Consider the following 121896-nt stretch of genomic DNA (forward strand, 5'->3'; position numbering starts at 1 on the left):
TCCAGTGATTTAATTTAGACCCACCCTGAATGGGTGGTGTAACACCTCCATGGAAATTATCCAATCAGAGTCATCACCCACAGTTGGGTCAGGTGCATTGCCACAGAAACATTCAAAGAATTACAATCTAGTCAACACTGATAAGTCTGCCCACACAAGATTACATCAAGGATAATGGCATTTTGGGGGACATAATACATTCAAACTGGCACACCATCTTATCCAATTGGAGGGCCCAACATTTTGTGTGTTTGTGTCATGACCATATATGTTCTCCCACTCTTTCTGAATCCATTGGAATTTCTCACCAGAAAGAATCCTGAATTGGCAAAAGATACTGCAGCATGCCATTATTTCCTGCTGTCAAAGCCTTCAATGAATGGAATCTTGCATAAGTCTTGCCCAAATACTCCATGAGAAAATCAAGAATAAACCACTCAGGAAAAGTGCAGAAAATGAAATGTACAGTGCTCCCTGTCAAGAAGCTCTCTGCCCAGCACCAGTCAGGAACAGGAAGCTTTTTATCCAAAGCCCCAGTTTTCCCAGAGCAGCAGCTGCCTTCCCTGTCGGTCCACAGGAGAAATCTCTTATCCTCACTGTGCGGGAAGGAGTGCCTCCCCTCTGAGTCTCACAAGGAAAAAGCTCTTATCCTCACAATGGACACAGAGCCACAGTCCCTGGGGCTCAAAAGAGAGGCCTCTGCTGCTTGGTTCCAGGCTCATTTGGTCAAAAAAGGGGGTTGTTCACCCACTCCTGGCCTCAGAGCATAGCACAGGACTCTTGGTTCTGTTCAGCTCTGCATTTGCACGTCTTCAATACAGTGTGTGATCCTGGCACACAGAAAAAATGGAAAAAAATAGAGTCCACTTGTAGACAAATGCAAATATAGTCACCTGAACATTATCTTTTCAACAAAAGGTGATTGAACAATTCAATAAATACAGAAAAAATAAACAAAGACATAAACTTTATGTCTTATGGAAAAATTCATCCAAAATAGTTTATATAGTTTTATACTTATGTAAGTTGCAAAATTATGAAGATTTTAGAAAACAACCAAAGAAGAAATCTATGTGACCTTAGGCTTACTGATGAATTTTCATATGTGGCATCTAAACAAAGAGTCTGCTCTAGTTTACTAATCATGTCAGAATGCAAAACACCAGAAATGGACTGGCTTTTATATAGGGGGTTTACTTGGTTACACAGTTACAGTCTTAAGGCCATAAAGTGTCCAAGGTAATGCATCAACAATCAGGTACCTTCCCTGGAGGATGGCCAATGGCGTCCAGCAAATGATTGTTAGCTTAGAAGGCATGTGGCTGGAATCTACTCCAAGTTATGGTGTCAAAATGGCTTTCTACCAGGATGTTCTTCTCTAGGCCACAGCCCCTCTTCAAAATGTTATTCTCAGTTGCTCTTGTGGCATTTGTCCTCTCTTAGCTTCTCCAGAGCAAGAGTCTGCTTTCAACGGCCATCTTCAAACTGTCTCTCATCTGCAGCTTCTCTCTCAAATCCTGTGCATTCTTCAAAGTGTCCCTCTTGGCTGTAGCAAGCTTGCTCCTTCTGTCTGAGCTTTTACAGGGCTCCAGTGAGCTAATCAAGGCCAATGCTGAATGGGAGGGGCCACACCTCCATAGAAACTCTCCAGAGTCATCACCCGTAGTCGGATGAGTCATGTCTCCATGGAAACACTCAAAGAATCACAACCTAATCAACACTGATATGTCTGCCCACACAAGATTACATCAAAGATGATAGCATTTTGGGGGACATAATACATTCAAACTGGCACATTCCACCCCCTGGACCCCAAAATGACATGATCTTTCCTTATACATTTCCTTCCATCACATTATCATAGTAACTTAAATCATTTCAGTAACAAAGTTAAGTACAAAATCCCATCAAAATCAGGTACATGCATGGTCTATCCTAATACAAAATTCCCCTCTACCTGTGGACCTGTGAAACTCAGAACAAGTTATGTGTTTCCAATACACAAAGGACAGTCATAGGATAAACATTCCCACTGCCATAAGAAGAAACAGTAAGGAGAGTAGGGTTTATGGGACCAAAACAGTTCCCAAAACCTGCAGGGTAAACTCCATTAGATTTCAAAGTCTGAGAGTCATTTACAAAATGACATTGCATCCTTGGGGATTGAGAGTGTGGGAGTCTAACCCTTCCAAAGGGCCTTTGCGGCAGCCCTTTCCTCTCCAAATCATGGGGTGAGTGCTCCAACATATCCACACGCAGGGAACACCACCTTCTTGGCCCCACCCTTCTCAAATATTGGAGCAGCACCCAGATTCTCTTCCATTTCTGGGGCACATGATCAACCCCTTCAGAACAGTGGGGTAGTGGCCATGCTCTCCCCAGTCCCCTGGGAATGTGCTCCACCCTCTTTGAGGCCTGAGATGGCAACATCTTTCCTGAACATCGAAGTGGAAGGCCCACCCTCAACCTCCAGGACAAACTCAAACTCACCCTTTCCTTGCATGTGGGCCACGCTGCTTTCCCAGCCTAAGACTTCTTCACTCCAGACCTCAACTTCCATGTGGCTCTATCTTTGAAGAAATTTTTCCTTCAGTATGTTCCTTGTCTGTCTCCTCCAGTCCAGACTGGCAGTGACTCTGTCTATAAAGATCTATAAAAATCTATAAAAGATCTATAAAAATTCTGTTGGCTTCACATGAAGTACACAGGGGTCAAAGCCATCCAACAACAGGACTTTCCACAGATCCTTTCCAGATAACTCCATCTCCAATTTTGGCTTGTACTGGAATGGCAGTTGGGTTCCATGTTTGGTAAAATCCTCCCATTGGGCTGTAGCTTCTGGGATTCCACCCCCTGGAAGCCTGGAATTTTGCAAACCATCAGTTTCCGGTTTCTTTGAACCCAAGAGGTCAGTTCTAAGCTTATCTATGTCCTCTTGCATTTTACTGTAAGCTGCAAGAATCCATGCTATATCTTCAATTTTAGTTTTGAAATCTCATCAGCCAAGTATGCCAGCTCGTTGCTCTCAAATTCTTCCTTCTATCTGACACCAGGACTCAATTTTGCCAAATTCTCTGCCACTTTAAAACAAGGATCACCTTTCTTCCAGTCGGCAATGACACATTCCTCATTTCTGCTCAAGGCCTCATCCGAAGTATCTTTAGAGTCCATATTTCCACAGTCTCTTCAAAACAATTATGGCCTTTTCTATCAAGCTCCTCACAATTCTTCCAGAATCTTCCCCTTATCCATTTAAAAAGTCACTCCAACATGTTTGGAGTTTGCAAACTCAGCAGCACCAGCAGCCAACTTCCAGTACCAAAATCTTTTCTAGTGTGCTAATGCTGCCAGAATGCAAAACACTAGAAATGATTGGCTTTTATAAAGGGGGTCTATTTGGTTACACAGTTACAGTCTTAAGGCCATAAAGTGTCCAAGGTAATACATCAACAATCAGGTGCCTTCACTGGAGGATGGCCAATGGTGTCCAGACAATGTCTGTTATCTGGGAAGGCATATGGCTGGCGTCTGCTCCAAGTCCTGGTTTGAAAATGGCTTTCTCCCAGGATGTTCCTCTCTAGGCCACAGCTCTTCTTCAAAATGTCACCCTCAGTTGGTCTTGGGGTGTTTGTCCTCTCTTAGCTTCTCCAGAGCAAGAGTCTGCTTTCAAGGCTATCTTCAAACTGTCTCTCATATGCAGCTTCTGCATCAACCCCTGTGCATTCTTCAAAGTCTCCCTCTTGGCTGTAGCAAGCTTTCTCTTTCTGAGCTTTTATAAGGCTTCAGTGAACAAATCAAGGTCCATGCTGAATGGGCAATGCCACACCTCCATGGAAACTCTCCAGAGTCATCACCCACAGTTGGGTGGGTTGCATCTCCATGGAAACATTCAAAGAATCACAATATAATCAACACTGATACATTTGCCCACATAAAATTACATCAAAGATAATGGCATTTTGGGGGACGTAATACATTCAACCTGGCACACAGTCATTAAAGGAAAAAAAATGGTACTTCAATAAAAATTTTTAAATTGTGCTCTATGCAAGGCACTATTAACAGAATGAAGAAACCTTAGCACTGCACTGGAAGAAAGAGTGGTAAGACACTGATATCTAAAAACAACTTGTGCAAAATATACAAAAGAACCTAGCTCAATAGTAAGAAAACATACCATGCATTTAAAAAAGTGAGTAAGGGACTAAACAGACAGCTGATCAAATTAGGTATACTGCTGGAAATAAACACACACAAAGATGCTCAACATCTTTTGTCATTGTGGAAAAGCAACTTAGAACAACCAGAGACACTACGTATCCACAGCCATGGCTAACACCCAAAGAACAGGAAAAAAACAATTGCTAGTGATGATGTAGAGCCAGAGGAACTCTAATTCATTGCTCAAGAGGATGCATCATGGTACAGACACTGGAAAACATTTTGGCACTTCTTACAAAGTTAAACATCTCAGCATGTGACTTATCATCATCAATCACCAAATTTGATAACAAGTGTCAACTTTTTAAATAAAAACCAGCAGACTCACATATATATATATAGAGAGAGAGACAGAGAGAGAAATTTTTAGTTATAATGACCAGAAACTACAAGAAACCAAAATGTTTTTCACTAGGAAAATGGATAACCAAACTGGTACAACCATATCCTGGGATACTGCTCAGCACTGAGATGGAAAGGAGTATCCTGCCACATAAAGACAAGAAAGCATCTCAAATTCATATTGCTAACAGAAAGAAGCAGTTGGAAGAGGATACTTACTACATGATGAGACTACCTCTATTGCTTTCTGCAAAAGGAAATATAGAAATTGTAAACAGGTTAGTGGTTGCCAAGGATTCATGTTGGAAGAACAGAGGACTGGACAGGTCAAGTACTCTATATGATATTTAAAGGATATCTGCCACCATGAATTTCCAAAACCCACAGAATTTTACAACAAAAAGAGTAATGATGTGTGCAAATGTTAAAAATCACTTAGGTAGGTAATTCACATGTGACTTAAGAATTTAACTGCACTACTTATGTATGAAACAAATTTACTGCAAGTGGGATGCAAAAATGTGCTGAACTAACTTTGATATGAGTGAAATCTGTAAGTCTGAAGGCAAAAGGAAATGCAAATAAGCAATGGAGTCTAAATTATAAAGTTCTAGTCCACGGAGGTATTGATTTACAATTGTAAAACTACTATACATGTACACTGGAACTGAACAATCAATATTGCAGATGGTGGGAGACAGGTTTCTCACTGATGGAGTGCGAATTTACAGATAACTCAAGGGAGAAAACTAGAATGATCCATTTGGTAATGGATTAGAGTTAGAGACATGGGTATGAATTAATGATTAGCTCGATACAGATTACTCCATACAGAAACATCTACAGTAGTCAGGTGCACATACATACCTTACTATAATAACATGAATTTCCTGGCACTGTCAGCTGAGAGGGTGGTGATGCAAGGTCAATCCTGGTAAGCTCTCATATTAAGGCTTTTGAGGCTATTCCCCAATAAAAGGAGCCATGTGTCCCTTCAGGAATGGCTAATTCTAGGAAATATACAACACAGTCCTGGAGAATATTCTAGTCACAAAAGAAAGAAATTAAGAAAGCAATAACAAAGCACATACATACACACTCACACACACACATTCACAAATACGTGTAAAGGAGACACCAAGTGTAAGATCTCCCCATGGCCAAAGCTGGAACAAATTGAGCCACAAAATAAATCACATGAGGAGTGAGGTCATCAACATGGTGACATAAATAGCTAACAGAAACCTCTCCAGAGATTCAACTCATTGATTTGGTTTTTTATTTGATTTATCATATTTCTTTGAAAATCTTTAATAGATTGTTTCATTAAAGTGAAACAATGTCTCAACTGCATATTGATTGAGGTGTGAGTTTGCTCTTTGAGCCGTATCTTCATTTTTCCTAGTGTAGTGTGTGGTTTTCTGTTGTCTAGGCATCTTGTTTCCTTGGTTACCCCAATCAGATTTTCCCCGACCATAACAGGTTCAGATCTCATGGTGGGGATACATTCAGTTTCAAGTGTCCCTGTGGGTGTGTCTTAGAGAATGACAGACTTTCCTGTGAGGCCTCTAGCTGCTCTGCTTTTCCTAAGCTGCCCAGCTGGTGGCTTCCATCAGCCTGTCACTCCTGACTGGTGTAAGTGGGTGCAGCCCCTTTAGTTTCCTCTTTTGGCTGTTTTCACCCAGGCTCTGGGGTCTCAGTTCTGAAGGCAAGGTGGGCACTATATCAGGGTCCCACCTCCTTCCTCTTAGGAAAGATACACCTCCTAGGGAGCTATCTTTTGCATTTGAATACCTTCTTTGTCTCTCTGACTCTGTTATGTCCACCTGTCTGGGTCAGAGCACTGTGAACTGAAAATGGCTGAGGCCCTCTCCAATGAACCACTCAGGTTGAGAGAGAGAAAAAGGGACAGAACAACCACTTTCAGGGCTGGTCCATGGCCCCCCAGTTTTGTCTGTCAGCCAGAGAGCACTTCGTCTTCTGGGCTCCTCCTCCTGGGACACAGGATTCTACTGGCTCCTTAAGGTCAGACATCACTAAAAGCCTCTGTCTGCTTATTAAGGAATTGTAGCTTGTATTCAGCAGTCCACATTTGTTAATTGAAACCCCAGTTGGAGCTGGGCTGAGCTATATTTGCTTGCTCCAAGAGTGCTGCTTTCTACCACAGCAAGGTTTTGCAGCTCAGCCTGCCATGGGGGAAGTAGGCTCCTGGTGCAGTCCTGCAGTTCTCACTTACAGATTTTATGCTGTGATCTCAGACAATCCCCCCCAATCCAGGTTGGTTTATAATGTGTGGACAGTCATGGTTGCCCCCCAGAAGTTATTCCAGATTATTTACTCATTGTTTCTGGTTGTTTATTAGTAGCTCCAGGGGACTAACTAAATTCCACTCCTTTATGCCACCATCTTGTCCACTCCTCAGTCTCTAGATTTTTGTGTAAAATGCAAAATTATAAAAATTTCAGAAGACAAAAGAAGGGTAAATCTATGTGGCTGTAAGTTTCTGATAATTTTTTATGTGCAACACCTAAGAGAGTCATGAAAGGAAAAAGTAATATGATGTAATTAAAATTTTTTAAATTCTACTCTATGAAAGACACTGATAATAGAATGTTAACTTTATTTTTTACAGTGGGATAAAGTTTTGCCACCCACATGTATCTAAACAGGACTTGTACCAAAATATACAAAAGACCCTCAAGTTTATAATAAGAAAAAAACTACTGTATTACTTAGGGCTTTCTAGGGAAACACTCAATGAGATATATCTATACATATAAGATTTTAAAAAGTGTCTCATGCAACTGTGGGTATACATGAGTCTGAATTCCATAGTGCAGGCAGCAAACTGGCAACTCCAAGGAAGATGTTTGATGAACTCCTCAGGAAATGAACTGGCAACTTCTATGAACACCTCAGGAAACACTTCACTGGGCAGCCAAAGAAGGAGTGAAGGCCCTCTATCTGTCTCACTTAAAGGTCTTCAACTGATTGGATTAAATCCAGCTGACTGCATTCTCTCATTGGGGAAGACATGCCCTTTGTTGACATCATCAGTCACAGCTGCAGCCAATTGACTGATGATTTAATAAACCAGCCACAAATGTCCTCACAGCGACAGATAGGCCAGTGCTTGCTTGACCAGACAGCTGGGAACCATGACCTGGCCAAGTCGACACATGAACCTAACCATCACAATTACCCAATTGTGATGTGGGTAAAGAACTGAACTGATGCCTCAAAAAATTAGGTATACAGTTTGGAAATAAATGCATATAAAGATGCTCAACACTATTTGTCATTGCAGGAAATCAACTTAAAACAACTAGAGACACTACACACCCACTCTAATGGCTCACACCCTTAGAGCAGTCAAACCAATTGCTAGCAATGAAGTGCAACCACGGGAATTCTCAATCACTGCTGGAGGGGATGCATAATGGTACAGCCACTTTGGGAAACATTGCGGCATTTCTTACAAAGTCAAAGATATCTCAGCCTGTGACTCATAAATCACATTCGTAAAATATTTACCCAACTTTGATAATTAATGACATTTTAAAAAGAGGACACACATATTCATAGTAAGTTTTAATTGTAATGACCATAAACTAGAAGAAACCAACATGTCCTTCACTAGGTGAATGGAAAACCCAACTGTAGTACAATGATGCCCTGGAATACTACTCAGCAATAAAAATGAAAGCACTATCCTGTCACATACAAACATGGATGCACATAAAATACATATTCCTAAGGGAAAGAAGTCACTCACAGAGGCTACATACTGCATGATAAGGTTACATCCAGCCTCTTGAAATCTCCAAGAGGCAAAATTACATACATTGTAAACAGATTATTCTAAACAGATTAGCAGTTGCCAGGGATTCATGGTGGAAGTGTAGAGGATGGAATAAGTGAAGTATACTCTATGAAGTTTAATGACGGATACCTGACATTATGAATTTCCAAAACCTGTAGAATTTTACAGGACAAAGAGAAATTCTTGATGTATGCAAATTAAAATAATTCACTTCAGTTAGATTAATTCAAATGCAACTTAAGAATCTAATTGAATTACAAATATATGAAGCAAAATTACTACAAGTGGGAAGGGAAAAAGTGGGGACCTAAGTAACTCTGAAATAAGTGAAATATGTAAAACTATGGGCAAAAGCAACCATGAATAAGCAATATACTCAGATACAGTTCTTGCCAATGGGGGTTTTGGTTAGCAACTGTGAAGCTACTATACATGTGTATTGGAATTGAACAATCTATTCAACAGATAGCAGATGCTGGGAGACAGGCTTCTCACTGTTGGAGTATAAGGATACAGACATATCATGGAAGAAAGCTAGAGCTTTTGCATCAACTGACATCATCAACATGGCAATGTAAACTGGTACTGAAAACTTCTCTTCAGGGATTCCATGTAAAAAAGGACAATTCTGCATTGGAATATCTGAGAACAGCGACATGAATGGACACTTGCACACTGGTGTTCATGGAGGCAGTATTCATGATTTGCAATGGGTGGAGGTGGCCTAAGGGTACATAGACTGAGGAACAGAAAGGTGAACTGTGGCATATGCATGCAGTGGAATATTGAGCACCTATGAGAAGGAGTGAAGCTGTGAGACCGCAACGAGGTGAATGGATCCTGTACACAGTATTTGAGTGAAGTACGCCAGAAAAAAAGGCAAACACTATAATGTCTCACCAATATGGACTAACTACAATATGTAAACTCAGAATTGAATCTTAGAACACAGCCTAACAGGGAAATGATTATTGTAATGGTCCCTAGATTGGAAGCTCTTACAACAGTCAATGCTATTCCTGAATTGTAATGTCAGTCTCCAAATTTGGAGATGCTGATCCCTTACTATATAACCTGATTGGTCTCTGGACAAATGGGTATCCCTGTGACACCTGAAACTCAGAGCTATAGCTCAGCAGATATGAATGTCACTATTAGCACATATAGCAACTTTAAAAAAAAAAAGGCTGAAAAAGACTCCAGATTTCGATTAGTGATCTGAATGAAGCAGATCTGGTTAAGACTAGGGCAAACTGGGCCAAAGGGTAAAAGTCAAAACTGTGTTTAAAATTTCAACTTCCATGTGAGACCAAGGGAAGATACGTCTATTTGGTGCAGGATCTATATTTTCTAAACAGTATTACTCTGCAGTTGGTTTTTCAAACATCACAATTACATGGAACTTGGAATAAGAAGTGAGATACAGTAGGTGAGTATAGGTTAGAGCAAAATAGTGATACATCCCAAAGTAATTTGGGCAGAGAATGAAAATATATTTACAGACCCCCCCACCCCAAGGAGCTGTGGGAAAGTGTGGAAGTGTTGGGCTTCCTCACCTGGGCTGATGTTGAGGTTGTCACACACATTAGGACTGGTGGTTTGATGGGCTGAGCCCTCTGTCATGGGACTTGCCCTTGTGAAGCTCATTGCTGCAAAGGAGAAGCTAATTTTGCATATAATTGTGCCTGAGAGTCTCCCCGAGTATCTCTCTGTTGCTCAGATGTGGCCCCCCCTCTCTCTAACTGGGCCACCTCAGCAGGTGAACACACTGCCCTCCCCCCTAAGTGGGACCTGACTCCCAGGGGTGTAAATCTCCCTGACAATGCAGGATATGACTCCTGGGGATGAACCTGGAACTAGTTTTGTGGGATTGAGAATATCTTCTTGACCTAAAGGGGGATGCAAAATGAGATGAAATAGTTTCAGTGGCTGAGAGATTTCAAACGGAGTCGAGAGGTTACTCTGGTGGACTTTCTTATGCACTATACAGATAACACCTTTTAGGTTTTAATGCATTGTTATAGCTACAAGTAAATACCTGAAACTATCAAACTGCAACCCAGTAGCCTTGACTCTTGAAGACAATGGCATGGCAATGTAGCTTAAAGGGGTGACAGTGTGACTGTGAAAGCCTGTGGATCACACTCCCTTTAACCACTGAATGCATGGATGAGTAGAAAAATGGGGACAAAACTGGGTGAAAAATAGGTTGTAAGTGGGGAATAATTTGGCTGGTCTTTTTCTTTTTTCTTTTTTATGGTTATTATTGCTTTTTCTGGTATAAGGAAAATGTTCAAAACATAGATCGGGGTGATGAATGCACAAGTATACAATGGTACAGTGAACAGTTGATTGTACACCATGGATGATTGTATGCTATATGAATATATCTCAATAAAACTGAATTAAGAAAAACAGAATGAGGTGATTTTTAAAGCACTTACTGTGTTTGATAAAATCTAAGCTGCCAGCTAAGCTACATCTCAATTTCAGAGTTGGTAAAATGTGAGAAAAAAATGTGCACTTAGAATTGATGAAATCTGGTATATTCTCCAGATAGACTGTTCAGTGAAACATGCAAGGTTCCAAACAATGTGCACTGTAGTAAAAATGTATATTTTAAAAAAGAAAGAACATATTTAACACAAGTACCTACTGCATCCCTATGCACAGCTCTCTAGAATGATACAGCACTTGCCTCTAAATGGGAACAGGGTGACCAAGAGACGAGTGCAGGAGGCAAATTCATAGCTTATATTACTTGCGGTCATTTGAAATTGGATAGGATTGTATCACCTGCTCAAAACAGAAACTTAGTAGAAAATTTCCCAACTCTTATTCAGATCCAAAAGTGTAACATATGCCAAACAATAAATCTGAACAGACCTTCTGCAAGAAGCTTACTAATCAGACTGTCAAATGCTGAAGACAAAGAGAGAATTCTGAAAGCAGCAAGAGAGAAGAGATTTGTCACATACAAGGGAAACTCAGTAAGACTAAGTGCTGATTTCTCATCAGAAACCAAGGAGGCAAGAAAGCAGTGGTATCATATGTTTACGATAATCAACGAGAAAAACTGCCAGACTGAAACTCTTTTTCTGGCAAAACTATCTAGGAAATCTGAGGAAGAGTTTAAAATATTCACAGATAAACAGCAGTTAAGAGAGTTTGTAAACAAAAGAACTACCCTAAAAGAAAAACTAAAGGGAATGCTACAGGTGATAGGAAAGAATGAGAGAGAGAGAGAGAGAGAGAGAGAGAGAGAGAGAGGGATGTTTAGAGGAAAGTGTAGAAATGCAGAATATCAGTAAGGGTAATTAAAAGGGTAAAAAAAGAGAAAAATAAGAAATAACATATAATATATTTGAAGTAAGTATTAGCTTTACAAAATCACTTGTTAATGGATTAAACTCCTCAATCAAAAGACAGAATGGCAGAATGGATTAAACAAACAAACAAACAAACAAAACATGACCCATCTATATGCTTTCTAAAAGAGACTCACTTTAGACTTAAGGACAAAAAGAGGTTGAAATGAAATGGTGGAAAAATCTCTTTGATGAGTGGATACCTTTGTAAACTTCCTGAAACTTTACACCAGAGCAGAAACAATGAAACACACCTGAAGGGTCCAGAAAACAAAAGGTTCTTTCCTGGCAATTTAAAAACCCCTCAGGAGGAGCCACAGAAAGGTCCTTCCCTGCCATCAGGACGGTGAACAGGAAGCCTCTGAGGAAGTCCTAACACAGCTCCGAGTGGGCCCAAAGCCTTGGCTGCCCCACTGCTCGGCCCTGGGGGAGGAAGCTCTTGGCCTCACCACATCCCAGGGTGAACAGGAGGGTGCCCGAGGCGGCAGCAGTGGGTGGAAAGGCAGGTAGGGTGCTGGGTCCTCGCGGTGGGTGTGCAGCCCAAGGGGCCTTGGGCTCATGGTTTAGCGGAGCCCTTGTGGCCCTCCAGGGCTTCTCACTGAATCACGAAATTCAGCATTTCCAAAATCATAATTTTGGAAATACAAAGAGAAATGGAACTCACTGTCATGATCCCTGAGTGGAATAGAGGGAGGTTACAAGACACAAAGTACAAGACGAATAAATAAAAGACAAATCTTTTTCTATATTTGTATTTTTAAAAAGTATATTGGCAAAAAATAGACAGCCAGACAAATGTAACATCATAGAGAGCCCACAAATATGCATTTACGAGTATATTCAACTGCTTTTTCTCAAAGGGGTAAAGGTAATTCAGTGAATAAAATCAAAATATGATGATGGACAAACAGGATGAACACATAGGAAAAAAAAGAGAGAATAGAGACACAAAATATACATATTACCAAAAAAAGTCCCTCAACAGGTTTCACAGTCTTAAATGAAAATTAGGAAATTATAAAAATTGTTCAGGAAAGCATAGGAGAAAAAATATTTGACCTAGAATCTGGTGATGGCCTCTTCCATCCAACACCATAGGCCTGACCCATGAAAATATTTAGGTAGACTTTATTAACATTCACATGTTCTATTCCATGAAAGGCACTGTAAAAAAATAAAAGGAGAAGCCACAAATTGGTATACTTACAAAAGATATATCTAAAAATGAAATGGTGTCTAAAATATAATACCCATAATATGCAACAAGACCTTTTTCATAAGCTGGGTAACTATCTCAACAAGAACCCCTTAGCAATGAAAATATAAGATGGCAAACCCCATGTCCCCACACTTCACCACCACTAATAAGGTGATCTAGAATGGCAGGTATCCAGATATAACATCCTGTGGTGAAAATAAATGGAGCCCTAGTGGTCAGGCCCTGGGAAGACAAGACTGGGTATAGGGCTCGGGTTTCATGGGCTGCAAACATCAGGAACAAGCAGCAGTAACTGGGAAATACAGGAATTGGGGCTTAAGGGAGGAGATATGCAGAACCAGCCCAGAAATTCACATGATTTCAGGACTGGGAAGACACCAGGAGAAAGAGGGATGCATCAAGCATGACCTTGTGTTGTACTAGAAAGGGTCAGCCAGCCTGGACTGTATGAGCTCTGCCAGACAAGGAGGAGTGTGAGCAGGGGCCAGATTACTCCTCCACAGAATAATTTCAAAGGGGATCAAGCATTACGGGGACAGCAGAAAGAAGCTGCTTTAATTACTGACACTTTTAAATCAAGTTATGCAATCACATAGTTTAAAGGGTGAAATAATTCTAGAATCCATTGTTGAGAATATACAACAACCTAGTCAGTCTCTGGAACTTTCAGTATCTGTGAGACACCTGAAACTCAGAGCTAGCGCTCGGCAGCTATGAATGTCACTTTTTACCTCATAGAGCAACGGTAAAAAAGCTGAAAAAGAGTTCAGAATTCAGTTAGAGATAGGAATGAAGCAGATCTCATTAGCACTAAGGCAAATCAGGCCAAAGAGTAAAGGGTGATACTAACTGTTTTAAAACTTCTGTGTGAGACTGAAGGGAAGAGATGTTTACTTGGTACAAGACATATATCTTCTACAGCACACTAAAAGTTTATTCAAATACCATAATGATATGGAACTTTGAATAGGATGTGAGTCCTGGTAGGCTTGTACAGATTAGTATGAATTAGCAATACATCCCAAAGTACTTTCAGCAAAGAATAAAAATATATTTGCAGGGCCCCCATGAGGAGCTGGGGAAAAATGTGGAAATCCTGGATGTCCCCACCTGGGTTAATGCTGATATGCTCACAAACATTGAGGACTCATGATTTGGTATGCCAGGACCTAGATCTTGGGGTTTGCATTTATGAGGCTTGTTATTGCAAAGGAGAGTCTAAGCCTACTTATAATTGTGCCTAAAACTCTCCCCCAGGGAACCTCTTTGTTGTTCATATGTGGCCTTCTCTCTCTAGTTAAGCCAAGTCAGCAGGTGAACTCACTGCCCTCCCCACTACATGGGACCTTACTCCCAGGGGTGTAAGTCTCCCTGGCAACACAGGATATGACTCCTCGTGATGAGCCTGGACCCAGCATCATGGGATTGAGAATGTCTTCTTGACCAAAAGGGGAAGCAAAATGAAATGAAATAAAGTTTCAGTGGCTCAGAGATTTCAAATGGAGATGAGAGGTCACTCTGGAGGGCACTGTTATGCACCACATAGATATCCCTTTTTTGGTTTTCAGTGTATTGGAATAGCCAGAAGGAAATACCTGAAACTGTCATAGTGCAACCCAGTAGCCTTGATTCCTGAAGATGATTATATAACTATGTAGGTTATAATGGTGTGATGGTGTGATGGGGAAAATCCTGCTGCTCACCCCTTTATCCAGTGTATGGATGGATGTGTAAAAAAATGAAGACAAAACCTAAATGAAAAATCAGGTGGAATGGTGTGGTGGTGGAATGATTTGGGTGTTCCTTTATACTTTTATTTTTTATGCTTTTTGGTGTAAAGAAGATGTTCAAAATTGCTTGGGGTGATGAATGCACCACTGTAAGATGGTACTGTGAACAGCTGATTGTACACCATGGATGATTGCATGATATATCAATACATCTCAATAAAACTGAATTAAAAAGGAATATGGTACCTCCATACAGGCATTTTCAGGGTTTAACACTTATTTTTTCTGGGCACTGCTACTTTCCCTTCAGCTCAATCTGTTTTGTTTTCTCCTGAGTCCTGAGTTCTCTATATTTATCTCCTGTATGGAGATGAAAAGACTTCATTAAGTTTGTAATCTGGGGACAGATTTTTAAATTTTAAAGTATCATTCATTCTGATGCATTATTTTCTCAAATATTCTAAGATGAAACTTTAATTTTTATTTTTCTTTCCTTTTTCTTCTAACTTCTTTGTATTAGTCTTGTGCTGTTTCTCTTTTAAGAAATTTTTCTTTCTATGAGATCAATTATCTTGAAATAATTTCCTTGCAGGTTATGATTATTTTTCCTCATTTCTTACCAAAATGAAACATGAGACACAGAGATGTACTTTCAATGTGATAGACATTAGCTCCTATAATTTACTTATATTTTATTTTATACTTTATTTTATATAACTATTTTAAATAGTTAATTTAAAATAAACTACAAATACAGTTCCTCAGTTGTACTAGCCATAGTTCCAATGACTAGATAAAAGATATATTTAAGATATATAGAATGTTTATTGCAGTCCAGTTAAAATCTGAGAGCATCTGTCTCACTGGATCATTTTCCTACCATGAGACAACTACTATCCCTAATTCTGTGACTGTCAAATGTTGGTATTCTTCAGCAGTTACACACATTTTTAAATCCCAAAAATATATTTTGAATTTTTTGTAGACTTTCTAAATGTACTCAAATTTATTCAAGGTTCATGTGCCTTTTTTATTGTTCAAGATTAGATTTGCAAGACTTTTATTTTGGTGTGAGTGGTTGTCATTTTTGTAATGCTCACTGTTACATAGTATTCAAAGAATTTCTTATACCATATTTTATGAACACCTTGGTTGTTTTTTAGTTTTTAATAAAACAGTAATATTTTTAACATGCTAAACAGGCTCTTCCACATATCCTTGGACATATGTGCAGTATGCCCCAGGCAGCCAACCTAACAGTAGAATTGCGGGGTCAAACTGTAGCACACAAATTTTACAGCAAACTGTAGCACACAAATTTGAACATCACTATAGGAAAGCTCTCTTTATTCTATATCCTGGCAAACACTTCCTAAAATTTATTAGGAATATAAAACATATATTTAGATTTTAGTCTTTAATTTTCATCAGCCAATAAAGATAATCAGTTTCTCCTTCCTACATCACACTCACATTTTCCTCTTCTAATTGTTTTTTATACTCAGGATAAAAATTAAAAGAATCTCCTATTCCAGGCTGGTCAACAAGTTGATACATGTTTAAGGAAGGGGGTTTACTGTGAACTCAGGATGTTGCCACCCTCCTCTTGGAAAAACGTACTTGGATGTCATTCTGAGATCCACTTCCTCCTGCATCTTCTTTCCTGCTTTTCCCTTATCTATAACAATTTCCCCCAATTTATGGATTGCCATTCCAGAATACTTTCAGTTTATGTAAGGAAGGAATGTCCATTTGTTTCCAATGTCCCTGGTAGCTCTTAATGATTTTGGAAGAAGTGGATATGCCAAATTTATGCTACTATCTTCAAGCACTAATATCCTGCATAACTTTTAAAAGTCTAGATTCATCCAGTCAATTCCAGGTCTCTTACACTGGAATTTTCAAATATGGCTCCCAAACATAAATATATATATATTTTTTTCTCAAGTTCTGCAATTCATTCTGATATGCAGTCAAGTTTAACTACCACTATACTACTATACCTGTTTAATGCCTAAATCTAATCTCCTGGCTACTTTTAACTGTGAATTCATCCTTTAATAATTAGAAAATGTTATGCTACTTTCAAGTGTTTTGAGTTCAAAAATTTATTTACATTCACAACATATACTTCACTGTTTATGTATCTATCTGAATCTTATTTGATTAATAATTCCTTAGAGTTTTATGTCTCATTCTGTACTTGAATTCTCTGATTTATCATGTATTTTCACCTATTCAAATAACTGTGCTCCTATACTACACTAAATCAGTATAAAATTAATTTTCTTAACTTACACATTGAGTGATATGATGGTTAATTTCATGTGTCAACTTGGCTTGATATAGAACCCTGCTGTTTGGTCTAGCAAACCCTAATTGTTTACTGTGAGGTTATTTTGTAGATAGATTTTCATCTATATACTGTGGATGGCATCTGTTTTATTCCATCTACAATCAACACTGGAGAATGCCATCAATAATGAGGGAGTCTCTACATCCGATCAGTTTGAAGTCTTAAGCCAGAACTGAGGGCTCCAGAAGTCAGAAAGATTTCCTGCCTCTACTCCAGCAGGTCAGTTCCATGGGAATTCAACTTCACCTTCCTCAGACTTTCCTAATTAGACTGACCTACAGAATTTAGACTTGCCAATACCCCAGATTATGTGAGCCAATTCCTATAACTTTTATATATCTCCTGATGGTTCTGTCTACAAAAACCTGATGTATAACAGTGTCATCTGCAATTCTTTCCACTAGTCTCTCTATTTACCAGGTGGAGGTTTGGTACTAAGTGATGAAAACATCCCTCATTTCCTTACTTTTTCTGATTTTCTGCCTCCAATTATAACACAATTCTGGTTTCCTAAAAATGAATAATGTTGCTAAGACTGTTGTGATGAACATTGGAAATATGTGCCTTGTGTCATGAGTTTACTTATTTGTTTACTGAGTTTGTTTCATGCCAATTATAGATTTAGGTGCTTAACTTGAAGCATCTTATTTAATCTGTCTAATTGACTCCTCACACAAATCTTTATCACATTTCTAATAGTTGAATATATCCACACTCACACATGCTTTTCAACAGCTGTGTAATACTGGCCGGACTTGAACTGAATTTCACCTATTTCCAAATGCAGAATCTATGAGAATCCTACAAAAAGATATCTACAAATATTTTCATAAATATAGTGATAAATCACAAAAAAGTAGATAAAGGCCAAGTTTACATACAAAGGAGAATAGGTAAACAATTGGTGGAATTCACATAATTGTAAAGTACTAAATATATAAACAGAATAAACTATAGATACACATAACATCCCTATGCTGAGTGAAAGAAGCATTACCAAATAGAGTACATACTCTATTATTTCTTTAATATGAAGTATTATAACAGGCGAAAAATATCCATTAGAGAAAAAAAATCAGGACATGTTTGGGGATTGAGTGAAAATAGGCATGAGGGAACATTCTGGAGTGAAGGGTAACTGTGTATAACTTGAAAGGGATTTGGGTTACATAACTTGAAAGGGATTTGGGTTACTTTTAACATGTTTGTTAAAAGTCATCACTAAGATTTGCATTTCATTGTGTGTAAATTTTAAATAAAGCTGAATACAACAGAAGGACTGTGGGAAGATAATGGAGTAGGAAGCTCCAGGATCAATCCTTTCACCACAACAGCTACCAAACTTGTAGACTGTCTGAATCAACAATTCTGAAACTACAGAATTTAGTAGAACACTATGGAGCATCCAGATAAGTGTGGGAGTGGCAGAAATAGGCTGGTAAATTCCTGAAAATACTGCTCCATTTCACACCCTGTGCAGTGACTCTGGTAATTCATCCCCCAGATTCCCTGCAGGCAGCTCTGGCATCCACAGCTTCAGCTCTAGTGAAGACCACTGGTGCCATGTGGGATATAAAGACCTAATACCCAAGACCCACGGGTGTGTGGTCCAGTAGCTGATCACTGCTTTCCTTCAGATCATTCAGATTACTATGGGCCAGCTCTGAGAGTGCCCATCGTTCTACCCTGCCTCACGCAAAAGGAGCAGAGGAGTCTTCAAGACATTATCCCTCCTCAAAACTACAAAAAACATTTGAGGGCTGCACTAATAGATGTTAGATCCCAGAAAGAAAGAAACTAACACGTAGAAGGAGTTTCCAACCCAGGGGCCCCCACAGCTTATCTCACAGAAAACAGGCACCCCATAAACTAAAGAACGAAGGCTGTTCAAGGCTGTTCCAGCCACAGCGGCACCCCAACCCCAAAAGGTGGGTAAAAGCAAGGTCAGATATGTCCATGAGATGAACAACCAGAAAGGTCTGCTCTCCCTAGATAGATAAAGCTGCTTTTCTAAGAAGAATAATGGGCCAGAATCCTAACAACCTATCAGCCGAGAAATTGATAGGCACCCATCCAGTCGAGGCACAGGATGCACTCAACAGACACCCTTCTCCCGACACCCTCCCATCCCAACGTGGGTTTTTTCCTTTTAAAAATGCTGCTCTCAGATAGAGAGCTGGAGTCATTTTCTTTCTCTCCCACTGGCTCCCACCTGCTTTCTTCCTCTAAATAAACTCTATACTTCGACTCGCTGCTGTGTGGATTCCTGAATGGCTCCAGCCCTAACAACAGGGATTGAGAATCAACAAAACTCAGCAACGAGAGCCTAGCAGAAGCTCCTGGTACCCTACTGGCACCCCTGCACCCCCAGCACAGCATGGAGTCAGCACTCACTCCCACTGGGAGACCAGGCCTGGCTCCTGCTGGGAGAGACTGACCTAGGAAACTGCTCTCAGGATTTTTCTCCCAGCCCCCAGCATTGTCCTTCTAGACAAAGCAGCTTGGGACAGAAAAGGCAGTATAGGAACACTGAAGGCTGAATGCCTGGGCAAATGATTACTCACTTTATGTCCCATGACAGGGTATAATCAATAGGGAGAAAATCTACTTTTTAGAGACCACTGGAGGCATCCAAATTTCTATATACACAGGGGATCTCCATAGGTCAGCTGCAAGCACAACTACAGACAAGAATAAGCTCAGGAAAGACAGGGAGGACCCTGAACTTTGTAATCACCTCCAGCTGACCTTCCTGGTAGGAGGCTGAACTCTGTAGAAGAGCAACAGCCAACCCAAAGCAAATCTGCAAAAATTGTAAAAACCATTTTCTGCATTGGATTGTGTGGTTTTGCTAGCCCCTGGACTGACAGAAGTCTCTGTGATAATATCAGCTGGATACAAAATGAAGAAACAGACAGCTCCATGACTAAAACCAAGAGTAAACACTTTAAAACATTAAATATGTAGGGTGCAAAAAATTACTAAGACCAAAGAAATTGGGAAATAATGGCCCATCCAAAGGACGAGGATAAAATCCAGTAAACATTAATGGAGAAGACCAAACTACAGATATACCACATGAAAAACTTAAAATAATGATCCTCAATATATTGAAAGAGGTAAAAGAAAATACAGAGAAAACTAAAGGATATCAGGAAAACAATCAATGTCTATGAGAATTTGAATAAAGATGTAGAAATTTTAAAAAGGAACCAAACAGACACACTGGAATTAAAGACAAAAAAAAACTGAAATGAAAAATTCCCTAGAGGATTGCAAGAGCAGGTTGGAGCCAACAGAAGAATGAATTAGGTAACTCAAAGACAAGACAGTTGAAATGAGTCAGACTGAAAGGAGAAATAAAAATAAAGTAACTGGAAAAATCATGCAGCGGCCTCCTAAAAGCCCATAACAAATCTGCTTTAACCAAGGACAAAGGTGGAGAAAGATAATCTCCCCACAGGGGGAAGAGAGTAATTAGATATAAAAATGGCATTGATTGTATCTTACTGTTACATACTAACCTTAATAAACATCACATCTTAGGCCCCTTTCACTACTATGCCAGACACCTGATGTCCTCCTACTATATGGAATGTCCTTGTTATGAAATCATACATTGCCTCAAAACCTCTCTGTGGAGCACTAACATCTGGCTGGCCATCACTGGAAAACCTCTCCTCTTCATAAGTCCCAATAAACTCATGTCCATTTTGGTGCCTGGTGTGCTTTTCAGCCTAGCAGCCATCTCCTCCTGGACTCTGTACAGGCTTGGTCTCAGGCCAAAGAAAAATAGCCTGAGAGAGGAGGATCCAAGGTGGCTGATTAGGGAGAGGTTGGGCTCACTTTTCTCCCATATTAAAAAAAAACTGGGAGACAGGAAGACTCTGTCAGGAACAACAGTTCTGGGGCTCTGGAGACCGGGGGAAGGCTGTGAAACACCCAGAAAAGAGCCAGGATGAAGAGGCAGAGAAGCTGCACTGAGAGGTCATCATGACCCCTTCATCCCTGGCTCCTGCAGCCAAAACCACTCACAGGGCAGAAAGCGTCAGGGTGTCCGGTCCCTGGTAGGGAGGCCGCTGCAGACCAAGACTGCCATGAAGGTCCACTTTCCTAAGACAGGACTAGCACTGTTCTGGCTTTCAGCTGGCAAATTTGGAGCACTGGGACACGCAGTTTCAACCTACCTGGCCAAGCACTGCTATGTGATTGGAATCAGCAGAGAGTTAAGAATAACCACCTTCTGGGGGCATGAGGATAACAGAATGCTAAACAGCACCATCTGCTGCAGGAGAGGAACATGCAAATTCAGCAAGATGTCCCAAAGCTTTTCATGGGACCCTGTCTCCCCCACGTGCTGTGGAACTGGTGTGCACCCCCTTCATGGGCACCATGACCTGCCCTGTTTGGGTAATACTGACAAAACAAGTGTCAAAGAAGAGCACTGACACAAAGCCATCCAATGACAAATCTAAAAGAGAGAATCTGGCTTTCACAAACTCTCCAAGATAATCTGATGTTCAGACATCAGCAAAAAATTACAAGCCATACTAAGAAAGAGGAAGATATGGCCCAGTCAAAAGAGGAAATTAAAAAGTTAGAGGAGATACATAATTTGGAACAACCAATGAAAATGTTCAAACAAATCTAAATCAATTCATGAAGCTGTTTTCAGATCCAATGATCTATATATGTCTGTTAGCTTTAATTCTTTCTCATATTGTTTAGGTTCACTATTTCCTTGTTGATCCTCTGTCTAGTTGTTCTATCTGTTGAAGAAAATGGTGACTTGAAGTCCCCACTATTAATGTAGAAATGTCTAGTGCTCCCTTCAATATTGCCAGCATTTGCCTCTCATACATTGGAGCACTCTGGGGACATAGACATTAAGAATTGTTATTTCTTCTTGATGGATTATACCTTTTAATAATAGTTTCCTTCTTTATCTCTTAAGACATCTTTGCATTTTAAAATCTATTTTATCTGATATCTGATATTAATACAGCTACTCCTGTTTTTTATTTTGTTATTGCTTGCATGGAATATGTTTTTACATCCATTTCAGTGTCCATAAACAAGGTTTTTTTTAGAACACAGTCACATTCATTTACATATTGTCTGGTGCTTCTGTGCTACAGTGGAGGAGCTGAGTACCTGTGACAAGTTTCATTTGGTATCATCTTCCTTCTCTCTGACCACCTTCCTTTAACATTTCTGAAAGGATAACTCTGCTGTGTTTTGGATTCCTGTATTTTATTCATGATTGTTCCATAAACTCATAACTTCTCTAACAAAAAATCAAACTGACTAACAAAATAATGTAAAAGTGTTACATCACCAATTAAAAGACAGAGGTTGGCAGAAGTGATGATATACAAAATATTAAATGAAAACTCTAGGACTATAAAAAATTTTTAAATAAATATGATCCAACTCTATGCTGTCTAGATGAGACTTTACTAAAGAGAACAAAAATAGACCGTGAAAAATGGAAAATGTTTATCCTGTCAAATAAGGAACTAAAGTCAGCTGGGGTGGCTACATAAATATCAGAAGACAAAATGAACTTTAAAACCAATACACTTACAAGAGGATAAAAAGCAATTAGGTATTGGTAAAAGATCAAGCCATCAATAATATAGAACAAATATGAACATATAAGCACAAAACCAAAGAGTCCACTAATATATGAAGGAATAACTGAAGGAAATGAAAGCAGAAATAGACAGTTATACAATAATAGTTACTAGCTTCTATATCCAACATTTGATAATGGATGGCGCTAGTAGGCAGAAAATCATTAGGGAAATAGAATGTTATAAAAAAACTTGACCTAACATACAAATATGGAATACTTAAACCAAGTACATTAAAATACAAATTATTCTCAAGTACACATGGAGCCTTCTTGAAAACAGACCATAAGTCAGGGTGCAAAGCATGTCTCAATAAATTTGAAAGGACTGAAATTATAAAGACAATAAATTTGAAAAGACTGGCCACAAACGAATGAGGCTAGAAATCAATGGCAGGTGAAAAGCTGGAAAATTCTCAAATATGTGAAAATTTTAAAACATTTATTTTACAAAGGAGTCAATTAAAATATTTTAAAGGAAATTAGAAAATATTTTGAGGCAAATAAAAATGACAAAAAACAACAAACTTAAGGGAATCAGGGAAAATAATTCTCAGAGAGAAATTTATACATGCAAATGCCTACAATTATTAAAAAGAATGGTCTCAAATCAATAAACTCTCTTTTCATAACTGAAGGGTCTAGAAAAGAGGAAACTAAACTTAAAGCTAGAACATTTAACCCATAATAAATATAGCATAGCAATAAACAAAATGAGAATATGAAAACAACACAGAATCAAGAAAACCAAACTTTGTTTCTTGGAAAAGATCGATAAACTGATCATCATTCAGCTAGACAAACCAAGAAAACAAGAGATAAGAATCAAATTGGTAAAATCAGATATGAAAATGATATTACTACACATTTTAAAGACATAAAAGTATTACAAAAGAATATTATGAACAATTGGTCTTCAACAAGTTAGATAACATGGATAAAACAGACAAGTTCCAAGAAGCATACAAACCAACAAAACTCATTAAGAAGAAATAGAAAATGAGAATGGAACTAGAACAAGAGATTGACTCAGTAATCTAAAACTTCCCAGCAAAGAAAATTCCAGGATCAGATGTTTTCATTGGTGAATTCCATTAAATATTTAAAGAAGAATTAACACCAATATTGCTAACTCATTTATTAAGGCCATTATTATCCTGACAGCAAATCTTCCATAAGAAAACTAGACCAACAGCTATTCTTAATTCAAATGCAAAATCCTGAAGATATTTGCAAACCAAATCCAACAGCATGTTTACATAATTATACAGGATGACCAAGGAGGATATTATCCCAAGAATTCCCAGTGGTTCACTATATAAAATCAAGCAATAAAAACTTACTGTAAAGCCATAGTGATTGAAACAATGTGGCAATGGTGCAATAGACAAGCAGATAATAGGAAAAGAATAAAAAGAAGTTTTACATACAATACCAAAAGCCATAACTTGTGAAAGAAAAATAAAAGTTGGATCTCATTAAAATAAAATTAAAATAAAAAACTCTTCTGGAAGTTCACTGTTTAAAAAATGAAAATTAAGCTACAGACTAGGGGAAACACATGCAAAACATATGATCTGGTAAATCTGACTTATCATTCTGATACATCCAAGATGCAGAAGGAACACTTAAAACTCAACAATTAGAAAAGAAAAAAACTCAATTTAAAAGTGAGCAAAAGGTCTCAATGGCCACTTCCCCCAAGATGATATACAGATGACAAACAGTCATATGAGCAAATTTTCCTCATATGTCATTAGGGAAAGGCAATGTTAAAAAACAAAGATACACTAGTACATACCTATCTGAATAGAAATCCCCAAAGCTGACAAATCCAAATGCTGACAAGGATGTGGGGCAACAGGAGCTCTCATTCATTGGTGGGAATGCAAAACGGTGCAGCCACCTGGAAAGACTCTCCTGTTAAACACGGGCTCACCACACTCCCCAACATGTGTGCCCCTAAGTCTGTACCAAACTAAGTTGAAAACCTATGTCCACACACAACTTTTCTGAGTACTTTTGTAGAAGTTTTATCCATAATTGCCAAAAAACTGGAAGTAACCAACCAGCCCTTCAATAGGTGCCTGGATAAACAATCTGAGGAACATGCACACAATGGAGTGTTAAACAGAGATCCAGAGATACAAGCTATCCAGGCAGGAACAGACAGGGAGGAAACTTGAATGCACATTGCCAAGTGCAAGAAGCCAGTCTAGAGAAGCCTAGGTACTATTACCAATGATAAGACGTTCCTGAAGAGGTGTACCATAGAATCAGTAAGAAAGAAGTTCAGTGGTCACCAGGGTTTCAGGGGGAGGGAAAGAAGGATGAATTGGTGGAATGCTTGTCATTTTTAGGTGAGTGAAACTATTCTGTACAACACAAAAATGGATACATGTCCTTAGGCATTTGTCAAAACCAAAGAACTATACAACAAAGAGTAAACTCTAGTGTAACTCTAGTTAATAAAACTGCATCAGTATTGGCTCACCAAATGTAAAAAGTGTATCACAGTAATGCAAATGTTAATAAAAAGAAATCTGTGTACAGGTTACAGAGAGTGATACCAGAACTAACTGTACTTTAGGCAAAGTTTTTCCATAAACTTAAAAGTGGTCTGAAAAATGAATACTATTTTCAGAAACTAGAACATAGGTTACAAGCGACTGTATGACATGGAGAGTTAACGCTTAATTCGTATGAGGTTTCTATTTGGGGTGATAGAAAACTTTAGGTAGAGGATGCTAGTGACAACATTGTGAATGTAATTAACACCACTGAACTGTATATTTGACAGTGGATAAAACTGCAAATATTAGGTTGCATACATGTTATCCGAACAAAAATCTTTTAAATTACAGAACTATGCAACACAGTGAACTCCAATGAAAACGATGGACTACTGTTAACGTATGATTATAACAATAGTGTAGCACATTAATGCAAAGTATTAATGATAGGGAACACTGAGTGTGTAGAAGGTGTATATGGGAACTCTCCACTTTACGAACAACTTTTCTGTAAGCCATCAATTCTCTAATACATTTTTTAAATTAACAAAGCAAAAGAAAATGCAATATTAATTCAACAAAGGAAAAAAGGTGATTACATCCTTGCTGCAGAAAACCTACTTGACAAAATATAATATATTTTCATGATCAAACATGAAACAAACAAGTGAACAAAACTAGGAAAACATAGCTACTATCATACCCAGTTGTTAAAGACTGAAAGCTTTCCTCACAGGATCAGGAATAAATCAAAAATGCATACTTTTGCACTTTTATTCATCTTTGTCCTAGATGTCCAACCCAGAGCAATTAGCCAAGAAAATGAATGAAAATGCCCCCATACTGGAAAGGAAGAAGCAAAACTCTCTGCACTGCAAGGTGACATGATTTATAAATAAAAGATTCTCTAAAATTGACAAAACTACTGTGAAAGCTAATGAACAATATTAGCAAACTTATATAAAAATCACTTGTATTTCTATATGCTCATGACACACAATTTGAAGAAGTAATGGATAGACCTAAAAGAAATGCAAAAGGGAATTGTGCAGGCTGAAAGGAAGGGACACTAAGCAATTGACTGAAACCACATGAAGAAATAAAGATTTCCAGTAAACATCACACAGTAAATATAAATACCAATACTACTGTATTTTTGATTTGTAACTCCACTGTTCATTTCCTACAGGATCTAAAACACATAAAATGTAAAGATAAATCAGTGGTTTTGGACTCAATGTAAAATATGGTATTTTTGACAAGAACTACATAAAGGTGGGGGAATGGAGGAGTATAGGGACATAGTTTGTGTCCTATTGAAGTTAAGTTGGTATCAAAGAAAACAAGATTGTTATAGACTTAAGATGTTAAATTTAAGCCCCACAGTAAACACAAAGAAAGTATCAGAGAATATGACCATAGAGATGAAAAGGAGAGTATGGGTTATGAGAAGTGGGGGAAGGGGCAATGGAGAGTTAATAAGAAATCAATGTAGGGTTTCTGTTAGGGCTGAAGGGAAATTTCTGGTAATGGATGGTGAAAAAGTGATGGCATTGCAACATTGTGAATGTGATTAATCCCACTAAATGGAATGCTTGGGAGGGGTTGGAATGGGAAGATTTATGCTCTAGATATATTTTCACAATTGAAAAAAAAGACAGCCTAAATAGATAATGACAATTAAATGCCACAGATGGTCCTGGACGAGATCTAAGAATAGAGGAGAAAAGGCTCAAAAGGACACAATTGGGAGATAAGGATAAAAATGAAATATAGAATGTAAGCTTTATATCAATGTTAAATTTCTAGAACTTCTTAACTACATTTAATGTGATTACATAAATGAATACTCTTGTTCATAGGAAATGTATATGTCAATTATATTATTTGTTCAAGGATGTGTGCAACTTGCTCTCATATGTTCAGAAGACAGAGCAATAGATGATGGATGACAGGGAGGGAGGGAGGGAGAGAGGGAAAAAAAGAAACGGTAAAGTGACAAAATATTAAAGTTGGTAGATTGGGGTATCAGTGGAGGAGATTTGGGGTATGCTGGAGTTCTGTGTATGGGGTTTGTATTATTTTTGCAACTGTTCCTGTAGGTGTGAATTTATTTCAACATAAAAAGAGGCAGCCTATGCAAAGGGATACAATATTTGGAAACCACATATCAGATAAGGGTTCAATATCCAGAATATATAAAAAGATCCTACAACTCAACAACAGAAAGACCAACAACCCAAGTTAAAAATGGGCAAGACATGGATAGCCACCTTTCCTAAGAGGAAATAGAAATGGCTCAAAAACACATGAAAAGATGCTCAACTTTACTAGCTATCAGTGAAATGCAAATCCATGATTTGCAATGGATGGAGGTGGCCTAAGGGCACATCAACTGATGAACAGAATGGAGAACTGTGGTGTAGTTGCTAAAAAAAAAAACTTTCTCCTAGTAATCAATATGTTCAAGTGCTGACTGTGGTGATAAATGTACAACTATATGATACTCTGAACAACTGACTGTACACTGTGGATAACTGTATGGTATGTGAATATATCTCTATAAAATTGTAGGAAAAATATAAATAGGGGTAAAAGTGCTGGAGAAAACATGGAGTGAGGGATGTACCTAGTTACTATTGATGAGGAGGCAGAATGGTGTAGCCTTTCTGGAGGTCAGTGTGCTGGTTCCACAAGAAGATATGTGGGGGCCATAAGGTCCAACAACCTCATTATGGGGTATGTACCTGGAAGATATGAGAGCAGAGATCAAGAATGGACATTTGCACACTGGTGTTTATGGAGGCAGTATTCATGATTTGCAATGGGTGGACGTGTCCTGAGGGTCCATCAACTGAGGAAAAGAATAGTGAACTGTGGTGTATGCATCCAATGGAATATTGAGCAACCATGAGAAACTGATGCTGTGAGACATGCATCGAGGTGAATGGATCCTGTAGGCAGCATTTTGAGTGAAGTATGCCAGAAACAAAGGCAAACACTGTAATGCCTTACCAATATGGACTAACTACAATGTGTAAACCCAGAATTGAAACTTAGAGCACAGCCAAACAGGGAAACAATTATTGTAATGGTCCCTAGATTGTAAGCTCTTACAGCAGTCAAATCTATTCCTAATTGTAATGGCTATCTCCAAACTCTGAAACGCTGATCCCTTATGTATAACCTGATTGATCTCTGGAACACTGGGTATCCGTGTGACACCTGAAACTCAGAGCTAGAGCTCGGCAGATATGAATGTCAGTATTAGTGCCTACAGCAGCTGTTAAAAAAAAAAGCTGAAAAAGACATCAGAATTCAATTAGAGATAAGAACGAAGCAGATCTGGTTAAGAATAGGGCAAATCGAGCCAAAGGGTAAAGGTTGAAACTCACTGTGTTAAAACTTCAATTTCCATGTGAGACCAAGGGAAGAGATGTTTATTTGGTGCAGGATCTATATTTTCTAAACAATATAACATCTACGGCCAGTTCATGGCATTTTTTCTTCAGTTTTACTGAGATGTATTCACATACCATACAATCATCCCTGGTGTACAATCAACTATTCACAGTACCAACATATAGTTGTGCATTCATCACCCCATTCTATTTTTGAACATTTTGCTTACACAAGAAAGAAACAGAATAAGAATAAAATAAAAGTAAAAAAGAACACCCAAATCATCCCCCCATCTCACCCTATTTTTCATTTAGTTTTTGTCCCCATTTTTCTACTCATCCATCCATACACTGGATAAAGGGGGTGTGATCCGTAAGGTTTTCACTATCACACTGTCACCCCTTGTAATCTACATATAAATGAAGACACATTCTGGTGAAATTTCAAATCAACAGAAAATCTTTCATGCTTCCAGAGAGGGGAAAAAAATGCAATATATAAAGTAAGAGGAATCAACTGTTGTTTTTTTTTTTTTGAACTGTACTGTTTATTTTGCTGCTTGAAACCTAAGTGACAGTATGCCACTACAATTAAGTGGTTTCATCTAAACCTTTAGTACCCTACAGGTACAGAAATATACAGATACATTTTTGGAGAACTGACATTTTGCAAAATGCAGCAAATATTTTAGTATATACATGAGAAAAGGAAGTGTGCAAAACAGTACACATTTCAAGTTATTGCAGGTTATTTGTGAGAATTTCTGCAGATAAAACATCTTTAAATTTAACCAACAGTAGCATGTCAGTGTATTTAAAATCATGACAAAAATCTTTTCTCTGGTCATGTTGCCATGACAAATTATTATGATGTTGTATGTTTAGGGCAAGATGTCAACACAGCATAAATCCCATGGCATTTTGATTTTCCTCTGGAGATTAAAGCTGTTTTTCTTCAGATAAGTCATCAGCAAAACACAAACCAGCTGATCAAAAAAGCACTTCTGCCATAACTCCAATAATTTTCAGGACACATCAACCGATAGCAGTTTTGCCATTCCCAGTTCTTTTAAGGATTACATCTCTGCACTTTGCCTTAAGTACATCTGTAAAAACTTGTTATCTGTTAAGCAAGTTTACTGACTACAGCCTGGTTGAGAGAATTTAATTGGTTGGTCCATTTATCTACAGCAGTATATCATGCACCATCCCTCTTCAGATGATCCAGTTCAAGGAGTTGGTTGACTGGATCAATTCAGCCACGAACACTGTTATCCAATATGCACTGCACCAGCAAGCTCTCCACATCAGTTACATCTATGTTTAACTCCTTAGAAATAAAAGGAATATGCATTCTTGTGTAAGGCTTAATTAATTTTATGACCACTTGTGTTCTGATGTTTTGCAAAAGCTCTTCAATATGTTCCCTTATGAAAGGATCATCCATGATGTTGCTGTGATTTGTTTTCAAAATCTTTTCAAATTCAGTGATGTCATTATTCTGAGAGGCACTTATGAAATTCATCATTGCTAGAATTGCTGGATCATTTCTGTACAGCTTGGCCTCCTGTGAGTCAAACGGATTTATTCCCGATTTCATTAGCATATTTGCTAAGACCAAATATTTTAAGCAAGTGGTTCATCTGGGTCTCTCCCATTCATCATAATTCTTGAGGGCTTCAAAAAAAATCAGTATGCGCCTTTTCAAATTCACCTTCTCTAAAGTGCATTTTACCACCACATTCTCTGATGACTCCCATGATCAATGGCTGAGGGTTGGCAGACTTGATGTGAAGTGACTGTTCATAGAGTGCCTTAAGCTTTTTGTTATTCTTGTGTGCTGTGTACATCTGAATTGCCAAAGCATATATTTTTAATAACTGTGTACCTTTTTTCAGGTCATCTTCTCCATCAGTCTGGCAGGATTGATGTAATTGGAGCAAAATTTTTTGAAGCTTTCCATATTCCTCACATTCTAAATATAATTTTCCAAGCTTTGTGTCTGTCTTAAGCCACAGTCTATCAGTCTTAGCATCTTTCAAAGCTTCCAGTGTTGTTTCATAGAATTCCCGCAGTAAATCCATCTGTTTAGAAGTGGAGATATAATCAAGAATAGAATTAATGGATTTTTCAGAATAATTTCTTCTGTGACTGTGCTCCAAATATACATCAATAGCTGTTTATATCCGTTCACCATTTCTGGAAATCTCTGTCAACTTAATCTTAATCATTTGTTTCAGTGCTTTAAATCCCCATTCTCCATTTTCACTTTCAACTTCCAAAACCTTTTGGAAACTGCTTAATGCTGCTTTTGGGTCATCTTCTTTCAACACTTCAGAATTATAGTACTGATTTTCGAAACCCACATTTGGTTTGGAGTTACTGTCTTCAGAATATTCCAGGTCGTAGTCCTCCTCCTCATTGCACATGAAATCATCCTCCATGTCAGACATCTTGGCTGGGAAGGGAGGAGGGGCTCAACTGGATTTTAACTTCTCAGTGGTAGCATTAGAAACTGAATGGGAAATGAAGCACTATCAAAATTCTGAAGGAAACTTTCAGTCCTAGAATTCCATATGCATTTAAACTACTAATCAAATATAAGAATAAAATGATGATGTTTTAAGACAAAAATTTCTCCAAAACTTTGCCTACCTTCCTTTCTCAGGAATCTGTTGGAGTATGTGATCCATCAAAATGAGAAAGTCACCCAAACAAAAGAAAGAAATGGATTACAGGAAATAGGAAATTCAACAAGGGACAAAGGTCAAGGAATCTCCAGTATGACAAGGAAAAGACAGGTATAGAGAGCAAACAGTTCAGACTGGAGTAAATTAGAAGGCTCCAGAAGGGTCTTCTTCAGGAAAATGAGATTGATGGAAACCTGATACAGTTAATTATCCTTAGAAAAGTTTTAGATAACTGGAAAAGGGCACAGGGTTGAATTCATATAAAAACATAACAATAAAAAGCAAAAAAAAAAAAAAAACAACAAAACCATCCCCACACACAAAAACTAAGAGGGTTCTTAACTGTAGGGAAAATAAAAATGTAGGAAAGAAGATGCTAGAATAATGCCTTGGTTTTGGGGGAAGGACCTGGGATAGCTGAAGTCCAGGCTAGCTACCTCCAGGAGTGAACAACCTTACCATTTACTCCATTGTATAGTACAAACATCTTAACTGTCTATTTGATTTGGAACACTATGTTTAGTAAGTAACAGGGTAGGCATATCTGGAGGCCCATGTTTGTTTGACACTAAAGCTAAGAATGATTTTTACATATTTAAAGAAGATGTGATAAAAATCATATGTGGCCTGCAAAGCCTAACATTTACAGTCTGTCCCTTTACAGAAAAATAAACAAACCAACCGCTGAAAGAAAAATATGTGGATCAGAAGATATGTTAATAATAGTAGAAAAATGGCCAAAAAATATAAACTTGTGCTTTAAAAAAAGGAGACACAGATGCTAACATACATATGATAAAGGTACCCGTCTCATTAATAATTAGAAAATTACAGATTAAGACCACTCTGAGATGTCATTTTAAACTCACCAAATTGGCAAAATTAAGAAATTCAACAACACAAGAGTCAGACAGAATGTGGGTCAACAGGAACTCTCATGCATTGCTCCTTTGGAAAATAATTTGGCATGTTATTCAAAACTGAACCCTATAACCCAACAACTTTATTTCCAAAAGAGATGCTTGCACATGTGCAGCAGGGGAAATATAAAATACATTAATAGATCCATTGTTCATGATAGCCAGAAACCAGAAACAGCTCTAATGTTCACAGAACAGTGGGGTGAAAAAAGCCTGGTATATTCAATCACTGGAATGGTATAGAGCACACAAATGAATGAATTATGGCCATGTGCATCAACATGGCTGAACTGCAGAAACATTGAGTGAAAAAAGAAAGTTACATGAGTATTTATATTGAATGACTTCATTCAAATGTCAGAACAGGTACATTTAAATAATATAGGAGGCCCAGAAAGAGACAGGAGAATGGAGAAGAGACACTATCAAGGAGCTAATGGTTGAGAATTTGTAATTTTTGTGAGACATAAATTACCAGATTTAACTAACCCAACAAGCTCTAAGAAGGAGGAATAAAATTAATTCCACAACTAGATATGTGGTAGTTAAACTGAATAACCCTCATAATAGCAGTCAGAGAGAAAAGGCAGATTCCCTACGTAGGTCAACAGCAATATCTACAGTTGATTGCTCAGCCACAACAAGGCAGTCATAGACAATGGAATACTATCATCAGTGTCAAGAGAAAACAATGGTCAACTTTGAATTCTGTGCTCAAAGTATTATTCAAGAGCAAAAGTGATAAATCAGTCACATCTAGTCCTAAATTGTTATGTTATTCCTAAATTCTGAGATGCTCAGCTCTTTGTGTATATAACCTGGTCATTCCCTGGATCTTCAGGTATCAGTGTGGCACCTGAGACTCATAGCTAGAGTTCTACAGCTATGAATGTCATCACTACCCCACAGCAAATGTTGAAAAAGCTGAGAAAGAGATCAGACTTCAATTAGAGATATGAATGAAGCTGATCTGCCTAGGACTAAAGCAAATCAGAATAATGGGTTAAGGATGATATTGACAGTGTTTTACAACTTCAATTTCTGTGTGAGACCAAAGGAAGACATGTTTATTTGGTGCAAAATTTACATTTCTGTAGCACACTATCTAATTTAACTTGTATGGTTAGTTTATTTGAACACCATAATTGCATTGAATTACATTGATTATGAGTGAGATCTTGGTTTGTAGAGGATAGTGTGATATCCCAATACATCACAGAGTAATTTGGGCAATGAATAAAAAATATGTGAAAAACCCCTTGAGGTACTGAAGGGAAATGTGGAAATATTAAATTTCCCTAGTGGGGGAATTCCTGATATTCTCACACAAGCACTGGAGACTACCAAATTAATAGGCCAAGCAATTGATCTTGGGGCTTGCCCTTATGAAACCTATTCCTGCCAAGCAGAAGATAAATGTATTTAAGATTATGCCTTTGAGTCAACCCTACAGAATCTCTTCTGTTGCTCAGATGTGGCCTCTCTCTCTAAGCCACCTCTTCTGGTAAACTCATTGCCCTCTCCCCTACATGGGACATAAAAGCCAGGGATGAGCATCACCCTGTCATCATGGGATTGAGAAAGTCTTCTTGGACCAAATGCAGGAAGAGAAATGAAACAAAATCAATTTCAGTGGCTGAAAGATTTCAAATAGAGTTGACAGGTCATTCTGGAGGACATTCTTATGAATTATACAGATATCCCTTTTCAGTTTTAGTGTACTAGAATAGCTAGAAGGAAATACCTGAAACAGTTAAACTATAATCCAGTAGCCTTGATTTGTGAGGATGATTCTATAACTATTTGGCTTTTATGATAAGACTGTGTAATTTGAAAACCTTATGACTGACTTTCCCTTTATACAGTGCATGGACAGATGAGTAAGAAAATAAAGACAAAAAATAATAGGAGAATAAGGGATATGCAATGTTTTGGATGTCCTTTTATATTTTTATTCTTATTTTTGTTTTTTTCAGGTGTAATGAAAATGTACAAAAATTGATTGTGGTGATGAAGGCACAGCTACGTAATGGTACCATGAACCACTGATTGTATACTTTGAATGATTATCTGGAATGTGAAAATATCTCAATAAAATTGGATTAATAAAGAAAAACAAAAATAAAACTTACATTATTTTGCAGATGACACAATCCTACATTTAGAAAATGTGAGATATTTATGAGAAAGCTAATTCAGCTAATAAACAAATTCAGCAAAGTGGTTGGACACAAGAATAATGTAAAAAAAATCAGTCGTTTTACTATACACAATAATGACCTAACTGAGGAAACAATTTAAAAAAATTCCACTCATAATAGCTACTAAAAGAATCATGTATCGGGGGAAACTTAACCAAGGATGTACAGGAAATCTACACAGAAAACTACAAAGCTTTGCTAAAAGAAAGCAAAGATGTAAATAAGTGGACAGATTTTTTGTGTTCCTGGAAAGGAAAGCTAAATGTCATTAAGCTGTTAATTCATCCAAATTGATGTAAAAATTCAATGCAATACCAAAGTTCCAACAACCTATTTGCATACTCGGAAAAGCTGGTTATTAAATTTATTTGGAAGGGTAAAGGTCCTTGAATTGCCAAAAACATCCTGAAAAAGAACAAAGCAGGAGGAGTTACATTTCCTGACTTTAAAGATTATTATAAAGCCATAGTGGTCAAAAGAGCATGGTATTGACACAAAATAGACATATTGATTAATGAAATTTAATTGAGAGTTTGGAAATAGTCTCCCAGATCTATAATCAGTTGACTCAGCAAGACCCCCTAAGCCACTGAACTGGAACAGAACAGTCTTTTCAACAAAAGAGTTGGGAGAACTCGCTATCCATACCAAAAGAATGAAAGAGATCTCCTAGTTCACACCCCCCAAAAAAGTGAACTCAATGTCAATCAAAGACTTGACAGGGACAGTACAATAAAACACCTAGAAGAAAATATAGGGAAAATATAGGGAAACATCTTCAAGACCTAGTAATTGGAGGTACCTTAGATCTTACACCCAAAGCACAAGCAATCAAAGAAAAACCAGATAAAAAATAGACACATGAAAGAAAAAATAGATAAATGGCAAACCCTTAAAATCAAATGTTTCTCTGCCTCAAGGGAATTACTCAAAAAGGTGAACAGGCAGCCAGTATAATGGGAGAAAATACTTGGAAATCATATATTTAATACAGCTTTGATATCCAGCATCTATAAAGAAAACCTTCAACTCAACAACAAAAGAATAAACAACCCAATTATAAAATGGGCAAAAGATATGGATAGATGTTTTTCCAAAGATGAAACACAAATGGCTAATAAGCATATGAAAAAATGTTCACCTTCATTAACTATTAAGGAAATGCAAATCAAAACCATAAGATGTCATCTCACACTAGTAAGAAGGGCTGCCATTATACAAGCAGAAAACTACAAATGAAGAGGATTGGAGAAATTGGAATACTTACTGCTGGTGGGAATGTATGATGATACAACCACTGTGGAAGACCTTTTGTTGATTCCTCAGAAAATTAAATATCAAGTTGCTCTATGACCTGGCAATTCCACTACTCAGTATATACACAGAAGAACTTAAAAAAGTGACACAAATACATGTTCATAGTGGTATAATTCACAACTGCCAAAAGATGGAAACAATCTAAGTGTCCATCAGCAGATGAGTGGATAAACAAAATGTGGTATATATGTACAATGGAATATTATGCAGCAGTAAGAAGGAATGAGGTCCTGAAGGATGGGAGAACATAGATGAAATTTGAGGACAAAATGTTAAGTGAAATAAGCCAGGCAGAAAATATGAACCCCCTAAAAATGCAGCTTTTACATGTTAATTCTAAATTGTAAAATAGAACAGTCATATTACTTACACAAAACTAATATGAACCCCCTAAAAATTGTAAACACAGAGTCTTAAAATGTAGCATATAGGGGACCTGGAGATAAAAGCTAGATAAGGGAGGGGGAGTCACCTAATAGGTTCAGGGTCGTTAATGAGGTTGAAAGCAAATGTATGGGAATGAATAGATGTGATAGTAGTTCTTTAGTCTGATTATACGTAATAGGGCCATATTGAACGTGAGTATGTTTTGAAAGGGGTTGTTTAAAGTCATATTTCTCACCAATTAGCACTACAAAAATAAATAAGTACTTGCATGAACTACTACAAAGGTATGACACTTGGTATAAAGAGTTAATAATAGAGTGGTATATGGGAAAAACTATCAATTGCATGCTATGGATCATATTTAACAAGGAGTACCTCACTAGTACCACACTAATACTAGGGTTAAATTGGGTTTTCTCTTTTGTTTGGCTATGTCTATCTGTTCATTCTCTTCAGAACAATAAAACCTGTCTAAAATTGAGGGTGACGATAGTACAACTGAGGATAATGTGATACATTATTTGCTTTAGATAGAATACATGCCATGTGAGTAGATCTCAACAAAATCTGCAGTCATAAATAAAGGAAGTTGTGAGGCATGCAAAGAGGTCAATGAACCTTGAAGACATTGTGGTGACCAATATAAGCCAGAAACAGATGGACAAATATCATATGGTCTCATTTAGAAAATACATATAAGAAAACTGGAGCCTAGAATGGAAGCTCTTACAACAGTTCCATTTATTCCTGAGTTTTTAAGTGTTATTTCTAAATTCTGAGATGCTGTGCTTTATGTGAATAACCTGGTATTTCTGTGAACTTTGGGTATCTGTGTCACAACTAAGACTCAGAGTTAAAGTTCTGCAGCTCTGAAAATCACACTACTCCATACAGCAACCTTAAAGATGCCAAAAAAGAGATCGGACTTCAATTAGATATATGAACAAGCTCATCTGATAAATCAGAATATAGGATAAAGGATATAAATATCTCTATTTTAAAACTCTATTTTAAAACTTTACCTTCTGTGTGAGACCAAAGGAAGAGATGTTTATTTTGTACAAAATTTAAATAATCTGAGGCACACAATATAAATTAATCTGTCTGGCCAATTCATTTAAACAACCTAAACACATGGAGCCTAGAATACAGAATGTGATAGTGGAATTCTGTGTATATTAAATAAAGTAAAACTCTGATACAGTTCACAGTATATTGGGCAGATAATAAAAGTATAAGCAGTGTCCCTTGAGTGACTGTAAATAAAATATGGAACTATTGATGTTCTGACCTGGGAAATTCCAGATGCTCTCTTAAGCATTAAGGATTCTCAATTTAGTAAGCCAAGCCCTCAATCATGAGGCTTGCACTTATGAAACTTCATACGGTAATGGGGAAGTTAAGCCAACCTATAATTACACCTAAGAATTTCTGCAGACAATCTCTTGTTGCTCAGATTTGATTTTTAGAAACTTAAATCCAAATTTGGTATTCCTCAACTTAAATCCTCCAGAGTGTAACTATGTCAGATAAGTCCCAAATCCCAGAGGCAATGGCCTCTTCAAGAACATCAGCCACACACATCCCCCTTCCCCATTATGTTGACACCCTTTTATAATATGAACTTAGGGTGGTCACTGTCCAGATATCCCTGAGGATTGAGAAAGTGATCAAATGAGAGGGAAGGGTAGCAACAGATAAAACAGCATTTAACAAAAGATTACAAACACTGAATCTTCATAGAAATATTGTTTTTTTAGTTTCTAGGGTATTAGAATAGCTACAAGTAAATAACTGACATGGTGGAACTTTAACCCAAAATATTATATTATTATATTATTCATATAATGCAATCTTAATATTATTCTTATAAATGCCCCAGCTTGGATAATAACTATTATAATATCTATTTAACATTGATCCCTGAAAAAGTCAAAGATGGTTAATAAACTTGATGATTAATTAGACATGGACTAAAGTCAGTTCTTTTTTCTCACATGAGTCATTTCTGATTTTATATACTGAACTACAAGCACAAAGATGTGAAAGAAGGTGTGGAAATATATACAGTGATAGCTAGCCCATATTTATTTACAATGACATGAGAATAAATTGCAGCAAACCTTAGTACTTTATTCATTCTTTAAGAATGACTTCATATACTACTAAATCACACTATCTTCTTAATGTATTTTCCTCCTGATCAGTGACTTTTATTTTTAAAGCTCCAAAACACAGTATTAGATTCATTCCAAATATGCAGTCATGGCATCACAATAAATCAGTTCAGGTTGATTCACGGAAACATTTTTTGAGTATGATAAAGACTGTAATATATAGACCTAACCTTTTCAAAATGTCAGCTGCCTGTTCTTCAATGAACACAATTTGGGACAAATGAATGCCCATGCAGTATTCCTAGGATGAAATCAATAGAAAATAAGATTTATGAGACATGTTAGAAACCCCCATTTCATCACATTTAATACAGTATTTTATACCTATAAAATACTTACTAATGAAAACAGAAAGAGTTATAATTTTATTTCTTAAATAAATGTAAAGAAAAATTAAATAAAACAATACTGTGATGGCATATTGCTGGGTGGAAGATCATCAAAAGCTATAATTACCTTTGTTTGCATAGTGGGTGTACATTAAAAAATATTTATATGAAAACTTTTGCATACAATAGTATCTTATATGGAAAACAAAAAAAACAGAAATCAAAACAATGTTAAGGAGTATTATATGGGTGATTTTTTTCATCTTTATAATTGGACTTCACATACACATATACACAATTAATTTTAAAAAGAAAATATAGAGATATCTTCTCTTTATTAGCAAATCTAACTTTAAAAATTATTTTCAAAAGAATATTAAAAAGATAGAAGAAAAAATAAAAACAAAATACCATGCAATTATGTAAGACAACAATACCACCACCAAGAATACCATATCCTTTCCTTATATCCCCCTCTCATAGACATTAGCTTTGGAATGTTGCCTTTGCTGCATTTAATGGAAGCAAATCAGGCCAAAGGGTAAAGGATGATATTGACTGTGTTATACAACTTCAACTTCTGTGTAAGGACCAAGGGAAGAGATTTGCCTGTGGTGCAGGATCTATATTTTCTGTAGCACACTAAATAATTTAACATGCATCATCAGCTTATTCAAATACCATAATTATAGGAGACTTTGAATAGGTTTGTACAGGTTAGTGTGAAATCCTGATACATCCCCAAGTAATTTGGGGAGAGAATAAAAATGTATTTCCAGGGAGAACCTAAGATGGCGGCTAGTTGAGACAGGGCAAAAAAAAACACCTCCATGAAAAATACTAGATAAAAGCCAGAAAGTGACCCAGAACAGCAGTTCCAGCAATGCACCAGCCAGGCAAGGTCTACTAAATCCACAGGGACCATGCATTTGGTGAAACCGGGAGTCTGAGTTCTGAAACAAGTGAATGAGCCAGCTGAAAGTCCAGGGGCCATGCTGCAGTGTGGGGAAACTGTGGGTTGACATTTGGAGATGGACTAGTTCTTTTCTTAAAAAAAAAACAACCCAGGAGCAGCTGCAGATATGGCTGCAAGAACCACACAGTGAAGCACAGCAGGAATGGGCTGTGCCGATGCCTCAATATCTGGCATGGAAGAAAGCCCTTCCCACACTCGCTGCTAACTGTTTCAGAGCCAGGAGCACAGAGGGGAGCCAAAAGGAGAAAGAAACCATGCCCCTTGCAGCCATCTTCCTGGTGGGCTGGAGACCACAGTCCAGAGCTACACCAAGGGTCCCAGTGTGACGGGAGTATTTCCTGCAGCACCATGCACATGCCACAGTATTGGCTGTGGACAGTGGACTTTAGTGCACACACAGCTAATTGTCCCGGAGCTGGGAAGGCGTAGCTGTGCAAAAAGGGGGAAATTAACACACCCCATTCAGCCACCTTTACAACAGGCTGGGAATGTCCCTGCATGGCCCAGCAGCCCAGGGCTTCTCTGGAGGGCCAGCATGCTCTTGTGATGTGGCACAGCCCTCCCTCAGCAGAGCTCCTGGAAGAGCACAGCTGAGAAGGGGGGTCTGCTCAGAAATCCCAGGGACCCTACACCAATACCAAGGACTCATGGATCTGCAGCAGAGACAATCTGTGGCAAGACTGAAATGAAGGATTTGACTATTGCAACACTCTTAAATCTCTGGGAACACCTGGGAGGTTTGATTATTAAAGCTGCCCTGCCTCCCAAACCCCTCAGACACATGCTCCTCATTCAGGGCAGACAGCACAAACCACATACCCAAACTTGGTGCACCAACTGAACCCCACAAGAATCAGACCCCCACACACCACAAAGACAAAGTTGGGGAGAACTGACTTGAGGGGAATAGGTGACTTGTGGACACCATCTGCTGCGTAGTTAGAGAAAGCGTATGCCACCAAGCTGTAGATCTGACAAACTAGAGATTGGTGTATTTCATATTCTGAAAGAACCCTATCAAGTAAAGCAAATGCCAAGAGCCCAAAAACAACAGAAAATTTTAAAGCCTGTGATAAAATCAGATGATATGGAGGACCCAAACCCAAACACCCAAATCAAAAGATCAGAGGAGACACAGTACGTGGAGCAATTAATCAAAGAACTAAAGACAATGAGAACATGGCACAGGATATAAAGGACATGAAGAAGACCCTAGAAGAGCATAAAGAAGAACTTGTAAGAGAAAATAAAATTAAAAAAAATAGATGATCTTATGGAAATAAAAGAAACTGTTGACCAAATTAAAAAGATTCTGGATACTCATAGTACACAACCAGAGGAAGCTGAACAACTCAGCATCCTCAAGGACTACAGAATGGAAAATCAAAGAACAAAAGAAAGAACAGGGGAAAAAATTGAAAAAATCAAAATGGATCTCAGGGATATGACAGATAAAATAAAATGTCCAAATTTAAGACTCATTGGTGTAACAGAAGGAGAAGAGAAGGGTAAAGGTCTAGAAAGAGTATTCAAAGAAATTGTTGTGGAAAACTTCCCAAACCTTCTACACAATATAAATACACAAAGAATAAATGCCCAGCGAACTCCAAATAGATTAAATCCACATAAACCCACTCCAAGACATATTCTGATGAGACTGTCAAATACTGAGGAGAAGGAGAAAGTTCTGAAAGCAGCCAGAGAAAAACAATTCACCACATACAAAAGTAATAAAATAAGACTACGTAGTCACTACTCAGTGGCCACCATGGAAGCAAGAAGGCAGTGGCATGACATATTTAAAATTCTGAGAGAGAAAAATTTCCAACCAAGAATACTTTATCCAGCAAATCTCTCCTTCAAATTTGAGGGAGACCTTAAATTTTTCACAAACAAATGCTGAGAGATTTTGCTAATGTAAGACCTGCCCTACTTCAGATACTAAAGGGAGCCCTACCGACAGAGAAACAAAGAAAGGAGAGAGATACAGAGAAATTTGACAGACATATATGGAACATTGCATCCCAAGTCACCAGGACACACATTCTTCTCTTGTGGTCAGGGATCTTTCTCCAGAATAGACCATATGCTGAGACATGGAGCAAGCCTCAATAAATTTTAAAAAATTGAATTTGTTCAAAGTACATTTTCTGACCACAATGGAATACAAATAGAAATCAATAACCACCAGAGACTTGGAAGGTTCACAAAACATCTGGATGTTAAAAATGAGGGGGAGATGAAAACATTCCCGGATAATCAAAAGCTGAGGGACTTCGTCCCCAGTAGATCATCCCTACAAGAAATGCTAAAGGGAATTACACAGGCCGAAAGGAAGGGACACTAAAGAATTGACTGAAACCACATGAAGAAATAAAGATTTCCAGTAAAGATCACATGGTGAATATGAATACCAATACTACTGTATTTTTGATTTGTAACTGCACTATTTACTTCCTACAGATCTAAAATACATAAACTGCAATGATAAATCAGTGGTTTTGGACTCAACATAAAATACGTAATTTCTGACAAGAACTACATAAAGGTGGAGGAATGGAGGAGTATAGGAACATAGTTTATGTGTCCTATGGAAGTGAAGTTGGTATCAAAGAAAAACAAGATTGTTAGAGATTTAACATGTTAAATTTAAGCCCCATGGTAAACACAAAGTATCAGAGAATATGACCATAGGGATGAAAAGTAGAGCATGGATTATGAGAAGTAGGGGAAGGGGCAATGGGGAGTTAAGAAATGAGTGTAGGGTTTCTGTTTGGGGTGAAGGGAAATTTCTAGTAATGGATTGTAGGAAGGTGATGGCATTGCAACATGCTAAATGTGATTAATCCAACTAACGGAATGCTACAGAGGGTTGGAATGGGAAGATTTAGGCTGTATATATGTTTACACAATTGAAAAAAAAAGTCTAAATAGATAATGACAATTAAATGCCAAGGATGATCCTGGATGGGATCTGAGGATGGAGGAGAGGAGAGGAGGCTCAAAGGGACACAGTTGGGACATAAGAAAATAAAAGGAAATATAGAATGTACACTTTGCATTAATGTTGAATTTCTTGAACTTCTTAGCTACGCTTAATGGGATTGCATAAAAGAATGTGCTTTTTCATGGGAAATGTATAGGTGAATTATACTGTTTGTTCAAGGATGTGTGCAGCTTGCTCTCAGAAGACAGAGCAATAGATGATGGATGATAGATAGGGACAGAGGGAGGGAGGGAGGGAAAGAAAGAAATGGTGGTGTGACAGGATGTTAAAGTTGGTGAATCATGGTATCAGGGAGGGGGATCAGGATATGCTGGAGTTCTGTGTATGGGGTTTGTATTGTTTTTGGAACTGTTCCTCTAAGTTTGAATTTATTTCAAAAAAAAAATTTTTTTTTAAATGTATTTCTAGGGCCCCCCTGAGGAACTCAAGAAGAGTGCCAAAATATTAAACTTACCCACCTGGGTTATTTCTGATGTTCTTGCAAGCACTGAGGACTACCAATTTGGTAGGCTGGGCCCTCGATCTTGGGGCTTGCCCTTATGAAGCTTGTTACTGCAAAGGAGAGGCTAAGCCCAATTATAACTGTGCCTAAGGCTCTCCCCCAGAGAACCTCTTTTGTTGCTCAGATGTGGTCTCTCTCCCACTAAGCCCACTCAGCAGGTAAACCCACTGCCCTCTCCCATAAGTGGGACATGACTTCCAGGAGTGTAAATCTCCCTACCAATGTGGGACATAACTCCTGGTGATGAGCCTGGACCCAGCTTCATGGGATTGAGAAAATCTTGACCAAAAGAGGGAAACAAAATGAAACATAATAAAGTTTCAGTGGATAAGAGACTTCTAATGGAATTGATAGATCACTCTGGAGTATGTTCTTATGTGCTATATAGCTATCCCTTTTTAGTCTTTAGTGTACTGGAACAGCAAGATGGAAATACCTGAAACTGTCAAACTGCAACCCCAAAACCTTGATTCTTGAAGCTGATGGTATAACTCTGTAGGTTACATGGTGTGACTTTGTGATTGCAAAAACCTTCTGGCTCTGTGCCACTGAAGCTTAGGCTAGGCTTCCCTATAGTTGTGCCTGAGAGCCTCCTCCTGAATGCCTCTTTGTTGCTCAAATCCAGCCCTCTCTCTCTAGCTAAGTCCATTTGGTGGGTGAAGTCACTGCCCTCCCCACTACATGGGATCAGACACCCAGGGGAGTGAATCTCCCTGGCAACGTGGAATATGACTCCCGGGGAGGAATGTAGACCCGGCATCGTGGGATGGAGAACATCTTCTTGACCAAAATGGGGAAGTGATAGGAAATGAAATAAGCTTCAGTGGCAGAGAGATTCCAAAAGGAGCCGAGAGGTCACTCTGGTGGGCACTCTTACACACAATTTAGACAAACCTTTTTAGGTTCTAATGAGTTGGGGTAGCTGGTGGTAGATACCTGAAACTATCAAACTACAACCCAGAACCCATGAATCTTGAAGACGATTGTATAAAAATATAGCTTATGAGGAGTGACAATGGGATTGGGAAAGCCATAAGGACCACACTCCCCTTTGTCTAGTTTATGGATGGATGAGTAGAAAAATAGGGGAAGGAAACAAACAAAGGCACCCAGTGTTCTTTTTTACTTTATTGCTCTTTTTCACTTTAATTATTATTCTTGTTATTTTTGTGTGTGTGCTAATGAAGGTGTCAGGGATTGATTTAGGTGATGAATGTACAACTATGTAATGGTACTGTGAACAATCGAATGCACGATTTGTTTTGTATGATGCATGGTATGTGAATATATCTCAATAAAATGAAGATTTAAAAAAAAAAAAAAAAACCTTGTGGCTTATATTCCCTTTATCCAATGTATGGAAGAGATGAGTAGAAAAATGGAGATAAAATTTAAATAAAAAAATAGAGTGGCATGAGAGATGGAGTTTTTTGGGTGTTTTTATACTTTTATTTTTATTCATCTTTTTATCTTTTTCTAGAGCAGTGAAAATGTTTAGAAATTGTGATGAATGCACAGCTCTATGAACAATTGATTGCACACTGTGGATGACTGCAGGATATGTGACTATATCTCAATAAGACTGAATATTTTTAAAAAAATTATTATGAATGGCATGTAATGGGTCTATGAATTTGTCCATATTTGTCTCTTTACATTGTAATCAAATATTTACACTAAGATTAATTAATGTATATACACCTGGCTTAAAGATAACCTATCCCACTTGTTAAAAAAGATTTCTTTCCTGAATGTGTATTTCTTTTTGAAGATTTACACAATATTAACATTCTAAGGCATGCATTCTCAGTAGGGTAGTATCAGCCCCATGGGGGTATAAATGGGTTATATATAGTTTTAAAATTTCATTGAGTGAGAAGTAATTAGGAAAATTAAAATGTAGAATAGATAGCTTATGTCAGTGACAATGAAACTCATGCATATATAATTTCAAATTAAAGCACCTTGTAATAAAAATATCAGCTCTATATACATATAACTTGCTCTTCTTTTCTAGAAAATGAAAATGGGCTTTTCTCTTCTTGCTGAGTGACTTAAAGGCAGTTCTCCTCAATATGTGGGCAAAAGCGTGCACTGGATAGCAGACATATCTACTTGACTCTACCAACAACCTGAGAGAAAGGTTGTTTGAAGATCTATGCGTCATTTTTAAGGACACCTCACAACTGATGGGAGAATTATTCCCATATTACATGGAGAACATTTGGGTAGAATAGCAATTGGCTGGTGTTTAAAAACATGCTTCCAATATAGTAGCTACAAAGACTTTTCTGGAGCTGAATGAGGGACACACCCTACCTACCCTATCTTCATTCCATTCAAAGAGATCAAATGGGACATACGGCATTCTGAAAATATAAATGCATTCCATCTATTTGGAGTTTGGCCAGAAAGGATAAAAAAAAAAAAAAGGAACAGGAAAAGCTTCAGTGATTTAAAACCTAGAACAGAGGCTAAAAGACTGTATCTTACGTGATTTTTCTGATCTCTCCAACTTTGTCCGTGTGTATTAAGAAGTGAGCAGCATGAAATTTTATCTAGAAAGACAGGATCATTACAAAATGTTAATAACATATTACTTAATGCTGTCTAGATTTTCTCTCTGATGAATTATACATTGCTATTAATCATATAAATAAATATTAACTTTATTACAAATTAAAAAGCAAATCACAAGTTAAAGAGAAACAATGCAACGTTTCATAAACACAAGCTACTCCAAAATTGACGGGATTAGGAAAAAACTAGAAACAAACTAGATGTGCGTTAACAGGGAAAGAAGTGGTTAAATAAAGTATGATGCCTCCATGCTATGAAATCCATGCAGCAGTTAAAAAGAATAATGGAGGTAGAGTTGGATGGACTATAACAGAACTCTAACACAGCAGCAGGGAAAACAGCAATTTGCGGCATATTGCATATAATGTGTCTGCGTGTGTGTGTGTGTGTGTGTGTGTGTGTGTGTGTGTATCCCTAATCTACATGTGTGTGATATGTATGCATCCATATATAATTATTAGAAAAAAGGTCTTAAAGGAATCACAGTGATTTGCTAACAATCATTATCTCAAAAAAGGAATGAGGAAATGGGAGGAAGGAAAGCAAACGGCTCCTTTTTCATTCTATACACTTCAGCATTGTCTGAACTTTTTACAGTGTGGTGGGATTCATGTTCAGCAAATACAATTTTTAAAAACAATTTTTAAATAATAAGAAAATCCAGAAATAAACACAAACACATGCAGGAGTAAGTGCAGATGGACATTCAATAAATGGCACTGGGATGACCGAGTTGCCATTTAGGAAAAAAAATGAAGTTGGATTTATACCTAACCTATTGTTACAAAATAAATTCTAAATGGATTTATCATTTAACAATAAAAAAAGAAAATTAATTATAAAATGACTAGAAAAATATGAGAAAGGAGGTTTTTCAAAGAGAAGCATTAAACCCATTAGAATGTGAAGAAAAGACTGATAGAACCACTCACTCACACAAATTCCTCCTGGGAAAAGTCGATAGAGGCAAAGACAATTATGAGATGGCAGACGGGGAAACGTAACTGTAACTTACATCAAAGACAAAAGGTTAATTTCCTTTCTAAGTATTCTTACAAATCCAGGAGAAAATAGCCTGTAATCTACTAGAAGAATGAGGAAGGACTACTCACAGCAAATTCACAAAAAAGGAACTACAAATGGCTCTTAAACACATTACTAGGTGTTCAACCTTGCTGATGATAAGAGAAGGGTGAATTAAGAGAACAACATCAAGATAACTCCATGAGCCTGACAGAGCACCAACCACTTGACACCACTGTGCTCTGAGATGTGGGAAAGAAGCATTCTCATACATTCACGGAGGGAATGTTATCCTTCCTTTCCTTTCTTTCTACCTCTCATTTTTTTCCTCTTTTTTTTCTTTTTCTTTTGTCTCTCTGCCTTCTTTGACTCTGCCTCCTTCTTTGGGGAAGAAATGGAGATGTCCTTATATAGATAGTGGTGATGATGCTGAATACATAAATACGTGACTACACAGGGAACCAACAATTTTTTACTTAGGATGGAATTTATGGTATGTGAACAAAACTATTTTAAAATAAATAGGTTGATGAAGAAACCTTGAGGGCACTATATTGAGTGAAATAAGACACACAAGGACAAATATTGCAGGGTCTCACTGATATGAACTAATTATATTATGTAAACTCATGGACATGAAATATAAGTTACCAGGATATAGAATGAGGCTAAAGAATAGGGAATGGTTGCTTATTATGAGCAGAATGTTCAACTAGGTTGAACTTAAATGTTTGGAAATGGACAAAGGGGATGCTATCACATTGTGAGAATAATTAGCAGTGCTGAATTGTGTGAAGGGGGTGGAAAGGGCAAGCTCAGAGTCACATATGTCACCAGAAGGAAAGTTGGAGCTTAAAAAGTGGGAATGTATAAAATAGTGCATCTTGTGGTGGACAATGTCCGTGATTAACTGTACAAATATTATAAATCTCTCTCATGAACTATAACAAATGCATGACATTATAACTAGAAGCTTATAAGAGGAACATACAGGAAGAAATATACCTGTTGCAAACTATATACTACAGTTAGTAGTATTTTAATGTTCTTTCATCAACAGTAAGAAATGTACTATACCAATACTATGAATCAATAATGGAGGGGGGGTGGTTAGGGGTATCAGAAGATTTGAGTTTCCTTCTTTTGTCTCTGTTTCTTTTCTGGAGTAATGAAAATGCTCTAAAAATTGAACATAAAAATTGTGGTGATGGATGCACAACTGCACGATGGTACTGTGGGCAACTGATTGTACACTTTGGACCTTTGGATAATTGTATGGTATGTGAACAATCTCAATAAAAAAAAGTAAAATAAAAAAAACGTAGGGAGTGTACTGGGCTCTAAGTTTCTATAAATGTTGTCCTTAGTAAGTTTATTTTTTCAGAAACTTAAGGCCTCTAGCTTGAGCCTATGCAAGAGAATCTCTGAAATCCAGAGGCACCAGACTCTCCAAGAACATCAACCAGTTTCATGCCTCTTCTCCATAAGGTAAACACCCTTTTCCAGCATGAATAGGTTAAATTGATCATTACCTACATATCCCTGAACATTGAGATAAAGAACAAATGTGAGGGAAGAGATGTAACAGAAAATTTTGGATCTAACAAATGACTGTGAATACTGACTCACTACATAGATGTTTCTTTTTAGTGTCTAGTGTTTTCGAATAGTCTCCAGGAAATAAAACCTTACATAGTTGATCTGTAATCCAGTAGCCTTGATCTTTGGTAATTACTGTATAACTATATGGTAAAAAAAAATCCATTGCCTGTGTTTGTTGGATCTGCTTCTGGATATTTTGTTGTTTTCCACTAATCTCTGACAAACCACACTGTCCTAGTTAAACCTACCTCCATTGTAAGTCTTAAAGTTGGGTACGGTGCAATACCAATGGTCAATAAGGGAGTGGGCCTAGGGGTATGGGGTGTTTAGGGTACTTTTTTATCTTTTCATTCATTTTTCTGGAGTAATGCAAGTGTTCCAAAAATGATCATGGTGATGAATACACACATACTGTGAACCACTGAATTGTATACTTTGGATGGATTGTATGGTGCGGGAATATATCACAATAAAATTAAGTTTAAAAAACAAATAAAACATCTAGGTGTAAGAATGATAAGTAAATGGAGCACCTGAGCAACACCGTAGATAGATTAGAGCTAAAAGACATAGAGAACACGTCACACACAAGAGCGGAACACACATTCACTAGAACACATGAGTCATTCCACAAAAGAGACTATATTATACATTACAGAACAAGACTTGACACAGTTTACAAGATTGAAATCATGAAATGAATTTTCTCTGACAATGCTGAAATGATACAGAAATCACTAACCGGACTAACTGGAAAATTTACTGATATGAGGAAATTAAAAATTACACTCTTAAAAAGCTAATGATTAAAGAAGAAATCACAAAGGTGATTAGGAAATATCTTGAGGTTAATGAACAATGAAAACGTATACCAAATCTTACAGTTACAGCAAGGGCATTGGTGTGAGGGAAATTTATAACTCTGAATTCTTACAACAAAAAAAGGGAGAAGTCTCAAATAGGAAACCTAACTCCACAACTCAAGGTACTAGAAAAAGAGGATAATACACCCAAAGGGAGAATTTAGAAGGAAACAAAGTTTAAAGTGGAGATAAATGAAAGAGAGAATAAAAACACAATGAAAACAGAAGTTATTTCTTTGTAAAAACAATCAAATCGACAGAAGTGTAGTTGACTGACAAATAAAAAATAGGACAGAAATAACTCAAAATTAGAAATGAAAGAGGAACTTTATCACAGACCACATATTAATAAAAGGGAGTATAAAAGTATGCTATGAGCAATTGTGCCTCATCTAAATAGATAAACTAGACAAAATGAGCAAATTCCTAGAAATATGCAAACTGCCTCCATTAAAGAAGAAACAGGATTTCAATAACCAGTAACTAATGAGATCAAATCAGTAATCAAAACTTCCCAAAAAAGAGAATCACAGGACCAGATAAGTTCAGTGGTGAATATTACCAAATCTTCCAACAGCACAAATCCTGCATTTGTCAAATCCCTCCAAAAATTTGAATTGGAAGGAACACGTCCTAACTCATTCTAAATGCTGAGTATAGCCCTAATACCAAAGCCAGTTAAGATACATCAATAAAATTACGGAGCAGTATCCCTTATAAATACCGAAATGAAATATTTTCAATAAACTATAGAAAATAGAATCCAACAGGATGAAAGAATTATACATCAAGATCAAATGAAATTTATCCTAAATGCGCAGTGGAGGTTCAACATGGGAACATGAATTAATGTAATACACCACATTAATAAAATGAAGTAAAAAGAAAACAAAATAAAAACACAACCATCTAAATTGATGAAGAAAACTGATTTGCAAAAATCCAGCAATCTTCCTGTAAAAACACAGACACACAAAAATCAACGAATAGTGGGGAATTAAACTGATAAAGATCATTTATGAAAAGCCACAGCTAACATCATATTCAAGGCAAAGACAAGGATGTCCACTATCACCAATATTATTCAACGTTACAGCAGAAGTTCTAGCCTGAGTAACTAGGCAAGAAAAAGAAATGACTACAAAGTGGAAATTGAAATGGGAGTTCAGAAATAAACCACATCTACAGCCTACTGATTTTTGGAAAGGGTACCAAATCCACTCAGTGTGGGAAAGAATGCTCTCTTTTACTTACAGTGTTGAGAAAACTAGAAGCTATACACAAAAGAATGAAAAATGGATCCCTGCCTCTCACCATATATGAAGATTAACTCAAAATGGGTTAAATACCAAAATATAAGAAACAAAACAAGCAACTCTTTCAGAGATTTAATTACGCACACCTTAAAGCATATTGCTAACCTTAATCCATTCCTGCAGGTGTGAACCCATTTTAAACAGGACTTTTTGAAGACATTTTTAGTTAAGATGTGGCCAGCTGAATAAGTTTCTGTTGTAAATCAATTACTCCAACTCTTTTTTAAGCAAGATGAAATTCAGACAGAGAAAAACCACAAAAGAAGCTAGAGATCAATGGGACCCAAAGTAGAAAGCAGAATGATGTCACTTGTACAATGCCACATGGCCAAACAGCCAAGGATGAAGGATCACTGGCACCCAGACACAGAACGCTGCAGTAGTTGGGAAAATTGGCCTTCTGATCATTCATGTTGGAATTCTGTCAGCCTCAAACCTGTGAGCCAATAAATTCCTATTGTTTAAGCCTAGCCATTTCATGCTACTTGCTTTAGCAGCCAGGAAACTAAGGCAAACTCCTAGAGGAAAAACCTTTTAGGCAATGCTTCCTTAGCACTTACACCAAAAGCCAGGAATGAAAGAAAAAATAGATAAATGGAACTTCATAAAAATTAAGTACTCTGATGCACAAAACGCTATATGAATAAAGTGTAAAAAAATTACCAAAAAGTAGAAAATATTTGGAAATTATGTTATTTTTAAGGTGGTTTATAAAAGGGAATTTTATTCCACCATAAAAAAGAATTAGGTTCTCATACATACAACAGCATGCAAGAAATTGAAGACGTCATTTTGAGTGAAATGAGACCCTAAAGACCCAAAAGGACGCCTATTGCATGATTTCACTGATAAATAATCAGAATATGCTAATTCATAGAGTCAAACTAAAATGTAAGTAACCATGGTAAGGATTCAGTGTAAGGAATGTTTAATAGGTACAGAGTTCCTGTTTAGGGTGATAGAATAAGTTTTGCCAAGGGATGGTGGTACAAAATGACGAATATCAATGCCACTGAATTCTACATTTACAAGTGCATAAAATCCAAAATTGGGAGTTGTATATGTTACAGAATATAAATTTTTAAAAACCATAGAAACGTACACTACCACTGTGTACCTACTGTAATGTTATCTATGGAGGACTGTTAATAGCTTATAATATTGCTTCAACAATTAAAAGCTTCACAGTGAAGCAAAATGTGAATAAGGAAAACTGTTTACCAGGGAGTACCTAGGATCTCTCCACTTTCTGCATGACTTTTCTGTAAATCTACAGCTTTTTTTCAAAAAATGAAGCAAACATTACTGTACCTCTTTGTTACTGGCTTACTGGATGAGCTCCCACAAGAGCCAAAAAGAATTCACAAAAACAGCCCAGTGAAAACTTAACAAGGCTTTATTTGAAAAGCTGCAGAGAGCACTGACACTCCAGACTTCTACACCACGCCCAGCGGGCTACAGTTGCGCCTTAGTGCTACAGCTCAGGAAGTTTCCTCCACAAGTAGAAGAGAAGCAAAGGAGAATCCAAAAGTCAATAACCCACAGTAAGTAGGTCTTGGCCTTCTATTGGTTAGAGGGGGAAGGCTTAAACCCTTGGTGTTTTAGGATTGGCTGATTTTTATGCAAATAAGGGATTGCACTTGGGGGGAATGGGGGACCAACTAAGAGCGATTTGATTGGTTCATTTTAGGGCCATTTTGACTGGTGCTTGCAGATATGTAAATTAGGGCTTGCACTCTGGGCTATCTTGATTGGGCTATCTGAGCCAATCCTGAACCGCCCCTGATGGACCAATCAAGATGTCCCAGATGCAACCCTAATTTACATATCTGCAAACACCAATCAAAATGGCCCTCAAATGAACCAATCACAAATCACTCTTAGCTGGTTCCCCCATTCGCCAACAGTACAATCCCTTATTTGCATAAAAATCAGCCAGTACAAAAACACCACAGGTTTAAGCCTTTCCCCTCTAACCAATAAAAGGCCAAGACCAAGTTAGTGCGGGTTGCTGCGTTTTGAGCTTAGTTGGGGTGAGGTGTTTCTACCTGTGGAGAAGATTGCCTGCGCCGTAACGCTGAGCTGTGGATTTGCCTGAGCTGCAGGCCCTCGGGAGCGGTCGGGAAGGCTGGAACCTTTGGTGCTCTTTGTGGCATTTCCAATGAATCCTCGTTATATTACCGCTGGGCTGTTTCATCTGTGAAACTCCGGTGGGAGCTCAGCCTCATCCAGTAGCCGGTAACAGAAAGGTACAGTAATGTTTGCTTCTTTTTATTAAAAAAAAGGTGTAGATTTACAGAAAAGTCATGCAGAAAATGGAGAGATCCTGTGTACTCTCTCGAAAACATGGTTTTCCTTATTCACATTTTGTTTTAGTGTGAAGCTTTTGTTAAAATTGTTGAAACAACATTATTATAAACTATTAATGGTTCTCCATAGATTACCTTGGAGTAGGTACACGGTGGTGTACATTTCTATAGTTTTTAAAAGTTTATGTTCTGTAATATATACAGTCTCCAATTTTGCATTTTACACACTTGGAAATGTAAAGTTTAATGGTGTCAGTATTCATCATTTTGTAACACCATCCCTTGGCAAAACTTTTCCATCACCCTAAATAGAAACCCTGTAGCGATTCAGCATTAATTCTGTATTCCCTACCCTGAACCCTGATCTTGGTAACATATATTTGAGTTTCTGATTCTGTGACTTGGTTTATTCTAGTTATTTATCAGTGAAATCATACAATAGGTGTCCTTTCGGGTCTTATTTCACTCAAAATGAAGTCTTCAGGTCTTAGTTCCCGGTCACCTGAGCTCCGCGCGACGCGGCTGCGGTAGCTTCGTGGATACGTGTCCTACCCGAGTCCTTTCTAGCTACCCCATCCTCTTTGCCTGCTCATCCGCTTTGCCATCTTAAACCTTCCAAGTGACTGTCCTTTTCCTTCTGTCTTTCCCCAGCCGCGGGCCGGACCGGGCAGAGCTGGGCAGCCCAGGCGCGGTCGTGACCATGGCGTCCCTCTTCAAGAAGAAAACCGTGGATGATGTAATAAAGGAGCAGAATCGAGAGTTACGAGGTACACAGAGGGCTGTAATCAGAGATCGAGCAGCTTTAGAGAAACAAGAAAAACAGCTGGAATTAGAAATTAAGAAAATGGCCAAGATTGGTAATAAAGAAGCTTGCAGGGTTTTAGCAAAACAGCTTGTACATCTATGGAAACAGAAAACAAGAACTTTTGCTGTAAGTTCAAAAGTCACTTCTATGTCCACGCAAACAAAAGTGATGAATTCCCAGATGAAGATGGCCGGAGCGATGTCTACTACAGCAAAAACAATGCAGGCAGTTAACAAGAAGATGGATCCACAAAAGACATTACAAACAATGCAGAATTTCCAGAAGGAAAATATGAAAATGGAAATGACTGAAGAAATGATCAATGACACACTTGATGACATCTTTGATGGCTCTGATGATGAAGAAGAAAGCCAGGATATTGTGAATCAAGTTCTTGATGAAATTGGAATCGAAATCTCTGGAAAGATGGCCAAAGCTCCATCAGCTGCCCGAAGTTTACCATCTGCCTCTACTTCAAAGGCTACAATCTCCGATGAAGAGATTGAAAGGCAACTCAAAGCTTTAGGAGTAGATTAGCCAAAAACGTCATAAGATTTTTTGCTTAATTATAATTACTTAGTATAAACCAGGCACAGTGCAGATTCCTTTTACAAAACAAATTTATTTTGCAAAAATAAAGACCATGAGTGAACAGTTGTTTCCTAACCCATGGCTATTTCAAAAGAGTCTTTTGCCAAAGAATAACAATAATGCAAAAATGGGAGCAGTTTGGATTTAATTAGAACTATATAGAAGTGATGATGTGTAAAAACTTGACTTTTCTACATGGCATAGAGAAATTATATTCATTACTTAATGTCTGTTTATGTCTAAATCTTTTTACACTGAATACAAAAATTTTGTTAAATGCCAGTGGGCATCAACTTAAAGAGACTTGTGAAAATATTAAAGGTATATCATTAATTCTGTATCTGTTGCTTGTTTTTGTAAGTGATTATGTATTATGATGCTAGGTTGTTCAGCTGCCAAATGGTTGTTAAATGATCTAAAAGAAAAATGCTATTTAAACATCTGTCAAAAAAAGTACTGTCATGAGTTTATTTTTTGTTTGTTTTTTTTTTTTTTTTTCCTTTTTCCTTTGGCAGAACATTCTAGTTGGTAAATTTATTACCTTTTAAAATGTGCTTGGCACCTGCCTTAAATAGTGCAAACATTTGTGTGCATCTATAAATTATTTAACTGGCAGGAAAAAAAATTACATTTTAAAACTAAAATTTAGGCCTTTTACAAAAATTATCCAGACTTTCTTTGATAAAGCCTATAAGAATAAACTGAATCTAATTAGCAAAACCAAATACTGAATAACATTTTATAGTAATAAAATGCCACTTTTTTTGGTCTTTAAAGAACTAAGATTTTCTCCAAATGGGTTATAATTTAATGTTTAATTTTGAAATGTTTAATGTATTTATTGAGCCCTCTAAATTGAAGCCATCACCTTTAATTAAGTACTACTTCAATGACTATACTCAACCAGAATTTTTAAAATAAAAATTAACATTTTTTCCTGGTAAATAAAGTACAACTTTGTCAGAAATTACTGCCTAAATGTGTATTAACATAATAGCAGTATTTTTTCAGGTAAAGGTGCTATCATGTTTAATGTATATATAGAGAAAGAGGGGAAAATGAGGGAAAGTGGAAGATTAGTTAGAAATAGAATTTAGAAACAGAGTAGTTTTGAAAAATGGCTTTGTAATATATGATTTCCAGCACATCCCACCTTAAAAACCTTGGAGGGGATCAGCTATATATAACCTGGGTAATTGGGGATGATGGACATTTTAGACCAATGTTGACAAACAGTAAATAAGTCTTAGGACAAGGGTACATTTGGTGTAAGAATTGGTGGAAGCAAAGAAAAGCCAACCTATATAGTTTGTAATTCATAATCCATTTTCTAATGTTCAAAGTTTATATTTCATTATTGATAGTATTGAATACACAGTTTCCCTGAAAATTGACAGGTCAAAAAATTTTACTGGATTATGGAATATTAACCCAGAACAGGTTTTTGATTCTTGGATGTCTATAATAATGCCAACTAACTTTATTTACTTTCTTGTATACTTGTAGGGGCTTTTGTTTTTATAAATTATTTTGTTTAAAAAAAAAAATCCCAATAAAGATTTATTGCTGTTAAAAAAAAAAAAAATGAAGTCTTCAATTCCTTGCATTCTGCTGTCAGTATGAAAACCTGATTCCTTTTTATAGTGAGATAAAATTCCTTTTTGTATACACCACCTAAAAAACACAATTTTCTAATATTTTCTACCATTTAGAAATTTTTTTACAGTTTACTGATAAAGCCTTTTTGCATCACAGTACTTTAATTTTTATGAAGTCCCATTTATCAATTTTTTTCTCTTTTGTTCCTGGCTTTTGGTGTAAATGCCAAGGAAGCACTGGCTAACACATTTTTCCTCTGGGAGTTTGCCTTAGTTTCCCGGCTGCTAAAGCAAATAGCATGAAATGGCTAGGCTTAAACAGTAGGAATTTACTGGCTGACAGGTTTGAGACTTAATAGAATTCCAACTTGTATGATCAGGAGGTTATTTTCCCCCAACAACTGCAGTGTTCTGGGTCTGGGTGCCAGTGATCCTTCATCCCTGGCTGTTTGGCCGCGTGGCATTGTACAGCTGGTGTCATTCTGCTCTCTACTGTGGGTGCCATTGATCTCCAGCTTCTTTGTGGTTTTTTCTCTGTCTGAATTTCATTATGCTTTTAAAAGGACTAGAGTAACTGAATTACAGTAGAAACTTAGCTGGCCATGTCTTAACTAAGAATAATGTCTTCAAAAAGTCCTATTTAAATGTGGGTGGTGGTGCAGGGCCATTCTTAGTTGATGGACCGATTTGTCTGGTTAACTCTGATAGTGAACGGGACTCTGGCATGCTAATTAGTTATGCAACCCCCAAGCGGTCGGCGTCCCCCAACTTCTTAGAGGAACAAGCGGTGCTCAGCCACCCGAGATTGAGCAGTAACAGGTCTCTGATGTCCTTAGAGCCACACAGCACGAGCATTCAGTGGTTCATAGCATCTTCTTACAGTCCTTTTTAATTTTTGCGGGGGCCAGTGGTTTTGTCCCCCTTTTCATTTTTCATTTTCATTGTGTCTTCTCTATTTTTATTTGCCTGACTAAAGATTTGCTGATTTTATTGGTCTTCAAAGAACCAAATTTGGTTTTGTTTCTCTTTATTTTTTTTTATCTCTATCACTTTTATCTCCATTATAATCTTATTTTCCTACCTTCTACCCACTTTTTATTGTTTCTTTTTTTCTGTAGATCCTCTAGTTTTGAGGTTAGATTGCTCCTTGTGATCTATTTTTATAATTTTTTTGTTTTGTTTTTAGAGCTGTAAATTTCTTTCTTGGCACTCCTTTTACTACATCCTATAAGTTTTGGAATGTTATTTTCATTTGTCTCAAGATTATTTTCTAATTTCCCCTTGGGGTTTATTCTTTGACTCATAGTTGGTTTAAAAATATATTGTTTTCACAATGTGATACTGTGAACAATTGTACACTTGGAAGATTGTATGGTATGTCACTGTATCTCAATAAAATTTCAGGAAATAAAAGTATATAAGAGAATAGACATCCTGTTTTCTCTAAAAGATTAGAGTGCATTGTTAAATTTCCATGTATTTTAAAATTCCCATTTGTCTTTCTGTTATTGTTTTCTACTTTCATTTTATTGTGAATGGAGAAGATACATTCTATGATTTCAATGTTTCATAATTTATTGAGACTTGTGACCTGCCATATGGTTTATCCTAGAGAGCTGTCCATGTGCACCAAAGAATGTGTATTCTGCACCTAAGATGGCATGGTAGATTTTATCAAGCATAGTACTTGAAAGGTCTCCTCATTCTTTTTTAAAGAATGTTAACTTTCATTTCACTATTGATGGACCTTTAAATTGTTTCTTATCTTTTGCTTTTACAAACAGCAGTGAATTACCTAGTACTAGATTGTTTGCATATGTGAGACTTTGTGGGATAAAGTCCTAGAAGTGCAGTTAATTATTGGCCCAAAGGGTATTTGTAATTTTGGGAGGTATTAATAAACTGCCCTTTATTGAGGCCCCTCCATGAATGTATGAAAATAGTTCTTTCCCACATCTCAGCACAGCCATGACAAACATTTGGCTCTCATGGAGTGTCTTGATGTTCTCTTAATTTGCCCTTCTCTTATCAGCAAGGTTGGACACCTATTAATGTGTTTAAGAGCCATTCATAGTTCCTTTTTTGTGAACTTGCTGTTAATCTTTTCCATTTCTCTAGTAAATTACAGGCTGTTTTCTCATTGATTTGTAGTAATACTTAAAATGAAAATTAGCCTCTTGGCTAATATGAGTCTACCATCTCATATTGTCTTTACCTTTGGGGATTTTTCCCAGGAGGAATTTGTTCATATTGAATGTATCCGTCTTTTCTTTTGATGCTAATGCATTTAACTGTTCTCTTAGAAGTACCTCCTTTCTCATATTTTTTTAGTCCTTTTATAATTCTTCTCTTTTTTTTTCTTAAATATTGAATCCATCTAGAATTCTCCTTGGAGCAATGAATTATGTATAAATCCCACTTCATTTTTTCCTACCTGGTAACCCAGTCATCCCAGTGCCATTTATTGAATCTCCATTCACACTTATTCCTGTGTTTGTTTGTACCTATTATTGGATTTTCTTATTTTAAAATTATTTTAAACAATTACTGGAATAATTTATTAATAACAAACAATAATTAATAATTACATAATAATTATTTGAGTCAATTTTTACCCCCTTGGGGGTGATATTACCAATTGAGATTGCATGCTTAGACTCTTATCTATATAAATATACATTGAGGAAGTTACAAAGATGGCGGACTGGTGAGCTGTATGTTTTAGTTACTCCTCCAGGAAAGTAGGTAGAAAGCCAGGAACTGCGTGGACTGGACACCACAGAGCAATCTGACTTTGGGCATACTTCATACAACACTCATGAAAACGTGGAACTGCTGAGATCAGCGAAATCTGTAAGTTTTTGTGGTCAGGGGACCCACACCCCTCCCTGCCAGGCTCAGTCCCGTGGGAGGAGGGGCTGTCAGCGCCGGGAAGGAGAAGGGAGAACTGCACTGGCAGCTCTTATCGGAAACTCATTCTACTGATCCAAACTCCAACCATAGATAGACTGAGACCAGACACCAGAGAATCTGAGAGCAGCCAGCCCAGCAGAGAGGAGACAGGCATAGAAAAAAAACAGCAAGAAAAACTCCAAAATAAAAGCGGAGGATTTTTGGAGTTCTGGTGAACATAGAAAGGGGAAGGGCAGAGCTCAGGTCCTGAGGCTCATATGCAAATCCCGAAGAAAAGCTGATCTCTCTGCCCTGTGGACCTTTCCTTAATGGTCCTAAACGCTTTGTCTCTTAGCATTTCAATAACCCATTAGATCTCTGAGGAGGGCCCTTTTTTTTAATCCTTTTTTCTTTTTCTAAAACAATTACTCTAAGAAGCCCAATACAGAAAGCTTCAAAGACTTCCAATTTCGGGAGGTCAACTCAAGTGCAGAACTAAGAGAGCTCTGAGACAAAAGGCAATAATCCAGTGGCTGAGAAAATTCACTAAACACCACAACTTCCCAAGAAAAGGAGGGTGTCTGCTCACAGCCATCATCCTGGTGGACAGGAAACACTCCGGCCTGTCACCAGCCCCATAGCCCAGAGCTGCCCCAGACAACCCAGTGTGACGGAAGGGCTTCAAATAACAGGCACACACCACAAAACTGGGTGTGGACATTAGCCTTCCCTGCAACCTCAGCTGATTGTCCCAGAGTTGGGAAGGTGGAGCAGTGTGAATTAACAAAGCCCCATTCAGCCATTATTTCAGCAGACTGGGAGCCTCCCTACACAGACCAGCAGCCCACAACTGCCCTGGGGGGACGGCACTCATCTGTGACATAGCACAGTCATCCCTCAACAGAGGACCCGGCGTGCACAGCCTGGAAGAGGGGCCCACTTGCGAGTCTCAGGAGCCATACGCCAATACCAAGGACTTCTGGGTCAGTGGCAGAGACAAACTGTGGCAGGACTGAACTGAAGGATCAGACTATTGCAGCAGCTTTAAAACTCTAGGATCACCAGGGAGATTTGATTGTTAGAGCCACCCCCCTCCCTGACTGCCCAGAAACACGCCCCATATACAGGGCAGGCAACACCAACTACACACGCAAGCTTGGTACACCAATTGGACCCCACAAGACTCACTCCCCCACTCACCAAAAAGGCTAAGCAGGGGAGAACTGGCTTGTGGAGAACAGGTGGCACGTGGACGCCACCTGCTGGTTAGTTAGAGAAAGTGTACTCCACGAAGCTGTAGATCTGATAAATTAGAGATAAGGACTTCAATTGGTCTACAGATCCTAAAAGAATCCTATCAAGTTCAGCAAATGCCAAGAGGCCAAAAACAACAGAAAATTATAAAGCATATGAAAAAACCAGACGATATGGATAACCCAAGCCCAAGCACCCAAATCAAAAGATCAGAAGAGACACAGCACCTAGAGCAGCTACTCAAAGAACTAAAGATGAACAATGAGACCATAGTACGGGATACAAAGGAGATCAAGAAGACCCTAGAAGAGCATAAAGAAGACATTGCAAGACTAAATAAAAAAATGGATGATCTTATGGAAATTAAAGAAACTGTTGACCAAATTAAAAAGATTCTGGACACTCATAGTACAAGACTAGAGGAAGTTGAACAACGAATCAGTGACCTGGAAGATGACAGAATGGAAAATGAAAGCATAAAAGAAAGAATGGGGAAAAAAATTGAAAAAATCGAAATGGACCTCAGGGATATGAAAGATAATATGAAACGTCCGAATATAAGACTCATTGGTGTTCCAGAAGGGGAAGAAAAGGGTAAAGGTCTAGGAAGAGTATTCAAAGAAATTGTTGGGGAAAACTTCCCAAATCTTCTAAACAACATAAATACACAAATCATAAATGCTCAGCGAACTCCAAATAGAATAAATCCAAATAAACCCACTCCGAGACATATACTGATCACACTGTCAAACACAGAAGAGAAGGAGCAAGTTCTGAAAGCAGCAAGAGAAAAGCAATTCACCACATACAAAGGAAACAGCATAAGACTAAGTAGTGACTACTCAGCAGCCACCATGGAGGCGAGAAGGCAGTGGCACGATATATTTAAAATTCTGAGTGAGAAAAATTTCCAACCAAGAATACTTTATCCAGCAAAGCTCTCCTTCAAATTTGAGGGAGAGCTTAAATTTTTCACAGACAAACAAATGCTGAGAGAATTTGCTAACAAGAGACCTGCCCTACTGGAGATACTAAAGGGAGCCCTACAGACAGAGAAACAAAGAAAGGACAGAGAGACATGGAGAAAGGTTCAGTTTTAAAGAGATTCGGTATGGGTACAATAAAGGATATTAATAGAGAGAGGGGAAAAATATGACAAACATAAACCAAAGGATAAGATGGCTGATTCAAGAAATGCCTTCACAGTTATAACGTTGAATGTAAATGGATTAAACTCCCCAACTAAAAGATATAGATTCGCAGAATGGATCAAAAAAAGTGAACCATCAATATGTTGCATACAAGAGACTCATCTTAGACACAGGGACACAAAGAAACTGAAAGTGAAAGGATGGAAAAAAATATTTCATGCAAGCTACAGCCAAAAGAAAGCAGGTGTAGCAATATTAATCTCAGATAAAATAGACTTCAAATGCAGGGATGTTTTGAGAGACAAAGAAGGCCACTCCATACTAATAAAAGGGGCAATTCAGCAAGAAGAAATAACAATCGTAAATGTCTATGCACCCAATCAAGGTGCCACAAAATACATGAGAGAAACACTGGCAAAACTAAAGGAAGCAATTATGTTTCCACAATAATTGTGGGAGACTTCAACACATCACTCTCTCCTATAGATAGATCAACCAGACAGAAGACCAATAAGGAAATTGAAAACCTAAACAATCTGATAAATGAATTAGATTTAACAGACATCTACAGGACATTACATCCCAAATCACCAGGATACACATACTTTTCTAGTGCTCACGGAACTTTCTCCAGAATAGATCATATGCTGGGACATAAAACAAGCCTCAATAAATTTAAAAAGATTGAAATTATTCAAAGCACATTCTCTGACCACAATGGAATACAATTAGAAGTCAATAACCATCAGAGACTTACAAAATTCACAAATGTCTGGAGGTTAAACAACACATTCCTAAACAATCAGTGGGCTAAAGAAGAAATAGCAAGAGAAATTGCTAAATACATAGAGACGAATGAAAATGAGAACACAACATACCAAAACCTATGGGATGCAGCAAAAGCAGTGCTAAGGGGGAAATTTATAGCACTAGACGCATATATTAAAAAGGAAGAAAGAGCCAAAATCAAAGAACTAATGGATCAACTGAAGAAGCTAGAAAATGAACAGCAAACCAATCCTAAACCAAGTAGAAGAAAAGAAATAACAAGGATTAAAGCAGAAATAAATGACATAGAGAACAAAAAAACAATAGAGAGGATAAATATCACCAAAAGTTGGTTCTTTGAGAAGATCAACAAGATTGACAAGCCCCTAGCTAGACTGACAAAATCAAAAAGAGAGAAGACCCATATAAACAAAATAATGAATGAAAAAGGTGACATAACTGCAGATCCTGAAGAAATTAAAAAAATTATAAGAGGATACTATGAACAACTGTATGGCAACACACTGGATAATGTAGAGGAAATGGACAATTTGCTGGAAACATATGAACAACCTAGACGGACCAGAGAAGAAATAGAAGACCTCAACCAACCCATAACAAGCAAAGAGATCCAATCAGTCATCAAAAATCTTCCCACAAATAAATGCCCAGGGCCAGATGGCTTCACAGGGAAATCTACCAAACTTTCCAGAAAGAACTGACACCAATCTTACTCAAACTCTTTCAGAACATTGAAGAAAATGGAACACTACCTAACTCATTTTATGAAGCTAACATCAATCTAATACCAAAACCAGGCAAAGATGCTACAAAAAAAGGAAAACTACCGGCCAATCTCCCTAATGAATATAGATGCAAAAATCCTCAACAAAATACTTGCAAATCGAATCCAAAGACACATTAAAAAAATCATACACCATGACCAAGTGGGGTTCATTCCAGGCATGCAAGGATGGTTCAACATAAGAAAATCAATCAATGTATTACAACACATTAACAAGTCAAAAGGGAAAAATCAATTGATCATCTCAATAGATGCTGAAAAAGCATTTGACAAAATCCAACATCCGTTTTTGATAAAAACACTTCAAAAGGTAGGAATTGAAGGAAACTTCCTCAACATGATAAAGAGCATATATGAAAAACCCACAGCCAGCATAGTACTCAATGTTGAGAGACTGAAAACCTTCCCTCTAAGATCAGGAACAAGACAAGGATGCCCGCTGTCACCACTGTTATTCAACATTGTGCTGGAAGTGCTAGCCAGGGCAATCCGGCAAGACAAAGAAATAAAAGGCATCCAAATTGGAAAAGAAGAAGTAAAACTGTCATTGTTTGCAGATGATATGATCTTATATCTGGAAAACCCTGAGAAATCGACGATACAGCTACTAGAGCTAATAAACAAATTTAGCAAAGTAGCGGGATACAAGATTAATGCACATAAGTCAGTAATGTTTCTATATGCTAGAAATGAACAAACTGAAGAGACACTCAAGAAACAGATACCATTTTCAATAGCAACTAAAAAAATCAAGTACCTAGGAATAAACTTAACCAAAGATGTAAAAGACCTATACAAAGAAAACTACATAACTCTACTAAAAGAAATAGAAGGGGACCTTAAAAGATGGAAAAATATTCCATGTTCATGGATAGGAAGGCTAAATGTCATTAAGATGTCAATTCTACCCAAACTCATCTACAGATTCAATGCAATCCCAATCAAAATTCCAACAACCTACTTTGCAGACTTGGAAAAGCTAGTTATCAAATTTATTTGGAAAGGGAAGATGCCTCGAATTGCTAAAGACACTCTAAAAAAGAAAAACGAAGTGGGAGGACTTACACTCCCTGACTTTGAAGCTTATTATAAAGCCACAGTTGCCAAAACAGCATGGTACTGGCACAAAGATAGACATATAGATCAATGGAATCGAATTGAGAATTCAGAGATAGACCCTCAGATCTATGGCCGACTGATCTTTGATAAGGCCCCCAAAGTCACTGAACTGAGTCATAATGGTCTTTTCAACAAATGGGGCTGGGAGAGTTGGATATCCATATCCAAAAGAATGAAAGAGGACCCCTACCTCACCCCCTACACAAAAATTAACTCAAAATGGACAAACGATCTCAATATAAAAGAAAGTACCATAAAACTCCTAGAAGATAATGTAGGAAAACATCTTCAAGACCTTCTATTAGGCGGCCACTTCCTAGACTTTACACCCAAAGCACAAGCAACAAAAGAAAAAATAGATAAATGGGAACTCCTCAAGCTTAGAAGTTTCTGCACCTCAAAGGAATTTCTCGAAAAGGTAAAGAGGCAGCCAACTCAATGGAAAAAAATTTTTGGAAACCATGTATCTGACAAAAGACTGATATCTTGCACATATAAAGAAATCCTACAACTCAATGACAATAGTACAGACAGCCCAATTATAAAATGGGCAAAAGATATGAAAAGACATTTCTCTGAAGAGGAAATACAAATGGCCAAGGAACACATGAAAAAATGTTCAGCTTCACTAGCTATTAGAGAGATGCAAATTAAGACCACAATGAGATACCATCTCACACCAATTAGAATGGCTGCCATTAAACAAACAGGAAACTACAAATGCTGGAGGGGATGTGGAGAAATTGGAACTCTTATTCATTGTTGGTGGGACTGTATAATGGTTCAGCCACTCTGGAAGTCAGTCTGACAGTTCCTTAGAAAACTAGATATAGAGTTACCATTCGATCCAGCGATTGCACTTCTCGGTATATACCCGGAAGGTCGGAAAGCAGTGACACGAACAGATATCTGCACTCCAATGTTCATAGCAGCATTATTCACAATTGCCAAGAGATGGAAACAACCCAAATGTCCTTCAACAGATGAGTGGATAAATAAAATGTGGTATATACACACGATGGAATACTACGCGGCAGTAAGAAGGAACGATCTCGTGAAACATATGACAACATGGATGAACCTTGAAGACATAATGCTGAGCAAAATAACCCAGGCACAAAAAGAGAAATATTATATGCTACCACTAATGTGAACTTTGAAAAATGTAAAGCAAATGGTCTATAATGTAGAATGTAGGGGAACTAGCAATAGAGAGCAATTAAGGAAGGGGAACAATAATCCAAGAAGGACAGATAAGCTATTTAACGTTCTGGGGATGCCCAGGAATGACTATGATCTGTTAATTTCTGATGGATATAGTAGGAACAAGTTCACAGAAATGTTGCTATATTAGGTAACTTTCTTGGGGTAAAGTAGGAACATGTTGGAAGTTAAGTAGTTATCTTAGGTTTGTTGTCTTTTTCTTACTCCCTTGTTATGGTCTCTTTGAAATGTTCTTTTATTGTATGTTTGGTTTCTTTTTAACTTTTTTTTCATATAGTTGATTTAAAAAAGAAGGGAAAGTTAAAAAAAAAAAAAAAGAAAAACAAGGAAAAAAAGATGTAGTGCCCTCTTGAGGAGCCTGTGGAGAATGCAGGGGTATTTGCCTACCCCACCTCCATGGTTGCTAACATGACCACAGACATAGGGGACTGGTGGTTTGATGGCTTGAGCCCTCTACCATAGGTTTTACCCTTGGGAAGACGGTTGCTGCAAAGGAGAGGCTAGGCCTCCCTATAATTGTGCCTGAGAGCCTCCTCCCGAATGCCTCTTTGTTGCTCAGATGTGGCCCTCTCTCTCTAGCTAAGCCAACTTGAAAGGTGAAATCACTGCCCTCCCCCCTACGTGGGATCAGACACCCAGGGGAGTGAATATCCCTGGCAACGTGGAATATGACTCCCGGGGAGGAATGTAGACCTGGCATCGTGGGACGGAGAACATCTTCTTGACCAAAAGGGGGATGTGAAAGGAAATGAAATAAGCTTCAGTAGCAGAGAGAATCCAAAAGGAGCCGAGAGGTCACTCTGGTGGACACTCTTATGCACAATTTAGACAACCCTTTTTAGGTTCTAAAGAATTGGGGTAGCTGGTGGTGGATACCTGAAACTATCAAACTACAACCCAGAACCCATGAATCTCGAAGACAGTTGTATAAAAATGTAGCTTATGAGGGGTGACAATGGGATTGAGAAAGCCATAAGGACCACACTGCACTTTGTCTAGTTTATGGATGGATGAGTAGAAAAATAGGGGAAGGAAACAAACAGACAAAGGTACCCAGTGTTCTTTTTTACTTCAATTGCTCTTTTTCACTCTAATTATTATTCTTGTTATTTTTGTGTGTGTGCTAATGAAGGTGTCAGGGATTGATTTAGGTGCTGAATGTACAACTATGTAATGGTACTGTGAACAATCGAAAGTTTGATTTGTTTTGTATGACTGCGTGGTATGTGAATATATCTCAATTAAAAAAAAAATAAAGCTGTCAGTGTCCAAACATCAAAAAATATATATATATATACATTGAGGAAAGAAATGTTTTTAGAGGGTCAATGATTAGGAAGAAAATATCTTAAGAAGGTATTTTCATACATTTTTATTCATTGGTATATGAAGTCCTTCTTAAGGAATGAATAAAGTGCTAACATTTTCTGTAAAATATTCTTGGGTCGTTATAAATAAATATGATTAGCTATCCCTGTATATATTCCACAGACACCTGCTTTCATGTCTGTATACCTGTTGTTCAGTGTGTAAAATCAGAAATGCCCATTTGAAAAAAAGAACTGACTTTGGTCCAGTTTCTAACTGATGATAAAGTTTATTTCTCAACTGTGACATTTTCAGGTGGCAGTGGTAAATAGATATCGTGTCCAAGCTGGGACATTTATAAGAAAAATATGAAGATTGGCTTATATGAATAATACGTTATATGACTAATATAAATGAATATTATATATAAACGACTAGTGTAGAATATATGACTATTATATGTAACATATATGAATATTATATGAATAATAGAAGATTGGGGTCAGAAGTTTTAAGGTTGGGGTGTCACCAGCAAACCAGGTGGTGTGGTCACCCTGGTTTGAAGCCATAGGTTCGCGTTTCTTTTTATTCAACTGTACCCCAAATTTTGGCTTATATTTAAGTGCATGTCATTGAGGGAGATATATGAACAAAAACTTCTGGTATGGAAATTTTTCCCCATGTATGACCATCTTTGTGTTTAGCATAATTGTCCACTTTAATAGAAGTTGAAGAAATGTTATACTTCACTGGAAATGTAATGCATGCCTTGGTTCTAATGTTATATACTATAAAAGATTGCTTGTTTGACATTAAAGAAACTAACCAACATTTTGAAAAGATTAATAAGCTGTAGATTTTTAGAGCGAATGGTTCCTGTAATTTGTTTTCCACCTTGTTGCTTTTCTCTACTTTATTAAGTTATAGAAAGTAAAATTTAAAGGTGATCCAATTGTTTGAATTTTCCTCTGCTGTGTTCCAGGGAAATCTAAGCTTTATAACAAAAATATTTTAAATATTTATCTTCACCTTGTTATCATACTTTTTCAAATATCTCCACTGAGGAGGATTTTAATAGTGCCAGGCTAAGTTTTCTCAGATTTCTCTTTAGTTTCCAGCCCTGCCTCCCCAAACAATGACCATATCTCATTGATTCTAAGATATGCGTTTTTTTCACCTTCTGTAAACACTGAAATCAAGATTCTTCTTTCATTTGGTGGATTTTAAATTTGATAAAATACAGCAATTTTATCATCCCATAAATGAATGTAAGGAAAACTTGGCATGGATCTTTTATGCTTATTCTGGAATTTTTAAATGTTATTTTATATCATTTAGCTTTTCATTGGCCATCCTTTGGCAGAATCTTACAGTAGGGCTTAGGGTTTTTGGCTTTACAGATTATGTGACCCTATTGTAATTGTTGTTTGTTTGCTTTACCTGATGATTTATTTCATAGAGACCTGTGATTCTGCTTATGCAGCTAATTTACTTACGTCAGTTACTGATATTTACCACGAAGTAATAGATGAAGAGTTCTCACAAGGTTGGCCATAGTTCACTATCAAAAGCCTTCATTACATTGAAAAATCCTAGAACATGGTGTGTCAATTTTACAGTTATATTTAGGCACCTATGTGGGCCTAAACAACAAAAAGTATAATTTGGTGATGGGTGTATTTATACTGTGATCATAAAGGAAATGCTCTAAATTAGGTATTCATAATATTTTTATCATGAATTTTGTAGCTTCTGTAATCTTGTAGAACACTGTGTATTGAATAGATGGGAAAACAGGAAGAAAACTTTTAAAAAGCTGAATAATTATGGTAGCATTTTTAATAGCATAGGAGATAATGGTAGTCATAAAGATAATGGTAGTTTTCTAAGAGCAGCAGCATTTTGAGAATTGCTTTTGCTGTTGTGTATCTTTCTAAATCACGCTGTTGACTTAGTGTCATTTTCCAACAAATGACACTGTAGAATGTTAGTTTTGAATGGAATTTTAATAAAGTGTCAGCTGGCCAGTCAAACAGATTTATCACATTTTGTTTTCAAAATCAGTATGGTAGTATGATTTGGCACAAATGACAGGATCCTTTACAACCTCTGGTGAGGACTCTGTAGATGGAAAACCCTAATATACACCACCCAAAATTTAGCCATTGCCTTTGAATTGATTTTTTAAAACCACATTTTTGTTTAATACATAGAGCTAGTAACTTGAAACTTTTTGGTTCATAACTTGTAAGTGTTAAGTAGAGATGTTTTAAAATTAATAGTTTTTGAAAGGATGCTTTTCAGGATGGTCTTTGTTTCTTACCAGAACTTTAAAAGTGATATATAATATGTTAAAGTTTATAATAGAATTAATGATTTTTGAAAGGCAGTTAAATGCATTACATTTGTTCTCTCTTCAGTGCAGAAGTAGTGGTTCATCTTCACTCAGCACCTCCTAACTAAGAACCTGGTCCATTCCAAAGCAGTAAGAATTCCTATAGCAAACTCTCCTTCAAAGAACTTGGCCAGACTGAAGTAAGTTTCTTTGTGAATTCAATTGAACTTGGAAAATGTGTACATTTTTTGTTGTTTGTTAATATGATAGAAGACAATGTTGTACATTATACCAGGTTTCACCATATATATATCTTAAATTAGAGACTTGTGGGTTTACAGAACAATCATGCATACACTATAGGTTTCCCACATACCAGCCTGCCATAAACACCTGGCATTGGTATGTTACATTTGTTAAAACTGATAATAGCACATTTTTATAGTTGTACTATTAATTAAAGTACATGGTTTAATTTGGGGTTCACTGTTTCTGTAGTGTCATTCCAAAGAGCTTTTTGTATTTTTTTTCCTGTTACCAACTCTAACATTTCCCCTTTTAATCATATTCATATATATATTTGAATGTTAATTGTATTCACAGTGTTGTGCTACCATCCCCACTGTCCATTACCTAAACATTTCCATCATTCCAAAAAGGAACTCTTTACACTTTTTAAATATATTATTTTATTTTATTTTTTCTGTTAGAGCATCCAGATACTGTTTCCTCACAGTCATTTTTATTTATTTATTTATCTTAATGGAATTTTATCCATATAATCCATCCAGAGTATGCAATCAGAGGCAGATAGTATTAAGGTATAGCTGTGCATTCATTGGCACAGTCAATTTCCAAATACTTCCATTACTCCAAAATGAAGAAAAAATATCAGAAAATGAAAAAGAAATTGAGATCACTAAAACCACCACATACCCCCATCCCTCCTACTATTTATACATTTTTATCATTATTTTATTAGTCATCAGCCATACACTGGTTAAAGGGAGTGTCAGTCAGCAGGTTTTCACTATCACATGGTCACATGATGTGCCGGTTTGAGTTTATTGTGTCCCCCAAATGCCATTATCTTTGTGGTCTTGTGGGGCAGACGTTTTGGTGCTGGTTAGGTTTGCTTGGGGTGTGCCCCACCCAGCTGTGGGTGATGATTTTGATGAGATGTTCCTGTGGAGGCGTGGCCCCACCCATTCGGGGTGGGCCTTAATCAGTGGAGCTATATAAATGAGCTGACTCAGAGAGAGGGAACTCAGTGAGTGCAGCTGTGAGTGATGTTTTGAAGAGGAGCAAGCTTGCTCGAGAGGAACATCCCGGGGGAAAGCCATTTTGAAACCAGAACTTTGGGGCAGACGCCAGTCACGTGCCTTCCCAGCTAACAGAGGTTTTCCGCACGCCATTGGACATCCTCCAGTGAAGGTACCCGATTACTGATGTGTTACCTTGGACACTTTGTGGCCTTAAGACTGTAACTGTGTAGCGAAATAAACCCCCATTTTATAAAAGCCTATCCATCTCTGGTGTTTTTCATTCTGCAGCATTGGCAAACTAGAACAAATTTTGGTAACAGAAGTGGGGTGCTTTTGCTGCTTAGTCTGCAGATACCAAACATGTTGGAGTGGCTTTTCAAATGGATAAGGGGAAGATTCTGGAAGAATTGTGAGGAGCTTGATAGAAAAGGCCAAAACTGCTTTAAAGAGACTGTTTGTGGAAATATGGACTCTAAAGATACTTCTGATGAGGCCTTGAACAGAAATGATGAATATGTTGTTGTAAACTGGAAGAAAGGTGATCCTTGTTTTAAAGTGGCACAGAATTTGGCAAAATTGAGTCCTGGTGTCAGATGGAAGGAAGAATTTGAAAGCGACAACCTGAAATACTTAGCTGAGGAGATCTCCAGACTACATGTGGAGGACGTACCCTGGCTTCTCCTTGCAGCTTATAGTAAAATGCGAGCAGAGAGAGATAAACTTAGAACTGAACTCTTGGGTTCAAAGAAACCAGAAGCTGATCGCTTGGAAAATTACAAGCTTCCAGGGGGTGGAATCCCAGAAGCTACAGCCCAATGTGAGGATGTTACCAAACATGGAACCCAGCCACCATTTCAGTACAAGCCAAGATTGGAGATGGAATTATCCAGAAAGGATTTGTGGAAAGTCCTATTGTCTGATGGCTTTGACCCCTGTGTGCTTCATGCAAAGCCAACAGAATTTTTGTGAGATCTTTATAGACAGAGCCATTGCCGGTCTGGACTGGAGGAGACAGACAAGGAAAAAATTAAAGGAAAAATCTCTTCAAAGACAGAGCCATGGAGGTTGAGGTCTAGAGTCAAGAGGTTTGGGGCTGGGAGAGCGGAGCAGCCCACACGCAGGGAAAGGGTGAGTTTGCCCTGGAGGTCGAGGGCAGGATTTCCGCCTCGATGCTCTGGAAGAGTTTTGCCACCAAAGAGGGTGGAGCACATTTCCAGGGAATTGGGAAGAGCCTGGCTGCCACCCCACTGTTCTGAAGGGGTTGAGCGTGTGACCCAGAGGTGGAAAGGAATCCGGGAGCTGCCCCAATGTTTGAGGAGGGTGGGGCCAAGAAGGTGGTCTCCCCAGTGTGTGGATATGTTGTAGCACTCACCCAAGCATTTGGAGAGGAAACAGCTGCCAAAAAGGCCCTTGGGAAGGGTTAGGCTCCCGCTCTCTCAAGCCCCAAGGATGCAACATTGTTCTGTAAATGACTCTCAGACGTTGAAATCTAATGGAGTTTGTCCTGCAGGTTTTAGGAACTGTTTTGGTCCTGTTAACCCTGTTTTCCTTACTCTTTCTCCTTATGGCAATGGAAATGTTTATCCTATGAATGTCCCTCCTTTGTATATTGGAAGCATGTAACTTGTTCCAACTTCACAGATCCACAGCTGAAGAAAAATGATGCCTTAGGACTGGCCATGCCTATAATTGATTTTGATGGGATCTTGTACTTAACTTTTGTTACTGAAATGATTTAAGTTTTTGTGATATTGTGATGGAATGAATGTATTTTGTATTTGGAAAGATAATGTCATTTTCCAGGATGTGGAATGTGCTGGTTTGAGTGTATTGTGTCCCCCAAATGCCATTATCTTTGTGGTCTTGTGGGGCAGACGTTTTGGTGCTGGTTAGATTTGCTTGGGGTGTGCCCCACCCAGCTGTGGGTGATGATTTTGATGAGATGTTCCCATGGAGGCATGGCCCCGCCCACTCGGGGTGGGCCTTGATCAGTGGAGCCATATAAATGAGCTGACTCAGAGAGAGGGAACTCAGTGAGTGCAGCTGTGAGTGATGTTTTGAAGAGGAGCAAGCTTGCTAGAGAGGAACGTCCCGGGAGAAAGCCATTTTGAGGCCAGAGCTTTGGAGTGGACACCGGCTGCCTTCCTAGCTAGCAGAGGTTTTCTGGATGCCATTGGCCATCCTCTGGTGAAGGTACCCGATTGTTGGTGTGTTACCTTGGACGCTCTGTGGCCTTAAGACTGTAACTGTGCAGCGAAATAAACCTCTGTTTTATAAAAGCCTATCCATTTCTGGTGTTTTGCATTCTGCAGCATTAGCAAACTAGAATACATGATATCAGCTACATAGTTACCAATTACCATCTAGAATCAAGTCTTCTGGATTACTGTTCAACAGATGCAGGTTATTTACTTCTAACTATTTTAATACACTAGAAAATAAAAAGGAGTATCTATATGACGCATCTCAGAATATAGAAATAGCTAAAACTGAGGAATAGATGTCAGTGCTGTAAGAGCTTACTGTCTAGGAACCTTTACAGTGAGCCTTATTGGACATTTTGTCCTCCGTAACCTATGGAGTTGCCCTATCTCTGCCTACTTTGTATCCCCTGAAAAGCTATGCTCTCAGATCCAATTCTCAGTGTTTACTCATTATAATTAGTTTATATTAGTGAGACCACACAATGTTCGTCCTTTTGTTTCTGGCTTATTTCATTCAATATAATGCCCTCAAGGTTAATTCACCTAGTTGCATGCCTCACAACTTAATTCTTTCTTGCAGCCACTCCATTCCATCACATGTGTACACCCCAGTTCGGCCTTCCTTTCATCAGCTGATGTACCCTTAGCCCACCTCCACCTATTGCAAAGTTTGAATAATCTGCCCTAAGCACCAGTGTGAAAATGTCTGTTCATGTCCCTGTTTCAATTTCTTCCAAGTATATACCTAATAACAGGGTTACAGGATCATCTGGCAAATATATATTTAGCCTTCTGTGAAACCACTTCATGGCCCTATAGAGGGGCTGCTACTTCCCTACCAACAGCAAATAGGTATATCTCTCTCTCCCCACATCTTCTCTGACAGTTGTGTGTTTTTTTAAGAGTTTTATTCACATGCCCACAATGCATCCTGAGTGCCAGTACAATCACATAGTTATGTGTTTATCACCACAATCTATATGAGAATGTTTCCATTTCTTCCACAAAGAAAGAAGAGGAAAAAAGGGAAGAAAAGGAGAAAGAACAAGAATCCCACACCCTTCCCTTATTGACATTTCACTTTGGTGTATTGCCTTTGTTACAATTCATGAGGGAACATTACAATGTTACTGTTAAGTATATACCATCATTTGTGTCCCAGCTTGAATGTATTATGTCCCCCCAAATGCCATTATGTTTGATGTAATCTTGTGTGGGCAGACCTATCAGTGTTAATTAGACTGTGATTCTTTGCACTCCACCCAACTGTGGGTGATGACTCTGATTGGATAATTTCCATGGAGGATTTGGCCCACCCATTCAGGGTGGGTCTGAATTAAATTACTGGAGCCCTATATAAGATCAGACAGAAGGAGCAAGCTGCTACAGCCAAGAGGGACACTTTGAAGAATGCACAGAAGCTGAGAGAACAGCTGATGAGAGACAGTTTGAAGATGGCTGGTTCAAAACAGACTCTTGCTCCGGAAAACTAAGAGAGGACACACACCCCAAGAGCAACTAAGAGTGACATTTTTGAGGAACTGCAGCCTAGAGAGGAATGTCCTTAGAGAAAACCATTTTGAAACCAGATGCCAGCCAGCTAACAAAGGTTTTCCAGACACCATTGGCCATCCTCCAGTGAAGGTTCTCAATTGTTGATGACTTACCTTGGACACTTTATGGCCTTAAGACTGTAACTGTGTAACCAAGTAAACCCCCTTTATAAAAGCCAATCCATTTCTGGTGTTTTGCATCCTGGCAGCATTAGCAAACTAGAACAGATTTTGGTACCAGTAGTGGGGTGCTGGTGCTGCTGTGTTTGCAAGTACCAAACATGTTGGAACAGCTTTTTAAATGGATAAGGAGAAGATTCTGGAAGAATTGTGAGGAGCTTGATAGAAAAGGCCTAAACTGCTTTGAAGAGACTGTTTATGGAAACATGGACTCTAAAGATTCTTCTGACGAGGACTTGAACAGAAATGATGACTGTGTTGTTGCAAACTGGGAGAGGCATTCCTTCTTTTAAAGTGGCAGAGAATTTGGCAAAATTGAGTCCTGGTGTCAGATGGGAGGAAGACTTTGAAAGTGACAACCAGGAATACTTAGCTGAGGAGATCTCCAGACTATGTGTAGAGGAGGTAACCTGGCTTCTCCTTGCAGCTTATAGTAAAATGTGAACAGAGAGATATAAACTTAGAACTGAACCCTTGGGTTCAAAGAAGCCAGAAGCTGATGGCTTGGAAAATTATGGGCTTCCAGGGGATGGAATCCCAGAAGCTACAGCCCAATGCGAGGATATAACCAAACATGGAAACCAGCTGCCATTTCAGTACAAGCCAAGATTGGAAAAGGAGGTAAGCAGAAAGGATTTGTGGAAAGTCCTATTGTCTGATGACTTTGACACCCGTGTACTTCATGCAAAGCCAACAGAATTTTTGCAAGATCTTTATAGAGAGAGTCACTGCCAGTTGGGACTGGAGGAGAAAGACAAGGAACAAATTTAAGGAAAAATTTCTTCAAAGACAGAGCCATGGAGGTTGAAGTCTAGAGTCAAGAGGCTTTGGGCTGGGAGAGCGGAGTGGCCCACATGCATGGAAAGGGTGCTTGCCCCTGAGGTCAAGGGTGGGCCTCCTGCTTCAATGCTCCGGAAGAGTTTTGCCACCCCAGGCCCCAAAGAGGGTGGAGCACATTCCCAGGGAGTTGAGGAGAGCCTGCCTGGCTGCTATCCCACTCTTCTGAAGGGTTTGAGCGTGTTCCCTGGAGATGGAAGGGGCTCCGGCTGCTGCCCCGATGTTTGAGGAGGGTGGAGTTGAGAAGGTGGTCTCCCCAATTTGTGGCTATGTTGGAGAACTCACCCCAGCATTTGGAGAGGAAAGGGCTGCCACAAAGGCCCTTAGGAAGGGTTAGAATCCCACTCTATCAAGCCCCAAGGATGCAACATCGTTCTGTAAAAGGCTCTCAGATTTTGAAATCTAATGGAGTTTGTCCTGAGGGTTTTAGGAACTGTTTTGGTCCTGTTAACCCTGTTTTTCTTACTGTTTCTCCTTATGGCAATGGGAATGTTTATCCTATGAATGTCCCTCCTTTGTATATTGGAAGCACATAACTTGTTCTAAGTTCACAGATTCACAGCTAAAGGAAAATTATGCCTGAGGACTGACCATGCCTATAATTGATTTTGATAAGATCTTGTACTTAACTATTGTTACTGAAATGTTTTAAGTTTCTGTGATATTGTTGTGGGATGAATGTATTTTGTATATGGAAAGATAATGTCATTTTGGGGTCCAGGGGGTGCAATGTGCCAGTTTGAATGTATTACGTCCCCCCAAATATCATTATGTTTGATATAATCTTGTGTGGGCAGAACTTTTCAGTGTTAGATTGTAATTCTTTGCACCCCACCCAACTGTGGGTGATAACTCTGATTGGATAATTTCCTTGGAGGTATTGGCCCGTCCATTCATGGTGGGTCTAAATTAAATTACTGGAGCACTCTATAAGATCAGACAGAAGGAGTAGCCTGCTACAGCCAAGAGGGACACTTTGAAGAATGCACAGAAGCTGAGAGAGCAGCTGATGAGAGACAGTTTGAAGATGGCTGGTTCAAAGCAGACTCTTGCTCCAGAGAAGCTAAGAGAGGACACACACTCCAAGAGCAACTAAGAGTGACATTTTTGAGGAACTGCAGCCTAGAGAGGAATGTCCTGGGAGAAAGCCATTTTGAAACCAGAACTTTGGAGCAGACACCAGCCACGTGCCTTCCCAGCTAACAGAGGTTTTCCAGACACCATTGGCCATCCTCCAGTGAAGGTACCAAATTGTTGCTGAGTTACCTTGGACACTTTATGGCCTTAAGACTGTAACTTTGTAGCCAGATAAACCCCCTTTATAAAAGGCAAGCCATTTCCGGTGTTTTGCATTCCAGTGGCATTAGCAAACTAGAACAATTTGTATTAATTGTATTTTTCCAAATACCATACTATTTTTAATACCTTGTGATGTTGACATTCATTTGTTCTCCCTCATGTAATAACTTTCTTATATTTGTTCATTTAATCACCATCATTGTCCACTCGAGGTTTCCTAAGTTATACAATCTCAGTTTTTATCCTCTGTCTTTCCTTCTGGTGTCCTACATGCCCCTAGCCTTCCTCTTTCAACTACATTCACACTCAACTTTGATTATACTTTACAATATTGTGCTACCATCAGATAATATTGTGCATCAGATAATATTTATCTTTACAATTAATCCTATTGTATATTCTGTGCTCCTTCAGGATCAAATTCCCAATCTCTGCCCTCCCTCTGTCTCCTGATAACATGTTTTTTAATTAGTCATAATTTAATTCTACACTTAGGATCATACAAAATATGAGATAACATAGCCTTGAAATATATAAAGTGAAATAACAAAGAAAATGTGACAAACAAAATCATAAATAGAAAAAAATTTAGTCCAATCTAAAAAATTTTATTTTGTATCTTTCACTGTGAACAATATCAAACACATAAAAGTAGAAAAATAGTAACATGAATTTCCATGTACCTTTCTCCAAGCTTCAACAATTATCAACCCTGAGCCAGTGGTGTTTTTTTTGCCTATACCCTGACTGAAAGCCGTCTCTCCCATATTCCTTTGAAACAAGTCACAAAGATCATGTAACTTCTTTCTTAAATCTTTTAGTATGCAACACTGAAAGATGAGACGTCTTTTCATTAATTCAATTTTATTGAGATTATTCACATACCATACAGTCCTCCAAACTGTACATTAAGTTGTTCACGGTACCATTATATAGTTGTGTGTTCGTCATCACAATTTATTTTGTTTTCAGTTTTTAGATCCTTTTCATTACTCCAGAAAAGAAATAAAAATAAAAAAGAACTCAAATCCTGCCATACTCCTAACCACCCTCCTCCATTATTGACTCATGGTGTTGGTATAGAACATTTGTTTCTGTTGATGAAAAGGATGTTAAAATACTACTAGCTGCAGTACATACTTTGCAATATGTATATTTTTCCCCTTATACTCCTCTTTTATTAACTTCTAGTTACAGTGCCATACACTTTTTCTAGCTCATGAAAGAGATTTCTAATATTTGTAAAGTTAATCATGGACATTGTCCACCACAAGAGTCACTGTTTTATACATTCCTATATTTTAACCTCCAGCTTTCCTTCTTGTGACATGTGGCTCTAAGCTTCCCCTTTCCACCACATTCACACACTACTCAGCATGTTAGTTATTCACATAATAATGTGCTACCATCGCCTCTGTTCATTTCCCCAAACACTTAAATTCAACCTAGTTAAAGGTTCTGCCCATAAGTTATTTTCACAGTTCAAGATGGTAAAATGCTGAGATCCTTATCAAATATTTCCAGGAAACAGATTCCATGGTTTCCAGCAGTAGCTAGTACCAAGAGGGGACACCTATCCCTACATTAAATCTCTTTTATCTCTTTCTATTTCAATCAGTCTATTTCCTTTGGTTCTGAACTTTGTTGAATATGATCAGAAGTTCCATGTTAACTATCAAAACACATATGTATATTAAAGTATCCCTCGGGTTCTTTATTTCTTTAAAACACGTGGATATAGCTGTCTTAAACTACTGCCTGTAATGATATTTGTCATTTAGCACCCACCATTTAATGTACAATATTTCCCTATTTATTTTGTTTATTGCCTGTCTCCCTTCACTAGAACATAAGCCACATGAACATGAAGACTTTGTCTATTTTGTACACAGCTGCATCCCCAACATCTGAACAGTGTCTGGAACATTGTAGGGGGTCAAAAGTTATTTGTGGAAGGAAAGAATCAAATTTTTCTAAGTTATTCTTTCTGGTGCAAATATACATTGAAGAATTAAAAGTGAAAGTAATATTTTATTACAGAAGCACTGTGTAAAGTAAGAATCAAAGAAATTACAGAGGGAATGACTAGTATAATGGATATGATATAGTATATTTCACCAGTGGGGGTGTGGAAATGCTGCTTTTCTTCTGTAACGAAGTTTCTGAATAAACCCAAATGTCTTGGTATTAAAACTGGAACTGGATTTTACTACTAGGTGATAAATCAAAGCTGCTCTTTGGAAATGTTATAGCCCACTTTCCCAAAGGAACTTAAAAAGTTTAGTCGTCACTGGCGCGACCAGCCCTCGGTCTACCCAGCTCCCGCTCCCGCCACCTAGGCAACTCGGCGCCCGCCTCCCGCCTCCGTCCGGGGCCTCCGCCGCAGCGAGGAGCTCAGCCTCGCTTCTCTCTCTTTAAATGGTGGGGCTAACGGGTAGCCCCTGCAGCTGCTGCCTGGGAGGCCCCGCGCGCCGCTACTGAGGGGCGAACCAAGATGGCGGCGGCTTTGGCTTTCTGAGGAAGACGGAAGAGGTGGTGGCGGCAGCGAAGGGAAGGGACTTCCAACAGCCAGGAGTGCTCCGGCCGCTGCGGGCCCTCGGAATCTAACGAGCAGTGATAGCAGTAGCAGCAGGAGCTAGGCGCCCGTCGGGTTAGGACATTTTAAGCAGGAGGAGCGGAGCGGAGCCACCGACTGCGGTGGCAGAGCCAGGTATGAGGAACGAAAACATGGCGGCGGTGGCGGCCTGAGGAGGCGTCTGCGACGCGGGAAGCGACTTCGCAGAGTTCATGGCGAAGGCGGGAGCAAGACGGTGACCCGCGCCCCGAGTTCTTAGCGCGGCGGGGAAAGGGCCGCGCGCAGCGCTGCCTCCCCTTCTCGGGGCGGCGGGGCTCGCCAGGCCTGGACAATAGTGTCAAGGAGCCGGAGGCGAGGAAAGGCGGCGGCCCAAAGCTCGGTCCCGGGAGCGGGCCATGCGGACGGCGGCTCGGCCCCGCGGCGGCCAGTGGCGGCAGTGAGGCCGGGGAGCGGTCGGCTTGCGGGCGCCCTCCCGCCTCCCCCGAACCCCGGGCCACTCCGGCGGGGCCCCGGCCCGGCCCCCGGGCGGCACGATGACCGACACCCGGCGGCGGGTGAAGGTTTACACCCTCAACGAGGACCGGCAGTGGGACGACCGAGGCACCGGGCATGTGTCGTCGGGCTACGTGGAGCGGCTGAAGGGCATGTCCCTGCTTGTCAGGGCCGAGAGCGACGGTTCTCTGCTTTTAGAGTCCAAAATCAATCCTAACACTGCATACCAGAAACAACAGGACACTTTGATTGTGTGGTCTGAAGCAGAAAATTATGACTTGGCCCTTAGCTTTCAAGAAAAAGCTGGATGTGATGAAATTTGGGAAAAAATATGTCAGGTTCAAGGAAAGGACCCTTCAGTGGGTATCACTCAGGACCTTGTGGATGAATCTGAAGAGGAGCGTTTTGATGATATGTCATCACCAGGTTCAGAATTGCCATCATGTGAATTAAGTCACCTGGAAGAAATTGCAGAACTTGTGGCATCATCTTTACCTTCCCCTCTTCGTCGTGAAAAACTTTCACTAGCACTGGAAAATGAGGGTTATATTAAAAAGCTCTTAGAGCTTTTTCATGTGTGTGAGGATTTGGAAAATATTGAAGGACTGCACCACTTGTATGAAATTATCAAAGATATCTTCCTCTTGAATCGAACTGCTCTATTTGAAGTTATGTTCTCTGAGGAATGTATAATGGACGTCATTGGATGCTTAGAATATGATCCTGCTTTATCGCAACCACGAAAACACAGGGAATTTCTAACAAAAACAGCCAAGTTTAAAGAAGTGATTCCCATATCAGATCCAGAGCTGAAACAAAAAATTCATCAGACATACAGAGTTCAGTACATACAAGATATGGTTCTACCTACCCCTTCAGTCTTTGAAGAAAATATGTTATCAACACTTCACTCTTTTATCTTTTTCAATAAGGTGGAAATTGTTGGTATGTTGCAGGTGAGTTAGAGCATTTCTTTTTTTCCTTCTTAAAAAAATACCCTACTTGATTGATACCATTTAAATTGCTAATTATCTCCAACAGGAATCATTTTAAAAACCTAAATTCAGTTTTAATTATGTTTGTATCTTAAGTCATATATTCTGGTGATATTACAAGAGATTATCATACATAATGCTATGAGACCAGAAAGTTGTGTTTGGGGTAGGGAAGGTAAGTGTAATTAAGAAGTCTGGCTTGCAGAAATTATAAGAGGATGATCTAAATGAAATTACTGAATACAGAATTTTAGAGTTATTGCTCTGTCAGTTGGCATAGAATAGATAGATTGGAAGAGCAAAATAAAATAGAAGAGTCAAGAGACATGATATTCAGGGTAGATATAAATGCTTATATTTATAGAAATCCCAGGTAATAAGATAATGAAGTCCTGATTAAATACCTATTAATTGCTTGAACCTCGCACTGTATTATCCCATAGTACATAAATTGGCCTATTCTGACTGAAATAGTTGTTTACATATTGCAAAGATTTGTTGCACACCTCCGTGTCTTTTTCTTTTGTTTCTCTAATACCCATGATATAAGAAAAACAGATAATGTGATATGACTTAGAAGATACTACCTCATAAGACTTCACCTCAGGTCTACGAATGAAATACCTATTTGAAACCTAGATTTGTTAAATTTAGAAATGAGGGCCAATATGGGCCACACACCCCTTTGTCTAGTTTATGGATGGATGAGTAGAAAAATGGGGAAAGGAAAAAAAAAAGGCACCCAGTGTTCTTTTTTACTTTAATTGTTCTTTTTCACTTTAATTTTTATTCTTATTTGTGTGTGTGTGTGGTAATGAAAATGTCAAAAATTAATTTTGGTGATGAATGCACAACTACATAATGGTACTGTAAACAATTGAATGTACGCTTTGTTTTGTATGACTGCATGGTATGTGAATGTATCTCAATAAATATGAATTTAAAAAAAAAAAAAAAGTTTAGCAATTGGACAAGGCTATGAACACACTTAAATTGTCACCAGTGATGGCCTCTAAGCCTTGGATACCAAGATTAATACCACTTCAGCATTCTAGCTACTCAATGCAACTCAAAAAATGTAGCAGTAATATGAAATAACACAAATTTAAGCCAAATATTCCAACTCTTTGTACAATGGCTGAGTGATGCTAATTTCAGTAAAATGACAGTAAGATTCTGGAGGTTGTCTACATGAATTCTAGTGTCTCCACTAGATCCAGAATTCTATGGTTCTGTGTCACATTTTCACAGAGAGTGTTGCCTCCTTAGAATAGTGAGGGATTCACAGCCTCTATAGCATTCTCAACTATGTGCTGCTGACAGCATACCACCAACACTGAGGCATCCATGAAGTGCTCAAAGCAGACTGTGCAGACACTTCCACCCTGAGTACACTTTGACAGAAGACACTAAATGTAACCTCATGGAGAAAATCAATCATCACACCTTGAAGAGATCAGGTCAGGACTATGAGGATCATATGAGAGGCTTCACCTGCCATTGCATGTTGAAACCATCTATCCTCTTCTCTCTGTTTGCTTGGTTTACTTGGAACCTTTGAAAATAAGTTCCTTTTCCTCAAACAGATAAGTAAAAAATAAAGACATGAGAGTTGGGAAAAATAACAAGAAGAAAGAGGAGAGAAAATAGCACGTCTCTTTTTTGTGTTTTCCCTGAGGTAACCCTATCATAATGCAAATTTAGAAAGAAAAATCAGTAAGAAGGTTTGTCTCTACATATCCATCTGATATTTATCTCCCCAGTTTTGAAATAAAAATCACTATTCCCAGAAAAAGCAACTCTAAGCAAAACATACATTAGTTTTTCCAGAGTGGTGAAATCATTAAATAGGAGCAGCAGCCACTCTAGACCAAGGCAGGGGCACAGCTTGCTCCTCTACCCCTCCAGCTCCTCTACTCACAATTCCTTCTATTTTTCTTGTTTCTTTGTAATTCTCCCAGCTTGGGAATGCCCAATGATATGTGCCCTGTTTCTGGAGAGATGAAAAATAGGGCTGCAGAAACTGCTTGATTCTTCTCTACCACTTCAAATGTTTGAAGTCAGAACCTGAACTTTGAAAGAAAAAGGAAATACTTAAAACCAGCTTCAACCACATTCTGGGCTCACAAATAAATATCCAGTTACCAAATTCAAATAATTTTTTCCGTTTTCAATAATGAAGGGTAATGAAATAAAGGAAGGGATATTTTAAAAATTTAGATTACACTAAACTTCATGGCTACTTACTCCTGGGGAGTGTTATTGCCAATTTAGTATACCAGAGGAATATTAGCATAGATGAATGAAGATTTCAAAGCTCACTGAATAGGAAGAACCAAATGCTTGCTTGGGTTTTGTTTTGTTTTGTTTTATCTGCTTTCTACCCACATTTTCCATTTATCTTGTATTTAAGAGGTTAAAAACCCATTCACTTGTCCATTCATTCATTCCACAAATATTCACTTGATGACCCTTTGTGTCAGGTACCACAAGAGAGGAAAGTTTTGCTCCTAGGAGATTGTGAAAATAATAATTGTAGCTTTTACATGGACCCAAGTCATTTAGAGAAACTAGTGTGGTTGCTCTTAAGCATCTTTAAAGTTATTTTCATTTTTAAAACTCAGCTTGATTTGGTGATAGTACGCTGTATGAATTGCTTAGCTATTTGCTATTCTATTCATGACTCAGGAGCACCAGAAATGCATTATATTATTTCAATATATAATTATTTCATATACCCTGGCATTCTCCTTCCTGTTCCATTTATTTAAGTAAACTGTCTTCCATTCACCTATTATCATCAATTCCTAATCACTTCAACTTGTAGTGTGGTAGCCCGGGGCCCTGCACCTACAGTTTTACAACTAAGTGACTTTTGTGGGAAAGACATTGGAAATTACTTGCATCTCTTCATCAAGCATCTTCCCTTGCCTCTGGTGGGACGGGAATGTAGGAATTGAGCATCCATGACAGGCTCCAGCCTCTAGGATCATTTTTAACTCCCACCTAGCCTTTCTCCCTTCTGCCATCAGGGACCATGTGGAGGCCCGCCATAGGGCTCCACCTGGTCCTATAGTTTTCCATCTCCCTAAAAGGGGTGCTCAAGGACATAGAAGCACTGCTGCATACTTCTACTGCAGCCCCTTCTCATTTTCCTCCATTTGTCTTCCGTACTATTTGTGAAAGTCTATTAGGCTTTTACACACACAGGCCTTTTATAATGAGGGCTGCCCTCCTGACCAAGATTAAAGAAGTACAATTCACTTCCTTCAGTGACAAAATGACTCAGTGCCTTTAACCATCAGATCTATTGAGTGTTCAAACTAGAACAATTAATCATTTTTCCTCAATCTGAAACTGAAACTTATTTTATATTAATTATATTTCTTTTAATTTTGTCAATGAAAACACATGGTGGCTTTTCTGTTCTATTTTGCTGTACTTTTAACTTTTGAGGAACTACATTTGACTTCCACTTTGCCACATGCCCTATTAGGCACACATCAATCACTGTCCAGTGTTGGTTTTCCCAGGAAATTGTCCTTTGATTGGAGGAAAAGGAGTTACCATTTTTCCCCTCAAATGTCCAAATGAAAATCTGTGTCCTCCTGTAACTTTAAGGAAATGAGTGGGAATCAGGTGAGGTTGACCCCGACTGGCCCCTCCTGTCCTGCTGTGGGGTGCAGTGGGGGCCAAGTCCCTGAGCCCTGCTTCTCTTTGCTCTCAGAGATATGGCTGAAGGTGAATATGTGATCCCAGGGTTGGTGTAACTGAGAAGTATCATGTCTGTGTACCATGTGTACCTCCATTTCCCAACAGTAGGCAACTGTGGGTAGTAGTAAAAGTACTGCAAGTGATCATTCATTCCCAGTGTTAAATAGCTGGAATGGATTAGTGAGCATTTGGTCCATTTCTCCCAAAGCTTAAAAGAAAACAAACTAGTAATAATTAGAAAGGAAGTGATAAAGAAATCAACTTGGGCCTAGTATTGGCTTTAATAATGTCAAACTTTATTAAGGTTACCTAGACACAATGTCCTATAGAATTATGTTATTTTAAAATGAAGAAAGCATTCAATCCCTTCAAACCTCTATCAGTATTTAAAGGTGTCCTTTCCGTGACAGACAACTGGCCTGTATTCTAGACCAAATGCCTGTGTAAAGTAATCTGGTAATCAACACACGGAAATTTATGCCCAGGTCCAGGCTGATCAGATCTGATAAAAAATATGAGAATAGTGCTCTCATACACAAAATATTAACCTGTATATATCCATAAACAACACAAGTGCTACAAGAATCTGATTTTTTAGCTTATTTTTTTTGTGTATGCATATAGATGAAAACTGATGTTTTTTCAACATATGCAAAATAAGGTATTTGACTTTTCAGAGTTGCACAATAACATTATAGTGAATAGGCCTCAGAGTGTAGCATGAGTCCTGCAGCTGATCCCTTGGCTCAAATGCACTTTTTGTTACCACCATAGCACCTGTGATGTATACCAGTTTGCAGTATATTGACTACATCAATGAAAGGCAATTGCAGATTGTTTTGGTTTGGGGTAAGCCCTTAGTTTTTGACCATGAAGGAGGATTGTGAAATCACTGCTTAAGTAGGAGCAGGAGTTTCCTTGCCTCTCAGTAGCTTTTTTTCAGAATGTAATTAATGTCTGGGTCTATGTTGCATTATAAAGAGCATTAAAGGAAATAAAGATGTGGGAAATATGTAAACAGATTTTAAAGTAGCAAAATGATTCAATCATGACTGCAATAAAGGAACTATGGGTAACTTTTAAATGGAATACAGTGTTTCAAAGAGTGTGCAGATGAAAAAAGTTATTTCCACACAGATTGAATAAAAAAGGGCAAGGAGACTGATGAATAAGGCTTCAGGGAATTACAATTTCTTGGTCTGAAAAGCTATGAGTATCATATTCTGCACACCAGGGCTTGATCTGAGCTGGTAGTTTATAAGCCACTTGGAATAAAAGGCAGAAGTTACTGCTAAGCAAGTAGCTGCTGAGTTGCTTCATTAATTGTTGACATTTCAGCAGGGAGGCAGCTCCCCCAGCTCAGCACTTCCTGCAGGTGAATGCATCCTAACAGCCACCTACTGTATTTCTTCACAGTGAACACTGAAATATTGAATGTTGATCTCCTGCCAACATTTAGGTGAGATTGGGTAAAATTTGCCAAAGAGAACAGAATTGCCTTTTTATCATTTCCTTTGTATATTCCAGGCAGCTGCTTGGGATCCACCTGTATCCATTTACTGGATTAAAACAAAACAACACAAGGCAAATGGGGAGGCACACAAAGCATATGCTATTTCCACATGCCCTGGCCAGGCAGCCTTGCTGCTAAAGATCAGCAGCTGTGAGTCTGAAAGCAAGAGACACCCGTGCATTACTTGTTTCTTTGTCCTGGATTTCATCCAAGTGCAAGTCATTCAAAAGGCACTCTGAAATCTTCTCCAGGGTCCCAGGGACAACCACATACCTGCCAGAAAGCAGAGAGTCCATGGATCATCCTGTGCAGAAGACTGTGATCACCTGCTTCATTCATCATTCTCTTCCTCATCATCAATGGATTTGAAATAAGCCACATGGAAGATAGGCAAGGGCAGCTCTTGATCTGGAGCACTGCAGAATCCATCCTCTGTAAACGAGGGTCAAAGACCCACACCCAGGAGGTGCCCAATGTAAACAATTAAGAAATTCAAACCCTAAATGCTAAAAGAGCTTGCCATCTCTGTCTTTTCACTGGGAACCAACTCCATCTAACTGCTGAGTGTTCTGCAGTCAGCATGAATGCTTGCTCCCAAGAGAGGCAGAGAGAAAAGAGAGGGAGGGAGGAAAGAGGAAGAAGAGAGAGCCAGTGAGATGGAGCAAAGGGAAGGTAGGGCAGGAAACAAGAATGCTTGCATCCTTGGACTGCAGGGAGAAAACTCTTCTCCAGTCATTTCCTGCACAACCAGATTTGGGGATTGGGCCACTGCACAGCACTTTCTTCGGCACCAGGACATTCTAGCCTTGCTCTTTAACTTGAACAGTCCTCACTTCATCACCTTGCTTTAATTTTGGATGGATGTGATGAATGGAAGAAGGAAAAAGGGAAGGAAAATTAAAAAGGAAACAAGAGGCAACTAAGGCACCATTTTCTAGGGTTGCTTTACACTGATTTCTTTAAAGATGCAGAATAAATTAGGAGTCTGGTCAAGAACCTCCCTCTGATGGTATAGTTTCCAGCCTCAAATTCTACAGAAACATAAAGCATTAGAGACACATAAATACTTTAAAGGATATAGGGAAAAAGGTGGGGTGGGGGGAATTCAGGGAGTTCAATTTAAAGCAAATTGAACAATTAGAGAATTCAAAGTTCAGAGTTTTCAAAAGCACAAAATAATAATTACATGTCTACTACATTCTCTTTTACTGGTTAATGCTTATTAAACAATTCTACTAAAATTGGAAAATTATATAAAACATATTAAAATATGAAAACAATGAGAAAGCCATATTAAGATATAGTGATTGATAAATACATTCATTTACATCACTGTCTTTACAAGTGGGCAAAATAGCCCCCTGTTCAATCATTCAGTTCATTTTTCTTTAGACTTGAGGGGGCCTTCAAATTCATCATTACTTATTTTGCCAGAATACAAGTCAAAATGGATGTCTAGTTGGAACTAGAGGCTGAAATTCAGATGTCATGGGTGAATGCAATGTCTTTTTAAAAAGGAGAAAAGGCTGAACAACCATTCATTTCTGCACAAGTAGCTCCCACAGTCAGGAGTAAGCATAGCCTGATGATGTGGCAGTCAGAGAAGGGGGCTTCCTGCTTACCCAGCCCTGTGGACTCAGCCTCCCAATGATGATCACTTCCAGAGTTATTAGTGTGATATTCTCTCAATGTGTGGCACACATAAGTGTAAGGTAACCCAGGAAAAAAAATCTATAAATGTGCACAAGAAAATCTAACTTCTATATTTCTCGTGATTGACACACAGATTAAAGCAAGAAAAGTTGCTATCGAGTAGGCTTCACTTAAAAAAAATGATGTAACTTCTTTAAAAAGGGAAACATGCCCTATGGTTCCTAAAATGATCCTATTATTGAATGAATAAACTTAACCAAAGATGTAAAAGACCTATACAAAGAAAACTACATAACTCTATTAAAAGAAATAGAAGGGGACCTTAAAAGATGGAAAAATATTCCATGTTCATGGATAGGAAGGCTAAATGTCATTAAGATCTACCCAAACTAATATACAGATTCAATGCAATCCCAAACAAAATTCCAACAACCTACTTTGCAGACCTGGAAAAGCTAGTTATCAAATTTATTTGGAAAGTGAAGATGCCTCGAATTGCTAAAGACACTCTAAAAAAGAAAAACCAAGTGGGAGGACTTACACTCCCTGACTTCGAAGCTTATTATAAAGCCACTTGTCAAAACAACATGGTACTGGCACAAAGATAGACATATAGATCAATGGAATCAAATTGAGAATTCGGAGATAGACCCCCAGATCTATGGCTGACTGATCTTTGATAAGGCCCCCAAATTCACTGAACTGGGTCATAATGGTCTTTTCAACAAATGGGGCTGGGAGGGTTGGATAGCCAAAAGAATGAAAGAGGACCCCTACCTCACACCCTACACAAAAATTAACTCAAAATGGATCAAAGATCTCAATATAAAAGAAAGTACCATAAAACTCCTAGAAGATAATGTAGGAAAACATCTTCAAAACCTTGTATTAGGCGGCCGCTTCCTAGACTTTACACTCAAAGCGCAAGCAACAAAAGAAAAAATAGATAAATGGAAACTCCTCAAACTTAGAAGTTTCTGTACCTCAAAGGAATTTCTCAAAAAGGTAAAGAGGCAGCCAACTCAATGGAAAAAAATTTTTGGAAACCATGTATCTGACAAAAGACCTGATATCTTGCATATATAAAGAAATCCTGCAACTCAATGACGATAGTACAGACAGCCCAATTATAAAATGGCCAAAAGATATGAAAAGACAGTTCTCTGAAGAGGAAATACAAATGGCCAAGAAACACATGAAAAAATGTTCAGCTTCACTAGCTAGCAGAGAGATGCAAATTAAGACCACAATGAGATACCATCTCACACCAATTAGACTGGCTGCCATTAAACAAACAGGAAACTACAAATGCTGGAGGGGATATGGAGAAATTGGAACTCTTATTCATTGTTGGTGGGACTGTATAATGGTTCAGCCACTCTGGAAGTCAGTCTGGCACTTTCTTAGAAAACTAGATATAGAGTTACCCTTCAATCCAGCAATTGCTCTTCTCAGTATATACCCGGAAGGTCGGAAAGCAGTGACACGAACAGATATCTGCACGCCAGTGTTCATAGCAGCATTATTCACAATTGCCAAGAGATGGAAACAACCCAAATGTCCTTCAACAGATGAGTGGATAAAGAAAATGTGGTAATACACACGATGAAATACTACAAGGCAGTAAGGAGGAACGATGTCGTGAAACATATGACAACATGGATGAACCTTGAAGACATAATGCTGAGCAAAATAAGCCAGGCACAAAAAGAGAAATATATGCTACCACTAAGGTGAACTTTGAAAAAAGTAAAACAAATGGTTTATAATATAGAATGTAGGGGAACTAGTGATAGAGAGCAATTAAGGATGGGGGAACAATAATCCAATAAGAACAGATAAGCTATCGTGGGTAAATTTAACGTTTTGTGAATGTCCAGGAATGACTATGGTCTGTTAATTTCTGATGGGTATAGAAGGAACAAGTTCACAGAAATGTTGCTATATTAGGTTACTTTCTTGGGGTAGAGTAGGAACATATTGGAAGTAAAGTAGTTATCTTAGGTTAGTTGTCTTTTTCTTACTCCCTTGTTATGGTCTCTTTGGAATGTTCTTTTATTGTATGTTTTTTAAAATTTTTTTATTTTTCATACAGTTGATTTAAAAAAAGTTTAAAAAAAAAAAAAACAAGGAAAAAATACGCAGAGCCCTCTTGAGGAGCTGGTGGAGGATGCAGGGGTATTGGTCTGCCCCACCTCGATGGTTGCTAACAAGCCCACAGACATAGGGGACTGGTGGTTTGATGGGTTGAGCCCTCTACCACAGGATTTGCCCTTGGGAAGACTGTTGCTGCAAAGGAGAGGCTAGGCCTCCCTATAATTGTGCCTAAGAGCCTCCTCCCGAATGCCTCTTTGTTGCTCAGATGTGGCCCTCTCTCTCTAGCTAAGCCAACTTGACAGGTGAAATCACTGCCCTCCCCCCTATGTGGGATCAGACACCCAGGGGAGTGAATCTCCCTGGCAACGTGGAATATGACTCCCGGGGATGAATCTAGACCCGGCATCGTGGGATGGAGAACATCTTCTTGACCAAAAGGTGGATGTGAAAGGAAATGAAATAAGCTTCAGTGGCAGAGAGATTCCAGAAGGAGCCAAGAGGTCACTCTGGTGGGCACTCTTACGCACAATATAGACAACCCTTTTTAGGTTCTAATGAATTGGGGTGGCTGGTGGTAGATACCTGAAACTATCAAACTACAGCCCAGAACCCATGAATCTTGAAGACGATTGTATAAAAATGTAGCTTATGAGGGGTGACAATGGGATTGGGAAAGCCATAAGGACCACACTCCCCTTTATCTAGTTTTTGGATGGATGAGTAGAAAAATAGGGGAAGAAAACAGACAGACAGACAAAGGCACCCAGTGTTCTTTTTTTACTTTAATTGCTCTTTTCACTTTAATTATTATTATTGTTATTTTTGTGTGTGTGCTAATGAAGGTATCAGGGATTGATTTTGGTGATGAATGTACAACAATGAAATGGTACTGTGAACAATCAAATGTACGATTTGTTTTGTATGACTGTGTGGTATGTGAATATATCTCAAAATGAATATTTAAAAAAATGTAAAAAATAAAAATAAAATTACTATGGTATTTTTATAGTTTTATGCTGTAGATGAATCTATAAAAGTAAGCAAAATTCCAAAAATTATTTTTGGCCAGGACAATGTTTTATTAGTGTTAGATGGGAACTTACCTATTTTTTTGGAAAGTTCATCTTTTCCTCTTTAAACTCCAAAAATTCTTGTGATCAAGGTACTAAAGAGAAGGGTGGATGAATTTCTCACCTAGTGTAAAAATAAACATGCAATACGTGTCAAGAAATATTCACAGCATGAAACCAACATTTATAATATTCAATTTAGGCATTCAAACTCATCACCTAATTGGCAAAAAAAAAAAAAAAAAAAAAATTCATGGAACTACACCACATGAAAAATGAACCCTAAGTTAAACATGGACTAAGTACAATTGTAAAAATGTGCTATCATCAATTTTAACAAATGTTCCACACCAATGCAAGATATTAATAATAGGGTGGTGTATGGGAATTCTGTATTTTATATATGATTTTTTTGTAGACCCCCCAACTTCTCTAATGAAGAAAAAATTTTAAAAAAGTATATGCTCTGCATCAGAATGTAGCAGAAGCACATCGGCCACAAGGTTTCTACCATGTCCCACAATCCTCATAAGGCTAGGAGGCTCAGAATCTATACAGGGAAGGGGTTCAGGAGGATATATGATTGTTCCATCTGATATTTTAGAAAAGCAGCTGTTGAAATCTGGTCCTTATTACCCATCTTTAGTGGCAACATCCCTTCATTTCTCTTTCGTGTTCCCTTTGTATATGTGTGAGTGTGTATGTGTGTGAAAGCACAAATCATCTATAAACTGTAAATTATTCCATCAATCACCGTTAATAATTAAATGCATATCAAGTAATGATAATATGTCATTAACAGCAGAATTAATCCATCCATTTGTATCTGAGGTGTAGAAAAATAAAGTATTAAATGTGACTCTGTTCTTGAATATTTACATAAATTTGTTTATTTAATACTTGAACTGATCCTTCTGATAATGGTTTATTTAGCAATTTAATAAATGACATACTCAGAGTTTCAGAAAACTTTAGTAATGCAAAGAAATTACATGATTAGAAAATGACACAGCAAAAATTAGAATTTTGCTCTGATTGTCTGCCAAGCTAAAATTCCTCGGGAGTTACATACCACTTCTAGATTTTAGCTGGAATGTCACCTCTTGCATCAATCAATCAAGGTCACATCCTGTGATCACAATCTCTTGCCTAGTTTGTTCAGACAATTACTCCCAATGCCCAGATACTCTTTCTACATAGGAACCTCCAGCACACTGATGCCCCTTGCCAAACATCAGCCCCTCTCTCTCTCCATTTTTATTGCCCAGCATAATCCACAGTAAGTGGTATCAACATATACTTCTCAAGACCAACCTATTTTTTTTATGTCCCCATGACAATTTACCACATCCACCCATGAAAACCCCAATAGTCACTGACTCCACATACTTGCATTTTTCCATGACTAATACAGCACATGACTAGGATATTTGTCCTTGTCTAAATGTTGTCATAACTCCTAGTGGTTTTCAAATACATCTGGCAACTCTACTATGTCTTGCTAGTTAAACCATTCTTTCATACTCCATAAACACTTAAAACTTTCTCCATGCCTTTCAAATATCATGAATTCTCACATTTCCCCTCATTTTAACAGATCTAATTGACTTCTACTAAGCAGATGGATTATGTAATTTGCCAAATTACACCAAAATACCATAATATCTTCAGATATCCCTGAATTCATACAGATTGGCTACTCTTTCTCTTTTATTAAATTGAAAAGTTATGCTACCTCTTTCTAAATCCAGTGTCTCCAACTGAACGCTGTCTCTCTTGTTTTGTTAAGAACTGTATTATTGATTATAAATTTAATTTCCTTTACCCAAAATCTCTCTCCCTCCTTTCACAGTCCATCTTCTCATAATTTAAACTCATTTTTTTTGTCATGAACTTCTCTGAACCAATTTTCTCTAAATTTCCTGATCTCCTGTTCTTCCCTTCACAATAAAACTAAAAGTGCAGTTACTGTTTCCTACCACCAACCAAGCCCTTTGACTTACACAGATCAGCAGTTATTTCCTCATAACTGACTCTTGCTAGCACCACCAATGATCTCCTTACAAATTAATCCTTATTTGGAACCAAAAAATTGAACCATAAACTCATTTTGTTAACTCACATTCTCTGATATCTTGGTCTGTGACTGTCTTCAAATTAATCATTCCTTCCCCTTTTCCTCTGCAAATAACTATACAAAAACAATATTGGAACATCTCAAAATTAAATACTAGATGCTCTTTTCATACTCCATGAACACTTAAAATTTTCTCCATGCCCATTGCTGATAATCCTGCATTGTAACTTTTCCCCTCACATTTTTGTGATTCTTTTATTTTATTATTGGAGAAGTTGTAGGTTACAGAGCAACAGTGTCTAAAATTCAGAATTCCATTCACCATCACACCACCACCTTGCATTAATGTGGAACATTCATTGTTGATATTAGCAATTTTTTACAATTATACTAATTTTTTAATATTAGTTACCTCTGTTACAATTGATTGAAATTATTAAAAATAGTACTATTAACAATCATCCATAATTTAGATTATGTTTATTTTTTCCATATACCACACTATTATTAACACCTTATATTAGTGGGATATATTTGTTATAATTCATGAGAGAACATTCTTGCACTTGTACTGAAATTATAGTCCATCATCTACAAAAGGGTTCATGGTGTTATACAGTTCTATGCTTTATCTTTTAATTTTTATTCTAGTAATATATAAGACATAAGATTCCTCTTTTAACCACATTCACCAATATAATTCAGTGCTGTTAATTATGCTCACAATAATATGCAAACATCACTACCATCTGCTTCCAAACCTGTACAGTTGATGCTGTAAAAACTAAGCGTCAACTCCCCATTCTCTATCCACAATCTATGTGTTGGTAATCTATATTGTAGATTATGACTCTATGAGTTTCTCATGATATTTAATTCATATCAGTGAGATCATTTCCTTTTGTGTCTGGCTTATTTCACTCATCATAGAGTCCTCAAGGTGATCCATGTAGTTGCATGCATCAGTCTCCTCATTTTTAACAGATAGAAGTACCTCCCAGTCATTCCCTATTCCTTTTCTCTCTCCTCAGGCCCCTATTCCCTAAGATACAAGAATACTGGAATTAGGTCAGTAGCCCTACAATGGTGTCTGAGTGCTCAAGTGAACAAATGTGCCACAAGTGTCCCAACTTAAATTAAAAGATAGAAATGATTTAGGTTAGTGAGGAAAGCACATTGAAATTTGAGATAGGCTGAAAGCTAGACCTCTTGCACCAAAAAATTAGCCAAGTTGTGAATGCAGAAAAAAGTTCTTGAAGGAAATTAAACATGCTGTCTCCAGTGAATACACAAATGAAAAGAAAGTGAAATGCCTTTTTTGCTGATATGGAGAAAGTTTTAGTGCCCTGCATAGAAGCTCAGGCCAGTCACAATATACTCAAAAACCAAAGCCTAATCAAGAGCAAGGCCCAAACTCTCTTCATTTCTCTGAAGTCTGAAAGAGGTGAGGAAATGAAAGAAAGGTATGAAGCTAGCACAGGTTGGATCATGAGGTTTAAGGAAAAAAACCATGTACATAATATAAAAGTGCAAGGTGAAACAGCCAGTGCTGATGTAACTGCTGCAATGAGATACCCAGAATATCTATCTAGGATTTTAGATGAAGGTGTCTATTCTTAAAAACAGATTTTCAATGTAAGTGAAACAGTCTTCTGTTGGAAGAGGATGCCCTCTAGAGCTGTCATGGCTAGGGAGGAGAAAATGCTTAGCTTCAAGTCTTTGAAAGACTGACTCTCTCATTAGAGGGTAATGCTCATTTACTACTCTGAAAATCCTAGGGCCCTTAGAGAATTATGCCCTAATCTACTCTGCCTCTGCTCTGTAAATGACAGATGTGAGCACACAGATGGTTTACTGAATACAAGCATGCCTAAGAGACATTGCGGGTTCCATTCCAGGCTACCACAATAAAGCAAATATTGCAATAAAGTGAGACACATGCATTTTTTGGCATCCCAGTGCAAATAAAAGTTATGTTTGGATTATACTGCGGTCTATTAATTGTGCAATAGCATTATGCCTTTAAAACAAAAAACAATATACACGCCTTAATTAAAATGTGACACAAAGACATGAAGTGAGTACATGATGTTGGAAAAATGATGTTGACAGACTTGGATGACCCAGGGTTGCAACAGACTTTCAATCTGTAAAAAGTGCAATATCTTTAAAGTGCAATAAAGTAAAGCACAAAAAAGTATGACTGTGTTTTAGACCCACTGTTGAGATCTACTGCCCAGAAAAGGGATTCATTTCAAAATATTACTGCTCATTGGCAATGCACCTGGTGACCAAGAGCTCTGATGGAGATTTAGAATGAGATAAATATTGTTTTCATGCCTGCTAACACAATCATATTGTATCCCATGGATCAAGGAGGAATTTTGGCTTTCAAGTCTTATTATTTAAGAAAACATTTATCAGACTTCAGCTGCCATAGATAGTGATTCCTCCGATGGATTTGGGCAAAGTTAATTTGAAACCTTCTGGAAAGGACTCAATATTTTAGATGCCATTAAGAATATTTATGATGCATGGGAGGGGTTTAAAATATCAACATTAACAGATCTTTGGAAAGAAGTTATTTCGAACCCTTATGGATGACTTTGATGGGTTCAAGACTTCAGTGGAGGAAGTAACTGCAGATTTGGATGCTGGAAGTGGGTGAGTCCAAATATTCTCTGAGCTCAGAGAAGTGACTTTTGCTTTGGTTCTCCATCAGTGAACCATTGTGCTTTTCTGCTGCCCATGGAAAACACTTCTATTTCATGAAAGTCATTCTGGCTAGAGAGCAGCTTAAGGGACAGGGGGATTATGGATGTGGGGATGAGTGGAACGTGGCAGAGCCCTGGACAATGAGTATGGCATTCAGAGCCAAAAGCATCTTCATTGGTGCCATGGTTTATTCTTTGCAACTGTGGCTGGAATTGTTATCCTAACAGAGGTGAGGATGCATTGTGAGGGAACTGGAATCACCACATCAGTTCAGGGCAAAGCAGGAAAGAAAGGCTTTCCAGGTCCCTGTCATCACACATGGAACGTCAAGTAATGTTTTATTGCTCCCCTCCCCTGGGGCCCCAGAGATGTGCTGTATTGTTGACACCAATTTTGTGGCCTTCCTGTCTGAGGCTTCAGTTCTAGCTCTGGATAGCAGGGAGGAGGCAGCCTCTTCTGACAGATGTGCCCTCTGTGCTTTGATGGAGCAACTGGAGCTAGTTGAGAGTCATTCAGAGGTCATTGTGGCTGTCCCCCTGCTTCAGATTTAAAAATCCTCTCATGCACACTCATATCCAAAGTCTAAGCTGGTCAGAGACTGGTAGAAAGTCTCTGTGATCATCTCATTTATCTAATCAGCAACTTTGTCCTGACTACTTACCCTATCCCAGTTGCCGTGACTTTGTCCTTGTTATCTAGGAGTTCAGAGCTTGGAGGTGGGGATGGACAAAAGCAGTAGAAGAAATACATTTGAAAGAAAACAAGAAGTGCTAGGGTGAAAATAAAGGAGGGGGCTGCAAAATAAGACTAGGGGCCACTAGGTGTGTGGATCTGAAAGGGCTCATTGAAGTAACCATTTTCTGTGGCCAGAAAGAATAGCAGGTGTTCAGGAAGTCAAAACACCTCTTAAGTGCTTATCACTCAGACCTCACCTACCCACACCTCCTTCTCTGGGGATGTCATGGCCATCCTCTGGCCTCAGCTACCCCCACCTCCTCTTCTATTGTGCTGTTTCCATTCCACAACCTGAGAGAGATTGTAAGTATAATGAAAAGGCCTGGACAGACTTTAAACCCTGGAAACTAGAAACAGGCAGCCCCAGATGCTAATCAAGACAGGAATTCTTAGAGGCAGGACCTCCTACCACTGAGGTGGATAAAAACAACACTCAAACACTATAGATTTGTCTCTTTTCTCTTACAAAAAGTGGGTGTGTGGTGCTGCCATCTACTTACCCCCACTGAGCAGTTTTATCCACCCCAGGAAACCAGATCTCATAAGATTTCTTCCCTACTCCCTTGGACTGTTTGTGCTGTGCAAGAAATAAAGAGCTTATTTGCCCTTCTGGACTCCTCATGCTTTGCCCTTTGGTGAAAATTTCACATATGCCCAGGAGCTTGTGTTTCCACAATGCACCATCAAAGCTCCACAGCAAGAGCCAGACCTGTAGAAGTCTGGAAACAGGGTGCCAGTGAGAAGTCACACAAGTATAGAGACCCAGAAGTAGAACCGAGTTTGCTCAGAAAGGAGGTTAGCAAAGCAGGCAGTGTGGCTGGAGCTAGCTTGAAGTAAAGGTGGTAAGGGAGTTAGAAAGGTGATGTCAGATCCAGGAGCTTGGCAGATTGTATTATTAATCTTTTAGAGTGTGACAACATCACACCCAAATATAGTGGCTTACAATAACATATATTATTAGCTCCTAGTTTCTGTGAACAAGGCATTAAGGCAAGGCTTAGCTATGTTATTTTGTATCAACGTCTCCCCCAAGGCTGAGGCTGTGATTTTAGCTGAGGCTCACCTGGGGAAGGTTCTGCCTCCAAATCACTCATGTGTTACAGGCAAGATTCAATTTGGGCTGATAGCCTGAGTCATTTTTGTCTGTTTTTCAGGCCATTGCATAGGAAAGCAATAACATCAGAGCTTGTTTTTCCCACTGTGAGGGATAAGAGAGAATGGAAGAGAGAGAGAGAGAGAGACAACATAAAAGAACTAGCAAGACAAAAGTCACAGATATTTTCTATATAAGTCTTGGAAGTGATATGCCATCTCTTTGGCCATATTCTATTGATTAGAAGAGTGTCACTAACTCCAGTTCACATGCAAGAGGGTATTAGACAAGTATGTGCATCTCAGGAGGCAGAGCTCCTTGGAAGCCATTTAGAAGGTTTTAGAAGTTTTCCATCACATAAACTAAAATGAGGCACTTAATCTTACCCTAAATATAGGGTAGCTATTGAAGAGTTTTAAGCCAGAGGATGACAATATTGGATTTAATTGAATATCAAGTGACCATGTTTTAGCCTGGAAAATGAAGCCAAGAATGGAAATAACATTTCCATGATCACATCACCAGAACCAGCCTGTTTGGGTTTATCTCCCTGCTGCCTCTTTCCTTCTTATAATTTATCCGTCTCTAAGTTCATGTATTAGGTACCTGTGATACAAGCCCATAGGTTTTATAGAGACCATTGCATACACATCTGCTGAATTCCCTACGAAGTACATACTAGAAGGATCATCATGTTTCAGGTGGGGAGACTAAGGAAGCCCAAGAGGCACAATGACTTTTCTAGGATCAAAGACCTGACAGAAGGATCCAGGTATAAGCTCAGCTCTGTATCCTCATACTGGGGTCTTATATTTCCAAGGCCTTCCCAGGGCCTGAATAGACTGTGTTGGTGTAACTGCAGAGTTAAACAGATGACATGGTAGAGGAAGGTGAAGAGTCAGTAGGCTAGAGGGGCTTGAGGTTAGGTTTTATCCAAGAAAGGGCACAGGTCAAAAGACCCAGGAAGTGACCTCACTTCTTGGAAGATATAACCCAACAGAACTTGGAACCCTAATAACCAGGCACCCACATTCAAAAGACAACACCTATCTAGCTCAGTTGAGCAGTTATGCCCAAGTCAGCAAGATGTTTTCTTGTTTGCCTACTTCCCAAGGCTCTCACCTAAGGAAAACCCAAAGTAAGAGTCTTTTACAATGCTGTAGGCTTTGGCTAAACACTCCCCAAGAAACTTTCTGGCCATTTAGTAGAAGACACCCAAAGGTAACTCAGGGTGCCATAGGGCAGGTGAATAAAGACCAGGTGAACACTTGTAATCCTGTCTGGGCGGCCAGGAGGAGTGACTTAAATGGTGGACAGGCCCTGAGCAGGAGCAGGCTTTGGTGAGGATGGAATCACACTGGGGCAATAATATTCAAACCCAGATCATGGCTGGCCTGCTGGTAAAGGGAGTGCTGATGTGGTGAGCATCTGCCCAGATGTGAATAGACAACCATCATCTCCTTTCCTCATGGGCCAGTGTTATCTGGAGATAGGATTCAGTCTCTAATCTTGGTAGAAGGACATCTTGTAGGGTCATCTCTCTTTGGCAATGTCCAGGCAGTGCCCTGATGCCTTCTGGGCTGGCTGCTGGATACTCTTCTCAGAGCTCTACTCAAGAAATTGTTGTGAAGCAGGATGACAGAACCATCTAAACCAACTACCCATGCAAACAGCAGGTGCACCCCACTGCCAACAAGGGCCAATGCAGGCTGGATGTGAGAGTAGATGCAGAGCTGTCTCTACACACAGAGTCAAAAGAGAGACAAGGAGGGCTCCCTAACTGTACCCTGGATCCCTTCCAGGAATTTCCCTATTTGTCCACATTCTGACTTCCAAAGTGATCAGGGATGACATCATTCCACCATTGTCAGTGCAAGCCCCAGCCTTGGTCAGGTACAAAGCCACTTTTCCTTTATCTGTAGTAGTATCAGAAAAGGGACTTTTTTAGCTTTTTCAAATCATGTTGGATCATGAGTGTTTTAACTATCCAACCATAGGTGTACCATGTAGCATCCTGCTTGCCTATCCTTACACACCTATTCCAAACTTACTAATCATCATGTTTATTAGGACTGTCTTTACAAAACAGAAAGCTGAGGGAATAATGCAACTATCTGTGTATCTTGTCATCCCATGGAACGCTTCACTGTGAGGCCTCCGGCTCAGGTACCAGACTGCATAATTTCCAGAAGGGAAGCCTGTTATCACAGAGATTCAGCCTCTTGCTGCTGATGGAGCTTGATGTGATTCCCTTCTGTTTTCAGTTCAGCAGTGCTGAAGGGAACAGCATGTTTTCCCTTAATATTCTACTGCTATTTACACACCCATTATTGACTGACCCCAGGAATGGAATTACTGGGCTAAAGATATGCACATTTAAAGTTTTAATAATTAGAGACAGATGAAAAGGGGCCTTCTCAGTTAAGTTTCCATCAGCAGCCAGTGATGATGGATATTTCCCTGAATCCTCTCACCCATAAATGCTATCATTGTTTTAACTTTTGCAATCTGGGGTCAAAAGCCAATTGGAATCACATGTCCCTCCTTTATCCAAACTTTAGTGTGAATATGAGTTACCTGTGAATTTACACAAGACTAGTCCAGTGGAGAAATTCAAATCAGGCAGACTGGAGAAGTTGGTAGAGTCCTTGGTGCCTGCCTTCAAGGGTAGGACTTCTCTTCCACCACCAAATTCCTGCATAGCTACAGAGAGTGGGCCATCACCCAGCAGGTCCTGGGCCTGTTCTTCACACGGTGAGCACAACCCTCCACAGCCCTGAAAATGTCACATAGATCAGGGTGTCTTGGGAAACTCACTTCAAATCTCTAAGCCTCAGTTGGCTCCTTTGAGAAGTGGGATGGAGAGAGGACAAAACATATAGGGTTAATGTAAGGATTAAATGGGATAAAACATGGAAAATATTCACCTGGGGCCTTGCTCTGGGTTAGGGGCTGCTGGAGGTTCTGTGGTTGTTCATATTTATTTTTTTCCTCTCTTCTATGTAGAAGCACACTCACTCAAACCTCCCTAACCCCATGGCCATGGCCAAACCTACCTTCACATTTGTAAAGGAGATTTGAGGTTCCATCTAGGGGCTTCTTATCCTTGGCGTAGCTAGAATGGGGTCCCTGGTGATTGGCAGAGGTGACTGAGGTCCTCTCAGTCTTCTGGGAAAGCGTTGGTGGGGCACATTCATTTCACAAATATATACTGATGCCTTTTATTTGCAGGTACTTCTCTAGGAATTTAGCATAATTCAATGAGCAAAAGAAACAAAGACTTCTGTCTCTTAGGTACCATTCTAGTTGGGGAGCCAGAGAGTAACGATATTGTTCATGAGCACATAGTGTGCACAGTAAATTAGATGTAATTCCACATGTCCTCCTCTATATATGGATGCATCCCCCCATATACTGAAGGGGATGGTGGACCCTTGGACAAATTAAACATGTGAGTAGACTTTGGGTCAAGTATGAGGCACTCTTGTTTCCACAAAGCGGTGGGAGTCTGTGGCATGGGAGGGGCTGGGCTGTATCTTGGTCCCTACACATACAATAATTTGCACTAGAAGTCTGAGGACTGGGGCTTCCCCCATAGGAGGAAAGTTTTCAAGGAGAGCTGTCATGGCACCATCTGTGCCCTTGGAAGGAAAGGTGATGCTTGGATCTCAGGGCCAGCCATTGAGAGAACCCATCCCCACTGGAATCCAATCCAAGATCTGATGACCCAACTCAGCCCTCCCAACTCTGGTCTCAGAAAGGGAGATTTAGTAAGCAAACCACTGACAAATCTGCTAACTTCAGTAGACAGAACACAGCTGCATTAGGGCAGGACAAGTCTTTGTTCCCACCACTAAGGAGCAAAGTATCGGTGGGTAGAAGAAACCCATACTTACCATGCATGATAATACAGGATCTTCAAGCTTGATCTAAACACTGAGGAGCAAAGTGGTCCGTGGGAAAGCTGAGGCATGGGTACAGACTCCACTTGTCCCCACATCAATGGTTGTGTTGCTCATTACAGGGAACAGAGCAGAAACAGCCCCTTCCCACACTTACAGATGTGGTATTCCTCTGGGGAGAGGGATCAAGAAAAACAGAGAAGTCTCTTGGACTTCCCTGAAGAAAGGCAGGGTTAGACTAGTGATCCAGAGCTCCCTAAAATCAAGACTGCTAGCTCTCCATGCAGTGACCAGGCACATCAAGGTCAGGACATGAGAGTGTGGTTGGGGTGTGGGGGTGTGTGGAGGGGCTGGCCTGTTGAAGTTCAGGCTCAGGCACAGGGACGCAGTGAATATAGGGTTGCTGTGGGAGAGCGGTGTGGAAGGAAAGGCCAGGCATCTGACTCTCTTTCCTGCCTGACTACCCCCAGGGCCATCCACTTCATTCTGAGCATTTGGTTATACAAATTCTCAGGGGATTTCTGTCAGCTCCCCAGACTTTCCCTGCCTCAATGTGCCTGTGCCTTACATAAGGGTGAATCTGCCTGGCACAGAGCTGGAACAGGTTGCACAGCTTCTCCTTACCCAGCATGAGTGTCTGAAGTCCTCAGAGTCAGAGGGTGAGCAGTATTGGGAGTTGGTGTCTTTGAGCAGGTGCTGGGAGAGCCTGGGGGTGAGGGACAGGAGAGAGGGAAGAGCCACCAGAGGTTGGTTTTGTGCCAGGAGCAAAAACCAGTAACCTCAGACACTCATCTGCTGTGCTGCAGTCTCAGAGGATTTCCTGGGGGAAAGGGGAGGTGTTTGGGCTTGGGCTTCTCAATGGCAGCAGGATCTTTTATGTCTTAGAAAAGGCAATGGGATGGAGGTTTCCTGGGTTAACTTTTCTCTTCTTGCAGCTCTACCACCAGCTCCAGTGCCTGGCCTAAAACCAACCACTGAGCAAGAGATTCCTGCAGTTTCAACTCTGGCACCAGGTCCAGCTCCCAGATTGGAGGCAGCTCAAAGTTTACAGGGACCTCTAGAGTCTGTTCTAGTTCTCCCTCTGAAGATTGAGAACTAGAGTGTGAAGAAATCTCACCTTCCTGCAACACAAGCCAATCCCCAAGAGAGGCCCTTTCCAGTGATTGAGGAGGCCCAGGTGGACACTATTAAGGTCTAATCTGATGACACTTTTTCAGACAGTAGAGTAGGGATGGATTATTTGGAGGAGGTCAGATGGAGATGGAATTTCTGTATAAAAGGGAGAAAATATTAACCAGTTGGTTAGGGTCAGTATTTTTGTTGTAATTAGCAAGTACCTGACTTCAATATTATATTAACTTCTGGTTTCTAGTAAAGCCTGGGGGTTGCAATTTTTATTTCATTTCCAGTGTTAATTTAAATGAGATGCTGAATTTCTCATTCCTCATTGAAACAAAAAAAAATCATGGTCATCAGTTTATTTTATGTGAGATAACTTGGAAGGGTCAGCCACCCTTCTTTGGCTTACTGAAGGAAAACACAAGTCCTCATTTGGCAGAACAGAAGTTCATTTCAGTATCTTTAAACTGGGTGAGGAGCTGAGACAGCCCATGAGAATTCCAGGGATAAGGGTTGAAGGGGCTTTCACATGGCATATCTAAAATGTTAGCACCTGGTGCAGCACTGAGCCTCCAGTATGACACACAAGCCCCCAGCATGTACCTTGTTAAGTGTTTGAACATCACTCCCTGAGTCCAGGTATAAATGCAAATTCCAGATCATTTACAAGTGATGCTGATTTATCCCCCTCCTTCTTGATGTCTCTAGTTGTCAGCCAGACACAGAGCAGGGCTCTGTTCTGCCAGGCATCCCTCTGAGGAGCAGCTGAGTGACTGAGCACGAACCCTGGCTCCCAACAGCCCAGGCCATTGCTGATGTGTGTTGTTAAATGAATCACAGCTACAGCTGTGATCTTCCCTGACCGACAGAAGTACCGGGTCCCAGGATATTCCAGGGCCTGGAGGAAGGTATTGGTGTCCAAAAAATTTTACCCACAAACTGGGATGCTTCTTAGAGTAGAGACAGCTTGACAATATTGCAAAGGATTGATATATTATTGCATCTTTTTACTATCATTGGCTGAGAGTTCAATGAGAGTGACTCAGTGTTCATCAGCAAGTGCACCAAGTGCGGGCAGTGTTCATCTCACTCATCTTTGACAGGGAATCTCTATTTACACCTGAAACTCCTTGACCAAACTAGAAAGCCCAGTTGGCCAAGGCAGTCACACACAGGACAAGGTTTGCAGCTGATCTTGGAGGGCAGAGGCTCTGCACACTGCTCAGGCTCTGCCGGGTGGGCAGCAGGACCCCAGCAGGTCTTGAGTCCCATGGGAAGGGGTTATGTGGGTTCCTGATAGAAAGCATGTGTCCAGGCAGTGCCTTTTGGACTGGGGGCAGATGAGGAGTTGGCCTGAGGTCTCCTAGTGCTGTACTTCATCTGGAAGTGCTAGTCCTGCATTAGCTGTAGGTATCAGGCGGGCAGTGTGGCCACTTCAGTCTGGATTCTGGTGAACTGTGGCCTTTGATTTTTTTAAAATTTCTTTATAAATTCCATTATTAAGAACTCCATCCTCCCCTTAGTTGTGGACTAACTTGACAGTGACAGTGTGGGTGAATCTAAAAGTCTTTATACATCTCTCTCCCATCTACTCATACAGTTAACAGAGCTGGGGTTAGAGGGCCTTCCTACAAGTCCAACTTTGACTGATGGCCACAGGGTCTCCTTTGCCATTTGTCCCCCACCCTCCTGAAGAAGCTAATGCATTCCCTGAAGAAACTCATGGTCAACACCGTGATCTAATCAACCTGAACATTGACAGAAGTCCCCTGAGGGGAAGGAAAGTTCCTTGTCAGCCCAACTAATAGGGCAGATCTTAGTGGTATTGAGTGACTCTGGAGGGATTTGGAGGTGAGTGAATCCTAGGATCCTGTCTTTGTTCATTTGGGCCTTTCCTTGGGTGAAAAGAGCAAAGGATGTGGCAAATCTCTGCAGCTGGCCACAATACCATTTATATGATTCAAGGAGACAAAATCAAGCTCTTAAAATTTTTAAAATCTAGGAGTCATTGGTTTTCTTTTAAATCTTTGCCTATGAAAGAAATGGTTATTATGTATCTTTCTGAAACTGAGATATTTGAAATATTATTACCAGAGGTTCATATGAGCAAGAGGATGACCACTGACAATGGCAGGGGCTTGGAAGGCTGAAGATTTTCTTCACAGGATCTAACCACCACCTTGAATCCCAGGCATCTCACAGGAGTCCTTCTCTAGCAATGACATTATCAAGGAGAGGTTTATTAGGCAGTATAAGACCTGCTTCCATGCAGCTGTGGGGAGAATTTGGAAACATTTTCTCCCCTTGCTAAGGCAAATGCTGGAATCTATCATGTAGGAGGCCTCAGGATCCCAGATTTACAAGATGGAATGAAAATGAAAAATAGGATTTTCAAGAAATGACTTACAGGCTCATTGTTGCTTTGCATTTCTTCTGCAAAACTCACTTATCCCTCCTGTATATACCCAGCAGAATTTGGGGACACAAGTGTTGTAGGCTGTCAGGGGAGCATTATGTTCAGCCCCCTGGCCCTTGGTCTTCACTGTGTACCCTGCAGGGGGAGGAAGTGTGGCCAGCTTGTCCCCAGGTACTTTATTGCTGCTTCCTTACAAACTGAGCTGGCTCAGGGTTCTGAGATCGTATCCTTCCTTTCTGGGCCCATCACTGCAGCCCTACCCTGCAGGGAATGTTTAGAGGGATAGAGAAAAAGAAAACCACACTGTCTGTTTGAACTTTGGAGGCTCAGATCTGGGTTCAGTCACTGATCTGAATGACCTTGAGCATGGCTTAGGCAATCATCGATGAATTTGAGCTACTTCTTAACAATAATGTCAACTTATTATGCCTGGAGCACTTGCCTGAGTACATGCATGATCTGGGCCTAGCACATATTTGGGCTCCATCAGGTAGGTAGTATCCTCATTTCACAGATGGGGCATGAAGGCTCAGGGAGTTTGACTTGCTCAAAGTCTTCCAGCTGGTAAGCGAGGGAATGTGGACTGGGACCCAGGCCTACAGGACCAAGATATCTGCAGCAGGGCCCACTCAGATGTGGCAGGGGCCCTTGAGTCTGCTACCCTTGGCCCTAGGTTCAACTACACCCAGTTTATACAGTCTGGAAAAGTTCCATGAAATGATCAGGCTTTGGGGACAGTACCATCTTACAGCCATTTGTCCAAATGGTTGCTGCATGGCTTTCTGAGGACATAATGTGATAGGCCACCTTGGGTAGGTGGGCACATGTGAAGTTGAAAAGGTAAGTGTGCACCTAGGCCTACTTGGTGCTCACCTGGGGATTCTCAGCCCACAGAAAGGCCCAGCATTGAAGTATGGAGGTACTCCCAAAGTGTTTGGGGAATTTTCAGAAAACTCACTAAAAAACTGCAATTGTTAAGCTAGGAGAAAGGGAAAACTGTGTATCCAATTCATGGATTAATGAATTTGACAATCTTAATTGAATTTAGACTTCATCTCCACAGAAGTTTTGAGGCATCCTATTTCCATAAATCAGTACCATCTCTCCAATTGAATTTTTATTCTTTAGTTGGATAAAGTATATGCCTTTGGTTGTTTCCAGTTTTGTCTTCAGTGACAATGAACTCAGAGCTAAATTGGTTGTTTAGCTGCAGCAAACATTCATCCTAGAATTGTAGGTAAAAATTTATTATTACTATCATATGTAAGTATTTAATGTAACCACAGGGCTATGTTGTTTTGAAAGTAAGTGAAGTTCAAGCCTTTTAAGTGTCCTTGAATGGAGACCACTGTCCAATGTCATTTCTGTCTACACAGCATGAGAGACAGAAAATGGAATTAAGAACTTTCCAGTAGGAAATTAGAACTACAGGATGTGGCATAATATGCAGAAATGGATGGGGCAGAGTGTCATGGAAGAGACTTGTGCTGGGGGTTGCGGGAGTGGCTATCTACAGTCTAGTCTTGACCCAGCAAAATGGATTGAGCAGAAAATATTGGCGACAGTGACCTGTGCAGGGTTTTCTGAGGCATCCTTGACATGGGTAACTACCCACCCTATCTCTGCAAGGATCCATCCCCTCACCCACATCATTAGTTGATGTTGATTCTGCTGGGATAGGAAAATTTACATGAGCACCAAGAAGATAATGTTGTTCTCAGAGTCCACCTTGGTCTTCTTCCTGAGATTCTGGGATGTCGTGTTGATATTGTAGTTGATGATGGTTCAAAGCAGATGACAAAAAGTGCCTCTGAGCCTCTCGGTAATGGTGAGCAATGCCAGCATATAGACCACTCTCATGCAGAGAACAAGCAGGTAAGGGGTTCAGTGGGTCTCTCCATGGACCCTATGCTGAGAAAAGAGCACTGTAACTGTACAAGTTTCCATGAGAGGGCAATGGACAGGCAAGATGGGCTACTTACATGTTGCTAACTTCTATCTCATCCCTTTGTGAATGTCTTCTTCCTCTGGGACTGCCATTCCCAGCAGATTCCTACCAAGCAGTCTTATTGTTCTTTCCAAGTCTCCAGCCCTCTGCTTACTCCATGATGGCCTTGTGGGCCATGTTGATCACAGGCATGTAGATTCTGGGAAAGATGTGGCATCCATGTTGTTAGTGGCTGCTATGAAATCAATGTCTGAGCTTTCACTTACAGGCTGAGAGGGTCATTGTGTGACAGGGACATAGTCACAATATGAAATCTAGGTGAGAAAGCCAACATGATCTTACACTTTCAGTATCAATTTGATCATCACCTCAGCCATTGGGAGCTATAACATGGGGAACAAGACCTATGGATGACAAGAAATTATGGCACTTAATCTTCCACTTAAAGTTGGAGACATGGAGGCCTGTACAGAGGGTGTGACAGCAAGTTGCATAAGGACAGCAGCAAGTTGATGAATGGGCCAGGCCCCAGGTATGGCACCTTTGTTTCTTCTCCTACCAAGCACTGCCTTGCCTCAGGCCTATGTTGTTTTGAAAGTAGGTGATGTTTAAGCCTTTAAAGTGTCATTGAATGGAGACCACTGTCCAATGTCATCTTTGTCTACATAGCATAAGTGTACCCCCACAGCCACGAAAATTGATGCCAGCCAGGGGCATTTTAGGTCAGCATCAGAACACAGGAGATTGGTAAATATCAGACCCTTCATCACCCTGCTTGTATCCTCCATGTGACATCCCACATTGCCACAAACTGGGAGGACAGGTAGGCATTTAAGTCTGGATAGAGCTTAGAACAGAGGGTTATTTGGGGACAGGGCAGAACAGGGTATTAGAAAATAAGTGGAAATAAGGAAAGTCCTCCACCTGGCATGGAACTGAGACCCATCCACCCCAATTGCCTGCAGCACCCTCACCTCTAGGGGGATTCCAGACCACTAGAGAGGCACTGGTAGCTCAGGCTGATTCCCAAAAGATGTTGAAGCTGTTGAGGTCCCTGCAAAGTTCATGATTTTATTCACACAAGCAATGGCCAGGTGCTGATCCCAAAAGCCATAGTTACCTGGGTGCAAGGCACGGCAAGGGGGTCCATTGGAACCATAATATATGGGCTGGGAGTGGTAGAGATGTGTGGTCCAGGGCCAGGAGCATAGAAGGTTCACAATCATTCTGGATTGGATTAAAGGGTCCTCAACAGCATTGAGACCCTGGTAGGAACAAAATGGCAAATGGTGGGTCCCAGAGATTGTGATTCTGGGTGTGTTGCTGGGGATTGTTTGGTGTGTTGGCACCAAGAAGGATACACAGCCAGGTTGTGCTCATCTTTCACCTCCCTTCTGGGGTCCCTCTTGTTGTCTGTCTCTACTGTTGCCTCCTGTGTCTCTGTCTCCACTTAAATGTGTCATTCTCTTCTTGGCTTCACTTTTCCTGTTTCCCTTGGTCTCTCTGGACTGCTGTTTGTCTGTCTGGCACCAACTTTTATTTCATTAAAGCTCCCAAAGGGTTTTCATGCCCCTTGAGCAACTAACTGTGCCTATTTGGTGCTATAACTAGGGTCCTTGAAATTCCTTTGAAGCTGTCAGGAGTTACTTTCAAAAAAGGGGAACTGAGAAGGATTACCTGGCTGGACTCAGAGCTCATGAGATTGGGCATGTTCACTCCACCACTTCCACGGCTAAAGTTGCCCAGTTACCTGGAAGTTTGTGGGCCCAGTGTGTGGAAGCTGCGTGACAGACTTGGTAGCTGAAAGTGACACAATGGTGATGCCGAATGTGAAGATCTGCTCCCTAACATATAGAGGCAGAGGGAGTTGGCTTTGTGTCTGCCTCCATGAGGAAGACACCTCCCTAAATCCAGATCATGACAAGGCAGCATTTGGTAAACCGATGCAGGAGGGGAAAAGGCCCAGTGACCCAGAAATGTCTTGCCTCCCTCTCTACATGGCCAATTCCACCTTCCATGCAGAAATTGCATACCTGCAGCCATGGCTAAGGCCTGAGGAAGGTGCTCTTAGGAATTGCCCTCCTCCAGACTTGGGGACCAGATGTGAGAACCCCTTCCTTACTGCCTCCTTCCCTCCGTGTTGATTTCAAGAAAGTTAGTACTTTGACCCCTCAGTGAAAACTAACAGGGGAGGGCTGGGTCTCTGCGGGTTCTGCAGGGAACAGGGAGTTGTAGGAAACTGGGTAGAATGAGTCAGACCCTTAACTAACTTGAGGGACCAGATGTTGAAGAGAGGGCATTTCTCATCCCCATAGGTGGTTTGAAGGCATCTCCTGAAGTCCTTGACTTTTAGGGTCTCTGCAGGCAGCAGGAGGGACTGGCATTAGGATGGCCCTGGCCATACCATGCCCTGCCACAGCACCTTGGCTAGACCCATCCTTCTTATATCTTGCCAGCTGGGGTGTCACTAGGGGTTCTTCACGGTTTTGTTGATGTAAAAAGCAATGCCTCTGAAGATGTCAACAGAATCATCAAAGATGCTAAGCTTCTCACTGTTGCCTGAACTAAGCGTCCTTCCATGTACACTGTACCCAACTGTGACTGAGTTGTGAGCTGGCAGAGGCCTGAATTGGGCCTGGTTTGCTGGTATCAGGAGTGGCCAAACAGAGGAAGCCCAAAGGCACCTTCAAGGTGTGGGTAAGTGGAACAGATCTATGTCTGAAAGTAGGACAGGGCTTCAGCCATTGCACATGTTGCTTTAAGAAGTGCTTTCTGACATCCCTCCTGGTCCAGTGCCAGGAGAGACTGGTGGAAGTTTGGATTATCATTTTGTCTTTCTAGCTGTGATTTTGTGCTGCAGCTTCCTCACCTGTAACATGAGTGATAACAATGTTTCCCTCATGGGCCTCCTTGTCTTCAGACTTGTCAAGCCCACAATAGTGGTACATGCTTAGTGTACACTAGTTGAATGGATTGAATGTCTATTTCCCTCTACCTGTGAGCATCCTGAGGTGTGGGCCCTTCTTTTTCTTTCTTCTTGCCCTCTGGTGCCAAACAGACTGTAAAAGGAGCTTGGAACCTGAGACTGAAGTTCTCACAGTCCCTGTTCTCCCTACTAGTAAATATCTCACATGTAGGGTCCCCACACCAACCCTGGGTTATTATAACTGCTGCTGTGTTTCCAGCCCTAGCTGTCAGCTGGTTTCAATTAGGTTAATACATCTAATCCTCACAAAGGACTGGAGCTTTGTGCTCTCATCTGCCCCTATGCCATGGAGGAAATGGAGGCTCAGAGGTTTTCCTGCTTGAAGTCACCCTGGTGGGAAGCAATTACCTAACCCCAAAGTGAAGCTCTTGACCCCTTCCCAGGGATGCCTCCTTAGTACAAATGCAGGAGAAAATTCATTTTCTCAGGTGGCTGTGGCAATGGTGACAGGTTGATTACATTGGACCACTTTAATCATGGAAGGTGTAGTGATTTGTTTTAACTGGAACAGACACATGTTCCAGATATTGGTTTGCCTTCCCTTCTTGCAAATTTCTGCCCAAACTGTCATCTGTGGACTTGCAGAATGCTTTATCCACCATCCTGGTACTCCACACAGCATTAGTTCTATTCAGCGATCCCATTTCACAGCAAATGAAGTGCAGGAAATGGCACATGTTTCTGGAATTCTCTTATCTTACCATGTTCCCCATTATCCTGAAGCAGCTGGGTTGACAGAAAAGTGGAATGGCCTTTTGAAGACTAAATTATGGAATCAATTAGGTGGCAATACCTTGCATGGCTGGGGCAGTGTTCTCCAGTAGGCTGTGTATGATCAAAATCAGTGCCCACTGTATGGTGCCCTTTCTTCCATAGCCAGGACTCATGGGTCCACACATCAAGGAGTGGCAAAGGAAGTGGCACCATTCACTATTATCCCTAATGATCCATTAGAAAAAATTTGCTTCCTGTCCCTGCGCCTTGAGCTCTGCTTGTCTCCAGGTCTTAGTTCTAAATTGCAGAGTGCTTCCACCTGGAGACACAACAATGATTCCATTGAACTGGAAGTTTAGAGTGCCACTTGGTCACTTTGTTCTTCTCATGACTCTGAATCAACAGGCAAAGAAGAGGATTATTGTACTGTCTGGAGTGGTTGATTCTTATTATCAAGGAGAAATAGGACTGCAACTCCACAGTAGAAGTAAAGAGGCATTTGCCTGGAATACAGGATAGCCCCTGGGGCATCTTATATTACTACCATGTCCTGTGATTAAAGTTAAGGAAAACTGCAACAACCCAATCCTGGCAGGACTACCAATAACCCACAGATGTTGGGAATGAAGATTTGGATCACCCACCAGGCAAGGACCATGACCAGCTGAAGTCCTTCCTGAGAATAAAGGGAATGCAATAATATGGAATGCATAGTTGAAGAAGATAGTGATAAATATAAACTATGATCATATGACAAGTTACAGAAATGAGGACTAGAATGGTATGAATATTTCTTCCTTGTTTTATTAGTAGATTTTTATATGTATATAAAGCACATATCTTTGCTTTTTCTCTATCCTATATGACATAAGCTGTTATGTTCATGCCATAGCATGATATCAAGTTCAAGATTGAATATTACCCAAGGAAGGACTTCCTATTCTGGAGAGATTTAGTGTGTTTCCAGTTGTACACAGGAGAGTTGAGTATTGTTAGGCAAAAACTGTCTGTTATTGATTTTTGTTTAGAGGTTAAGTATGGTTTGAGGTGATGTGTATAGCTGCCAAGGTGACAAGGGGTGGAATGTGATGGTTAGGTACATGTGTCACCTTGACCAGGTAATGGTGCCCAGTTGTCTGGTCAAGCAAGCCCTGGCCTGTTACTGGAAGAACATTTTGTGGACTTAATTTATCAGTAAATTGATTGCATTTATGGATGATTACATCTACAATCAACTAAGGAGAGTTTCTTCAGCATCAAGGATGTTTCTTCCAGAGTTGAAGGCTTTGAAAGAACTCGGCTTTAGCAGTCAGAAAACAGAATTTTCATCTCTAGCCAATCTCTCCTTCATCAGAGATGCCAGTTTTCAGCCTGCCATATGGAATTTGGACATGTGCATCCCCACAGTTGTGGGAGACACTTTTATAAAATTTCATAATATTTACAAATATCTCTCATTGGTTCTGTTTCCCTAGAGATACCTAATACACTCTTTATCACACTCTTTAAGAGTATGTTGTTTAATTTCCACAGATTTGTGAAATTTCCATTTCTCTACTTGTTACTGATTTCTAGCTTCATTCCCTTGCGGTGGAAGAATATACATTTTATGATTTCTATACTTTTTTAAATTTATTGAGACTTATTTTGTGACCTAATAAGTAGTCTATCCTGGAGAGTGATCCATGTGTACTCAAGAAAAATGTGTATTCTGTTTTTGTTGAGTGAACTGTTCTATATATGTCTGTTAAGTCTAGGTAGTTTAGGGTATCATTCAAGTCTTGTATTTTCTTATTGATATTCTGACTAGATGTTCTTTCCATTATTGAGAGAGGTGTATTAAAATCTCCTACTATTAATGTAGTACCATTAACTTTTTCCTTCAGATCTGTCAGTAGTTGCTTCATATATTTTAGGTCTCTATTGTCAGGTGCATATCTATTTCTTTAAAAAAAAAAACAGGTTTATTCACATACCATACAAACCGTCCAAATGGTGCAATCAATGGTACAGTATTGGTATAATAACAGTTATGGATTCATCACCACAGTCAATTTGAGAACATTCTCAATGCTCCAAAAAGAAACAATCCATACCCTTTATACTCCCCCTATCATTGACACTTAGCATTGGTCTGGTACATTTTTTTACAATTGATGAGAGAATATTACAATATTATGGTTAACTAGAATCATAGTTTCCATTAGTTGTATTTTTCCCTTTTATTAACACCTTGTAATAGTGATGTACATTTGTTCTAGTTCATTTTTTACAATTAATCACAGTAATTATCCACAAATCATCCCATTTTTGAATCTATGGAAATTGATCTCAGAGAGCTTAAGTGAATTGCCACTGCCACCCAGCTAGTAGATTACAGGGCCCAGGTTTGAACTCAGGAATCAGAATCCTGAGCTCACATCATTAACCCCAATCCTCTGCTTAGACAAAGCTAACACTTTTCTCAAGGAAAGTGGTCAGTTGGATCTGTTAGGAAAAACCACCAGATCAACTGTGTGACCAGCTTCCCTGGCCAGAGGTGCATATCTATTTATAATTGTTACATCTTAGTGTTGATTTGCCCCTTTATCAGTTTATAATGGCATCTTTATCCCTCATGACACTTTTTTATTTTAATTCTGTTTTTATGGTATTAATATGGTTACCCCAGCTCTCTTTCGATTACTACTTACATGTTATAGTTTTTCCATCCTTTCACTTTCAACCTACTTGTATCTTTAAATTTAAGGTGAGTATCTTGCAGAAGTATGTAGTTGGCTCATCCTTTTACATCTATACTGCCAATTTCTGCCATTTGAGTGGATAGTTTAATCCATTTACATTTAAAGTCACTACTGATAATGCAGATCTTCTGCCATTTTGTTATTTAGTCTTTTCTGAGATATCTGTTTCTTGATTTTGTAACCAGCTGGTTATAAGACAGAGAATTTCTTGAGCTTCAGACCTCCTACCATGAAGGCCTGCACAAGGCAAATGCAGTGTGCACGGTTTTCCTTGTCTTCCTGAGACTGTCTTTTCCTGGGATTTTGCTTGTTGGCAGCTTTGGGATTCCCCTGTTTTCAGAAGTTTTGTTGTCCCCTCTGTTTTACAGGAGACAGACCTCCAGCTCCTGGGTGTTTGAAGTAAGCAGACTTTTGCCCCAGTCTATATGCCTCTAGAATCTTAAACTCTTTTTGTGGTCTCATGCTGCTTTTGCCTGGATGACAAGTTCTTGGATGAGTCACACAACAGAGAAGAGTTTCCTCAAATCAGTCTTTCCCAGTGAAATCAGGGCCTGGGACCTACCAAGGGGGCAGAAGCTGGATTTAATATTCCCTGCAGAGAGCATCAGGAATGCCACCAATTTTTCCAATGGCTTCCCAAAGCTGAGCTATCCTGGCCTCTCCAGCAAATATATTCCTTTACCTAACTGCCCCCTGCAGCCCTAAGGAAGTGCAGCTTCTGCAAGTCTCCACTGACACCCCTCTGTCTTTGGACGGTTGAAACAATGACTGCCACTGGCTTTGTCCAGGGCAGGTTGAAACTCTTACTTCCCCTATAGTCAGGCTCTCAGAAATATGAATTCACTCATCTAAAACTGTGATCAGTGATTGGCTATGCCCACCCTGGCATTTTATGTCCCTATCTATCACCAGTAAGCAAACCAGGAGCTGGAGCCTAGGGAGACCTGTCATGAGAGTGGGGGATGGGTTCCCACAGATGCCATTTGGAGAGAACAATTGTGATGGTGAGGTTCCTGTGTCAACTTGGCCAGGTGATGGTACCCAGATGTCTAGTCAAGTAAGCACTGGACTAACCATTACTGCAAGGACATTTGTGACTGGTTAATAAACCAGAAAGCTGGTTTATTAAATCATCAGTCAATTGGATACAGCTGTGACAGATTACATCAACAAAGGGCATATCTTCCACAATGAGAGAATGCCATCAGCTGAATTTAATCCAATCAGTTGAAGACTTTTAAGTGAGACAGACAGAGGACCTTCACTTCTTCTTTGGCTCACCAGCAAAGCATTTCCTGAGGAGTTTGTTGAAGTTGCCAATTCATTGCCTGAGGAGTTCATTGAACATGTTTATTGGAGTTGCCAGTTTGCTGCCTTAGGAGGTCATTGAACATCTTCATTGGATGTTGGAGTTGAAAGTCTGCTGCCTGCCCTATGGAATTTGGACTCGTGCATTCCCACAGTTGCATGAGACACTTATAAATCTTATTTATAGATACCTCTTGTTGATTCTGTTTCTCTAGAGAACACTAATACAACTTGGTACTGGGAGTGGTTCTTGAGAAACAGAATCTTAAAATGGGCTTTTACAATTGGTGTTCTACTCAGATTAGATTCAAAGGCAGTGATGACTCCATTTTCAATAATCAAGATGACACTGACAGTCCATGGCATGAGTTGGCAATGGAGATATGCAAAATATCACTGCTTGATTCTCCTAATCATACTCTTGTATGAAACAAGTCTCTGGGGGACAGTGTTTTCAACACCATCACAGAGTTTTGCAGAGGTAAGAATCATAATGATGTTGGCTGGTTGCTCTTAGATATGCTGGATAAAGTTATAAAAGAAAGGGATGAGAGAATGGCTTCAAATTTAAAACTTAAGCACCATATGACAGATATATAGGTTTCTGTGTGTGCCCTGAAAGAAAATCTTATTTCCTGTGGCTACAGACTTGAGATTTCTGAAAACCAGATCCAGAGTGTCATTGTGTGAGTAGCAGATTTACAACGTAAACTAAAATCTCAAACTCGCAGGTGTCTGTTGCTAAAGTGAAGGCATTGAATGGAAAAGAATGGGATCCTGAAACTTGGGATGGTGACACATGGATTGATAATAATGGCAGTGAGGACATTGGAACCCTGGATTCTGCTGAGTCTTTGTTAGATATACCTGTAGTGATCTGTCCTGAGGAAACAGCCTCCCCACTTCTAGTCTGCCCTGAGGAAACAACTTCCCCAGCTCCAGTCTGCCCTAAGGAGCCTGCCATACAACCTCCACCTAAAGAGATTAACCCTTCAGTGCTTGCTAAACCTGTAATCACCTCCTCTGAGAAAGCAGCCCTCACTCCTGTCTGGAGAGATTAATCCTCTTTTACGACGTGAAACTGCAACAGAATGTCCTGAGGTAAATGGTTGACGGATGCTTCTAATTCTTTTAATGACCTACCCTCACCACCAGTCTTTGCTTCAAGACCTATAACTAAAGTCCCAAGAGGCCTCAAAGACTGAGGTACAAAGTGTGACCCATGAGGAAGTATGCTATACTCCAAAAGAACTGTATGAGTTTTCCAACTTATACAGATAGAAATCAGGGGAATATGCATGGGAATGGATATTAAGGATGGGGGATAATGGAAGGAATATAAAGTTGGATCAGGTTGATTTTACTGATATGGGCCCACTAAGCATAGATTCTGCATTCAGTGTTTTAGCTTGAGGGGTTAGAAATGGCATTAACAATTTGGGTGGTTGGCTGAAACATGGACCAAAAGGTGGCTGGCATTACCTGAGGTTGAAATGCCAGAACTTCCCTGGTGTAATGTAGAGGAGGGGATTCAAAGGCTTAGAGAGATTGGAATGTTACAGTGGATTTATCATGGAAGACCAGCTCACATACCCCTGGAATGTCCACAGGACACACCTTTTACCATGACTGTGAGGAATAAATTTGTGAGACTAGCTCCATCATCACTGAAGAGCTCTGTAGTTGCCCTTCTCTGTAGGTCAGCTATTACTGTGGGAGCTGCTGTCACTGAGCTGGAATCCTTAAACACAATTGGGATAATCACATCCTGAGTCAGCAGAAGCCATGTGGCAACAGTTAATCATCAAAGACAAGGTGGGTGTGGCCACCATAATGGAAAACAGGCTCAAGGCAGCAGTCAAAATAATCTGACTTGAAGAGATTTATGGCATTGGCTAGTAGATTATGGAGTACCTAGCAGTAAAACTGATGGGCAGTCTACTAAATTCTGGTTTGAGCTGTATAAGCAGAATTCTAGGTCAAGTAAACAAAAGTCTACCTTGAATTACAAAAACAGAGAGTCACAGCCCCTTAATCAATTCCCAGACTTGTGACAGTTTACAGATCCAGAGCCCCTTGAATGAGGGAAAGGCCAGCTACAATTGGGGAAGGACCCTGTTACACTGCCAAAAATTTATACATTTAATCTTCCTCCCAGCCTTCCCCAGGGGGACCTAGGGCCTTTTACCATGGAAACTGTGCATTGGGGAAAAGGAAATGGTCAGATATTTGGGGGATTATTAGACACTGGTTCAGAAGTGACATTAATTCCAGGATACCCAAAATGTCACTCTGGTCCACCAGTCAGAGGTGGGGCTTATGGAGGTCAGGTGACTGAAGCCTTTAGCTCATCCCTTTCTCTTATAAATTTATCCAATGTATCTAAGAGCAGCAAGTCAAGATCATTATACCTCTTAATTCTGCAAAACTCTGTGAAGGTGTCAAAAACACTCACCCAGAGCCTTGCTTCATAGAGGAGTATGATTAGGAGAATCAAATGGTGCTATTTTGTGTATCTCCTATGCCAACTCATGCCATGGACTGTCAGTGCCCTCTTGATTATTGGAAATAGAATCATTAGTGCCTTGGAATCTAATCAGGGTAGAAAACAAATTGTAAAAGCCCATTTTAAGATTCTGTTTCTTAAGAACCACTCCTGGTACCAAGTTGTATTAGTTAGGGTTCTCTAGGGAAACAGAATCAGTGAGAGGTATCTTTGACTATAAAATTTATAAAAGTGACTCATGCAACTGTGGGTATGACAGCAAACTGTCAACTCCAAGGAAGATGTCCAATAAACTCCTCAGGAAATGAACCGGCAACTTCGACAAACTCCTCAGGAAATAAACTGGGATTTTCGACGAACATGTTTGATGAACTCCTCAGGAAACGAACTGGCAACTTCAACAAACTCCTAAGGAAATGCTTCGCTGGGCAGCCGAAGAAGAAGTGAAGGTCTTCTGTCTGTCTCACTTATAAGTCTTCAACTGATTAATTGGATTAAATCCAGCCAGTTGCATTCTCTCATTGTGGAAGGCATGCCCTTCAGTGAGTCATCAATCACAGCTGCAGTCAATTGAATGATGATTTAATAAACCAGGCTGTTGGTTTATTAACCAGCCACAAACTTCCTCACAGCAATTATTAGGCCAGTGCTTGGTTAACCAGACAGCTGGGTACTATCACCTGGCCAAGTTGACACATGAACCTAACCATCACAAACTGGAAGTTAAGACTGTCACCTGGCCACTTTGGGCTTCTTATGCCTCTAAATCAACAGGAAGGGAAGGGGATTACTGTACTGGCTGGGGTGATTGATCCTTACTATCAAGGGGAAATAGCACCACAACTACACAATGGAAGTAAAGAAGAGTTTCCTGGAATACAGGAGATCCCCTAGGGCTCTCTCAGTACTACCATGCCCCATGATTAAAGTCAAAGGAAAACTGCAACAGCCCAATCCAGGCAGGACTACCAATGGCCAAGAAACTTCAGGAATGAAGGTCTGGGTCACCCCACCAGGCAAAGAACCACGGCCAGCTGAAGTGCTTGCTGAGGGTAAATGGAACATGCAATGGGTAGTGGAAGAAGGTAGTGATAAATATGAACTACGGCCACATGACCAGTTACAGAAAGAAGGAGTATGATGGCATGAATATTTCCTCCTTGTTTTGAGATGAGTAAGTTTGTATTTGTCTGTAAAGCAAGTATCTTTGCTTTCTTCTCTGTCTTATTCCCTTATATGACATCAGCTGTATTGTTCATTTTGCACTATTTAAGTTCAAGGAAATCAATTTTAAGAGTTAATGTAACCCAAGGACTTGCACCCTATTCTGTAGAGATTTAGTGCATTTCCAGTTGTATGCTGTCCTGCATACATATATATATATGTCTGTTATTGTTCTCTACTTAGAAATGAAGTTTGGTTTAATGTAATGTGTGTAACTGCCAAACTGACAAAGGGTGGACTGTGATGGTTAGGTTCATGTGTTAACTTGGCCAGGTGATGGTGCCCAGGTGTGTCTGGTCAAGAAAGCACTGGCCTAACCATTTCTGCGAGGACATTTTTGGCTGGTTAATAAACCAGAAGGCACAGCTGTGACTAATTACATCAAAAAAGGGCATATCTTCCACAATGAGACAATGCAATCAGCTAGATTTAATCCAATCAATTGAAAACTTTTAAGCAAGATAGTAGAGGACCTTCACTTCTTCTTTCGCTGACCAGTGAACCATTTCCTGAGGAGTTCATTGAAGTTGCCAGTTCATTGCCTGAGGAGTTCATCGAACACATTAATGGGAGTTGCCAGTTCGCTGCCAGAGGAGTTCGTTGAACATCTTCATTGGATTTGCCAGTCTGCTGCCTGCCCTACAGAATTTGGACTCGTGCATACGCACAGTTGTGTGACACACTTATCTTATATACAGATATCTCTTGTTGATTCTGTTTCCCTAAAGAATGCTAACTAATACAGCAATCTACTGTTCTTTAGAATAATTTATCAGCCTCTTCCTCTCATTCTTCCCTGGATGCTGTAAAATGTTCTTCCAGTCTTTGTAATTTCCAAATACTTGTTTTAGACAGTTTCTGCCTGTTTAGTGGTTGTTTTGGTGGAAGAAGTGAGTTCTGAAGCTCCCTTATCCACCACCTTCTCACAATCCCCTCTCAGCTGCCAGTGTTTTGACACAGATTTATTTACACATTTGGAGCCAAGAAAAAACAGCAAGGGAAAAGAAGACAGAAAACTCTCCCTGTGTTTTCAAATTGGCCATTGTCAGACCCCAGAAAAAAGAGTCTAACAGATAGAAGGAATGTCTGATCCAGGGGCCCTGCTGCTTATCTCATGGATACCAGTTGCACCATAAACTAAGGGTTGAAGGCTGTTTTAGAAATCCCAGTCACAGTGGTGCCTAGACCCCGGGGGCGGACAAGGGAAGATTAAGAGTAGTGTGTTAGAACCCTAGTAACCAGTCGGCAGAAACTGATAAGCACTCACCCAGTCGAGGCCCAGAACACACTCAGCAGGACCTTCCCCCCAACACCCAATGTGGGTTTTTCCTTTAAAAAATGCTGCTCTCAGAAAGAGGGCCGGAGCCATTTTTCCTTTCTTTCTTTTCTGGTGGCTCCCACCTGCTTTCTTCTGCTTTCTTCCTCTAATAAACCTTAAACTCTCTACTTAAACTATGAGTTGCTGCGTTTGTGTGGATTCTTGAATGGCTCTGAACCTAACAGCCATGTGTTGGGGAAATTATTACAATCTTAGCCAATCTGTCCAATTTTACATCCTGTTTGAGCTGAGTGAAATACTAGTGTTTTTCCTTGGTGTTTTCTGTACATGCTTCATCAGCCATGTGTGTGGCTTCTGGATTCCCCATTATATGTGGGATGTTTTGTAACTATCTCCTAAGATATACCTTACACACTTCCAGCATGTCCGTAGTTTACCCAAACTCTGATCCTTTTCTCCAGGTGACAGCATCGTGTTCATTTGCCTCTCCATATTTTTGAGTAATTTTTCCCAAATAGCCCTTTTTCCTCCATGAGAGGGTTCCAAGTTAGGTGTTACAGAAGCAAGCGCCTTGTTTCAGTCCTGCAGCTTACCCCCGGACTACTCAAAATAGACAAATATAATTCTTTGAGAATAAGTTCCACACTAATACCTTTGGAATCTGGTGGCCACACTGGAAAATTGAACTTCCATCTTAAAAACTGTCACCACACTGGATGGGGATTAAAGCAAGGCTAACTTAAAATGCCACAGCTCTCCTACCATGAATAAGTTGCCATTTTCTTGAATTAGCACTCACCCATTTTCTATAAATATTTGTCTACTTTGCAAAGTTTTGACAAATTGATTTTGACTTTTTTTGTTTTTTCTGTTGCTTTTTTTGTAGGGTCAGTTCCTTGTAGTGCCATACTCCATCACTTTGCAGCCATCACTCATTAATCTTGGGTATGTTTTTATATAATATAAGCAACAATTAGTAAATCATAAAATTATGTTCAAAAAGCAATAACTATCACATGTAGGAATAAATCTAATAAAATAGTGCATGCTTTATTCATTTGAACTATGAAATATTACTGAGAAAAAATACAGAAAACCTAAAATTAGAATTGAATATCTACTTCATGGAGATGTAAATGCCACATTGTTTAGATATCCATTCTTACCAAACTATTCTATTCAAAGCAATGTGAATACAAATAACTGTAGTGTATATTTGTTGGTACTCGTGTGTAATTTCCAATATTTAGCTATTCCTGCAATTTATACAGAAATCCAAGGATTACATTTTCCATGTTTTTGAAAAATAACAATGAAAGAGAATATACACCACCAGATTTCAAGATTCCTGGAGAGCTGAAGGAGTTAAGATCATGTAACTTTGGTGAAAGACTGAAAAATAAGCGAATGGAACAGAATGAGTGTGCATACATAGGCCCACAGATATGCAGTGCCCTGTTTTCTGACAAGTCACCAAGACAAATAGGACAATTGAATGGACTTTTCAATAAAAATTTTGGAAAACATTGATACCTACATTTAAAATAATAATCATTATCTATATTTTCCAAGAGTCCTAAACATTAATACAAAATTGTTGATAGGTAATAATTTTTACCTTTTGAAAAAGGTAATAAAAAACAAACAAGAAATGCAAAGCTTGTAGAAAAAATATATATGAGAGCCCAGGATGTGCATGCAGCCTCGCGGCGCTTGGACTGCTTAGGGCTTTCCCAGTGTCGCGCCCCCGAAACATTCCTGCACCTACTTTCCGCCGCCGTTCTTGGGGGTGGGGGTGAGGGGTGGGGGGCTGACATGCCAGCTCCCAGGCTCCCGGCAGTTTCTGTGAGGGCAGCGGCGCGACGGAGCCTCCGCTGCGTGTCGTTGCAGCCACTGGCCTGTGGTGCGCGCAGCAGACCGGCCGAGCACCCTCGCGTGTCCCCCAGTCGGTCCTGGAGTGTCCGGGCACCGCGTAGAAGGCGACGCCGCCAGACGCGCAGACTGGGCGGGACCCAGCGCTGCAGGCGGGTGGTGTCATGAGGTACCTGCGCTGCTTCTGCCATCAGTAGTGGCTGCAACAGCTGAGTATCCCCACTGCTAACTTTCCTGAACAGTAGTGGATAACCTTCCAGCTGGTGTATCAGCCGGCATTCGTTATGGTTGGGTCCGTGTTGGAAGTGAAGCTGTCCGTAAGATGGCGGTGAGCGCAGGGTGGAACCCAAACTACAAGAATACAAAAAAGTCCGTGGGAACTCACATTTATGCAAACCTTCAAAGAGGACTTCTTTGGGGAAATCCTCAATGTGGCCATCACTGGCTACCTCAGACCAGAAGAGAACTTGGATTCTTTAGAGTCACTTATTTTAGCAACTCAAGTTGATATTGAGGAAATTAAGAAATGACTAGAATTACCAGAACATTTGAAACTCTTTAAGTTTAAGAAAATTTCTTCTAGGTTTCGAAAAGTGAAATAATCAATGGCCACTGCTGAAAATTCATCCTATTTATTCATTCACTGTTTTCTAGTATTTTATTGCTCATAACTACAGTCTCATGGCCATATTTTAAAACTCTATAGCTGTGAATTAGTTCCAACAGTACAATATAGTTACTATATTTATGCTTCAACTGTTAAATTAAATCCATCATGCCACAGTACTAAAAAGATTTCGTTTAAAAATCAAGATTCTTTTTTACGTTACTATGTTGATGAAAAACTCAAAGTTTTCTAAAATGTACCACTTAGAAAGGTCTTTTTTATTTTTTTTTTATTTTTTTTAATTTAGAAAGATCTTGAGTTTATGATAGAAATAAAATGTATGCATGTGTGGGTGAAAGACATATCACTGGTTTGAGATGAGACATATGATTCTACAATATCAGTATGTTTGTATGCACTTGTATATAGCTTGTGCTGCAAAACAGAGTAGGCATGTAGAAGTAAAGGCATTATACAGAGGTTTGGTAGTCTATTATAAACCTAAGAGGAATAACCCAGACTTCATATTTTTAATAATTGTGCATTG

The 121896-nt window shown here is 39.2% G+C and overlaps 2 protein-coding genes and 1 pseudogene across 2 annotated transcripts; 2 read left to right on the forward strand and 1 right to left on the reverse strand.

The window, feature by feature from the left end:
• Window positions 1-29734: 29734 nt before the first annotated feature.
• On the reverse strand, window positions 29735-31061 carry LOC119509399 (annotated as a pseudogene).
• A 22337-nt stretch (window positions 31062-53398) lies between these two features.
• On the forward strand, window positions 53399-54315 carry LOC119509293 (charged multivesicular body protein 2b-like). Its single transcript, XM_037803242.1, has one exon. It carries the CDS (start codon window positions 53508-53510, stop codon window positions 54147-54149), a length of 642 nt encoding a protein of 213 aa, XP_037659170.1. The 5' UTR covers window positions 53399-53507; the 3' UTR covers window positions 54150-54315.
• A 24761-nt stretch (window positions 54316-79076) lies between these two features.
• On the forward strand, window positions 79077-101682 carry LOC119509273 (serine/threonine-protein phosphatase 4 regulatory subunit 3A-like). The gene is made up of 2 exons (XM_037803206.1): window positions 79077-80018; window positions 101562-101682. Exons 1-2 carry the CDS (start codon window positions 79104-79106, stop codon window positions 101589-101591), a joined length of 945 nt encoding a protein of 314 aa, XP_037659134.1. The 5' UTR covers window positions 79077-79103; the 3' UTR covers window positions 101592-101682.
• Window positions 101683-121896: the final 20214 nt, after the last annotated feature.

This window comes from Choloepus didactylus, chromosome 14 (assembly GCF_015220235.1).
Source record: "Choloepus didactylus isolate mChoDid1 chromosome 14, mChoDid1.pri, whole genome shotgun sequence".
Taxonomy (NCBI): domain Eukaryota; kingdom Metazoa; phylum Chordata; class Mammalia; order Pilosa; family Megalonychidae; genus Choloepus; species Choloepus didactylus.

What these genes read in the sequence shown, in the direction of transcription:
- LOC119509293 (XM_037803242.1), top strand. Translation starts at nt 53,508, where the DNA reads ATGGCGTCCCTCTTCAAGAAGAAAACCGTGGATGATGTAATAAAGGAG.
- LOC119509273 (XM_037803206.1), top strand. Translation starts at nt 79,104, where the DNA reads ATGACCGACACCCGGCGGCGGGTGAAGGTTTACACCCTCAACGAGGAC. An exon ending in AAATTGTTGGTATGTTGCAG is followed by an intron (nt 80,019 to 101,561) that starts GTGAGTTAGAGC and finishes CTCTTCTTGCAG; the next exon opens with CTCTACCACCAGCTCCAGTG.